The sequence below is a fragment of the Canis lupus genome, chromosome X (genome assembly GCF_011100685.1).
Source record: "Canis lupus familiaris isolate Mischka breed German Shepherd chromosome X, alternate assembly UU_Cfam_GSD_1.0, whole genome shotgun sequence".
Lineage (NCBI taxonomy): Eukaryota > Metazoa > Chordata > Mammalia > Carnivora > Canidae > Canis > Canis lupus.
The window spans coordinates 41,369,529-41,511,818 of record NC_049260.1 but is presented as its reverse complement, the minus strand read 5'-3'; the positions used below and the strand labels follow the sequence as shown (position 1 = coordinate 41,511,818).

Below are 142,290 nucleotides of genomic sequence, written 5' to 3'. Positions count from 1 at the left end.
AAATCTTAAGGATAGCAAGAAAAAAAACAAAGTCACAATAAAGGAAAACTCCATAAGACTATCAGGTGATTTTTTAGCAGAAGAGAGTGGTAGGATGTATTTAAAGTGCTGAAAGGGAAAAATTTACAACTGAGAATACTCTACCTGGCCAAGATTATTACTCAGAATGGAAGGAGAGATAAAGTGTTTCCCAAAAAAGTGAAAACTATAAAAGTTCATCACCTCTAAACCAAGCTTACAAGAAATGTTAAAGAGTCTTCTTTAAGCAGAAAAAAAGCTATAACTAGAAATAGGAAAATATGTGAAAGAAAATCCCACTGGTAAAGGCAAAAAGATAATAAAGGCAGTAAATCAACCAACTAAAAAGTTAGTAAGTAGATTAAAGACAAAAATAGTGAAATGAACTATAACTACAATAAGTAGTTAAGGGATATACAAAATAAAAACATGTAAAAGAAGATATCAAAACATAAAAAATCTGGAGAGGGAAGTAAAATGTAGCGCTTTAAAAATGCATTTGAACTTTTAGCCACTATCAGCTTAAAATAAACGATTATATACATAGGTCAATATATATGAAACTCATGATAACCACAAACCAAAAACTTACAATAAATACACAAAAAAAAATAAAGAAAAAGGAACTCAAACAAAACACTAAAATGAAAAATTATCAAATGCAGGAGTTCAGGAGAAGAAAAAAAGAATAGAGAACTACAAAATGACTAGAAAACAATGAACAAAATGGCAGTAAGTACATACCTATCACTAATTCCTTTAAATGAAAATAGACTAAACGCTCCAATCAAAAGACAGAGTGGCTGAATGGATTAAAAAGAAAAAATCAACAAGACTCATTTATATGCTGCCTACAAGAGATTTACCTGAATTAAAAACATACAGACTGAAAGTGAATGGATAGAGAAGGATATTTCATGGAAATGGAAATGAAAAAGGAAGCTGATATAGCAATACTAATACCAGACAAAATAGACTTTAACACAAAAACTGTAACAAAAGACAAAGAAGGACATAATTACCCCTATAATGATATAGGGGTAAATTCAAGAAAAGTATATAACATTCAGGGGCACCTGGGTGGCTCAGTTGATTGAATGTCTGCCTTTGACTCAGGTCATGATTCCAAGGTCCTGGGATCCTGCTCTACATTAGGTTCCTTGCTCAGTGGGGAGTCTGCTTCTCCTTCTCCTCTCCCTCTATGGGCTCCCTCTCTTTCTCTCTCTCAAATAAATAAATAAATAAATATTTTTTAAAAAAAAAAGAAAAAAGCATGTAACATTCATAAATATTTATGCACCCAACACAAGAGCACCTAAAAATATGAGGCAAAGGGATGCCTGGGTGGCTCAGTGGTTGAGCGTCTGCCTTCAGCTCAGGGCATGATCTCAGCATATGAGATCGAGTCCCACATAGAGCTCCCTGCATGGAGCCTGCTTCTCCTTCTGCCTATGTCTCTGCCTCTCTCTATGTGTGTCTCTCACAAATAAATTTTTTAAATCTTTTAAAAATATATGAAGCAAATATTAACAGACATTAAGAGAGAAATTGACAGTAATTCAATAATAGTGGGGACTTTAATACCCTACATATCATTGTACTATCATTCAGACAGAAAATCAATAAGGTAACAATAACCTTAGATAGCACATCAGACCAGATGGACTTAATAGATAAATACAGAACATTTCATCCAAAAAGTACAGAATACACATTATTCTCAAATGCACACGGAACATTCTCCAGGATAGGTAACATGTTAGGTCACAAAACAAGTCTTAATAAATTCAAGAAGATTGAAATCATATCAAGCATTTTTTCCAACTACAATGATAGGAAACTAGAAATCAATCACAAAAAGAAAACTGGACAAAAACAAGGACTGAATAGATACCATGATGACACTAAACTCATATCTTTCAATAGTAAATCTGAACGTGAACGGGCTTAATGACCCCATCAAAAGGCGCAGGGTGTCTGACTGGATAAAAAAGCAGGACCCATCTATTTGCTGTCTACAAGAGACTCATTTTAGACAGAAGGACACCTACAGCCTGAAAATAAAAGGTTGGAGAACCATTTACCATTCAAATGGTCCTCAAAAGAAAACAGGGGTAGCCATCCTTATATCAGATAAACTAAAATTTACCCCGAAGACTGTAGTGAGAGATGAAGAGGGACACTATATCATACTTAAAGGATCTATCCAACCAGAGGACTTAACAATCCTCAATATATATGCCCCGAATGTGGGAGCTGCCAAATATATCAATCAATTAATAACCAAAGTGAATAAATACTTAGATAATAATACACTTATACTTGTGGACTTCAATCTAGCTCTTTCTATACTCAATAGGTCTTCTAAGCACAACATCTCCAAAGAAACGAGAGCTTTAAATGATACACTGGACCAGATGGATTTCGCAGATATCTACAGAACTTTACATCCAAACTCAACTGAATACACATTCTTCTCAAGTGCACATGGAACTTTCCCCAGAATAGACCACATACTGGGTCACAAATCGGGTCTGAACCGATACCAAAAGATTGGGATCGTCCCCTGCATATTCTCAGACCATAATGCCTTGAAATTAGAACTAAATCACAACAAGAAGTTTGGAAGGACCTCAAACACGTGGAGGTTAAGGACCATCCTGCTAAAAGATGAAAGGGTCAACCAAGAAATTAACGAAGAATTAAAAAGATTCATGGAAACTAACGACAATGAAGATACAACCGTTCAAAATCTTTGGGATGCAGCAAAAGCAGTCCTAAGGGGGAAATACATCGCAATACAAGCATCCATTCAAAAACTGGAAAGAACTCAAATACAAAAGCTAACCTTACACCCAGCAGAAGAAGAGAGTTAATAAAGATTCGAGCAGACTTCAACGAAATCAAGACCAGAAGAACTGTGGAACAGATCAACAGAACCAGGAGTTGGTTCTTTGAAAGAATTAATAAGATAGATAAACCATTAGCCAGCCTTATTAAAAAGAAGAGAGAGAAGACTCAAATTAATAAAATCATGAATGAGAAAGGAGAGATCACTACCAACACCAAGGAAATACAAACGATTTTAAAAACATATTATGAACAGCTATATGCCAATAAATTAGGCAATCTAGAAGAAATGGACGCATTCCTGGAAAGCCACAAACTACCAAAACTGAGACAGGAAGAAATAGAAAACCAGAACAGGCCAATAACCAGGGAGGAAATTGAAGCAGTCATCAAAAACCTCCCAAGACACAAAAGTCCAGGGCCAGATAACTTCCCAGGGGAATTCTATCAAAAGTTTAAAGAAGAAACCATACCTATTCTACTAAAGCTGTTTGGAAAGATAGAAGGGATGGAATACTTCCAAATTCGTTCTACGAGGCCAGCAGCACCTTAATTCCAAAACCAGACAAAGACCCCACCAAAAAGGAGAATTACAGACCAATATCCCTGATGAACATGGATGCAAAAATTCTCAACAAGATACTAGCCAATAGGGATCCCTGGGTGGCGCAGCGGTTTAGCGCCTGTCTTTGGCTCAGGGCGCGATCCTGGAGACCCGGGATCGAATCCCACGTCGGGCTCCCGGTGCATGGAGCCTGCTTCTCCCTCTGCCTATGTCTCTGCCTCTCTCTCTCTCTCTGTGTGACTATCATAAATAAATAAAAAAAAAAGTTTAAAAAAAAAAAAAAAAAAAAAGATACTAGCCAATAGGATCCAACAGTACATTAAGAAAATTATTCACCATGACCAAGTAGGATTTATCCCCGGGACACAAGGCTGGTTCAACACTCGTAAAACAATCAATGTGATTCATCATATCAGCAAGAGAAAAACCAAGAACCATATGATCCTCTCATTAGATGCAGAGAAAGCATTTGACAAAATACAGCATCCATTCCTGATCAAAACTCTTCAGAGTGTAGGGATAGAGGGAACATTCCTTAACATCTTAAAAGCCATCTACGAAAAGCCCACAGCAAATATCATTCTCAATGGGGAAGCACTGGGAGCCTTTCCCCTAAGATCAGGAACAAGACAGGGATGTCCACTCTCACCACTGCTATTCAACATAGTACTGGAAGTCCTAGCCTCAGCAATCAGACAACAAAAAGACATTAAAGGCATTCAAATTGGCAAAGAAGAAGTCAAACTCTCCCTCTTCGTCGATGACATGATACTCTACATAGAAAACCCAAAAGCCTCCACCCCAAGATTGCTAGAACTCATACAGCAATTTGGTAGCGTGGCAGGATACAAAATCAATGCCCAGAAATCAATGGCATTTCTATACACTAACAATGAGACTGAAGAAAGAGAAATTAAGGAGTCAAACCCATTTACAATTGCACCCAAAAGCATAAGATACCTAGGAATAAACCTAACCAAAGAGGTAAAGGATCTATACCCTAAAAACTATAGAACACTTCTGAAGGAAATTGAGGAAGACACAAAGAGATGGAAAAATATTCCATGCTCATGCAGAATTAATATTGTGAAAATGTCAATGTTACCCAGGGCAACTTACACGTTTAATGCAATCCCTATCAAAATACCATGGACTTTCTTCAGAGAGTTAGAACAAATTATTTTAAGACTTGTGTGGAATCAGAAAAGACCCCGAATAGCCAGGGGAATTTTAAAAAAGAAAACCATATCTGGGGGCATCACAATGCCAGATTTCAGATTGTACTACAAAGCTGTGGTCATCAAGACAGTGTGGTACTGGAACAAAAACAGACACATAGATCAATGGAACAGAATAGAGAACCCAGAAGTGGACCCTGAACTTTATGGTCAACTAATATTCGATAAAGGAGGAAAGACTATCCATTGGAAGAAAGACAGTCTCTTCAATAAATGGTGCTGGGAAAATTGGACATCCACATGCAGAAGAATGAAACTAGACCACTCTCTTGCACCATACACAAAGATAAACTCAAAATGGATGAAAGATCTAAATGTGAGACAAGATTCCATCAAAATCCTAGAGGAGAACACAGGCAACACCCTTTTTGAACTCAGCCACAGTAACTTCTTGCAAGATACATCCACGAAGGCAAAAGAAACAAAAGCAAAAATGAACTATTGGGACTTCATCAAGATAAGAAACTTTTGCACAGCAAAGGATACAGTCAACAAAACTAAAAGACAACCTACAGAATGGGAGAAGATATTTGCAAATGACATATCAGATAAAGGGCTAGTTTCCAAGATCTATAAAGAACTTATTAAACTCAAGAGCAAAGAAACAAACAATCCAATCATGAAATGGGCAAAAGACAGGAACAGAAATCTCACAGAGGAAGACATAGACATGGCCAACATGCACATGATAAAATGCTCTGCATCACTTGCCATCAGGGAAATACAAATCAAAACCACAATGAGATACCACCTCACACCAGTGAGAATGGGGAAAATTAACAAGGCAGGAAACCACAAATGTTGGAGAGGATGCGGAGAAAAGGGAACCCTCTTACACTGTTGGTGGGAATGTGAACTGGTGCAGCCACTCTGGAAAACTGTGTGGAGGTTCCTCAAAGAGTTAAAAATAGACCTGCCCTACCACCCAGCAATTGCACTGTTGGGGATTTACTCCAAAGATTCAGATGCAATGAAATGCCAGGACACCTGCACCCTGATGTTTCTAGCAGCAATGTCCACAATAGCCAAACTGTGGAAGGAGCCTCAGTGTCCATCGAAAGAGGAATGGATAAAGAAGATGTGGTTTATGTATACAATGGAATATTACTCAGCCATTAGAAATGACAAATACCCACCATTTGCTTCAACGTGGATGGAACTGGAGGGTATTATGCTGAGTGAAATAAGTCAATGGGAGAAGGGCAATCATTATATGTTCTCATTCATTTGGGGAATATAAATAATAGTGAAAGGGAATATAAGAGAAAGGAGAAGAAATGTGTGGGAAATATCAGAAAGGGAGACAGAACCTAAAGACTCCTAACTCTGGGAAACGAACTAGGGGTGATGGAAGGGGTGGAGGGCAGGGGGTGGAGGTGAATGGGTGACGGGCACTGAGGGGGGCACTTGACGGGATGAGCACTGGGTGTTATTCTGTATGTTGGCAAATTGAACACCAATAAAAAATAAATTTATTATAAAAAAAAGAAAACTGGAAAATAGACGAACGAAAATGTGGAGACCAAAAAACATGCTACTAAAATCAGTAAGTCAATGAAAAAAATCAAAGAATAAATTAAAAAATACCTTGAGACAAATAAAAATAGAAACACAACTTTCCAAAATCTATGTGATACAGCAATAGCAGTTGTATGAGGGAAATTTATAGCAATACAGGCCTACCTCAAGAAATAAAAAAAAAAAATCTCATACAAATAATATAACCTTACATCTAAAGGAACTGGGAAAAACAAAATCCAAAGTTAGTAGAAAGAAGGAAATAATAAAGACCAAAGTAGAAATAAGTGAAATAGAGACCAAAAAAGAAAAGATCAATGAAAACAAGATTAGGTTCTCCGAAAAGATAAAGACTGATAAAACTTTAGTCATACTCACTCAAGAAAAAAAGAGAGACAGCCCAAATCAATAAAACCAGAAATGAAAGAGAAGTTTCAACCAATATTCCAGAAATACAAAGGATCGTAAGAGACTACCAAGAGCAATTACATGCCAACAAGTTGGACAATCTAGAAGAAATGGATAAATTCCTAGAAACATACAATCTTCCAAGACTGAATCAGGAAGAAATAGAAAATCTGAACAGACTGATTGATAGTAATTAAATTGAATAAGTAATCAAAAAAGTCCCAACAAATAAAAGTCCAGGACTAGATGACTTCACAGGTAAATTCTACCAAACATTTAAAGGAGAATTAATACCTATATTTGTCAAACTATTCTAAAAATTTGAAGAGAAACAGATACTTCCAAACCCATTCTACAAAGTTGGATTTACCCTGATACCAAAAGCAGACAAAGACATTTAAAAAATAAAATTGCAGGCCAATATCCCTGATGAACACAAGTGCAAAAATCCTGAATAAAATATTAGCAAACTCTAAAAAAAAAAAATTAGCAAACTGAATTCAACCATACGTTGATAGGATCATACACTATGATCAAGTGGGATTTATTCCAAGGATGCCGTGATGGTTCAATATCTGCAAATCAATCAATGTGATACACATTAACAAAATCAAAGATAAAAATCATATGACTCATCATATTTTGTTTTTGTGATTTTGTTTTTCCTAGTTCCTTTCATTGCATTTCTTGTCCACTGAGGGTGGCTCAGTGGTTGAGAATCTGCCTTCAGATCAGAGCAAGATCCCAGGGTCCTGGGATCAAGTCCTGCATTAGGCTTCCTGCAGGGAGCCTGCTTCTCCCTCTGCCTGTGTCTCTTGTGAATAAATAAATATAATATTTTAAAAAGTTATATGATCATGTTAATAGAAGTAGCAAACAAATTTGACAAAATTCAACATCCATTTATGATAAAACTTTTAACAAAGTGGGTTTAGAAAGAACCTAACTCAACATAATAAAGGCCATATATGACAAACCCACATCTAACATCATACTCAATGGTGAAAAGCTGAAATCTACTCTTGCATTTTTGTTCAACATAGTACTGAAAGTCTCAACCACTGCAAATAGGCAAGAAAAAGAAATAAAAGGCATCCAAATTGGAAAGAAAGAAGTAAAACTGTTACTATTTGCAGATGGCATGATACTATATAGAAAATCCTAAAGCCTCCCCCCAAAAAACTACTACAACTAATAAACACAAATTCAGTAAAGTTACAGGATATAAAATTAATATACAGAAATGTGTTGCATTTCTATACACTGATAATGACAATTAGAAAGAGAAATTAGGAAAACAGTCCCATTTACAATTGCATCAAAAAGAATAAGATACCTAGGAATAAATTTAACCAAGGAGGTGAAAGATTTGTGCTAGGAAAACTGTAAGGAATTGATGAAAGAAATTGAGGATAACATAAATAAATCGAAAAATATACCATGCTTGTGGACTGGAAGAATTAATATTGTTAAAATGTCCATACTACCCAAAGCAATCTACAGATTCAACGCAATCCCAATCAAAATAGCAATTGCATCTTCAACAGGACTAGAACAAATAATCCTGAAATTTGTATGGAACCACAAAAAACCCTGAATAGCCAAAGCAGTCTTGAGAAAGAAGGATGAAGCTCGTGGTATCATACTGCTGGATTTCAAACTACACTACAAAGCTATAGTAATCAAAATAGTATGGTACTGGCACAAAACCATAACATAGACCAATGGAATAGGATAGAGGGCCTAGCAATGAGCCTATGCTTATATGATCAATTGATCTATGACAAAGGAGGCGAGAACATACCATGGGGAAAAACAGTCTTTTCAGTAAATGGTGTTGGGAAAACTGGACAGCTACATGCGAAAGATTAAACTGGACCACTTTCTTATACCATGTACAAAAATAAACTCAAAAGAGAATAAGGGGGATCCCTGGGTGGCTCAGCAGTTTAGCACCTGCCTTCAGCCCAGGGCGTGATCCTGGAGTCTGGGGACCGAATCCCACATTGGGTTCCTGCATGGAGCTGCTTCTCCCTCTGCCTGTGTCTCTGCCTCTCTCTCTCCCTGTGTCTCTCATGAATAAATAAATAAAATTAAAAAAAAAGAGATTAAAGATGTAAATGTAAGGCCTAAACCCTAAAACTCTCAGAAGAAAACATTAGACAGTAAGCTCTTTGACATCAGTGTTTGCAGTATTTTTTTGAATCTGTCTCCTCAAGCAAAACTAAAAAGCAAATTTTTAAAACACACCAGAAAAAGACAAAAGTAGATTTGAACATGTGGAAAAACACCCTTTGTTCTTGTTCTTGGATAGGATGACTCAAAGTTATAAAGATATCAGCTCTTCTCGAGTTCATTTGTAAATTTAGTGTAATCCCTCCAAAATTACCAATAAGTTATTTCATGGATTAGAGTTGTAAACAATGTTAATGTGTGTGGCAAAATACACTATAAACAAAGGCAAAAGACAAATGTCAAACTTGTAGAAAATATTTGCAACATATACCATAATCAAGATCTAATCTCTAATGTAGAAATTGGGGGCCAGCAAGCCTTTTCTGTAAAGTAGTAAATATTTCTGGCTTTGATGAGCTCTGTCACAACCAATCAACTCTGCAATTAGTGTGAAAGAAGCACCAACAAGAGGTAAAAAAATGATTTTGGTTGTGTTCTTATAAAACTTCATTTATAAAAACTGGTGGTGGACCAGATTTGGCCTATGAGATATGCTTTGCTGACCCCTGATATAAAGAACTCTTGGGGGGTCCCTGGGTGGCTCAGCGGTTTGGTGCCTGCCTTCGGCCCAAGGCATGATCCTGGAGACCCAGGATCGAGTCCTGCGTTCGGCTCCCTGCATGGGCCCTGCTTCTCCCTCTGCCTGTGTCTCTGCCTCTCTCTCTCTCTGTGTGAGAGAATGAATGAATGAATGAATGAATAAACCTTTAAAAGAAAGAACTCTCAAAAATTAAGAGACAAGGGCTTGAAAAACCTCATAAAAATGTGAAGACATGAACAGGAAATTCACTTACAAAGATGACCACCAAATATATTTTTAAGTTTATTTTTTTAATATTTTATTTATTTATTCATGAGAGAAACAGAGAGGCAGAGACATAGACAGAGGGAGAAGCAGACTCCTCACAGGGAGCCCCATGCGGGACTTGATCCCCAGACCCTGGGATCAGGACCCAAGCCAAAGGCAGACGTTCAACTGCTAAGTCACCCAGGCATCCCTATTTTTAAGTTTAAATTCACTTATAATTAGAGAAATGCACATCATGTTTTCCACTGAAACACAAAAGGCTCTGGATGTGGGCCATCAGCCACATGGTGCTCACTCTCAGAAGGAGGATGGTGAGCTGTCTCAGGGGCAGCAAGTCCAGAATCTACTGCTTCTGTGACCCACCTGCCCCTGCCCTAAGGCCCTGGTGACCAATACTAAGTATTTCATTCAATTTTCACTGAAACCCTGTCAGCTAGATGACAATGATTATCATTAGGCACATTTGACAGTAGAAGCAGCTGAAGCGCAGCAATGCTAGGCCATTTGCCCCAAGGTCACACTGCTAGCAAATGGAAGGATAGGGAAATATTTAAGACAAGTCCAGTGGATGCCAAAGGGTCCACACTCTGTGATACTGAATCCTACACAGGGTCAGTCCCCAATATACTTTATTTCTATTTTCTCTCATCTTCAAAGCACTCTGGCTGAGGAGTGACAACATCTCCTGTGCATCAGCTGAGCTTCTGCGCATTTTGGTGCACATCCAGGGCCATCCACATGGCCCTGCCTCTTCTGACAAAGATGAAAACTCAAACTCATTGTCCCCACCCCCTTCTTGGACACTGGAAACTAGACATGGATCCCCCAGTGGCTGACCAACTCAGGACTGTTGGTCTTTGTTCACCTCGGGTCCCGAGCCCTGGGACCATGCCTTTGATTCCTCTAGCTGCCAATCATTTACTGACCAGAAGAAGCCACCTGTGGCTGGACTATGGGGACTGCCAGAGGACACTTCAAAGTCCCCAATTACTGGCATGTCCCAGGCTTCTCATATCATTTATCCAGTGATGGCAAATTACTACATCCAAGAGACAGCCTTTATCTGCTTTCCACAGGAACTTCAAATAATGCCCAACACAAGCACACCACTGCCACACCCCTAGCAGATTTCCAGTCATCAGTTTCCCCAGACTGCCAATCACTGACCTATATGGTTTCTAAAACTGACATGGAGAAATCAAACACTGACCATTCCTGAAGGATTTTTATGGCTCCCACTCCAGAAACCAAACCAGTACTATGAATATTCATAGCAACTTTATTCATAATACTCCCAAACTATCCAACAGAAGGTGACTACATAAACAACCTATGGTACATTCATACAATGAAATACTATTCAGCAATTAAAAGGAGCAAAAAAAACTGATACAGGGGATCCTGGGTGGCTCAGTGGTTTGGCGCCTGCCTTTGGCCCAGGGCGTGATCCTGGAGTCACGGGATCGAGTCCCGCGTCGGGCTCCCAGCATGGAGCCTGCTTCTCCCTCCTCCTGTGTCTCTGCCTCTCTCTCTCTCTCTCTCTCTCTCTGTCTATCATGAATAAATAAATAAAATCTTTAAAAAAAAAAGCCTGATACATGCAACTTCATAGAGGAATCTCAAAATCAGTATGCTGAGTGAAAGAAGCCTGTAAGAAGAGTACATACTAGATGATTCTATTTATTTATTTATTTATTTATTTATTTATTTATTTATTTTTGACTGGATGATTCTTTTTTTATAATAAATTTATTTTTTATTGGTGTTCAATTTACCAACATACAGAATAACACCCATTGCTCATCCCGTCAAGTGCCCCCCTCAGTGCCCGTCACCCACTCACCCCCACCCCCCACCCTCCTCCCCTTCCACCACCCCTAGTTCCTTTCCCAGAGTTAGGAGTCTTTATGTTCTGTCTCCCTTTCTGATATTTCCCACACATTTTTGAATGGATAAAGAAGATGTGGTTTATGTATACAATGGAATATTCCTCCTCAGCCATTAGAAACGACAAATACCCACCATTTGCTTCAACGTGGATGGAACTGGAGGGTATTATGCTGAGTGAAGTAAGTCAATCAGAGAAGGACAAACATTATATGTTCTCATTCATTTGGGGAATATAAATAATAGTGAAAGGGAATATAAGGGAAGGGAGAAGAAATGTGTAGATGATTCTATTTAAATGAAGTTCTAGAACAAAGCCAATCCATAGTGATGGAAGTCAGCATAATGGTTACCATTGAATGGGGAGAATTGACTGGGAAAACACCATAATGGAACTTTCTGGAGTGATAGAAATATCTTGGTCAGGGTGAAGGTACATGGATCTATACATTTATAAAAACTCAAAACACTGTATACCTAATAAGGGAGCATTTTAATGTATGTAAATTGTACCCCAAGTTAAAAAATCAGAAATACAGTGGGAATGTACATTTTGGATCAGTTTGTACCAGCTAAAATAGTTACTTGTATGCATGTTTATGTAAAATCTGTAGGATACTGACTCTTGGGAAATATCCTCTGGTAACCCAATGGAGATGGAAGTCATGGGAAGAGATTAACAAACAGTCCTCACTTCTCAACCCTATTACATCCCTCACTTCCTGAACAAAAAAAAGATTTTTCTTGCATACTAACAAATAAGCCATGAGGAACTGTACACTTTAAAGAGTCAATGAAGTGAAATGACCTCTTGGTAACTGTGGGAGACTTTCTAGTATCATTCATTCAGCATATATACATGGCCCTAATCCTGGTCCAGACATTGTTGTAGTCCTGGGGAAAGAGCATCAAACAAAACTGACCTATCCTCTCTACTCTGGTGGCTGTTACTCTGCCCCAGTGCCCTCGGATGAAACTTCAGGCAGAGAGAGGACAACAGGAAGATCCCTGTGAGTGTGAAGTTAGAAAAGCAGAATCTGCAAAAGCATCAATGTGCTCAGGAGAAACAGACCCGTTTCTTTGAAAAGGTGTATGATCTGGTATTGTTCTGAGGTAAATCCTGTGTTCTAAGTTTTGTTTTGTTTGTTAACTTTTCTTTTATTGATGGATAATATACACAGTAAAGTGTACAATATGCTCAAATATTAAGTTATGGTTTGATGGGTTTTTGACAACTCACTCAAATCAAGGTATAGAATATTCCCCAGAGATCTCCCTTATGACACTTCTAGTCTAAACACTGCCTCCCACCCAAGGTAACCACTGACCTTAATCCTGTCACCATAGACTAGATTTACATGTTCTAGAGTTTCAGATAATCACACAGTACAGAGTCTTGCATATGGAGTCAGAGTCATATGGAATCCATATATCTGGAGTCATATAGGATGGAGTCCTTTGTGTCTGATTTCTTTCACTTAGCATAATGCTTTTGAAATTCATCCATGTTGTATCTGTCAGTATTTTTATTACTTTGCTGAGTAATATTCCTTTGTGTGGATAGACCAAAATTTGTCTACACATTCACAAGTTGATGGAAATTTGAACTGTTTCTTGTTTTTTCCCTATTATGAATGAATTCTCAGATTTACTAGATTCACTATAACTCCATCCTTGACATCTTTCTTATGACCACGGGGCAGGGGGGACCTGAAGTCACTGAAAGAGAAAGAAAGTGCAAATTGAGAAGGAATGTGGTTATGAAGCTAGCGTTGGTCTTTGAAACTAATACAGGGCACCTAGCAAAATAAACAAATAAGTAAGGGTTAACAAGTTTTTTAAAGCCCATTTCAGGAAAACAGAGTAGGGGCTTTCCAGAATAAGCTCCCCGAATAGGGTGCCAAAGTGAAGAGATTTCTTCACCCCACAAAGCAGGGCTTCTCTGTGATTTCTTATTGCATGAGTTGGACAGGAAGAGATCTAAGGCCCAGTTTCTTGTTCAGCCAATGATAATAGAAAACATTAAAAAATGGAAAAGAGAAGCGCCTGGGTGGTACAGTCGGTTAAGCAGCAGACTCTAAAGTTTCAGCTCAGGTTGTGATCTCAGTGTACTGGGATCAAGCCCTGCATCAGTCTCTCCACTCAGTGCAGAGTCTGCTTGGGATTCTCTTTCCCTCTCCTTCTGCTTCTCCTGCTTGCTCTCTCTCTCTCTCTCTCTCTCTCTCTCTCTCTCTCATAACTAAATAAATCTTAAAAGGAAGGAAAAAAAGAAAATGGCAAAGAGGTCAAGGATGTAAATGTGAGTACCTCAGGACCCAATTAGGGCATGATCCTGTCCAGTCTTTCCCAGGGCTTATGGGGCATAGCTCATGGGGGGTGGCAATAAGGAGGAGACTTGGAGCACCTGACCCTACATAATTAGCCACAAGTGAGCATCCTGTCCACATTCCACTATGCTAAATATGTCATCCCTATTTCTAGCCTTTTTTAGACCAATCATTTGTTCTTAATTTTCTCTCATTCCATTTTATCTGTTCTGATTTTTAAGTTGTTTATGTCTATTCTTGTAATGGCTTTTTGAGCTTTCAAGCATCTATAGCCACATAAATGTTTGTGAATAGTTTCAATGATTTTCTGTGCATGTATATGGCTCCTGCCTTAAGTTTTTTCTCCAAGTTGAAATGGTAATTCTTCTGCAATAAGGCTCTATCATGCTCATTATTTTTATGCAGAGATTTTATCATTGCCTAAGGCTGAATTATTTTTTAAACATTCTATATCTGAGTCAAATTAATGGAAATACATATGTGAATTTTCAGTGAAAAATGTGTTTGGAGCTATGCTTATAAGATTCATAATATGTTTCCTGGTTTCTCCTGAGTGAGTTCTACTTGCTTAAATGACTTTCCCAGTTCTTAGATGGTGTATTAGTTTCCTGTTGCCTCTTTCACAAATTACCACAAAATTAATGGCTTAAAACAAACACAAATTTATTACCTTACAGGTGTGGGGGTCAGAAGTCTGAACTCAGTTTCACTAGGCTAAAGTCAAGGTTTTGGCAGTGCTAGTGTTTTCTGGAAGCTCTGAGGGGAGAATCTATTTCCTTACCTTTTTCAACTTGTAGTGGCTGCCTGTATTCCTTGGCTTGTGGATTTCATCCTTCATCTTCAGTGCCTGCTTCTGTCATTACATCACCCTCACCTCTTCTATAGTTAAATTTCCCTCAGCTTCCCTCATATAAAGACATTGGTCATTACATTTCAAGCCCACATGAATAATCCAGTATATTCTCTCTATCCCAAGATTCTTAACTTAATCACATCTGCAAAGTTCTTTTTTGCCATATAAGGTAACATTCACAGGTGTTAGGGATTAGCACCTGGGGATCTTTAAGGGGGGGCTACCACATATGAATTCTTCTTCATATGAAGCCTTCATTCTTCAAGGCTTTTCCAGTATTCTCTTAATGTAAAATGCAAAGAATCACCCCCATATGACTCTTAGCATGTTCAGGTCATTGCGTGGCTAGTTCCTAAATATGTCCTGCTGTGAGGTTGACCCTGGGTGCTTGAGTAGAGCCTCAATATAAAACAAACCTGACAAATATTTAAAACATGGAGAAAGAAATGCCAAAATGAATATTTAAAAGTCAGTACAGGGGTCAAAAAGGATAAACTTCCAGTTATAAATAAGTCATGGGAATGTAACATACAGAAAAAAAAGTCAGTATGGCCAATATAGATTTCTTCCAAATACAGACCCTAAATTGGGAAAAAATACCATCATGTGCAAAGGCAGACTCTGAGAACTTTAGCTGTATGGGCATATTGGCAATTACAGGGATAAGGTGTAGACATTTTAGGTAATTTATTAACAATGATTCTATGACAATTGAGATTAATATTAACAAAAAGAAGTTATTGTCAGAAATCTCCAGTAGGGAGAAATCAATTAAGAGCCCATATGAAAATGTTAAATTTAAAGAACATAAATAGGTCTCTCACTGAGATTAGGATGGGCTTGCATGGTTGATGTCCTGCTCATGAGAAAGAGTATATGATGTGGGACAATTGCACAGAGGATAAGAAGAGCTTCCAGGAAACAACCGCCAACATTTTCACTTTCAGGGGTTCTAAATATGAGCAAATCTGCCTTTAAAAGTGGCAAATGAGCAAACCAAAGCTCTCACCAATCCAATATAGTCTTTCAAAAGGATCCCAAACTCAAATACCCATTCTGTGCCCCTAGTTCACTGAGGATCTCTGATATCTGAAACTCATGCCCAACCTTAGATACATATTTAAGGAACCCCAAGCCTTTCAACCATGGAGGAAACAAAAAGTGAATGAAAAGTACTGGTCTTCATTTTCATAGGGAAGTCAGACAACAAGCCCCATGATAGCAAGAATCATTTCTGTCTCATGTCCTGGTGTTTTCCCAGTCCCAGCCCACATCCTGGAATACAATAGATACTTAGGAATATTTGCTCCACAAATGACTACGTAAAGAAATTATGCCATTTGTGCATACTATCACCAGATTGCTGTAGCTCTTCCATGTCACATCTCCGTATGGGGTCCTCTGAGTGAGGTCCAACCAACCCCACTCCTCCCCAGGGGAAGTCCATAGCCGCATACCTGAAGACTGCTGATTCCAATAAAACCACACAGATTCTGAGTCGCCTGGGTGGCTTAGTTGGTTAAGCTCTGACTCTTGATTTCTGCTCAGGTCATGATCTCAAGGTCATGCGATCAAGCCCATCAGGCTCTGCACTAAGCAGGAGTCTGCATGAGATTCTCTCTCTCCTTCTTCTTCTGCCCCTCCCCCTGCTCTCTCTCTCTCTCTCTCTCTCTCTCTCTCTCTCTCAAATAAATAAATAAAAACCACACAGATTCTGTCTCAGTGAGATACCATCTTCTCTAATGTTCATAGGAGGATGATTGAGATGATAGCCCTGTGATATGGAGACCTGATTCAGAGGAATTTTTTTTTAGATTTTATTTATTTATTCACAACAGCCACACACAAAGAGAGAGGCAGAGACACAGGCAGAAGGAGAAGTAGGCTCCATGCAGGGAGCCCATTGTGGGATTTGATCCCAGACCCCAGGATCACACCCTGAGCCCAAGGCAGATGTTCAACTGTGGAGCCAGCCAGGCATCCCTCAGAGGGAATTTAGATGGGTCTTCTACCCTAAGTCTCAGTGTCCACACTCACTCCCAAGGCAATCTACTGTATCCAGTCTCATAACTCTAAAGTACCTCTAACACATGCCTTCACTTATATTTCCAATACTTGGCTCTGAGTTCTTCCAGACTTATTTCTCTCTTTCTCCAATATTAAGCACAGTCTCCAAAACAATCGGACATGAGCAAAACACTCAATAACTGAAAAATTATTTCCCTGGTGATAACACGAATTTCTTTATTTAAAAAAAATTTTATATATTTATTCATGAGAGACACAGACAGAGGCAGAGACAGAGGCAGAGGGAGAAGCAGGCTCCCCAAGGGGAGTCCAATGCAGAACTCGATCCCAGGACCCCAGGATCATGACCTGAACAAAAGGCAGATGCTCAACCACTGAGCTACCCAGGTGCCCAGAACGTGAATTTCTTAAGACAAAGACAGATTTATCTCCTTCTGTAGTGTCCACCACAGCACTCAGCAGAATGATCCACCGGGGAAAGGAGTCAGCCTGGATGAGGAGTTGAATGGGAGCATTTCTGTGTAGTCCCTCCCTACCCACAAGTAGCCCAGAGACCTGGCAAAACATGATCAGGAATCCAGGCAGCAATTGCTACAGTCTGTTTCTGGAAACTCCTAGCCAGGCAAAGGAGAAATGTCTACCTGGTGCCTACCTTTTGGAGAAAGATCAAATTCTTATTCACTTGTGACAAATTTGTCACCAACTCAGACATCATTATTTCCTCCCCTGAGTCTTTTTCAGGAGACAGGCAGGCTACAGAGACAGTAGAACCAAAAGAATCTAGGCTTCCCACATTTCATAGTCATAAGCCTGGATGCTGCCACTAATTCTGAGCTCTTCCTCTCGCCCTACACAGTCGCACACTGTTGTCATAAGAATTCAGGGTAGTCGAGAGGTGCCTGGGTGGCTCAGTCAGCTAAGCATCTGACTCTTGATTTTGGCTCAGGGTGTTGAAATCAAGCCCCACGTTGGGCTCCATGCTGGGTCTGGAGCCTGTTTAAGATTATCTCTCTCTCCCTCTCCCTCTGCCCCTTCCTCTCTCTTAAAAAATTAACTAAAATTTTTTTAATTAAAAAAAAGAATTCAGGGTAGTCACATCTCACTTAGCATCAGAAAAGAAAACTCTTGAGTCTTACTGTCCATGAGGAAGAGATTAACAGTTCCAGCTTGAGAATGTAACTGCTAGTCAACCTCATGCCCCCCCCACCCCTGCCCTGATCCAGTGGTATCCGTTATTTTGTTTATCACCAATCATCAGCCAGTGGTAATGCAACTGCCAGGCCACACATGGAAAAGCCTTTTAAAATGCAAAGTGCTGGGATCCCTGGGTGGCGCAGCGGTTTGGCGCCTGCCTTTGGCCCAGGGCGCGATCCTGGAGACCCGGGATCGAATCCCACGTCGGGCTCCCGGTGCATGGAGCCTGCTTCTCCCTCTGCCTATGTCTCTGCCTCTCTCTCTCTCTCTCTCTCTCTGTGTGACTATCATAAATAAATAAAGAAAAAAATATTTAAAAAAAAATAAATAAATAAAATGCAAAGTGCTCTACTATATTCATATTGAGTATTTTACAGTGCCATTTCCTGAGGACTCACTTTGTGCTAGAGGTCATTCTGAGTACTTTACCTGCATTTGTCCACTTAACTCTTATAATTCTGCCAAGTACATATTATTTCTCCCACTGAATAGCTGAGGAAACTTGGGCATAGAGATGATTATTAACCGAAGACAAATAAGGTTATTAACACGCCTGGGGGAAAGTGGTTGAGACAGAATTTGAATGCAGGTCTATCCGTCTCCAAAGCCTAAATTCTCCTAAGTACTACACTTCTATAAAAACACACTTAAAATTGTGGAATTATTGGGGATCTTGTTATGCCTTAATATACCATGGAGACGGTCATACAATGTTACTAATCCATGTGTGCTGTGTGACCCAGCAGTGTGACCTGGGAACATGTTAGAAATGAAGAATCTTGAGTCCCAACCCAGACCTCCTGAATAAAAATGAGCAATATCCTAAACCAGATCCCAAGGGATTTCCCGTGCATGGTTAAACTGGGGAAGCATTGGCTAGAATTCTGTGCACCATCAAGCACTAGCAAATGAAATGTTCCATTCCCCTCAAATATCCTGGAGCTCCTCCTGCTGGCAAAACACCTGTGTTTCAAGCCCCAGTGCCTGTATTTAGGCCCTTATCTCTGGCTCATTCATTTATTAAATCCATTCAACTAGCTATATAGAGCTTGCTACACAGAGGCACTGAGAATTCATCAGTGAATGATCACAAACCACAGCACATATGGAGAAGTTACATTCTACTGGTGAAGGGCAGAAATTAGACTAATAATAAATTATATATTGGATGGTGCTAAATTCTGTTGGAAAAACAAAACAGGCTGAGTGAATGAGGTACCAAAGACAAGCACACATCCAAGAGTATCTATATGGAGAGGGAGGACTGATTCTGGGTCAGATAAGATAAACAAATATCTTTCTGAGCAGAAAGATAAGAAACCATTTCACAGAGCACTATTAATTGAGGCCTGGTTTGCTATAAAAAAAAATTGTTACTCAATCTGCAAAGCACTAGAATATCGTGGTTTTACAAAATCTCGATAGGAGAGATTTTTGATGTTGGTCTACTTCAACTTACCCTAACCAGGAGGTGCTGGAGCCAACTAGTTCTTGTCCTTTCCCATCTGCACAGGGCAGAACTTGAGTATCCTTCCAAGATGGAGGGATGCAGGATAGTGTCTAAAGAGTCACCATGCCAAAAATGCCTTCTACTGTTATCCCTCTCCTCATATTTATCATCTTGTCTAATCGAGAGAAAAACATCAGACATACCCAGATTGGAGGACATTCTACAGGATATCTGGGCATACTTCTCAAGACTGTCAAGGTCATAAAAATGAGAAGGGAGTGAGAAACTGTCACAGAACACAGGAAACTGAGGAGAATGGCAACTAAATCCAGTATGGTATCTGGGTTGAATTCTAGAACAGAAAAAGGACATTAATGGAAAAACTGGTGAAAACCAAATAAAGTTTAGAGTTTTGTTAATAGCTATGTATCACTGTTGGTTTCTTTGTTTTTGAAAAATATGTCATGGAAATGTAAAATCTTAATAATGGGGGAAATTGTGTAAGGGGATGTATAGAATCACTTCCTACTATCTTTGCACCTTTTTTGTAAATCTAAAATGATTTCAAATTAAAGTATTTTTTTAAAACAGTTCAAAGTATGGCAAAAGGTTACTTGTTGAAGGTGGATGGTAAGTGCAAAGTGGAGTCATTGTACTATATTCTCCAATTTGATGTATGTTTGAGATTATCCATCATAAAAAATATTTTAAAGAAAAATGAGCTTGTTCTGATTCTTTGAAAAATTTAGTAAGATAAACATGTAGCAGAACTAATTAAGAAAAAAAGGAGAGAAAAGGCATCTTGAAATTAGGATGAAAAGAGAGGAATGGGGCACCTGGGTGGCTCAGTGGCTGAGCATTTGCCTTTGGTTCAGGTCGTGATCCCAGGGTTCTGGGATCGAGTCCTGCATCAGGGTCCCCACAGGGGGCCTGCTTATCCCTCTGCCTATGTCTCTGCCTCTCTCTGTGTGTGTATCTCATGAATAAATAAAATCCTTTTTAAAAATAAAATTAAAAGGGAAGAAATTTTTATGACTTGAGACATAACAACTAAATACAAGGTATGAACTTTTTTCTATATACATGCCTTCTTTCCCCTGGACTATTTCAAAGCAAATTCCAGACACCCTATAATTTCTTCTTAGTTAAACGTTAAAGTTACTCCCTAAATAAGAACACCTTTGAAAATAATGACGGTAAGATCATTACCACACCTAAAAATTTTACAATTCCAGATTATCAGCAAGTATCCAGTGTTCAAATGTCCCCAATAGTATCATACATTTTTATTTTATTTTTTTAATTTAAATTTATTTTTTATTGGTGTTGAATTTGCCAACATATAGAATAACACCCAGTGCTCATCCCATCATAAAAGGCATTCAAATTGGCAAAGAAGAAATCAAACTCTCCCTCTTCGCTGAAGACATGATACTCTACATAGAAAACCCAAAAGACTCCACCCCAAGATTGCTAGAACTCATATAGCAATTCGGCAGTGTGGCAGGATACAAAATCAATGCCCAGAAGTCAGTGGCATTTCTATACACTAACAATGAGACTGAAGAAAGAGAAATTAAGGAGTCAATCCCATTGACAAATGCACCCAAAAGCATAAGGTACCTAGGAATAAACCTAACCAAAGAGGTAAAGGATCTATACCCTAAAAACTACAGAACACTTCTGAAAGAAATTGAGGAAGACACAAAGAGATGGAAAAATATTCCATGCTCGTGGATTGGAAGAATTAATATTGTGAAAATGTCAATGTTACCCAGAGCAATTTACACGTTTAATGCAATTCCTATCAAAATACCATGGACTTTCTTCAGAGAATTGGAACAAATTATTTTAAGATTTGTGTGGAATCAGTATCATACATTTTTAAATGAATTGTGTGAATAAAGATACAAATAAGTCTCACATGTTATACTTGGTTGATATCTTTCTTAAATTTCTTAATATAAATAATAGTGAAAGGGAATAGAAGGGAAAGGAGAAGAAGTGGGTGGGAAATATCAGAAAGGGAGACAGAACATAAAGACTCCTAACTCTGGGAAGCGAACTGGGGGTGGTAGAAGGGGAGGAAGGCGAGGGGTGGGGGTGAGTGGGTGGTGGGCACTGAGGGGGGCACTTGATGGGATGAGCACTGGGTATTGTTCTGTATGTTGGCAAATTGAACACCAATAAAAAATAAATTTATTATTAAAAAAATTTCTTAATCTATGTATTCCTTATCCACCTCTTTTATCCCTCCTTGCATGTATTCATTGATGAAAAGAGATAGTCTTGAAGAAATTCCAAATTAATGTATTTGGAATGAATTTGTATTTGGAAATTCATTTGTTAGTTTATAACATAGTGTTAGTTTACACGTTCCTCTGTTTTCTACATTTCTGGTCAATTGGTGGTTAGATCTATTGATAAGTTTCTGATTCAACTTTTTGTCACTTATGTCATTTATGCTACAGAGATTTTGTAACCAATGTGCTTTCACTGGTTTGGGATGTTGGGTTGTCATTTTTTGTGATTTTATTAGTAATTGGTGGTTATTGCCTAGTTACACTAAGTCAAAATAGTCTGCAAAATAATTATATTCTATCACTCTTCTTTGCTTGTTAAGAAAGTACTTTTATAGAGAAAAGCTTTATCTCGTCAACTATTCAGTTATCTTTGGTCAAAAATCATACAAGAAAAGCAGAATAAATGTTTGGTTCCTCCCCTTTATTTAAGCAAATCTTCAGTTAATGAAGTGGTTTATGAGCATCTCCAAATGTGACATAAGGGTTGTTTTTATATCAATATGAACTCTTGGATTTAAATATATTTGGGGTGCTTTGATCCATCGCAGTTATCCCTAATGATGCTCAAATTGTCCTATCTTTCACCAGTGGAAACTTCTTCAGTTGGTTTCTGAGTTCTTTTTGACATGACTATAGTAGTCTTTGAAAGCTTCCTAGCTAGCTGGAATAACATGATGGTCCAATATCATTTTATACACTTCCTACTACAGTCATAAAATCACTCCCTCATTGCTTTTAGTGAGTAATGGTATGTATAGGTTCCCATCCAGACCCAGGGAATGCTCAATGCCACTGCATTGATTTTGCTTCCAAGTCTTTTCCACAAACAGAGCTAGAAAATAAATACTTTTTTAATCATAAAATACATAATGAGTCACATTGATATTTATATTTTTTTATTTTGAGTGTAGTTAACATACAGTGATATACTAGTTTTAGGTGTACAATATAGTGATTCAACAGTTCCACATATTACTCAGTACATATCAAGATACATATCAAGATAAGTGTACTCTTGGGATGCCTGCGTGACTCAGCCAGCTAGGCATCTACCTTTGGCTCAGGTCATGATCCCAGGATACTGGGATCAAGCCCTATGTTGGGCTCCTTGCTCAGTGGGGAGTCTACTTCTCCCTCTTCCTCTGCCTGCTACTCCCCCTGCTTGTGCTCTGTGTGTGTGTGTGTGTCAGGTAAATAAATAAAATCTTAAAAAAAAAGAATAAGTGTGCTCTTAATTCCCTTCAATATTTAACCCATCCCCCCACAACCTCTCCTCTGGTAACCATCAGTTTGTTCTTTATAGTTAAGAGTTCTGGTTTCCTGGTTTGTCTTTTGTTTCTTTCCTTTGTTCATTTGTTTTGTTTCCTAATTCCATATATGAGTGAAATCATTTGGTATTTGTCTTTCTCTGACTGGCTTATTTTGCTTAGCATTATACTCTCTAGCTTCATCCACATCATTGCAAATGGCAAGATTTAATTCTTTTTTATGGCTGAATACTATTCCAGTGTGTGTGTGTGTGTGTCTGTGTGTGTGTATGTGCACACGAGCACTTCTTCTTTATCTATTCCTCTATCCATGGACACTTGGGCCACTTGCATACTTTGGCTATTGTAAATAATGCCACAATAAACATAGGAATGCGTACATCCCTTTGAATTAATGTTTTCATATTCTTTAGATAAATACCCAGTAGGGCAATTACCAGATCATACAGTAGTTCTATTTTTAATTTTTTTGAGGAACCTCCATACTTCTTCCATAATGGCTGCACTAGCTTGCATTCCCACCAACAGTGCATGAGTGCTCCTTTTTCTCCATATCTTCACCAACATTTGTTGTTTCTTGTGTTGTTGATTTTAGCCATTTTGACTGGTGTGAGGAGATATTTTATTATAGTTTTGATTTGCATTTACCTCATAATAAGTGATGTTGAGCATCTTTCTAAGTGTCTATTGGCCATCTGTATGTCTTCTTTGGAGAAATGTCTGTTCATGTCTTCTGTCCATTTTTTAATTGTATTATTTGGTGTGGGGTTTTTGGTGTGGAGTTTCGTAAGTTCTTTACATGTTTTGGATACTAACCTTTTATCCAATATGTCATTTGCAAATATCTGGCCCCATTCACTAGGTTGCCTTTTGGTTTTGTTGGTTGTTTCCTTTGCTATGTGGTTTTTTATTTTGATGTAGTTCCAATGGTTTATTTTTGCTTTTATTTCCTTTGGTTCAGGAGACATATCTAGAAAAATGTTGAGGCTGGTTTTGTGGGCTAATATGATCTATTCTGAAGAATGTTCCATGTACACTTGAAAAGAATGTGTATTTTGCTGTTTTAGTATTGAATGGTCTGAATATATCTGTTAAATCCATCTGGTCCAGTGTGTCATTCAAAGCCCCTGTTTCCTTTTTGACTTTCTGTATGGATTATCTGTCCATTGATGTAAGCGGGGTGTTAAAGTCCCCTACTATTATTGTATCACTGTCCATTAGCTCCTTTATGTTTGTTATTAACTGCTTTATGTATTTAGGTGCTCCCATGTTAGGTGCATAAATATTTATAATTGTTCTATCTTCTTGCTGGATTGTCCCAATTATTATTATAAAGTGTCCTTTGTCTCTTAAGTCTTTTTTTAAAGTCTATTTTTTCCAAAATAAGTATTGCAACTGCAGTTTTTAGAACTTTTTTTAAAGGATTTTATTTGTTTATTTGAGAAGACAGAGAGAGCATGAGCTGGGGGAGGGGTGGTTAGGCAGAGGGAGAAGCAGATTCCCTGTTGAGCAGGGAGCTTAGCATGGATCCTAGGACCCTGGGATCATGACCTGAGCTGAAGGCAGACACATAACTGACTGAGCCATCCAGGCACACCCCCAGCTTTCTTTTGACATCCATTGGCATGATCTCCATCCCCTCACTTTCATTCTGCAGATGTCTTTTGATCTGAAATGAGTCTCTCGTAGGCAGCATATACATGGGTCTTGCATTTTTTTAATCCATTCCTTTTTCTTAGATTTTATTTATTTATGAGAGAGAGAGAGAGAGAGAGAGAGAGAGAGGCAGAGACACAGGCAGAGGGAAAAGTAGGCTCCATGCAAGGAGCCCGAAGTGGGACTCGATCCCGGATCCCCAGATCATGCCCTGAGCCAAAGGCAGACGCTCAATCACTGAATCACCCAAGTGTCCCTTTTTTATCCCTTCCATTATCTGATGTCTTTTGATGGCTTGCAAAGCCTCAAATATTTAGTCTCTCATCCTTTTACAGGAAAAGAACCAAGAAGCTTGTTTAGAATATTTAAATCCACACATTAAATATATGGCTTCGTTACTAACATTCTATATAGTACCTGGCTAAATTATGCCCATTATCTATTAGAATCCAGTTATAAAGATACATTCATAATTTAGTTTGGTTATCGTGAATTCAGCAGACCAATTAATAATAGTTCAGAAAGCATATTTTTCTACTATGTATTATACATGGCTATCATTGCACTATATGTCCATGATTCTAAAAAACCCTTTTGTATTATTCATAATAAACAAATCTGCTTTCAAAGGTTGCTTGGCAGTAATTTGAAGTATTTTACTGTATAAAATCAAATGATCCCTATTTTTAGGAGCACTTAGGTGGCTCATTTGGTTAAGTGTCCTACTCTTGATTTTAGCTCAGGTCTTGATCTCAGGGTTGAGTTCAAGCCTTGGAGCCTCTCTCTGTGTCTCTTATGAATAAATAAATAAATAAATCTTTAAAAAAATAAATTGTTGGGCTTTTATACTGATTTGTAGCAGTATTTATATATTAAGTTTACTAGCCATTGATTGCATCTGTTGCAAATTTTTCTTTGCAATTTGCCATTTGGCCTTAAGATTTTTTTTAAGATTTTATTAATTTATTCGAGAGAGAGAGAGAGGGAAAGAGAGAGAGAGGCAGAGACACAGGCAGAGGGAGAAGCAGGCTCCATGCAGGGACCCTGATGTGGGACTCGATCCCGGGATTCCAGGATCATGCCCTGGGCCGAAGGCAGGCACTAAACCGCTGAGCCACTCAGAGATCCCCCTGGCTTTAAGATTTTAAGGTTAATTGTGCATTCACTAATTTTATGAACACAATGTATCAATATATTATTCTCTCATGACTTCAGAATTTTATGTCATCACTAGAAAGGACTTCAATCTAAGATAATAATAAATATTTTCCCATTTTTTTTCCTTCTCACACACTGATGGTTCTATTTTTATGTTTAAATTTTTAATCCGCCTGGAATTTATTTTAGTGTAGGAAGTAAGAGAGAGTTCTAACTTTACTGTTTCCTGGTGAATGGCATGAAATACTTCCTTCTGCTGATGAACTGGTATGCTTTTTCCTCGCAGACAATACAAATCACATAACTGATTCCATTTCCCCTTTTGCTATTGTGGTAGGAAGATCAGAGACAAATCCACAGTTAAGTACAGAAGTGAATTTCATACCTACATCCCAATTTTCCCTGATATTAATCTTCTATTTGTTTGCATTTTTTGTGATCCTGCCTTTATTTTTCAATTTTATGAGATATATTCTTATCAGGTTCCAAATATCCAGTAGAAAATAAAGTAGGCAGTAAATGAACACCTAAGCTCTAACTCATCTGGGCCTGTCATTTCTTGCTCTTCCTTCCTTGGCTGGGAGGGAGAGAAAATACAAATAGAGATGAGAGACACAGTCTGCCTCATGTCTCCCAGAAGCACCAGCCTGAAAACACCCACTCATAAGCCAGGTAAGAAATCACCAGTGGAAGCTTGGGAGGCTCACATACTTAGGCCCACTAACCCTAACATATGTATTAGTGATTCACAGGGTTGTATAGTGCTGACATGATTGGAGTTGGCAAGCTTTTCCTGTAAAAGGCCAGATAGTAGATACTTTAGGATTTTCAGGCTAAATGGTCTCTTTGGCAACTACTCTGCCAGAATAAGCATGAAAGCATCCACAGACAATAAGTAAATGAGTACAGCTATGTTCCAGTAAAACTTTATTATTGGACACTGAAATTTGAATTTTATGTAATTTTCAAATGACACAAAATATTTTTCTTACTTTTTTCAAGTATTTAAAAAAGTGAAAGCAGTCTTCTTAGATTGCAGGCTGTAGAAAAACATCAAGGGTCAGCAAACTCTTCCTGATGCAGAGCTTGGATGAGGAAGTTTATCAGGAATATGTACAATTGTCAGCTAATACTTGATTGACAATTCAGTGACCTCCTTTAGATCAATAATTCTACATCTAGAAATTTATTACAAGGAAATAATTTTGTAAATTATTTTTGTATAATTTCGTAAACAATTACAAATAATTAACAAATACAAAACAAAAACAAAAACAAACAAAAAATTATTTTGTATAATTTTGTAAACAAAAATCTGAAACCGAAGACTGTTATCCCATCCTGGATTATAACAATGAAAAAAAAACTGGGACACATCCAAACATCCAATAGCATAGGAAATGGTTCAAAATTCTGAGGCGGGGGCAGCCCAGGTGGCTCAGCGGTTTAGCGCCGCCTTCAGTGCAGGGCCTGATCCTGCAGACCCAGCCAGGATCAAGTCCCACATCAGGCTCCCTGCATGGAGCCTGCTTCTCCCTCTGCCTGTGTCTCTGCCTCTCTCTCTCTCTCTCTCTCTCTGTCTCTCATGAATAAATAAATAAAATCTTTAAAAAAAATTCTGAGGCCATCCAAAACATGGAATGCTATGCAGCCATGACAACAATTACCAGGTGGTTCAGAAAGGGAAAAAGCAAATGGGGTCAAATACTAATATTTGGCAAGTCCAAATGCAGGCTCTATGGGTGTTCACTGCCAACTTTTCTGTAGGTTTAAAATGTCAAAATAAAGTTGGTAACATGTTTTTAAAAAGTAAAAAAAGGGGGCACCTGGGTGGCTCAGTCAGTTAAGCGTCTACCTTCTGCTCAGGTCATGATCCTAGGGTCTTAGGATCAAGCCCCAAGTTGGGCTCCTTGATCAGCTGGGAGTCTGCTTCTCCCTCTGACCCTTCCCATGGTGCGTGTATGCTCTCTCTCTCAGATAAATAAATAGAACCTTTTCTTTAAAAAGTAAAAAATGCTTTATGAAATGTAAGTTAGTAGATTTGCACAGACCTATCTTCAGTTCTTCAGAACTCTGTGTTGTTTTGTGTTAAAGATAATAAACATGGGGGGATCCCTGGGTAGCTCAGCGGTTTGGCGCCTGCCTTCAGCCCAGGGCATGATCCCAGAGTCTCAGGATTGAGTCCCACATCGGGCTTCCTGCATGGAGCCTGCTTTTTCCTGTGTCTCTGCCTTTCTGTCTCTCATGAATAAATAAACAAAATCTTTAAAATATATAAATAAAGATAATAAACATAACACCTCTTTTTTTCCCCATAGGAAAATGGTATAGATTAACTCAATAATAGTTGTCTAACTACCTGGTGTCTATTTCAATCACACGAAATGTAACTTTAACTATATGTAATATTTGAAGATTTACAAAAAAACATTTTAAAAAATTACATGTCCTTTCCAATCATCTTGTTCTTAGGGCAAAGAAAAGCTTGACTTGCTTAGGTTTTGAGCATTTGAAAGAAAAACTTGCCTTTACACACAAAACACACAAAGTATCTGAGAAGACATCACTGGCATGAGTGGGGGCTCTCGGCCCTATAGGCAGGCATAGCATTTGAGGGATTTGGTATCTGTGTTCTCCTTCAGGCTCAGCCAAGACTTGCTGGGTATGATGCTATTATTTGAAAATGTAACATGGGAAATAAATTCATTAACTTGAGTGCATACAAATAAATAAAAGTTTATACATTTAAATAAAGACTCAGGAACATTTCTAACTACAGAATAGCCGATCTTGAGCAGAGGACTTCAGCGACCCGCCACCTGATGCCTCTATTAGACGAGGTAATAGACATAGTGTTTTGTCAATATCTGCTTGGATCCTAGTTATGGATGGCAGGTTGCAAACTGGAGTTACCAAAGCTGAGTTTCAGAGAATCTGTCTCCGTTTAAAAAAAAAAATTTAATGCTCACATTCATTCCCATTACTGGGAATCAAACCCAAATCTCCCGTGCGAAAAATCAAAATCCATGGCGACAGTTCCCGGGATGTACTCTCCTTTTTACAAACCAGAACCATAACCAATTCTTGCCCGTCTGCTTCCGAAGCTCTGACTTTTAAATACTACACGCTTCTCTCTCGCCACCTGTGCGCCCCGCCTCCCCCAGGAACCCGCCAAATCCCATTAAGGCCCGCCCCCGCGAGCCACGCTCAGTCCCCACAGGCTCCGCGCTGCCCCGTTCCCACGCTGCGCGGCCGGGAGTACACTCGGTGGATTCCCTAAAGCCCCGCCCTCCTCTCCTCCGCTTCGCCCCTTTCCAGCCCTTCAGAACCGCCTTTCCCACCCGGCTATTCGGTTGGCCCGCGCCCTTGTGGTACGTCATTCACCCGCGCCACCCGGAAGCCACGGTTTATAGCAACCGTTCTTATTGCCGGCGGCTCTAAGGTGAGGGCCGCGTTTGGGTGTCCCTGGGTGGCAGAGTCCCAGAGTTGGGAGGGGCAGAAGGCGGAACCCCGGCCGGAGCCGAACGAGCCCACTCCCGCTGTCGAGGGGGTGCAGATGTACTGTGCCTGAGGCCAAACTGTGTGGTCAACGTGGTGTGCTCCGCTCCCCATTCCTTAGGAGCCCATCATGGCGACGCCCCCTAAACGGCGGGCGGTGGAAGCCACGGGGGAGAAAGTGCTGCGCTATGAGGCCTTCATCTGTGACGTGCTACAGCAGGACCTGCGGTGAGTGGCAGCGTGGAGGGCCGGGCGTGTGGAAGGTTCCACGTGGGGGGGCGGGGCGTCCAAAGTCAGGGTCTAGCCTTCTGATTGGTGGGAAAGGCATTTGGAGTCCAGCCCCGTGCGCCGATCCGGCGAGGAGGGGCGACATCCGGGGTGCTACTGGGCTGGGATGTGGCGGTTCTTGTAGAGGGTGTGTCCGCGCCTGTCTGGCCTCCCATCTCACTTAGCCGTGGAGCTAGATTCTAAAGCGGGAGTTCTTAGGTTCGAATCCTTGGCCTGGCCCCTTCGCCATCTGTGTGAAGACGTTGTACGCTGCCTCGACTTTGTGTGCCTCAGTTTTCTTATCTGTGAAATGGGAAAGTTCATGGAACCTTCCTCATGGGGTGGTTTTGAGTTTTTAATGTGTTCCCCCCTTGTAAAGGATTTAATGTGAATACTAGGGGCTCTATGAGTATGAAAAATTGTTACTATCACTATTAATCTGAGCAGGAAGTAGAGTGTTCAGAAGCAGGATAATGAACATCCTGAAAGGGATGGAAGATTTTTCTAGGGTGAGAATGGGACACTTTTTTTTTTTTTTTTGAGAATGGGACATCCTGATTGGACGGAATGTGGTAATAGTACTAATAAATAAGAGCTAAAACATATATAGAGCTTAGTTTTTGGTTAGGTGCTATTGTAAGTGCTTTGTAGTAAACAGTTCTCTTAATGACTTTGTGAGGTAATACTTGTCGTCCCTTTTTTAAAGATAGGGAAATTGACTCCTAAAGAGAAAATGAGTCCTAAAGAATTTGCTGAAGTCACACAACTAGTAAAAAGGAGAGCCTAGATTCAAACCCAAGCAGTCTGACTCACAATTCAAATCAACTTCTGCACTAAAATGCTTCTTTAAGGCATGGTGACATGAGGGTCTCAGTCATAATATGAGGTATTCTGACAGGTCCAGGGCTTCCTGTTGGTCACCATTTTCCTCTTGTCCCATCAGAAAAGTGCTGGACCATCGCGACAAGGTATATGAGCAGCTGGCCAAATACCTTCAACTGAGAAATGTCATTGAGCGGCTTCAGGTAAAAACAGCCAAGGTTAGGGACCATTTTGATGTGTTTGGGCAAGGGAGGGGGATGGGAGGAGAGACCCCAGACCAAAACCTGTCAGCTGACCTGAAAGGTGACCACTGACCCCTACCTCTTTTTCCCTGGCCCCACAGGAAGCTAACCCCTCGGAGTTATATATGCAGGTGGATTTGGGCTGTAACTTCTTCGTTGACACAGTTGTGTGAGTGTCTACCTGCCCCTCTGAGCCCACAGGGCTCAGCTTCCCCCTTCCTTCATGCAACAAATATTTTTTTTTGAGTATTTGCTATGTACCAGACACTGTGCTAGGTGCCGGGGATGTGACAGTGAATCGAATAGGACAAAACCCCTGCCCTCTCAGAGCTTCTAATTTGGGGAAGGTGGGAGGAGTGGAGTAAAAAAAAATTGCCAATAAACTGTATAGTATGCTAAACAGTAATAAAGACTTCCCCCACTTCCTCTAACCATTGTTTCCTCAGCCCAGACACTTCACGAATCTATGTGGCGCTCGGATATGGTTTTTTCCTGGAGTTGACACTGGCAGAAGCTCTCAAGTTCATTGATCGTAAGAGCAATCTCCTCACAGAGTAAGTCCATTCTATGAAGTGTCTAAAATACCACCATTTGCAACATCCTTTTCCCTTTCCCCATGGCTCTCTGAGATGATAGATACTTAAGGGCCCATTTCTCCTCCTCCCCAGGGCTAGGGCTGAGGAAAGTAGAGATGCAAAGCTCAGCCCCAAGAATAGCACATAGGAAGCACTCCATAAATGGTCTTGATATTGCTCACTCACACACACATTTGTTGGCTGTTCTATGCCAGGTTCTGTACTTGGCAGTGGGGAGGCCACAGTGAACAAGACAGAAGGGTTCCTTGAAGGCCTAATCTTGACCAGATCCAGAAGGTTTTGGCCTATAAATCAGTAAAACAAGTTACCTCCCGATTTCACCTCCTCCTAATTTTCTTGCTCCTTCACTGTGCTCTCACCACACTGATCTTCCTGGGCTTCTTGAAACACCCTCAGAGTGATCCCATCTTAGGGTAACCGCGCTCTCTGCCTATAACATGCTTTCCCTGGGTACATGCATAGCTTCCTTTTTCCTAACTCAGTTTAAGTCTTTTTTTATATAGTTTTTTTAAAGATTTATTTATTTATTCATGATAGACACACAGAGAGAGAGAGAGAGAGAGGCAGAGACACAGGAGGAGAGAGAAGCAGGCTCCATGCAGGAGCCCGACTCGAGACTCGATCCCGGGACTCCAGGATCGCGCCCTGGGCCGAAGGCAAGCGCTAAACCGCTGAGCTACTCAGGGATCCCCAGTTTAAGTCTTTTTTTAAAAAAAAATTTCAATTCGCCAACATATAGTATAGTTTAAGTCTTTCTTAAATGTCACCTCCTCAACGAGGCTGTCTGTAACCTAACTTTAAAATTGCAACCCCTGGGGGCACCTGAGTGGCTCAGTTGGTTGAGCATCTGACTCTTGGTTTTAGCTCAAGTCATGATCTTGGGGTCGTGGGATCCAGCCCCATGTCAGGCTCTGCGCTCAGCAGTGAGTCTGCTGGGGATTCTCTCCCTCTGCCCTTCCCCATGCATGTGCTTGTGCTCTCTTTCTGTCTCTCTCTCTCAAATGGATAAAATCTTTTTTTAAAAAATTGCAGCCCCTGGCACTCCTCATTCCCCTCCCTTGTTCTACTTATGACCTCTTAATGTTTGCTGTGAAATTTACTTCTTTCTAAAATTCCTTGCCTTCACCCATTAGGATGTAAGCTTTACAAAGGGAGATATTGGGATGCCTGGGTGGCTCAGTGGTTGAGCATCTGCCTTTGCCTCCAGAGTTGCTGGATTGAATCCCACATCAGGCTCCTTCATGGAAGCCTGCTTCTCCTCCCTCTGCCTGTATTTCTGCCTCTCTCTCTGTCTCTCATGAATAAATAAATAAAATCCTTAAAAAAAAAAACAAAGGGAGATATTTTGTCTATACTCGCAAGTGACCAGAGTAGTACATAGCATATAGTAGGTACTCTGTTTGTTGAATGAATTTAAAAGGGTATCCTAGGAACAGATTGAGGGGGGATTGAAGCACATCTCTGGTGGTGGAGAGGAAGGTAATGTAGGGAGAAAGTATGGGCTCCAGTTGAGTTTAAGGCTTTGTGCAGGGAAGGGAAATTGGAAGTGTGGATGAGAGGTTTGAAATGTAGCCAGGAAAGGCCTTCCGGGGAAGTGACAATTGAGTCTCTTGGTCGAGTGAACAAGCCATTGGGGCTTTGTGGGGAGAGCATTACAGGCAAGGGGACCAGTGTGAGTGCCGTGTTAGCAGAATTGCCAAGATTGGCAAACATGCCACAAGAGGGGATACCAAGCAAAACACTTAGATTAATACCATCTTACAAGAGTGAATACCACTTATCTAAAATGCCTTCTAGGTCTGTTTATGCCTACATTCATTTATTCCAGAGTTGCTTCTCTTCTGGTTTTAGTAATTCTTCTCTTTTCAAACCATTCCAAGGTTTCCAAGTGTTAGTAGACCCAAAAGAGCCTCAGATCTGCCGAAATTTCTTTTTTAAGATTTATTTATTTATTTGAGAGACACAGAGTGAGAGAGAGAATGAGCGGGGTGAGGGGCAGAAGGAGAAGCAGACTCCACTGAGCGGGGAGCCTGATGCGGGACTGGATCCTGGAACTCCAGGATCATGACCTGAGCTGAAGGCAGACACTCAAGTGACTGAGCCACCCAGGTGCCCTCTGCTGAGATTTCTAAATCTTGGTGATCAGACCAATTAGTGAAGGGGTCAAGGGGCCTGCTTTCATGGGCCAACACAGTTCTGAACTAGTGGTCATTCAGACCACATCCATTTTTTTTTATAACAGAGCTTTCCTTGTTATGTCACGGAATTCCTGAGCCTTTCAGATAGAGATTTTCATTTTTTGAGACTTGATATCTCTCCCCCAAAATGTATTTAAATTGTCAGTGCCTTCCCACTTGTCTGGTCTTTTTGATATATTGACTTGGTTTATTGGAATGAGAAATGTGATTGGATCTCTTATTACTTTATTATCATTAGGAGGGCTTCCTAGAAATTTAATCTTCCTAGGAGATGAAGATTTGAGTCTGAGTAGCTCACTCTCCTTTTTAAAATATTTTGTTATTTGGGACACACCTTGAACTAACTTTCTTTCGGGTTATTTTATGACTGTCAGCCAGTCTTTCTTTTAGCACATTTCTTTGGGGGAGTGGGAGGATCAGATCTGTGTGTATATTCTTTCCTGATTATATAGAAAGGAGAACACATCCACAGACATGTAACTCTAGAAGAGACAGAATAGGGGCACCTGTCTGGCTCAGTAGCTGGAGTGTGTGACTCTTTATCTTAGGGTTGTGGGTTCAAGCCCTACATTTGGTGTAAAGATTGCTTAAAAATAAAATCTTTTTTAAAAAGGAGAGAGAACAGACAGTAACCATTTGAGTATTTATACTGCTTTACCTATTAAATCAGTAGCAAAAAATGAAGCATCTCCTGTGTGTTACAACTAGCATTTGGTGGGCTTTGTATTTTTCTCCTTTTTTAAAAGTGTTGCAACTCATAGCCTTTCCTAAACTAAGCTTGTACCATTAACTAATTTTGTTCTCTTTATTGATGTTCAGATTGTCCTTAGAAGCCAATCAGGTTCATTACTCTGTTCTTTGAATTACTACCCCAGATATTCTTGAAAGCATTCCTGTTCTCGGGCAACAGTGCCATGCTTCATTGATTTCTTGTCTTTAAACATAGACTCAAACCATCTCCTGAGGACTTCAGGTTCCTTTGAATGGAGTAGTCTATTCAGTTATTTATTCAGCATATGTTGGTGCCTACTATGTGCTGCATACTGTTTGGTTCCTGGGGATACAGCAGGGAACAAAGCAGATCAGTCTGTGTTCTCTGCCCTTACATAGCTTACATTCTAGTCAGGGGAGTCAGACAATAAAAAAAGAAGTAAACGATGTAGTAGGTCACAGGTTGGCAGTGCTACAGAGAACAGCCCGGAATGGAGAGGAGAAACATTCCCCAGAAAAAATTTTTTATGACTTTGTATGATGACAAATGGTAATTAGTTTTACTGTGGTGATCGTTTGACAGTGTATCCAAATATCTGATCATTATATTATACCCCTGAAACTAAGGTTACATGTCAATTATACTTTAGTAATTAAAAAAAGGAGGAGTGCCTGGATGGCTCAGTTGGTCAAGCCGCCAACTCTTCTGCTCAGCTCTTGATCTAGGCTCAGGGTCCTGGGATCAAGCCCCATGTTGGGCTGGGGGGGGGGGTCTGTGCTCAGCGGGGAGTCTGCTTGAGGTTTCTCTGTCCCTTTCTGTCACTGCCCTCCCTCTCTCTCTCAAATAAATAAATCTTTTAAAAAAATTTTTAAATAGGAAAAGAAACATTGCCTAGGATGGAGCAGTTGCAATTTTAAACAGAATGCTTGATTGGCTGTAAGGTGTGAAAGTTTTGGGCTGAACAACTGGAAGGATGGAGTTGCCATTATCTGAGAGGGAGAAGATAGAGGAGGAGCAGATTTGCAGAGGAGGATCAGGAGTTCAACCTAGGACCAGTTAAGTATGAGGTGCTTATTAAACAGTGAAGTGGAGTTTTTGAAGAAGGAGTTAAAACTCCCAAGGCTGGAGAAGGGTCTGAACTGAAAATATAAATCTGGAAGATACCAATATCTTGGTATTCAAGATATGGGTTCATAGTGCTGTATTTTTTTCCATTTTAACATTCTATGTTGTTACCTTCTACTCTCCTTACCATATCTAATTTGCCTTAAATTGATTTCTGCTTGAACAGATAGCTGAGCACAACAATGTCTGCCTCCCTTAGGACAGTATCAAGACCCTGTGTAAACTAGCCCCTTCCTACCTCTGGGACCTTTTCTTGGACCACTTTCCTTCCACCAGTCACTTAATTCCTAACACCCTGACTTCCTGACTGGTCCTCCAAAAGCTCCTTCCTGCCTTGTGGCCTTTTTGGGGAAAAGACCCTCCTACTGTTTAACTCTTACTCATTCTCATTCCTCAGAAGGGCCTTCCTTAGCCCTTTGTATCAATTAGGATTCTGTTGGCTGAGTCTGATCCCAATCAGCTTAGAAGATAGAAGGAATTGGGGTGCCTGGGTGGCTCAGTTCAGCGACTGCCTTCAGCTCAGGTCATGATCCCAGGTTCCTGGAATTGAGCCCCGCAATTCCAAGGGCTCTGCTCAACTGGGAGCCTGCTTCTCCCTCTCCTTGCTGCTCCCCCTGCTTGTGTTCTCTCTCTCTCTTTCTGTCAAATAAATAAATAAAATCTTTAAAAAAAAAAAGAAGATATAAGGAATTGACCAGTATATGTAACTCAGCAGTCAAGGGCCAGAGTGGTTTGAGGCAACTCCAGCTTTCCAGTTGCTTAGGCCTTGGCATCTTCCTTAAGTCCTCTCTCTCACACCTGACATTCAACCATTTGGTAAATCCTGTTGACTCTACCTTCAAAATATATTACAAATGCAGTCACTAATCATCACCTCAGCTGCTGACACTGCAGTCTAAGTCTCCATCTCTCACCTGGGCTATTACAGTAGCCTTCCCACTGGACTTCCTGCTTCCACACTAGCTCTCCTTATCCTCAGTCCTCCACACAGCAGCCAGATGAATCCTCTTAAACCCTGGTCAGTGGGGCACCTAGGTGGCTCGGTCAGTTAAGCGGTTAAGCGTCCGATTTCAGCTCAAGTCATGATCTCAGCAACCTGGGATTGAGCCCCACATCAGGGGTTATACCCTTAGTAGGGAGTCTGCTTCTCCCTCTCCCTGTAGCCGGACAGGAGCCCTCCCTCTCCTCATGCACACACATGTGCTCTCTCTCTCTCTCTCAAAATATTTTTTAAAGAACCCTTGTCATTTCACATTCCTTTTCTGATCACAAGCCTCCCTTGGCTCCAATCTCACGTAGAGTAAATGTCAAGAGTCCTCACCATGGCCTTGTGAGTTTTACATGATCTGCCTCCCCACCTTATCTCTCTGACCTCACCTCCTACAGTTTCCCCTTCCCTTATTCTTCAGCCATGCCAGCCACTTTGCTGTGCTTCAAACATGCCAGGTACACTCCTACCTCATCATTTTTCCATGTGTTGGGCCTTGTGTCTGGAACATTCATCTTCCATCTATCCTCATGATCATCTTCTTTAACTCTTTATGCAAATGCTTCTCGCACAGCCATTTGTAAGTGCTCTCATTAGAATTGCAGCCCCCCACTCCTGCACTCATCCTCTCTTATCATTTAACTTTTTCATTTTACTTATAACCCTCTGAAATACTCTATATATTATTCCATAATTTGTCCCTCTTAACGAGAACTTGAGCTCCATAAGGCTGAGATTTTTGTCTGTTGTGTTTGCTGTTATCTCCCAGTACCTAAAATTGCCTGGCATAGAGTAGGGATTCAATCAATTTCTTTGAATCAGTGCAGCCCAGATGGTGGCCAGGCATCTCTGCATAGGAGCAGGTCAAGTAGTAACATGTCCTACCACCTGCCATGTGGAAATCATCCAGGACATAGGCAGTTCTTGAAGTGATGAGGAAAAATCATCTTCATGAGCCTAAGTGTGGCCCACTCGGCCCTTTCTTGTTTCTTTTCTCCAGGCTCAGCGACAGCCTCACCAAGGACTCCATGAATATCAAGGCCCATATCCACATGTTGCTAGAGGTGAGAGTACCTCACCCCATTCCCAGACTCTGTCTCCAAATGTATTCAGGGTGGTGTGACCCGACGAAGGGAGAGAGCCAGGGATGGGAAGGACCATTTTCCTCTCTAAGCAGGAACCAGGCTGGCTCTGAGGGAGGGGAGGTCAGAGCAAGCCTGGGCTGAGGCCTAGACAATCTCTGTTCAATCTCTTCTATCCTTTTTTTCAGGGGCTTAGAGAACTACAAGGCCTGCAGAATTTCCCGGAGACACCTCACTATTGACTTCTTCCCGCCTCCGTAGACATTAAAGAGCCTGAATGCCTTTGAGTCACATGGCCCTTCTTTCCCCACCTCAACCCTTTGCTGTTTGCTAAGGTGCCCTGTTTCTAAAGCACAAAGTTACCAGGAACCCCAGAGAGCCAGTCTCTATGTGGAACCTTTAAAGCACCCCTGAAGTCCCGCCTCCAGCCTGTTGCCTGGCAGCATTTGCCACTTGACTTTCTGCACTGCCCTCTTTTCTGTCGCCTTGGAAACCTGGGCCTCCCACCTGACCCTTTTATCTTCCTGGACGTAACTGTCTTAATCATAGAGAATGGGCTGATTCAGGGTGGAGGTTTGTTCCCAAGACAATCAGCCTTTCATTCCTGGCCCTAAAGTTTGCCCCTCTCCCCCACCCTAATCATTACTGGGGTACCTTAGATTACACCCACGCCCGTCTCATTCCAACCTTGGCCTCACCCGGCTTCTAACTAATTTCAGCTTCCACCAATGGGCGCAGAGCCTGATCCCGCCCTACCCCGGCCGGCCCCTATTTTAGGTTGAGTCTAGCTTCCGCCAATCATTGCAGAGCCAGGTTCCGCCCCCTTATAACTGGCTGAGGCTCAACGCTGACCTCCTCGTAGGCTTTAGTTTCCGCCACTCAACGCTCCTTTGCGTGCCTGGCCGCTGTCCAACCCTATCTCTGCTCTGTCCTAAACTCGTCTTTTCTACCCAATCACGATAGAGTTATCCTCCCACCTACGCACAGTCCTGGCCCGACCCCCTCCCAGCCTGCCGCTACGCCCACTTCCATATAAGTCCCGCTTCCGCTGAGCAGCGTGGAGTGCAGCACCGCCCAGTTGGTGTTTTGGCAGCTGTCTGGAGTCCCTAGTCCGCCAATCAGTAGAAAGCAGAGTCCATCCGCCCCTATCCTCGGAGGCCGTCTTCCATGCAGGCCAATTATTATCAGGCAGGCGCCCCCAGAATCTTGTCAATCGCCCACAGGCTGTCAGCCTTGGGCCAATCAGCGTGAAGCGCCAGCGGGGCCCAGCACGCCCCCTCGGAACCCAGGCGGCTATCTGCGTTCCATCAGTTCTCCTCGGGCCAATCATGGCCTAGCTCTGCGGGGCAGGGCCCGCCTCCCCAACCCTGGAAGCCGCGCGGTCGAGCCAAGGCGCTGTGTCCAATCAACCAGCCGCGGAATGCTCGGCTCCTCCTCCAGGGGCCCACGTGAGCCGTGAGGAAACGCAGGGGCGGCTTCTAGGTGCCGCCGCCGCCGCCGCCGCCACCGCCGCCACCGCCGCCACCGCCACCTCGGAGCCCGGGCCTGGGGGGCGGTGGGGCTGCGCATGGAGCCCCCGCCCCCCGGAGCTGCCAATACTGCCACTGCGCTACACACAGGTGAGCCCGGGGCCTGGAGGGTGGAGGGCCCGTCCGTGACCCCACGTATCCTTCCCGCCCCCGCGCGAGGGATGTGGCTTGGCCCATGGCCTGCTGGTGTTCAACTGCCCACCGCCACCGCCACGGCTGGTGGACCTGCCTGTGGTATTGTCCCCTCCCTTCGCCCCTTGTAGTCGATCTGACCGTGGCCTGACCCCCCTTCCTGTTTTATAATGGATCGGTCTGCGTGCTTATAGTTCTCCCCACCCCACCTTACAGTGGACTCGTCCGTGGTCCTGCCCCGCCCCCACCCCCACTTAGAGGGGAGCAGCCTCGGGCATTGTCCCTCCTTGACAGAAGGTGCATCTGACTGTTTATTTTCTCCTGTCCTCAACTTTCAAGGGCCCCGTCTGTGGCCTTGTAGTTCTGTTCCTTGTAGTGAATCAGTCCATGGCGTGTTGCACCCCCCCCGCACCCCCTTTAACAGTGAGTTAATCTGTGAAGTTGTATTCCTGCCTCCTCCAGTCCCCCAGTGCATCAGTCCCATGGTTTTATCTTTTACAGTGTATCGGTCTGAATGCTAGTATCCACATCCCTTGTCGTTATCAGCCCATTGCCCTAGCCTCTTTTTTTTTTTTTTTTTTCAGACTGTTTCTCCAGCCCTTGGGCTTCTCTCTTCCTTTTAATAGTGGGTCAGTTTCGTGTTTTTGAACTCCCCATTTTCAGTAGCTCATTCCATGGCCTTGTTCCCTTCTCCTTTTAATGAGTCCGTGTGATGGCATTTCACCCCATCTACTCTTGTGCAGAGTAGATGCCTTTCTGCTCCCCTTGCCCCCCATAAAGAAGATGAGCCTTTGCACTCCCCTCCACCCCCGCCTTTGCAGTGGATCTGTTCATTGGCCTTCTTGTTCCCCATGTGCTTGCATCCAGGCACACACCCCCATACCCTCCCCTGAGTCCAGTGCTTTGTAATCTCTTCTCCAGGAGGGTGCTTTTATTTTGTCCCTCCTTTCCTTGTGGTGGATCAGTCCATGGCCTTCCCTGCTTCCTCTCTTCTTAATGGTGGATCATCCTGTGTGCTTGTTGAACCTGGCTCTTTTTTACTCTAGAACACATCCCCCTCGTACACATCATTAATCCCTAAGACATTCTGCCTCACTGCAATAAACGGATGCATTCAAGATAGCGATAATGCCATTAGGAGCTAACGTTTATTGAGCACCTACTAGGTACCTGGCAAAGTGCTTTATATCCATGACCTCATTTCGTCCTCACCACAATCCTGTGAGACAGGTACTCAGGAAAGTTCGGCACAAGGGGCTCAATACGTTATTCAGAGGTAAGTACCCAGTTAGGTTGCCCCTCAGAACACAGAATAATTTTTGAGGATCCCCTTTCTCACTTCATCCCATGCCACATGAGACCCCACTCCTTAAAAAACAAAGCACCTCCCGTCTCCAAGCTTTTGTTTTTGCTAGTTTCCCCCCCGCCTGCAGAGCTGTCTCCATTCCACACTTTTTCTCAGCACCCATCCACCCGCAATCGCAGCAGCCATATGATCTGAGTGATTTAACCACTTTCTCTCCGCACCTGCTTCCTCATTTGTAAAATGGAGGCATCAAAACCAGAATCCCCTCCAGTGTGAACATATCTGAGAGTTAATAAGACAAGTAACCTCTCTGGCTGCACCTCCTGCACCTTGTCCCTCCGACTCTGTTCCAGCCATACAAAGCTCCTCACTCATCCTCAAATCAAACACGCCAGATACAGCCCAGCCTGAGGGCCTGTGCATTGGCTATATTTTCTACCTGGAATAACGTCGTTCCCCTGATCTGTATGTGAGTCCTTTCAGAGCTCTATTCAAATGTCAGCCTGCCCCTGATCATCTGAACCTACATACTTAACAGGACTCAGGTTCCTTCTCTGCAGTAGTGGTCCCCTTTGCCCTTCATCACTATCAGACACACTGTGTAGTTTACCAGTTCACTGTCCCTCCCCATTAGAACAGTCAGTCCAATGAGGGTTTAGTTTTTTTGTCTGCTTATTTACTGCTGGGTAAATATACTTAGTATATACTAGGTGCTCAATAAGAATTTGTTGCATGCATGAAGGTGAAAAATATTATTTCAGACAAATCAGGGTGCAAGGGGAGGGAAGGGTTGGAGATGAAGAGGGTATACGAAAACTAGCTAAAGAAACTAGTTGGGACTGTTCGTTCAGCAAACACTTAGCACCTACTGAGTACCAGGCACTCTTCTAGGTGCTGGGGATATGGGAAGGAACAGAACAGGCAGAAATTCCTGCCCTTGTGGAGCAGACGTTTGCTAAAAGTGGGGGAGACGGACTATATAAATAAAACAGTAAGTAAAATTAGATAGTATGTTAGGCGCTAAGGAGGAAAGTGAAGTCGGGAAGACAGGGAGAGAGTACGGGAGTGATTGAAATCTTGGGCACTGGGCAGGCCTCACTTAGAAGGTGACCCTTGAGTTAAGGCCTGAAGGAGATCAGGGAGGAAGACAAAATATCTAGGGGAAGAGTGTTCTGGAGGTGGAAGGAACAGCCAGTGCAAAGGCCCTGAGGTGGGACTGTGCCTAGTGCATTCAAGAAACGTGAAGGAGGCCAGTGTGGCTGGAGCAGAGCAGAGGGCGGGAGGGAGGCAGGCAGGCAGGCAGGCAAGCAAGCAGGAGGCAAGGTCAGAGCGGTGATGGGACCCAGATGGTATAGGCCATGGTGATACATAAGGTTGGAGGCTGGTGGGAGGGTGAAGGCTGATAGACAAGCTAAGAGCTAACTAACATTTGTCGAGTGCCTACCACATGCCAGAGATACTTTTCTAAGTCCTTTATATATATTGACACTAGATCCTCGCAAAAGCCATTAAGAATAGTATATTTTGAAGATATTTTACAGATGCAGAAACAGACCCAGAGAGGTTGAGTAACTTGCTCAAGGTTGCACAGCTAGAACAAGGCAGAGGAGTGGGAGACCAAAGGCCCAGAGAGAACAGATCTGCAAGAGCAGACAGTTTATTCAGCACACAGATCACACAGAGGAAGGATTCATTCTGTCTAGAAGATAGCAGAATTTGATGATTATAGAATAAAGAGTTTATCGGGCATGAGAAAGGGGAAGGGCACGTACATAGCCTCAGAGGTGGGAAATGGGTGAGCTCACCATGCCCGTGATGTAGAGTGCCAAGCTCATGGCCACCTTAGAGTCGTTGTACGCAATGTCCATAGATGTCCACATGGCTAGCTACCTCCCATCCTCCCCGTCTCTGCTCACGTGTCACTTCTCAGGGAACCCTCCCCACTCAGCCTCTAGGGTCTTCCCTCTCTGTCTCTCTTGATAGAGAGCTGGTATTGTAAAGTGCTAGGATCTCTACCTGCAGCCAGACTGCCCAGCTTTGAACCCCAGTTCTGCCAACTTCCAGCTGCATGACTTTGGGCAAATGACTAAACTCTATGCCTCTATTTCCTCATCTGGAAAATGGGAGGATCATAATCCCACCCCACAGTGTGGCTGTGATGGTTGCATGAGTTAAATGTTCAAAACAATGTGTGACACACAGGAAAATAGTTGTATGACTGTTCTTAAAACCACTGTCATTACTCACAGCATACATACAGGTGTCTAACAGGCCTCTGAGACAATCTCCAAAATTGACCTCCTGACCTTGCCTCAAAATCAGCTCTCCTGTGGTGCTCCCGTTTCCATGGGTCCTGGCTCCATCCTTCCAGGCGACCAGGTCACAAACCTAGACTCACCCTTGCTGTTGTCTCTCACTTCCCTTCCCTGCCTCATACTTTGTCAGCAAACACTGCTCACTCTGTGTTCATATTTTATCCAGAAGTCAGCCATTCCCCCAGCAGTTCCACTGCAAGTCTCACCTGGACTGTCACAGTAGCCTCTTCAGCCCCTACACTCAGTTGTCCTCATAACAGCCAGAAGGATCCTGTTAAAATGCAAGTCACGGCCTGGTCCCCCCGTTCATGACCCCCTTGTGGCTCTTCTCTCAGCCAGCATCAGAGTCCTTGCACAAGGGCTTGAGAAAGCCTCACTCAGTCTGGGCCCCACGGCCCTTCTCTTCTCACCTCCTGCTACTTTTTTGCACCCTTTACTCCCTCCTCTCTGACCTTGCCCTGCTCCACTGTCTTCCTCTGAGCTGCCCAGTGTGCTCTAGCCTCAGGGTCATTCACCCTGCCTGGATCCACCTGCTGCCCGCGTCATCACAGACCTGACTCGCCTCATTTAATTTAGGTGTTTGCTCAGATGTCACCTCTGCAGTGCCTAACCCTCCCCTGACTACCCTTTCAAAAATAACAGCTCCTCCCCTGCTTCACTTTTTTCCATAGCTCTTCTCACCAGCTGACGTACTCTTTCACTCCTTTCTCTTCTTTTCTGACGGTCTTCCCCACTAAAACATGAATTCCCCGAGAGCAGGGATTTCTGTTTTGTTCACTGCTGTATCTCCAGGAGGCGCTCACAGGAGGCACTCAATAGGTGCTGACCCCATAGGAGGCGCTCAAAGATGCTCGCTAAATGAACGAGACAGAGAAATAAACCCATCTGAGTAAGGCAGATTACTAGGACACTTATTAGGGGTCAGGTGGGAAATACAGTAATAACCAAAATACAAAACCCTGTGTGCTGTTGAGGCTTGGCGCAGCTGGTCAGATTTTCCCTTAATGGGTAGGTCCTGTTGCAGCCAAAAGAGGAACTAGTAAAATTGCCTGTCTTCACCACCAGGAGTCACACTGAACTCTTTGTGCCCTCTGAAACAAGCAGGTCTTTGAAGTAAACCCAGTGAAGTCTCTGATGACAGGACTCTCAAATGTGGACACTCCGTGGCTTTGTGACTTGCGTAATAGCCCAAAATTGTGTCTGCTCAGCCAACTTCATTAAGCGCTCCGACACGAGAAAGGATCATATACTGTATATTTCCTTACAGATTAAAGAATGAAGCTACAAATAACAGAGAAAGGTTCTTTGAAACCTGGTTTGGAAGGTCTTATTCTTAATCCAACAGTCCCAGCCAGTGAACAGTTGACTGATGAAAGCTCATTCCTTCAGGAATAGGAAGCTTCGTGTTTATTTCCAATTCACCCTCAGCGAAGAGGGCAGTTATGGGAGGGGGGGGCTGCAGTGAGCAGGGAGGGTCCTGTTCTCTACAGGACATGCTGAGGGAGCAGCATGGAGGGCAGGTTTGCCTAATGGTTACATGCTTAGACGACGACGACTGGAATCTGCATGGGTCCAAAGCCTGGCTGTGCCACTTACACTCTGTGGCCCATAGACGTCATCTGGACATTTTGTACCTCCGCTTCCTCCTCTGTAAATGAGTGATAATAAAGAGCACCTACTTTCCAGAGTTGTGATGAAAGATAAATGAGTCAGTACCTATAAAAATAGCAGTACAGGTCTACATGCCCTCATCCAAAACCCTCGGAGCCAGATGTGTTTCAGAATTTCAGATTTTTCAGATTTTAGAAAGGTGGCAAGGGGCACATACAAGATGTTACATAACCCCCTCAGTGGGCTCAGTTATCAGCCACATTCAGATTTCTGTAGCAGAATGTTTGAACGATCACGCTAAGTGAGAATCAATAAAGACCAGGAAGGGCCTTGTTCATTTTACATCTGGATTTGCTGCCCAAAGGGTTATAAAGAAGGGGGGTTTTTTGTTCAAAGATTTATTTATTTGAGAGCAAGAGCTGGTGTGTGCTCAGAGGGGAGGGGAAGAGAGAGGAGAGAGAGAATCCCAAGCTGATGGGACGCTGAGCACAGAGCCCGATGCAGAGACTCGATCCCACAACCCTAAAATCATGACCTGAGCCAAAATCCAAGAGTCAGACGCTTAACCGACTGTACCACCCAGGTGCCCCAAGTTTTGTTTTTAGCACTTTGGGGATTTTGGAATAGCAGATAAGGAATTATGAACAAATTGGAAACTACATTAAAAGCTTCTCACACTCCAGGCACATTATATTTAATCTGTACAATAACTCTATGAACTCGATATTATTATTATCCCTATTTTACAGGTGAGTGTGTTATTATCCCTATTTTACAGATGGGAAAATTGAGGTAGAAAGAATTTAAAGAATATGCCTAGGGTCACACTGCTAATAAGTAGCAGAATCAGGATTCCAATCCTGGCAATCCAGCCCTAGAGCCTGAGCTATGGTCTGGTAGGCCATATTATCTGATTTGAACAATGGCAGCCAAGTATTATGAGCTCAACAAATGTTAGTCTTTGCTGTTATCAAGAAGGAGAACACAGACAGTAAGAGGCCTGAGGAATGCAAAGCAGAGGGAGCAGGCACTAAGTTTCAGGAAGGCTTCAGAAAGGCAAGACTCCCGTGGCTGGGACTCAGATGATGGGGAAGACTTCTAGGTAAAAGAAGGGAGCCCCACAGAGTAAACAGCTTTTGCAATGTGCTAGCAGAAGGAACCTCCTAGAAAACTTCATGTCTGGTGTAACAGAGGATGCAAATGAAAACGTTCAGGTGAGGAGCACCATACTAGCTTTTTTAAAAAAAGATTTTATTTATTCATGAGAGAGAGAGAGAGGCAGAGACACAGGCAGAGGGAGAAGCAGGCTCCATTTAGGGAGCCTGATGTGGGACTCAATCCTGGTACTCCAGGATCAGGCCCCTGGCCTGAAGGCAGGTGCTAAACCGCTGAGCCACCCAGGGATCCCCACTATACTAGCTTTCAACTCCTGCTGCGACAAATGATCACAAGTCACAAGCTGCTTAAAACAATGCAAACTATTATCTTGGCACTCTGGAGGTCAGAAGTCCAACATAGCCTCACCAGGCTGCAACCTGGGTGTGGGCAGGGCTGTGTTTCTTCCTGGCGGCTCCAGGGAATGACCTGTTTCCTGCTCATTCGAGTTGCTGGCAGAATTCAGTTCCTTGAGGTTGTAGGATTAAGGTCTCTGTTTCCTGACTGACAGTCAGCTGAGGGTCCTTCCCACATTTATGAGGCCAACCATATTCCTGGGCTGGAGCTCTGTTCTTCCAGCTTCAAAGCCAGTAATGGCAAATCAGGTCCCTCTCATGTTTTGAATCTCTCCTGCCTCTTCTGTCCTTGCATCTCTCTGAGCTCTCTTTCTGCCTCTTCCTTTTTTTTTTGTAAGGGTTTCTGCAATTAGATTCAGCTCACTCAAACAATCCAGAACAATCTCCCTGAGGTCTGTACAGTAATACCCCCTTATCCACAGCTTTGCTTTCCATGGTTTCAGTTACCCGTGGTCAAGGAGAAGATGATTCTCCTGACCTATCATCAAGAAGGTCAGTGGTAGCCTAACACTGTGTCATAGTGCCTACATCAGTACCTCACTTCATCTCATTATGTAGGTATTTAATCATCTCCCATCATCATAAGAAGAAGGGTGAGTACAGAACGATAAGATATTGAGAAAGAGAGCACATTCACATAACTTTTATCATGGTATATTGCCATAATTGTTCAGGTATTGTTGTTAATCCCTTGTGCTTGATTTATAAATTAAACCTATACATAAACTGTGTATATTTATAGGAAAAAACATAGTCTGTGTAGGATTTAGTACTGTCCACAGTTTCAGGCATCCACTGAGGGTCTTGAAACAGATCCCCCGCAGATAAGAGGGAACTATTATAACTCTAAGTTCATCTGCAAAGTTCCTTTTGTCATGTACATAACACACTCATAAGTGCCAGAAATTAGGATATGGACATTTCTGAGAGGGCATTATTTTGCCTACCATAGTCTGCCCTCTGGCCCCCAAAGATGCATATTTGTCCCACATACAAAATACATTCACACCGTCCTCTTGTCTCCAAAAGTTTCCTACCATTCTGGTGAGTCTCTAAAGCCAGGCTGAGGAGCTTAGAATTTAGTCGGAAGGTGTTTAGGGAATGATGGTAGGCTTTGGGGACAGAGGTGGAGACAAGAAGGCAAGAAAGGAATCCTCCTCTTGCTGACCTCTGCCTCCTTCTGTGTTCTCAGCCTCTCAGCTCTGAGCTATCTGCCCTCCAGGTACCCCTGGGATGGCGTGAGCACTCCGCCAGTGATGGACCCCTCTGTGACGCTGTGGCAGTTTCTGCTGCAGCTGCTGAGAGAGCAAGGCAATGGCCACATCATCTCCTGGACCTCACGGGATGGCGGTGAGTTCAAGCTGGTGGATGCTGAGGAGGTGGCCCGGCTGTGGGGGCTGCGTAAGAACAAGACCAACATGAATTATGACAAGCTCAGCCGGGCCCTGCGGTACTACTATGACAAGGTAAGGCCTCTGAAACCAGGACTGGGAACCACCAACATTTATGGCAGTTATTTCATTTTCTTGTCTTGTCATAGCTATAACTTTGAAAACAGAGTTTACTATTTTTTACCTTATCCTCTCGTACTATTAGACCAATGTTGGGCACCTCAAACGTTTATCTCAGGTATTTTCTTTGTCTTACTGCTTTGGCTGAAACCTTCATAGTATTATTAATACTGACCCCTACTAACCCCCTTTCTGAGGCCCTCAAAGTCATACTGTTCCACCACACCCCACACATTTCATTTTCTTATCTTATTCCTATAGCTAAAAATTACAAAAGCACCATTAATAATGACTCTTTCTCCTCCTGCCTTCTGGAACTGGACCAATCCTGGACTTCCTCAGTTATTTCATAACCTACTCTTATTCCAGTATATTCTTATTCCCAGCATTAGAATGTCTATTACAATATTGTACTAACCTTTTCTTACCTCATGCTGTGGGATCCCAAACACTTTTATCAATTCTTTTCTTCTCTTATTCTTTTAGCTGAAACCTCCAAAACAATATGTACAGTGCAGGTCTATACCCTATTCTCATGCATTTTTAGAGCAATGCTGGTCCATGCCAGTGTGTATTTTTTTGAAGATTTTTAATTATTTATTCATGAGAGACACAGAGAGACAGAGACCTAGGCAGAGGGAGAAGCAGTCTCCCTGTGGGGAGACCAATGTGGGACTCGATCCCAAGACCCTGGGATCATGCCCTGAGCTGGAGGCAGATGCTCAACCACTGAGCAACCCAGGCATCCCATCAGTGTATATTATTTTATCATCTTACTCCTGTAGCTAAAACTTTGAATTTTTCTCATCCTTTCAGACTCCCAGACCGGTGCTGGATTTCTCCTCCCTGACAACATACCAGCTATTTCATTTTCTTTTTTATCTGAAACTTCCAAAACATTAATGAATATCCCTTTTCATTCCTTTTCTGAAAAACACAAACCCACCCTGTGACATACCTGACCAGCATTAAGATGTCTTTAGGATACCCTAGTGCCCCCCAGATGCCTCTTGTCCCCCACAACAGCCCTAGACCTATGCTACACGCCATAAATTATAGCATTTATTTGATTCTCAGATTTCTCATATTTTATTCCTTTAGCTGAAACCTCCAAAACAATATTGAGGCTGCCTCATTCTGTGCTTTGAGACCACCGCAACATCCCTGGGACCCTCCAGACCTATCCTGTAATATTCCAAACATGTTCTGCGATCCACCCTGCCAGCCTTGAGATTCCCCCCAATATGTATGCCAGTACTTTAATGGCCTTATCTTAGTTGCTATCAGTCACTTCATTTTCTAATTGCCTTAGCCTAAACCCGTACCATAGTACTAAGAATGAGGCTCCTCGGTTACAACTAGAACAAGAAATAAACTATGACAACAACAACAAAAAAAAAGCCCCCAAACCAAAACCAAAACAAAAGAATCAGGCTTCTCAGCCTGTTCTCCCCCTAGTGACCTTGCCCTGTTCTACATCTAGACCAATAGCTTTAAATAATCCTCTATGTTAATAATTCATCCCGGCATTCTTCAATCTTAATTTTGTCTCTTCCAATATTTACATCAGTTACTTCATTTTCTTGTCTTGCTGCATCAGCTACACTCCACGACTGCCCTGGCAACCACCCCCAAGGTCTGGGCCCAATTAGCCCACAGACACCCCTGGTTCCTGGAGCCAGGAGGAAAGCCTGCTCCTGCACTGACTCCTAGGTGGGCCCCACTATGGAGTGCTACCACAGGATGTGGGGGTGGGGGATTGGACAGATGGAGATGAAGAGCTATGAGATGAGAGGGATGGATGGGGAGGAGCCACGGAGTGGAGACCGGGCAAGGGGAAAAGGGCAGTAGGCTAAAAGAAGAGCTGTGGAAGGGAGAAGAGAGAAAGGAGAGAAACTGGGAAGAATACAGAGAGGGGAATCACAATGGGGAAGAGGAGTAGAAACAGAAGGAGAAGGGAGAAGGCCCCAGATTGGGAAAGACGCCAGTAAGAAGTCAGCCGGGGTGGGGGATACCCAATCAAGAGCAGACAGAGGAGGAATAGTGTATATGTAAAAAGACAGGAGAGGGGAAAGAAGGACCCTAGGAGACACACCCCTCTGCCCCCTCATCCATATCTTCCCTCCACTCTGGTCCTTTCTTCTAAGGTCCTTTATCCTGTCTCCTCCCTTCCCAGAATATCATCCGCAAAGTGAGCGGCCAGAAATTTGTCTACAAGTTTGTATCCTACCCGGAAGTCGCGAGGTGCTCCACTGAGGACTGCCCGCCACAGCCCGAGGTGTCTATCACCTCTACTGTGGCAAATGTGGCTCCCGCCACTGTACATGCTGTCCCCGGGGATCCTGCCTCGGGGAAATCGGGCCCACCCAAGGGTACAGGAATGGCAGGCCCTGGTGGCTTGGCGCGCAGCAGCCGCAATGAATACATGCGCTCAGGCCTCTATTCCACCTTCACCATCCAGTCCCTGCAGCCACAGCCACAGCCACCCCCTCATCCTCGGCCTGCCTCAGTGCTCCCCAACACCGCCCCTTCAGGAGCAGCAGTGCCCCCGTCTGGGAGCAGGAGCACCAGTCCAAGCCCCTTGGAGGCCTGCCTGGAGGCGGAGGAGGCTGGCCTGCCTCTGCAGGTAAGGACTGGAGTATGGAAATTCAGTAAGAGAGTGGATGTACAATTCCCAGATGAGGAGGGGGGCTGGTAGAAGGGACATAAACATCCTATTTAGATATGGTGGAAGGAGGGACACAGAGGTTCCTTGGGAGAGGGGGTTACAGAGGAGAGCCATACAAGTACTAAGCTAGGCAAGGTGCCCTGAATTTATTTGCTTAATGCATAGGTTCTCTCACCTTAGTGTCCATCAGAATCACCTGGAGGGCTTTTTATTTAAATGACAGATTTCTGGGGCCTGCCCCTCAAAGTTTCTCATATGGATCTGGGGATGAGCACAAGAATTCGTTTGTTTTTGTTTTTTAAGATTTTATTTATTTATTCATGAGAGACAGAGACATAGGCAGAGAAAAGCAGGCTCCCTCTGTGCGAGACTCAATCCCTGGACTGGGGATCATGCCCTGAACCAAAGGCAGACGCTCAACCACTGAGCCACCCGTGTCCCAAAAATTCGTTGTTTTTTTTTAAATAAGTTTCCAGATGAGGCGCATGCTGCTAGTCCTACTAAAGCAAATTTTTGAGAACCACTGTTTTCATGAATGAGGGCAGTATCTCCAGGAGGCCCATCCTTAGGGGATCTCTGTCCCCAAAGAGAAGCTGCCAGAAGAAGCTTCACATCCTTGACAAAGCCCCACCTCCTGCTCTTGGACCTGCCTTGATGTGTAGTCATGCACCCCCCCCACAATACAAAGTCATACTTTCCAAGACAAGTCCTTGGCTTCACTAACCCAGCAATCCTTACGCACCCCCTCTGCCCGCCCCCCCTCCTCTTTCAGGTCATCCTGACCCCACCCGAGGCCCAGAACCCTAAATCGGAAGAGCTGAATGTGGAGCCTGGGTTGGGCAGGCCACTGCCCCCAGAAGTGAAAGTGGACGGGCCCAAGGAAGAGTTGGAAGCCGCCGTCGGTGGGGAGGCGGGGTTTGTACAGGAAGCCGCTAAGGCCGGGCCGGAAGTCCCTCCTGCGGAGGGCGTGCCGGCCCGGCTGCCCGCGGTCGTCATGGAGACTGCAGCGCAGGTGGGCGGCCTCGCGGCTTCCACTGCTTCCAGCACAGAGATCGCCCAGCCTCAGAAGGGCCGGAAGCCCCGGGACCTGGAGCTCCCACTCAGCCCGAGCCTGCTGGGTGGGCCAGGACCCGAACGGACTCCAGGATCAGGAACTGGCTCCGGGCTGCAGGCGCCGGGGCCAGCGCTGACCCCGTCCCTGCTACCTACGCACACATTGGTGAGTGCCTGTGAAGAGGTGGGGCGGGTGAGAGAGGAGCTAGACTGCAAGGGCCAGTGTGGTTATCCCTGAGTGAGCGGGAGGGTGGAGCCTTCGAGGGGGATTGGCTGGAGGGACGGGGCTTGATTAACGAAGGGCGGGCTAGTCTCCCCTGCTGAAGGATGGGCTGGAATGAAGGACGGGTCTGGGGAGTTTTGTGGGGAGACGAGACCGCGAGGCTGGGGGCGGGAACTTTTCTGGGTTGGGGTGTGGCTTGGGGAACCTGCACGGGGCTTTTTGGTCTGGGGTTTTCTTAGCGGATTTCCTGGGAGGTGTATGGGTTGTGGGGGATCTGAGTTGGAAGTTGATCCTAAGCTGATGGGATAGTGATTGTGAGGTTTAAAAGCGACATGTGGATGGGGTCTTATACGTGGTCTCGCCCAATGAAGCTAGAGGTGGGCTCTCTGGAGTTGGGAGGGGCTGTCTGTGACATGGGAGAGGTGTCATGGGCTTGACCTTAGTAGTTAGGGTGTAAGCCTGTGTACTTTGGGAGGGTGATCTCAGATGTCTGAGCGGGAAATCTGGTGGGACAGGAGCCAAGGTCCTTCCATTTTCCCACACCTGCTCTCTACTCACTTGAGCTCCAACCATCTGTTCCCCCACAGACCCCGGTGCTGCTGACACCCAGCTCGCTGCCCCCCAGCATTCACTTCTGGAGCACCCTGAGTCCCATTGCACCCCGTAGTCCAGCCAAGCTCTCCTTCCAGGTAGGATCCCTTCACCCATATTGTAAAGGGTGAGAGACCCTAGCATGGCCCCCATCCGTGATCTTTCCCTATTTCTGTCCCCAGTTTCCGTCCAGTGGCAGCGCCCAGGTGCACATCCCTTCCATCAGCGTGGATGGCCTCTCAACCCCCGTGGTGCTCTCCCCAGGGCCCCAGAAGCCATGACTACCACCACCACCACCACCCCCTTCTGGGGTCACTCCATCCATGGCCCTGAACTTCTCTCCAGCCAGCCGTCTCAAGGAGAAACATAGTTCAGCTGACAGACTTGTGCTCTAGCTGTGGTGGGGTAGGGATTCTAGGAAGGATCTCTCAATAACCCTTCCACAGGAAACATACAACTTCTCTCTTCTTGGTCAGTTCCTCAGTGGCCGCCCTTACACGTCTCCTACTGCATTGGTGGAGACGGTTTATTTATTTATTTTTTGAAGGCCACTGGGAGGAGCCTGGCCCAACCCTTCTGGGGGGGTTGGTGAGGACATCTCCCCCATCTCCACATTTTCTCCCCAAGATGAGACAATCGGGGTCTGGCTTGAGAAGGACCTTTCTTTATTTATTTCTCAGCCTGCCCTTGGGAAGCTGAGGGAGCCCTGTCTCCATTTTGGGGTGTGGGTAGAAGAGATAGCTTGTTGTAGTTTTATTATTCCTGGCCATACCCAAGGGTCCAGGAAGAAATTGTGCCGTTTAACGGTTTGGGAGCCTTGGCCAAGGAAGACTCACACCCTAGAAATAGGAATTTCCACCTCCCCAGCCTTCTCTCAGATACCACCATTTTGGCCAGGGAGGAATGCTCCTTTTGTTCTTCTCCCCCTGAGAAGCCATTCCTGTATCTGCCAAACTCCTGGAGTCCTGCCTGTTACCTCCCAATGGAGGGTTTTTTTGGGGAGTGGTCCCCGTCTGGGGGGCCCCTCCAGCCAGTACTCCAGGTCTCCTTGTCCCCTACCCCCTGCCATTTTGATAGTATAATCTATTTTTAAACAGGGCTTTTCAATAGGGGAGAGGGGAGCATCTCTTCCTATATCTGAGATGGGGTGGGTGGGAAGGAAGGGATTTGGGGGAGGAATCTTCCTGCCACTCCCAAGTGTTTATTTTTGATACCAAACGTGTATTTTCAGCTCCCTCCCTCCCAGCCCCCCAATTTCCTGCGGGCGGGTACAAAGGACCCTTTAAGTGTCCCTGGAGTTGGGAGGGAGGAATGGGGGACATAAAGCCTGTCCTATCTGAATTCCAGGCTGGAGAGGATGGGTTCAAAGGACTCCTGGGCTCACCTCCTGTCAGCACCGGCCCAGCCCGGGCCTGGGGACCTGGGGGTTGGTGATTTGGGGGACGGTGCTACACCTGTCTCCACTGTTTGTTTTACTTCCCCAAAAATGGATCTTTTTTTTTCTAAGAGTCCCAGAGAATGGGGAATTGTTCCTGTAAATATATATTTTTAAAGGTGATACTGGAGGCTGCTAGCCTTTTTTTCTTTCCTTGAAGCCATTGGGACTGACTGTGACAGGCATGACTTTATGTGGAAGGCAGTGAAGGTGTGAGATTGACTGCAAGAGACAGCGTGACAGTGTGTGCAGGAAATAGCTGGAGAGACTGCAAATTGTAACTAGGTGTGCAAAGAAGAGAAAAATGTGGAAAGCTGTGATCACGTATATATGCGTGTGGAGTCGTGTGTGTGTGTGTGTGTGTGTGTGTGTGTGTGTGTGATAGAGTGTGGCCGCTGAAACCACAGACGATGTGTCCATGTCATCATAAGAAATTATAGCTGTGTGTCAGAAGATCACTGTGAGACTGGCTGCATACTAAGGCACCCTACAAGAGGCTGGAGGTATGTGTGAAGTCCTGTTAATGGCAACGGTAGTGGGGACTGTACCTCAGACACCACTGGACGGGCTGATGATGGTGAGCAGGACAGACCGAGTGACCAAAAGGACGCTTGAGCCTGCGTGAGCATGAGGAACGTGTGGGGGAAGATGGTCAGGGACCGTGTGCAAGCAAGGAACTTCACTGTAAATAAGCAGCCAACTGTGTTCTGAAGATGACCATGAGTGAAGCTCCATGCAAGGCAGCCTCACAGAAGAGTTGACTGTGTGAGAGAAAATGGCTGTGAGGCACAAGATTTGAGAACACGTGATCGTGCATGTGGACACCATTCATGTGAGACCAGCAAGGACTATGTCAGAAACTGAGAAAAAGAAAAATTGGCTCTGACTGGGGGAGTATGAGGCTGTAAGCTTGTGTGTGTGTGTGTGTGTGTGTGTGTGTGTGTGTGCGCGCCTCGTTCACATGCATGCATGTGTGTACCAGAGGCAAGTGGCAGATTGATTACAGTTACCACACCAGTCTAGGCCAGAGGCTCAGGGACTGAGACAGCACGAGAGAAAAGGATGGTGAGGACTGAAATAGTCTGGGAGAACACAGAGGTGTCTGGAGCAAGAGCCGAGAAGGAACGTGGCACCGTGTTGAGTGGAAACCAACGGCTAAGCAGCGCATTAGTGGGTGTGTGGAACAGCTCATGAGGGACTTGAATCAGAGGCTCTCTGTGTGTGAAGAATTGGGAAAATGAGGCCCTGGGAGACTGGTGGGGTGGGTGTGTGGGAGAAGTGGGCGAGGCCATAGCTGTGTCTGAGCATCCCTGCTAAGGAAAGGATGGTGTACAGCACTGACGCAGGCCGGAGGAGCCTGTGTGTGAGAGACTTGGAGAGTCCCTCAGCAGTTGGGAGTTTGTGACCACAGATGGCAGAGGCTAACTGAGGAAAGGTGACCACAATGGCAGCTGAGAAGCTAATGGTGTGGGTATGTGTAAAGGTCTTTGCAAGACACAATTAAAGGCTGTAAATAAGGCCTAGGTAAGTGGCACGCCACTTGAGAACGGAAGTGAGACCAGGTGACTGAGACGGCATCTGTGACAGTGTGTGATGGTGTATGTGTGTGCGCCTTAGCTACCATCAGGGACTGGGTATGCAAGATGGGGGCTTGAGTGAGGAGGTAGGAGAAGTGGCAATTTTGTCCCTGCACCAGAAACTTAGACCAGCAGGAGCTGTAAACCAGTGACTGGCAGAAACATCTAAAGGTGTGACTGTGTTTGTGTGCGTGTCAAAAACTGGTAAGAGGAAATGTTGGTGAGTGTGGCCAAATGAGGGAAGGCTGTAAGATGTAGAGTGTGTGTGTGTGTGTGACCCTCTTGGTAGGAGACCGGGAATCCGTGACAGAAGAAATGACCCCCTGAGTGTGTGTGACTGAGGGAAAGTCTGAGAGGCTATGGGACAGAGTATGTATGTGAGCTGGTTCCTAAGAGACCTTAGTAGAGGCTGCAGACCCAGAATTGTGTGTGTAACTGTATTTTTTTAAAAGGGGGTCAGGCATCCCGGATGGCTCAGTGGTTTAGCACTGCCTTCAGCCCATGGCGTGATCCTGGAGACCGGGGATCGAGTCCCACGTCAGGCTCCCTGCATGGAGCCTGCTTCTCCCTCTGCCTGTGTCTCTGCCTCTCTCTCTCAATCTCTCTCTCTCATAAATAGATAAAATCTTTTTTAAAAAAGTAAGAAAACGACCAAGACCAAATGAGACTGTATGAGAAACCACTGATTGTGCCAGGCCTGGGAGAAAGCCACTTCCTCCACTTGGGACCACCTCCTCCGTCCCCTGTACTGGCTTCTCCCAGTTCTCCAAAACTTGAAATACTGGAGTTTCCAGGGCTTCACCTGGGATTCCCCTTCCCTCTTCTCACAAGCCCTCTCCAAGGTGGCTCGGTCCAGTCCCAGCATGTGAGACACTATTTCCCACACACACACAGCCACTGGCAATGCCCACCTTTTTACCTCTAACCCAGACTCTGCCTCATTGCACTTGTCAGAATCTCTAGAGTTTGGATTATTGATTTGTTCATTCAGCACCTGCTTATTGAGCCCTGCAGACACAGCAGTTACCAAACCAGACACAAATACCTGCCCTTCGGGGAGCGAGTATTTTAGTGAGGGCAACGGACAAGCAACAGATAAATGCATCGTCAGGTGGCAGTGCAATAATTTCATGAGATAAGATGGTCTCACTCTGTTTAAATAAGAATGCTGCAGTCATTTTGTTGTGCAAATGTGGGAAAAGCCGAAAGCATCTATAGTCCTCTTCCCCAGGGAGTATGCAGTTTAGGCCCAAAGGAAACATTGATTATAACATTATCACCAGGGCAACCAGTGATTAGATAAAACAGCCAACCAGAATCACAGGTTTCTGGGGGAGCTTGTTTCCACAGGATAACACAGCGCCAATGTCTGAAGTCTTGGAATCTTAACAAGACCCCTTTGTTCAAAGCGTACTTTCAAAGGCAGGCCTGTATGATCAGGAAACAGAGTACATCTGTAATAGATACAGATGTCAACACACCCTATTGCCCATTACATGAAACCAACATTCTTAACAAAGTTCTCTTTTAACACCTGACCAAATCAAATTCTATTACCTTGTTCTAATTTGCAGAATGGTACGTCTCTTTCCACAAATGCAGAGGAAATGAAACCTTGCCCTCCTAACATTTTTAGGCACCTTTTGTTCATTAAAGAGATTCCTGGTTGAAAGTGAGCTCTGGAGTCTCACTCATCTGGGCTAATAAGAGAAGAGGGGCTCCTGGCCAGCTCAGTTGGAAGAGCATGCAACTCTGGACCTTGGGGTTGTGAGTTCAAGCCCCACGTTCGGTGTAGAGAATACTTAAAAAGAAAAAAGGAGGTAAGGAAAAAAAAGAGCAAGTCCGTGGAGCTTGGTTTTTACCTGCACAGAAAAGGGGCTGAAGAGAACTTAATATTAACAGCAAAAGAAGGAGAACATAGAATCATTTTTATAGATGACACCTACAATGAAAAAGAGGTGTCAGTGGCTAGAGTGGCTCTTACAGTGTGGACCCCAGACCAGCAAGCAGCATCACTGTCACCTGGGAGCCTGTTAGAAATGTTCATTTTTGTGTCCCATCCCAGACCTACAGAATCAGAAACAGAGGTGGGGCCCAGCACTCTGCGATTGAACAAATCTTCCAGATGATTCTGAAGCACACTAAGATTTGAGAGCCCCTGGGCTACAGCACAACAAGGGTACCATACCAAAAGGATAGCTGGGGAAGGCCTCTATGAGAGAGGGGACATTTTTTTGTCTGTCTCCTCTCTTACAGCATAAGCCCCTCCAGGACCAGAATTTTTGGCTGTCTTACTCTGCTCAGTCTAGTGCCAAGAATGGCATCTGACACCCAATAGGCACTCAGTAAATGTTGAATCAATGTATTTAACAAACAGCCCCTACTGTATGCCAGGCACTATTCTGAGGACTTTTGAAAATCTTCAACTCCCAATCTTTGCAACAAACTGTGCTGTAGGCTCAGGGATGGGGCTGTCCCCTACCCCAGTTACTCTGACAGAACATGGCCAAACTGGCTCCCTCCCCAGGCAGGGGTGGGGGTGGGGGTGGGGGTGGTAGGGAGGGTAGTCCCCAGCTGGAACCCTGGGACAGTGATATTTCCAATTCATTCTCAAACCTTTCTCCCCACAATCCTCACTTCCCCTTCTCACTTCCCCCTGCTGCTGACCTCCCCTGCCCACACTGACCACAGGCAACCTCACTTTCAGGAAAGAACGGGATGAAGCAATTGTCTCCATGCCTATTCCACCCAATGAGGAGGGACACACTGAGCTCAATGCACCCTTGTTCCACACCCCCATGAGGTTGACCCCATCACTGTGGTAGAGATTGCATTTTACAGGTGGAGAAATTGAGGCTCAGAGAAGTTTAAGTGACTTGCCCAAGGTCACACAGCTAGGAAGTTTAGGCTCCATTTCTTCCTAGTAAGAATGTGTCCAGGGGGGCAATGACAGTGGTAATGGGTTACTGGGCAGGATGTGGGTGCTGGGGATACAGTGACAAAACTGGATCAAGGGTGAGGCAGGAAATAGGGAAGGGAGAGTGGGGCAGGAGGCTCGGGGCAGGGGTACCAGGAGAGAAGTGCAGAGACCCTGCATGACCCTCCCCTCCCCCATGCTGCTCTTTACCCGCCCAGTTCCTCCTGGCCCAGTTCCTCTTTGCCACTGATCCCAGAGCCAGGTCAGCCCATACAAAGCCGAGCCTCCTCTCTGGCAGGGTGGCAGGACTGCACGGGTGCAGCTCTCAACATGTCCACCCCAGGGCAGGCTCCTCAGTTGCTACTGCTGCTGCTCACCCTGCTGCCAGCCAAAGGTGAGTGCGTGAGGGCCCAACTGGCCTACAGGGGTGCCCAGACCCATCACACCCCTGATTGTGCCTGCCCCCCCGACCCTGTTCCAGGCTCAGTCCCCATATGGTGCTTCACCCAGTATGAGGAATCTTCTGGCAAGTGCCAGGGCTTCCTGGGGAAAGGTATCCGTGTGGAAGACTGCTGTCTCAACCCTGCCTATGCCTTCCAGGAGCCTGGCAGCAAGCTCTGTCAGGCATGCAGGTAAGGAGGATCCTGAGATGCAGGGCCACCCAGAACTGGGCTCTTTCCTTCTCTGGAGTTCCCAAGGGTGATTCCAAGGCCCTGATCATGACCATGGCTCAGGGTTTCTCAGCCCCGGCTCTACTGACATTTGGGACCAGAAAATTCTTTGCTGTGGGAGTCTGACCTATGCATTGCAAAGCTGTGTTCTGTAGCATCCCTGGCCTCCCACTAGATGCCAGTAGCAACTCTCCCAACCAAACTGCAACAACCAAAATGTCTCCAAACATTGCCAAATGCCTCCCCCACCTCTGCTGAGGCAAAATCGCCCCTGGTTGAGAACCACTGCTATACTTACATTCATTGAGCATTTCCTGCATACTGGTAGCATTGGAGGGTGGGGTACAGGTCAGGTGTATTCTGAAGGTAGCTCCAGTCCACTAATTGTGATGACAGCTCATATTGAGTGCTTACTGCATACAGACATGTGGGGGTGGGTGAATTTGGGGAATTCTGAGGGCAGCTCCAGGCACCTAATCATGATGACACTTCACCTTCATTGAGCACTTCCAACCTACTGGATGCATTGCAGAGGTGAGAGGTAGCTGGAGGATCTCTGAGGGTGACTCTAGTCTCCTAATCACAATGCCAGCTTCCATGTAATTAGCCCTTACTGTATGCCAGACATGTTTTCTAACAGCTTACTGTACATCCCAGATACACCATGGAAGCTTGGGGAGCTTGGGGATTTTTGAAGGCAGCTACCCTTCATTACCTCTAGTAATGTCAACAGTTCCCATAAATTTAGTGTTATGGTGTGTGCAGGGGGTTGAGGATAGGTCTAGGGTATTTTTCTTTCTTTAATTTTGTTTTAGAGAGAGAGCACATGAGCTGGGGGCGGGGTAGAGGGAGAGAGACTATCTTAACCTCTGCGCGGACCCCAGTGTGAGGCTCAATCTCAGGACCCTCTGAGATCATGACCAGAGCCAAAATCAAGAGTTGGACACTTAACTGACTGGGCCACCCAGCAGCCCCAGATCTGGGGTATCTCTGATGTGATCTCTAAGCTCACTGGGATGATAGCTACTATTTATTAAGAACTTTCTGTTTGCCCGCTACTGAGCACGGGGATGCCTGGAAGGTTTCTGACAGCAGTCCTCGGTCCTTAGTCCTTACATTTGCTTGCTGCGTGTCTGGCACTATCCTTGGGGGATTCGAAGTGTTCCAGCTCCCCAATCATGAAGGTCAGTGATATTATAGTAGTTACTGTGTGCCCTCCTCTTGCCATTGAATCCCCAACATCCCTAAGGGGTAGGTACTCTGATCCATCCATTCCACGTACGTTTATCCTGCACCCACCCCCCTTTACCTGTGCTCACTCTACAGTCCAGCACACCCCATCCTTGCCAGCTCAAACTAGGACAGGACACATGTGTTCCTCTCTGCAGGTCCCCACGATGGTCACCGTGGTCTGCGTGGGCCCCCTGCTCGGTGACCTGCACTGAGGGATCCCAATTGCGGCACCGGCGCTGCATAGGCCGTGGTGGGCAGTGCCCTGAGAAGGTGGAGCCCGGGACCCTTGAGTGGCAGCTGCAAGCCTGTGAGGACCAGCCGTGCTGTCCTGGTGAGGAAGACCAGCAAGGCAGGAGAGCACTGCCTGTTACCTGGCTTTGGCAACCATCAGGGCAGAGGCCCTGAGGGGAGGACTACACCTGATATCTGTGAGGCACCAAGGAAGAGGCTGGCATGGCTGGAGGAGACTTGTGGGGGGCAAGATCAAAGGCGGCCTGATCCTTGTGGGCCACGGAGAGGATGCTGGCTTTTATTCTGTGGTGGTGGGCAGAGGAGAGTTGTGATCTGACTTGGGTTGTGACAGATCCCTCTCACTGTCCCGAGGAGGGCGGTCTGTATGTGGTAAGGGCTGAAGCAGCAGGACCAGTGTGAAGGCTACTGAAGTAGTCCAGATAAGCAATGCTGGAGGACCACGTGTGGCAGAGGATGTGGGGCACATGAGGAAGCAACGACCTGTGAATGGTGCCCCCGCTTCCATCCTGTCCCCATTTCTTCTCTCCCACAGAGATGGGTGGCTGGTCCAACTGGGGGCCCTGGACCCCTTGCTCTGTCACCTGTTCCAAAGGGACCCGGACCCGTCAGCGAATATGTAACCAACCCACCCCCAAGTGTGGCGGCCAGTGCCCAGGAAAACCACAGGAGTCTGAGACCTGTGACACCCAGCAGGTCTGCCCCGGTGAGTGAAGGCAACCACAGGGCACTGATGCGGGTACCCAGGGTGGATCTGGGGGCTATAGCACATGGTTGTGGGATAGTGGGAGGACCTCAGCACGTGTGACCACACCTGGCATCCCCCCACCCCCATCCCATCACAGTACACGGGGCCTGGGCTGTTTGGGGCCCCTGGAGCGCCTGCTCGGGTTCCTGCCACGGTGGACCCAGCGCACCTGCCGAGAGTCGAAGCCGCAAGTGTTCTGCACCTGAGCCCTCCAAGGTGCCTCCTGGGAAGCCCTGCCCAGGGTCAGAACGTGAGAAGCGGCCCTGCTCTGGTCTGCCACCCTGCCCAGGTACACAGGGATGAGGCCTCGGACATTCTATTCCTGATTCAGGAACAGATGCTCTGCCATCTCAGAGGATAGAGGTCTTAGAGCACGTGACCGCAGAACTCTTCATTCTGGAACAATCTGCCTCAAGAGTCTAGGGGCTGAGGGGGAGATCGAGGTGGCCTATCTTCTCATTCCTCTCTCTACCCCCAACAGTGGCTGGGGGCTGGGGGGCGTGGGGCCCTGTGAGCCCCTGCCCTGTGACCTGTGGCATGGGCCAGACCCTGGAAAAACGGATGTGTAATCACCCTGCGCCCCAGCATGGGGGCCCCCCCTGCGCTGGCGATGCCGTCCGAACCCACATCTGCAATACAGCTGTGCCCTGCCCTGGTCGGTACCACAAGATTCCCTGTCTCCATGCCTAAGCCTCTCACCCATCCCTGCTGCCCAGTTCCTGCTGCTAATGCTTTGCTCCTGCCTCTCATTCCCCTATTCCCAGCCCTGTTGCTTCCGCCCCACCTCTGGTCCCCCAGCCCCACATCTGATCACCTCCACTCCTTCCCCTGGGTTTTCATCCCTTCCTCTGAATCCCCTCACTGGCTCCCTTTGGTGCAAGCCCTGGTTGCCCCTGTCTGTGCAGTGAATGGAGAGTGGGGGTCCTGGGAGGAGTGGAGCACTTGTGCCCGTCGGGGCATAAACATCATGTGTAAGGCGATCCCAGGCCAGCAGACACGCTCCAGGAGCTGCAAGGGCCGCAAGTTTGATGGACAGCGGTGTGTTGGAGAACAACAAGATATCCGTCACTGTTACAACATTCAACACTGTGACTGTGAGTGTTCCCCACAGACTACACTGTGAGGATGGGGCAGCCCCTGCAGCAAGAAGGGGTTTCTGACTCTACCATGGACCCCCATGTCCCTGCCACCTCTCAGTCTCTCTCTCTCTCTCTCTCTCTCTCTCTCTCTCACACACACACACACACACACACACACACACACACCACCCTGCTGAGACCTCTCATTCTGACTCATTGCAGGGAAAGGCTTATGGTCAGAGTGGAGTACCTGGGGTCTGTGCGTACCCCCATGTGGACCCATGCCCATCCGCACCCGCCAGCGCCTCTGCATGGCCCAGCTCCCCAAGTTCTCGTAAGTGAGGGGGCAAAATGTGCTCAGGAGGGGGTCACGACAGCCATATGTGAGCAGTGATGGTGGGAGAGTCAGCTCAGCTCCCCACAACCAGGGCATCCACCCCTTGGGTCTATGGTACCTGCCTTGACGAGTGTTATCTCCCACCTGCAGGAAGAGGAGAGACACTAATGAAGCAGCTGAGAAAGAGGATACTGAGGGGGAGAATCAGTGGCCACTGTGCCCTTGGGTCTCTCATTTGGTCACTCAGCCATCCTGCCGCTCACCCAGGCTTTCCTGTGACCAGGCACTTGGCCCTTTTGGTCACCCAAGCTTGGGTCTGCCCCTAAAGCCACTCAGGCCTTCGTTCTCTTACTCATTCCTTCAGCCACCCACATCTCACTCAATGTCTCACGGCCTCAGGACCTGGGAGGCTTTCCCCCAACAATTGAAAACACACAGAACCCAGGTCCCATGGGTCCCCCCAAGGGATACAGGTCAACAAGGGCCTGACAGAAGGCAGATGAGGAACAGTTGGTACAATGGAGAAGGGACTGATACCTCGCCCCAAGTCCATGTAGCCAATCGGATCTCACCTGGCAGGAAGGGGTCAGCAAAGGCATTCCCAGTGTTAAGACTGTGAGAGCAGAGTCCTGGATACTGGTGACCAGCTGCCCAAAGTTGGTTTTTCCTGGGGGCCTAGGTGTTAACAGAGGGTAAAAACATCATCCCTTCTTTATTTCCACATACCTCGAGCCACTAGATTAAGTGAGCTACACTCCACTTGTGAAACACCTGCCATCTGGAAGTGGTCTCTGGTTCTGGGGTTTCTAGTAGGTCCTGAAGAAGAGTTAAAGGTGTTGAGTAGAGGTAGGAAGCACTTGGCAGAGTTGGGATATGAATGGATTTGATGGAGGGAACAGGGGTGAGAGTGAATGAATGGAATGCATGTCTCATGGGAGGAACAAAGGTCCAGGCAAAGGTCCAGGCAAAGACCACTCTGGACATGGGACTGTGGATAAAGTGGAAAAGAGAGATCTTGGGGCAGGCACCTGGGCCCCAAAACAAGGCCTTGAATACCAGGGCAAAGCATTTGGGGACTTTTCCCCATGGGCACTGGGGAAAGATATAAGGAGTTTAGGAGGTAAGAGAAGGTAGGTCTTGTCAACGAGTAACAATTACCAGCATTTATTGAGTACTTACTGTGTACCAGACGCCACTCTGAGCACTTTACCAAAATTAATTCATTTATCCTCACTCAGCCCAGTAAGGTGGGTATTATTATTATTCCAATTATTCTCATTTTCCAGATGAGCATGGGGAAGATAAATTGCCCAATATCTCATAGGTAAAAAATAGTGTTGGGCACACAGTAGGTATTCATTATGAGTTTATTGAATGCATTCTTACCTTCCCTGAGCTTCTCCCCTCCATTCCCCCTCTAATGCCCCAGGCCAACCATTACTGTGGTCGAAGGTCAGGGTGAGAAGAACGTGACCTTCTGGGGGAAACCTTCAGCACAGTGCGAGACGCTGCAGGGGCAGAAGGTGGTGGTGGAGGAGACTCGGCCATGTCTACACGTGCCTGCCTGCAAAGACCCTCAGGATGAGAAGCCCTAACACCTGTCTCTTCTGCCCTGATCCCCTGACCTCCCAGACCTCAATAAATGAGCCTCTTCCCCAGGAGTGAAGCAGTAGCATCTTCTAGGCCAAAAGGCACAGCACGGGCAGAGTCGCTGTGGCTTGTTGTGGAAAACAGTATTTTCCATTGCGGCCACGGTTTGGCAGGAGCGAAGGCGCGAGTACCCATCCCCTCCCCGCTGCCTTAGCCCCAGCGTCTGCCCCTCTCCCCTCCTTGCGCCAAGTCCCAGGGCGTCCGGCACATCCCTCTGCAGAGCTCTGCGTTACAGGCTTTCTGGTTGGTCACTCGGCCCGGCCGGCACTTTCTGATTGGCCGGCGTGCCCGAGGTTCCCACCCGTCGGAGCCTCTGGGCTGGCGGGTTGCGCATCAATCCGGTGCTGAGCCGCACAGCAGAGGCGGCAGAGGTGTGGCTGGGGTTGGCACTCCGCCGGCGAACACCTGCACCCACCCACTCTCAGCAGCCCAGATCCAGTGCTGCAATTAACGGAGACCCAAAGTGGGGTGGCGGTTGGCCGGGGGTGGACCGAGGAAGTGCCTACGAGGTGCTCTGAGCTGGGGTGGGAGCGAAGAGAAACCAGAGTCAGCATCTGCCAGAAGGAGCCCCTGAGACAAACCCAGACACAGATTCCTTTAGTCTTTATGCACCCATTCAACACTTTTATAGCGTCTACTGTATAGAACGAAGTCTGGGCATCTGGGGTGGAGGAGGACTGGTAGAAGGAGAGGACATCTGAGCGAGGGAACAAACTCAGAATATGTGATCCTTTCGTTGAACATTTTTTTTCAACCCTTATCAACGCCTACTGTATACTAACAATAGCACTGGACATCATGGAGAATAGAGGAGTCAGAACAGCACGTGTCTCCACAGTGAAGGGAACAAACCCAGACACTAATGCTGTTAGCATTTGCTCATTCAATTTTGCACTAATTAGCGTTTGCTGAATGCTGAGCCCCTTGCAATGAGACAAATCATAAGAATCATCATAGTTACGGTATTAGCTAATACTTAGAGAGTACTTGGTGTGTGTTTGGTAGTGTTTTTAGACTGCAAAGCACAGATTCATTTAATCCACAACAAACCTATAAGGGTCAGTATTATCATTATTCCCATTTACAAAGGATTAAACAGGCACAGAAAGGTAGCGGGCTGGACATTTGAAGCATGGTGTGTGCTGTGAGTGGAGGGACCCCTCCGCACAGATGGGAGATGTGTGACACCAAGATTCTGTCAAGGTGTTCACCTCTTGGTGTCGATTTCCCCCCCAAAATAGGTCAGTTGATGGGTTGAAGTAAAGACAAAGTTGAACTTTTGCTCATCTTGGGAAGAATGAGCTGAAGTGAATGATTCTGGTTGCTACTACAGGGTATAAGTGTTATGTGTCTACAAGAAAGTGGAAGTTTGTGCATTACGAGGTACATATCTGTGTGTGTGTGTGTGTGTGTGTGTGTGTGTGAAACACAGACCTATGGGTCATGCAAGAATTAAGGATGTATTGAGTATATGTGGAGAGCACATAAAGTTAGAACCATGTGTGCACTGTAACAATCTGAGTTACAGGTGTGTGTATGTGTGCGCACGCACACATGTACATGTGCATTCAGGTGCCATTGATAGACAATATGTGTGAGTTATGAACATGGGTACAATACTGATTACAAACATATGTCGGGGTGCATGTCTCAGAGGCATTGCTCACCAACGCACAGCAAAGAAAATCATTCCTGGAGCCCCTCCTGTCTGTTCATTTCTGCTGGAGAAGACAGAGACAGTGCAGAGGAGCCTGACCTGTGCCTCAGGGAGTTGAGACAGTCCTGAAGGGAACCCTCATTCTTCTGCAAGACAATCTACAAAACATTAATTTCTGGAAATTGAGCCATCTGGAGAAAGGGAGTGATGCTGGGGGCCATGAGTACTTGAAGCCTGGGAATGGGGTTCGTGGGAAGAGTCATTCTGGAGACAGATTCCTAAGGAGCCCAACTTCTGGCTCCCAGAGGAGCCAGAAAGGTCTGTAGACCTGCAACTGCTCCTATCCCCCAGAGAGGGCACCATGGATCCAGCACAGCTTGTTTACTTCAGTTACTGAGCAAAAAACTGGGAAGCACAGACTTCTTTCTATATGTTGGAAAAGACCTGATTCTTGGGAGTTCCCCATCTGGGGAACATTGGGATATGGAGTGCCAGAGAGAGCATCCAGGAAAGGGAGGGAAGGAATGGCCAAAGCAGAGGCCTGGAGGTGGACGAGGGAGTAGAGGGTAGTTTGGAAGTATTGGACTTAAGGACTGTGGGAGGCTAGAGGAAGGGGGAGTGGATTCTGAGTCCAGGGGAAGGGAACACTTCCTGGGTGAACTTGGCCAAAGACAATCCTTGAGAGAGAGGTAAAGGACATTCCTGGCAGAAGTCACAGCACATGAGAAAATATAGAGGCTCTCTCCCCCGCCACACACACACACACACACACACACACACACACACACACACACACACCCTTATAGACGGGTCAGGTGATCATCTTAACAGATGAGGAAACCAAGTCTCAGAGGGGTTAAGTCACTTTCCCAGGGGTATGGTGGAGGCCTAGTTTGAACCTCAAGCACTCTGACTCTAGATTCCACACCATTACTACCTTGTTTAAACAGGCCAAGGATTTAATGAATAAAAAATAAACAAATGAATAAGTGGATGATTTACCTGAAAATCCTACAAGCAGAAGAGACTCCAAATCTGCCTATTTCTTACCATATCTTCTTCTACCTCACTTGGTTCACCATCCTCACTGGCCCACAAGGACTGGCTCAGTTTGGTCTCTGCTAACCTCTCTGACCCCATCTCCTGCCAGAACTCCCACCCCTGCTCACTTTGTTCTAGCCTCTATGGCACCTCTTTCTAGCACATTCTTAAAAAAAAAAGGCATGGATCACAAAGTGAACATGGCTCTTTGGAAATGAATTGGAGCTCTTGGATTTCTTTATCTGTAAAATAGGAATGTTTCCTACTCCATAGTATTGTTGTGAGGGTTGGATGAAACAATACATGTAAACAGCTTAGCTGGGTGCTGTCAACAAATGATCGTTTTTAAATGGATTCGTACTTTCATTGTAGTCAGGATCTCACAGGAGCTTACAGGATGGCTTCCACAGGTCCCCCTCTGCTGGACTGTAAAGGTCATTTGCTCATGTGGCAACATTATTTGGCACCTACTGTGTGCATACCCTAGGATGGGTCCCTCTCTGTCTGTAGAAACTTCTCTGGTGCAGGGAAGACAGCCAAGGGAACTGATGATATCATATCAGGTGGTTATGTGGGTTTTGGCTTATCCAGGGCAGAGGGATGGGGGCATATAGACTGAGTGTATGTGTCTAGGGCCCTGGGCATTGGGGGTGGGGTACAGAGATGGGCACACATCACGTCTGGAGCTTCAGGGAATGTCTGTGTGGCAAATCTAGGTTTATCACGATTGTCAGTGAGTATGTCATTTGGGTGTGCATGTTCGTATGAGTTTCCCTGGTTCTCTGTGTGTAGATGTGGTGCCTGTGTTTGTGTGTAGGCCTATATGCATGCGTGAATGCATGCATGCCCATGTGTGTTACCCTGGGCTTGTGTATGTCTGCATGGATACCTAGATCGGTGTATTCTCCGTCTGTATGTGCCTCCGTGTGTTTCTTTACTTTTGTGTGTGTCTATATGTATCTCCACGTGTGTGTCATTCCTGTGTGCCTCCAGGCCCCAGCAACCCAGGGCAAGGGTGTGTACCCCCCAAGTGTCCAAGTCGCCTTTCTGATGCTATGCCGCCCCCGCACCCTCTCTCTGCCTGACTGAGCCCGTATGGATATGGGAAATTGATTTCCCCCCACAGGGTACTGCGTGTGACCCCCATCCGTCGCAGTGAGGTTATTTCTCTACTTTTGAGTCTCTGCGTGTGCCTCCATTCCCCCCCATCCCCCCCATGCCTTCTATGGTGAATATCAACACGGGGAACTGAGTAACTACAGAGAATCCTGCCTGTGAGTGAGACTGGGTGTGAAAACCGGAATGAGGCGGGGTGGGGGTCTTGACTGACCACTCACCTCGACCCTCCCGACAAGTATCTACCCCGCCCCCACTCCCTAAATTGCGCATCCCCAATCGGACGAGGGGGAGGGGAATCAGGATGCGGCGTGGCGCGTGCGCACTGCCGCCTTCAGCACCACGGACAGCTCCTTCGCCCCCGCCTGTCGGCGCGCGCCACCGCCTCCCCAGCACTGAAGGCGCGCTGACGTCACTCGCCGTTCCTCCCCAAACTCCCCTTCGCAGTCGCCTTGGTCGCGTCCGCGCCGCCGCCGGCCCAGCTGGACAGCACCACGAGGGGCGCGAGATAGGGGGGTACGGGCGCGACCATCGGCGCTGCGGCGGCGGCGACTCAGCGCTGCCTCAGTCTGCAGCGGGCAACGGAAGAGTCGTGTCGTGCCTGAGAGCGCAGCTGTGCTCCTGGGCCCCGCGCGGTCCGCCCCCGCGGCTCCTGACCAGGCTGCTCCTAGGACCCCCTGCCCCACGCCGCAGCCATGAACTACCTGCGGCGCCGCCTGTCGGACAGCAACTTCATGGCCAATCTGCCAAATGGGTACATGACAGACCTGCAGCGCCCGCAGCCACCCCCGCCGCCGCCTGCTGCCCCCAGCCCCGGAGCCACGCCCGGTCCCGCGACTGCCATTGCCGAGAGGGCCTCCGCGTCCGCCCCTGTGGCCTCTCCCGCTGCCCCTAGTCCCGGGTCTTCGGGGGGTGGTGGCTTCTTCTCGTCGCTGTCCAACGCGGTCAAGCAGACCACGGCGGCCGCGGCGGCCACCTTCAGCGAGCAGGTGGGCGGCGGCTCTGGGGGCGCAGGTCGTGGGGGCGCTGCCGCCAGGGTGCTGCTGGTCATCGACGAGCCCCACACCGACTGGTAAGCCACTGCCGCGGATGTCTTCCGCGGGCCTGGGTCCCCCAGATCGTTCCACGATGAGCACTTATCAAGCACCTTGTGTGCTAGGCACCTGGTCCCCTAACCCAAACCCTTTTCCCTTAAATTATTATGCTGGGCACTTCCTGTGTACCCCGCCTTTGCCCCCACCCAGGCCTTCTCCATCCATACAGGGAGCAGTTATCGGGCGCCTGCTGTGTACCTCCTTTCCCAAAGCTTTGGCTTCAGTATATCCTGTGAGCATTCGAGAGTCTAATGTGCCTTGCCCTCCCCAACCCTCACCCCAAAGACCTTGTCCTTTAATGGATCTTGTGAGCATTTATCATTTACCTGCAGTGTGCCTTATCTCAGAGCCCTTCCCCAAAGCCTTGGGCTTCCATGAATTTTGTGAACATTCACTGAGAGCTTGCTATGTGTCTTGTCCCCCTCAATCCTTGCCCTCAGGCCTTCTCTCTAATAGAGCTTGTGAACATGTATCCAGACTGTGGTATGTGCCCCACCCCAACCCTCCCTCCAAAGACCTTTTAAGCTAGTCAGTGAACACTGATTGCCTGCTGCGTATCCCATCCCATCTTCTCACCAAGTGTTGCCTTTAATGGATCCTGTGGGGCTTTATTGAATCCCTTCTGTGTGTCCCAACTCTAAGTCCCTTCTCCAAGGACTTATTTCTCCAAAGGATCTAGAAAGCATTTATTAAGTGTCTGATATATGTGCCCTATATCCAAATCCCTTTCTCAAACATATTTTGCTCAAATGAGTCCCATGAGCATTTTTGAACCTCCTGTGACTCATCTTCAGACTCTCCCCAAAATCCTTTTCCTCCAATAGATCTAGAAAACATTTATTGAGTGTCTCCTCTATCCTCCATTCTCAAGCTACTTCAAAGACCTTTCCTTTGGTGAACCCACCCAGCATTTATCACCAGCCAGCCATGTGAGCCTTCTCTAAAGCTTCTTTCCTCCAGTCTGTTCAGCAAGCATTTATTGAATGCCTGCTGTGTACCCCATCCCCAAAGCCTTTCCCCAGTGGCTTCATTCTGCATGTGTTGAACGTCTGCATGACCCAAAATTAGACTTTCTCCATAAGGGCTTGCCTCCAGTTAATAGAGTGATCAAATACCTCACACTTGTTGTGTGCACCATTTCAATACTCTTTCCAAAGGCCTTTTTCTTTTCATCACTTCTTGGAGCATTTGTGGAGCACCACTGTGTGCCTGATTCTGTGCCCTCTACACAAAAGCCTTTCCTCTCATGGATGGAGAATCAAGCTTACATAGATCAAGCTTCTGCATCCCCATTCCCCTTCCCCAAAGACTTTTTCTCCAATGGATCCAGTGATTGTATGCCCATCCCTAGCACCCCTCCCACAAAGACCTTTTCTTTTAATGGATCCAGTGAGCGTTTATGTATTGTCTGCCAGGTGCTCGATTCTAATCACCTCCCCCACAGGCCTTTTCCTGCAATGGCCCCTGTGAGCATTTATGGAGTGCCATCTGTGTGCTCTATGTTCACACCTTCTTCCCAAGGTCTTTTTATTTTAGTGGATCCAGTAAGCATCTATGCAGTGCCTGCTGTGTGGAGGGAATAGACACCCCTTCCTTACCCCCTTGAAGAACCTGTGTCTGTCATAAAGCCTCTCCTTTCTTTTAATAAATCTAGAGCCCAATTTATAAGGATTACCCCTCCCCACTCCCTCTCAGTGTCCTTAGGGTTTCCTCTCCCAATCTTAAATCCATACCCCGAAAGTTCTTTCTCCTATTTAAGCCAGTAAACACTTATTAAGTTCCTATTATATAAGGGCCATTCTCAACGTCTGCTTTCCAAGTATGGAAGTTGCTGTCCCATCTCAAGACTTCTCTTTCCAGGGGTCTACTTCAACCTAAATTTATTGAGTACCAGCTTTTTACTTGTTAGATCACCCCTCCTTCACCCAGGAGCCTTTACCCAGCAGACTTTCTCTCTATTCAGAGCCATTTATTCATTCTACAGATATTTATTGCATACTTTCCCAGTGTCAGAGTATGGGAGGCCTCCATTTATTATTACTATATATGAAGAAGAACCCTCCTCCAGTTCCCCTTCCTTCTAACCCCAACCTCCAGCTGGATTCTCTATACCTTTTTCTCCATTCAACCCCACAATCGTTTAATAAGCACTTATTGCACACCAAGAACCCCATATTCAATGCATCTTCCTCTCCCCCTCTTGAAGCCCTAGTTCCCCCTTCAATAATCTCCATCTGACCTTTGACACTACACAATCCATAAAGTTCCATGTGCATCTACTGTATTCTGGCTAGGTCCCCTCCCCCACTTAGTAGCCATCTTGCCAACTGCTCTTTCCACTACCACCCCCCGCAATTAATCCAAAAAGCATTTCTTGATCTCTGACTGTATTCTCTTTTTTTTCTGACTGTATTCTTTTCAAAAAACCGCATCCCTCTTTTCTCCATCAATCCATAAAGCAGTTCTTGAACACGTACTAATAATTCCTTCACCAGCACCCACTCACAAAGGAGCCATCTTCTTGGCTAAATTTGCTCCATTGAAGTCAGCAAACCTTAAATGGGGCCCCTGCTGAATATTAGTAATCACTCTCCTTTAGACTTCCCATCCCCACTCCTACACTACAGGAAGTTTCTTTGCTGCATTTTTCTTTGTCCCATCAAACATTCATTAATTATCTACTGAATACCAGTAAGACCCTCCCTCTTTCAATAATTACAACTCTGGTGTTTTCCATTTTTTTCTAAGTTGTCCAGCAAGCATTTATTGAGCACCTGCTGAATTCAGTGAAAGATTCTTCCCTTCCCCTTCTGCATCTCAGAAACCCCCTTTATCCCAACAGCTGCTCTAAGTCTTTTCTTCCATTCCATCTAGCAACTATTTATTTAGGATCTACTATAGATGGGGTGGGATGGACAAAGGGAAAGGGCCTGTGTACACCAGGCTCAGCGTGGGAAACAGAGACTTCTGCATCACCTGCCTGCAGATATTGCAAGTATCATCTGACTTTGAGGATTTCAGCCTGGAATAAAGGAGGAGTTTTTGCAAACTCTGTAATGGATTGTACACCTAGATGGAGTCTGACACCTTTCCCACCAAACCTCACTACTCTCACCTTTTCCTGGGTCTCAAGTCCTCTGTGGCTTACAGTTGCAAACCCTGAGTTAAGAATCATCTCCCATTTTTATAAATAATTTAGTCCAATGTCCTTCAAACTGTGAGTCACCTAATGGCTTGTGACCAGCATTTCATTTACTTCATGCAGTAGTATAAATGAAAATAGAATATAACAAGAATATGCTACACATAATAAGTGGAATTATTATTTAGTGGAACTGTTACTCCAAGAAATTTAATCAGTAATGTATGCCATATATTATATTTGACATATGCTATATCATACATTTGCTATATAATAACTTTATAGTATAATACATATGTATGTGTATATTTTTCTTCATGAAGTGGATTAAGATAGACTAGGAAATACCAGACTCTGTTGCACGTAGTATAGGTATTCGTTTACTCAAACTTTCATTCCAATTATATATGTATATTTATATACCTTCTAGGTACATATACACATAGTATGTAATATGCAATATATTATATGTTATATAAGCCATACTGTATTATATTTGCTGTATAACATCAGAGGTGTCATATAAAATATATTACATATATAGGATAGGTTATTATGTATCTATGTATATAGTGGGTTATATAAACTCTATCTCTTATTGTGGCTTCTTTTCTTAGACTTCCCTGGAAGCAGGCCCTGAGACTCTGAGGTTTGTGTGCAGATTTATTGGGGAGAGCTCTTGGGAACAACACCTGTTGCGGGGGAGGAGTGAGGGAAGCAGGATTTAGAAGAGGGAAAGGTTGAGCTATGATGCAGCCACAACAGAAACCTCAGCCAATCCTCTGGGAGAGCTCTGGAGCAAGGATGACCCTTCAGAGTTACCTTAATCGAGGTGGGGGTATCCAGGCTTTTGTATTTTTACATCAGTCAATCATTAGTCACAAGCTGCCCCCTGGGAGGAAGCATAATCTTGGGGAAGGCAAATCCCTGCTGCAGAGGCCAGTTCCCAGTGAGGGACAGCGCTGTGAACCTTCAGCAGCAAATCTTCCCAGAAGCTCAGAAATAGATGGGAAGGCCTGAAGGTGGGGGTGGGGAGTGAAGATCTGAGGGGAGCACAGAATCCACTCCTTGTACTGCTCTGATCCACTTGCTTCTTAAAGCAAGATCGTCCCATCTGGAAACAGCATTTCCAGGATTGTAATTGGTCTTGTCTTCTGGGAGAGACTTGAAAGAGCATGGTTAGTGGGATGAATGACATCCTCCACTGATGCAGTTGATAAAAGTGGCATAAATAAATGATACGCATTGTCTCCTTCTTCCACTATGCATTCTAGATTCCCCTGACCCTCAGCTAGCACCTCTCTTGGGCTTAGTGGCTTACCTGTTGAGTGATCCATTCCCTCATCCTTGAGGGATTCCGGAGCCCTTGGTCCTCATGCCCTTCCCAGGCTGTGGCTGCTGTACTTGTTCATTTCCTTGCATGGTTGTGCAAGGAGGACCAACAGATGCTGAAGTGGATCACCTGGGTGCCAAACATATTCCTCCCTGCTCCCACTGTGTAATAGCAATCCCTGAACGTCCTCCTGACATTTCAGGCCATATACCCCTGTGAAGTGATTCATTCCTCTTCATATCCACTGGCATGTAAAACCTGAGATATCCAGGTGGCATCCATAGCTTAGAATGTAATAGGATTCTTGCTGTGTCCCCTGGTAGCAGTGTTCCCCTTTGGAGAACCAGGACCTCTAACCTTGCAGAGCCTTGAGGGAACAGGAAGCACACATTCCAAAAGTGGATCACTGGGATCGATGGTAAGCTGGGCCTCTCCTTTCACCTCTGAGTTCCCAGACCCATGTATTCTACCCATTGGGAACAGAGTATAAACAACGAGCCATTGATTTAGGGTGTTTTGGAGGATGGTACCCCATTCTTTCATGGTATCATTTCTTAGCTGTGGCTACAAAAGTTGTTCCAGGCCAGCAGCTTCTGGGTGGTATTATGGTATATAATGTCATCAGTTGATTCCATGGTCATGGGCCCACTTTGGCACCTCCTTTGCTGTCACATGTGTCCTTCAGTTTGATGCAGTGTTATGAGGGATCTCATACTGGTGGATCAAATATTGTGTAAGCCCTTGGACAGTGGTACTGGCTATGGTCCTGCAATCAGGAAAGGCAAACCCATATATAGAAAATCCCAGTCAAAATGAATAATTTGTCTTTCCAGGGTGGAAGGGGCCCAAAGTAGACAGCTTGCCACAAACTGGCTAGTTGGTCTTCTTAAGGGATGATGCCATGTCACAGGCTCAATGTTGGTCTCTGTTACCAGAAGATTGGACATTCAGCAATAATGCTGTAGGCCCCACTAATAGCCTCTATCTCTGCTACTCTTGCTACTTCATTCATGTACGCATCTGCTAGCGCTGGGGTGGCTGATTTGAGAGGCTGGCTGACATCATCTGGCTGACTCATTCTGTCTACCTGGTTGTTTAGTGCCACTTCCATTGGGGATGCTGTCTGGTGGGTGTTAACACACAATACAAAGATCTTCACTCCTCACTTTTTGCCCACTCCCATGTCTACCCCTATATGTCCACCCACATTTTCATGTCCCAGACCTCCTTGTCCTGATCTTTTTTGTTTAAGTTTTTATTTTAATTCCAATTAGTTAACACGCAGTGCAATATTAGTTTCAGGTCTGCAATATAGTGACTCAACACTTCCATACATCAACTGGTGTACCTCACCTATTTAACCCATCCCCCCACCTACCTCCCCTCTGGTAACTATCAATTTGTTCTCTATAGTTAAGAGTCAGTCTGTTTCTTGGTTTGTCCCCCCTCTCTCTTTTCCACTTTGCTCATTTGTTTTGTTTCCTAAATTCCATAGAGTGAAATCACATGATATTTGTCTTTCTCTGTCTGACTTATTTCACTTAGCATAACACTCCTTGTCCTGATCTTCTAATATTTTTCCTTCAGGGCCTCTAATCAGCCAAGCCATCTACCACTGCCCCTCAGTGAACATATTCTATTCTTGGGCCATTTTTCTTTCCCTATTAAGTAGATTACTGGGTGCATAGTCCAAAGCTCTGCCATTGGGAGCTCTGCCACTTTCAGGACCACTCTGAGTGGGGCTATCATACAGCCACTGTCCATTTTTGGCTTCTCCCCACATACCAAACCAGTCATTTTTGAACCAAGCTTAGGCTTTTTCTTCCTTCCTTCACCCACTGGTTGTAAGGGGTCCCCTTGGTGAGCTGAGGGAGGCACTAGCACAGCAGTGGGGATGACATGGGCATCTAGATTACCTGCTCAGGCAGCTTGCTCAGTCCTGCTTGAGCTTGATCCCAGCTGCTGGGTCCATCTGATGTTATTACTTGGTGGACCTGGCAGGACCCAGCTCACAATGGGCACCTGGATGCACAATCACTTGGTGCCCCGTAGTCAAGCATTCTGTCTACCAGAGCCCAGTACTGCACCAGGAATTGTTTCTCAAAAGTCATGTAATTCTCTGCTGCAGGTGGCATGGCCTTGCTCCAGAACCTGAGGGGCCTCCCATTCAAACTTCCCATAAGCTCCAACTGTATCTTTTCCCACTACTGACTTATCCGGTATCATAAGATCTTTCAGATCATATGGCATCCCATTCAGCCTTATGTTATACCTGAAATATGAATCAGAGCAGTATCTCCAGGTGTGGAATATGCTGCCTCTAGAACCTGAAGACACCTACCAAGTGTTGTGCTTTTTTCTTCATGGTGGGAGGTGTAAGATCCAATGCTTTGCCCTATTATTTGGAGGGGCTGTCCTGGAATGCCTTGGACCACTGTATCCCAAAAACTTTTGATAATGTGGCAGGCCTCTGAGTCTTTGTGTGGTTTATCTCCTACCCTCTGGAGTGCATGCGTCTTATCAAGACGATGTGCTAATCATCTCTTGCCCAATCAATATGATTTAATATAGCAGCCCAGTGTGATATTCTGTGGGATGTCCAGATGGCCCAGTGCCTTTGGACCATATGATGACGCAGAATGAGAAAGATAGCATAGCCCTGTGGCAAGACCATCAAAAAATATTGTCGTCAGTCCCATGTGAATGTGAAATGTTTCTGATCCTTTTTTCTGATCAAAGTAGAAAAGAGTGCATTCAGTAAGTCACCTCAGATACAGCCACCTGAGTATCTGAGGTTTGCTCTAGCAATGGCAGCACGTCCAGTACAGCTGGTTCAATTAGGGATACAGCTTGGTTGAGAATGTCTATACACATTCTCCAGGACCCAAACTGATTAATTCAGTGGAGATATGATGGGACTAACACCCCTGCATCCTTTAATCTCTCAAAGTAGCATGACTTTCCACCATCACTCTTAGGATAGATATGATATTATCTTTGATTTACTGATTTGATCAGGGGAGGGATGTGTAGTTTCAGAGGCATCCATTTGAACTTCCCCACTGCAATAGCTCTTACCCCTACAAACCAAAGAGCCCATGTAGGGGTTCTGACAACTACAGTTATGTCCATTTTATTTTTTTAAAGATTTTATTTATGTATTTGAGAGAGCATGAGCAAATTCCAGTCAAATTCTACTCAGGGATCATGACTTGAGCTAAAGGCAGATGCTTGGGATGCCTGAGTGGCTCAGTGGTTAAGCACCTACCTTCAGCTCAGGGTGTGATCCTGGAGACCCAGGATCGAGTCCTACATCAGGCTCCCTGCATGGAACCTGCTTCTCCCTCTGCCTGTGTCTCTGCCTCTCTCTCTGTGTGTGTCTCTCATGAATAAATAAATAAAATCTTTAAAAAAAAAAAAAAAGAAAGGAAAAGATATCAATGAAATTAATCTCCTTGTCTGCTTCTCATTTCTTTTTTTAAAAAAGGCAGATGCTTAACCAACTGAGCTACCCAGGCACCCCCAGATATGTCCATTTTAATTATACATTTGTGAATGGGGGAAGTGACCACTGGGTGAACCTGTGGACCCAATGGACCCATTTTGAGCAGAACCTGGGACAGGACTTCATTTATCACTTTACCACTACTGTGCTTCTTGTTATGGCTGGTTCCACTCTTATCAGCATATTCCTTATTGATTTTGTAAGTGGGGTATATCCTCTGGACCTTCCCATAGAATATGATCAGCTGATGAGTTTTCTAGACTTACCTAGTATATCTTCTCTAACATGTCTGTTTCTTTGAGTCCTTTGATCCTTTCTTCCACAGTCTGCCATGGAAGATTTGGCATTTCTGTTTCACTTGGTATTGACCATTGTTTGCTCCAGGCTTCCACAAGTCATCTCACAGTATATCGGCAACATCAACTTCATGTTCCACCTCTTTGGCCCATTGTCCTTAGGACTCAGTTTCATGCATACTTTGACAGCTCCTGTCCGTACATATTGGCCAGGTCTTTCAGCTTTTGTGTATTTCTTTCCTTCCTTTGCAAGCTTAGAACCTCTCCAGTTAGGTATTCTAGGAGTTGACCCTGCATATTGATCTGTTTGCTAAGAGGGGAAGGGGGTAGATTCTGAAAGGGGCAAGCATTATTTTGTAAGGCATCTGCTTCCTTCAGGGCCTCTGTATTATCTTCAGGCAGAGGGAAGGTCTATACTCTAACAAGGAGAAGTGGACTACTTCTGCAGGCCCAGTGGGTTCAGGTGAATCAACAAGTTCGAGGTGTTACATACATCTTCCCAGATATCCCCATCCCAAGTCTAAGGGCTTCACTCTTGTCCTATTAGGGCTCTGACCATGGCATAGGAGATGTGCTAGGCCTGAGAATTCAACGTTCTCCAAAGTTTTGTTACACTTATGATTATGCCCTAAGCCCCTAGTTCTCCCCTCTGTCTGCCCTCCAGTTGTAGAAGATTGGTATTTCCTTAAATGTATCCAAGGGGGTCCTCTGGCTTTCTCATTTTGCTTTGAATTAGTGATTACTCACCCTGAACATGTCAGATCTTTCTTCAGCTAACCAATGGTGTTTAACAAATAGTCACCCAGGTCTGCTTACCATTTCCCTCACACCTCCCAAGTGCCAGGGATATTTCACCAACTGGTGCATTCCCTTCTATCAGTATCTCATTAGAATTCACCATCAGTAAAAGTTACTGCTACCCCCAAACGCCAAGGGCCCACACTATAATTCTCACACTCATGAAAATACACTCGACACTGTGCCTCTTCCCACTACTGACACGTCCAGTATCATGGAATCTGCCAGATCATATAGTTCAAGTGGCATCCTGCTGGCACCACAGCCCAGACCTGCTGCCAAGTGCTTTATGTTGCTACAGCATGTTAAGGGCTATCTGTGCTCCACCCCCACAGACGATGGTTCCTCATTGCCTGCTGGCTGCTGAGTGACCCAATTCCAAAATGGCATTAGAGTCTTTTTTTGTAGTTTGACATCTCTGGCACTGTTTTAGGTTGGGTTCTCTGGAAATAGATTTTGAGGCAGGTATTTGTATGCAGGAGGCTTACTGGGGAGTGCCTTTAGGATCAATGCCTGTAAGGAGGGCAGGGTCAGGCAGAGGGAGAAACTGGTCCATGATGCAGCTGCATCAGAGGCCTCAGCTGATCCTAGGGCAGTGGTATGGTCCTTCTGAGTCAGCCTGTACTGAGGCAAAGGGGCCAGCCTTTGTACTCACTCATGGGCCAGATATAAGACGTGGGCTGCTAAAGTAGATATAATCTTGTCCAAGGCAGTTCCCCATGACAAGACAGTTCCCAGTGGGACATAGCCATGAGCTGTCAACAGCTGATATCTGGGTGCATTAGCCCTGAAGAAGACATCTGAGCAGAGTGCCACAGTATTCACTACACTTGTGGTCAAAAAAGTTTGAAATACAGTGACACAGTCTACATTCGTCACTATTTTATACATGAAAAATGTGCAGGTCTCAGAGAAATTCTCTTCCAACACTTGTGTGCAGACAGTATCAGTAATGGAGTGCATGTGTGTGTGTGTGTGTGTGGAGGGGTAGGGAAGGAGGAGGGGGAGGGAGGGAGAGAGAGGAAAAGGAGAAAATGACTGTGCTTGGAGTCTTTGGGGTTCATCAGTGAAGTCACTAGGGCCCCTTTGTGCTGTGCGGATGTGTCAGAGACCCTTACTTTGTGCATGTAGGTAACCCTGGGAGTGGTTCCTCTCCTCACCCCTCTTGTATGAGAAACCTGACTGGAGATGAGCTTCTGTGTGTAGAGAAGCCTGTCAGGTAGAAATCCTGGGCCTGGGGAAGGACACCACTGGAAACCAAGCCCAGCTGGGGTTGGGCCCAGGGATAGTGACATGGCAGTTCATGCTGCATCTACTGCTGTTCCTACCCCTCTTCCCTCCTATGGCTTCCCCTTGCCCTCAGCTGCATCCCCCACCCCTGGTCCCCATCATTGATGGCTCTGGCTTCTATAGAACCACTGCCAGCCTGCACCCCTCAATCTGCTCCTCCTCTTTTATATAGCTGCCCACCCACAGTTGTGTTCTTGGGGCACACAGCTACATGTGGCAAATGTGATGCTCCATGGGAAAAGGCCAGAGAGCAGAGAGATGCTTCAGGCCACATGAGCAGACACAGACACTGAGAAATATTGGGGCACACTTCATATATATGTATTCTCTAAGGTGTTTGGTTTTTGGTTTTTGGGGTTTTTTGCCATTTACGAACCTCCATGCAATTTCAAAGTACGTTACAGCTTATGAAGCATTCCCTCATTTTGCAAAGCTTTTCAAAAACATTTATGGTAGCAGTGGGATGAGCTGACCAGACTCTGGGGAATGCCTGCCTGCCATCTGTGGTTTAAGGACTTCTTTTAGAGTTCACAATGTCCTTTGACATTGACACACCTTCATGAGGATTACAACAGACTTCATTGTACGCAAAGCACAAAGCACTGTGGAGCTTCTCAAAGCGTTTCAACCATCACGAAGCATTTTATGGCTCTGAAGGGGCAAAAGGGTTAAAGGACTGGCCTGGGGTGTGTCTTCATGAGATTGATGGATGTGCTCTGCTTTTCCTCTCCAGGGCAAAATACTTCAAAGGGAAAAAGATCCATGGAGAAATTGACATTAAAGTAGAACAGGTTAGTTGGGGTAGATGGACCTGGGGGTCAGCTGTCCAGACTGAAAACTAGTTGGTCATCTTTGTGGGATGTGGATAAATCACTGATTTTTTCACCTTCCTAGGCTGAATTCTCGGATCTCAACCTCGTGGCTCATGCCAATGGTGGATTCTCTGTGGACATGGAAGTTCTTCGGAATGGGGTAAAGGTCATGCGGTAAGTATAAAAAGGTTAACTTGGTGTTATGGAAGAGGCATAAGGACTCCCTTAGAGCTGAGAGTGAGTCCCCCCACCACCACCCCATACCCATCCCTCTGTGAGCCAGAAATTAGGTGTATTACAGTAGCCAAGTTATGGAAACAACTTAAGAACCCATTAGTGAATGAATGGATAAAGAAGATGCGGTATGCATATACTATGAAATATTATCCAGCCACGAGAGAGAAGGAAACCTGCCATTTGCACCAATGTGAATGGACCTTGAGGACACTATGCTAAGTAAGATGAATCAGCCAGAGAAAGACAAGTACTGTATCCTGTCTATGCAATCGAAAAAAGGCCAAATTCGTAAAACCAGAGACTAAAGCAGTGGTTACCAGAGGCTGAGGAGTGGTAGACTAGGAGAGATGTTTAAGGGCATAAACTTGTAACTGGTAGAGAAATAAGTCCTGGAGCATTAATGCACAGTATAATGAATATAGATAACAATATTGTATCATAATTATCAAACTTACTAAGAGACCAGACCTTCATTATTCCCACCACCAAAAGGAAATGATTATTATGTGATGTGATAGAAGTGCTAAATAACGCTATATTGGCAATCCTATTACAATATATTAAGTGTGTCAAATTGACCTGTTTAATGCCTTAAACTTACACAATGTTATATGTCAATTAAAAAAAACATTAGATACAGAATGTGGGACGATAGCTTCCTTCTGCAGAGCCAAGGATCCTAGCAGACCACGAGCCAAACTTCTTAGTTATTAAGTCAGCAAATGTTTCTTGAACATCTACTGTATGCCAGGTGCTGCTCTCAGCATTTTACATTCAATAGGTATTTATGGAGTACCTATTGCGTCTGTGAGAGACACTTGAGAAAAGAACTGAAGGAGGTGAAAGAGAGCTATGTGTGGATATCCAGGTTGGGGGGAGGGGGGGAATGTTCCAGGCACAGGAAACAGCCCTGAGGCTGTTTGCTCACCCATCTCTCCTGGCCACAGTGTAGAGGCCCTGAGGCTGGAATTTATTCTGGGCCGCAGCCTTTGAGGACAGCTAATAGTCTGAGAGATTATGATCAGGGAGCTGTCAGAGCTGAGGGGTCAAGCTGCTAGCTGACCTGGGCAAGGCGAGAAACAGGTAGGAAAGGCTTCCAGGGGGTCACCAGATGGGGGAGGTGTAGAAAGGGTGCTGGCACTGGAGGACATAGCCGGTGCATATGTGTTGAGGTAAGCAGCCACTTTGCAATTTCTAGGAGCCGTGAAGACTTAGAAAGTTGGTTTTTGTTCTCAGGGTGGTGGGGAGCTTTGGGGAGAGTAGTATCCTGGACACTTCTCCCCCTGCCATGCCAGGTCTCTGAAGCCGGACTTTGTGCTGATCCGCCAGCACGCTTTCAGCATGGCACGGAACGGAGACTACCGCAGTTTGGTCATTGGGCTGCAGTATGCTGGCATCCCCAGTGTCAACTCTTTGCATTCTGTCTACAACTTCTGTGACAAGCCCTGGGTGGTAAGTGACAGGAAGAGTGCTACTGGTGGAGGGACTGTCTCATGCATGTGTGCACGTGGGAGATCAGAATCGCTGTGATTTGGGGAAACTGAGAAAGTTTGAAGCTTGGAATCCCAGCTTGGAGACTCCATCCAGGTGAAGGATTTGCTCACCCATCTCTCCTGGCTCTCATAGTTCGCCCAGATGGTTCGACTGCACAAGAAACTGGGGACAGAGGAATTCCCTCTTATCGATCAGACTTTCTACCCCAATCACAAAGAGATGGTGAGTCTGGGGGAAGGAGGATGGGCAAGGGGGGACAGCATCATGCAGACTGTGACATTATTGCCATTGGCATGCTGTCAGAGAGTGCAGCCAGTGTGTGCATGTGAAGGGTGAAATTGCTTCGTTACAGGGCTTATTAATACCATGAATTTACTTATGTGCTTGCAAGTGTGATTTAAATCAGTGATCCTGTTTCTTATCATATCTTTTCTCACCATTATTAACAATCAACTTCTTGTGTAGATGAACAGATCTAATGTAATGAACCAGATCATGTTACATATAGAAATCAAGTCATTGTTACTGATATTAGCAAACAGCCTTCTTACCAATGTTGCAAGTGAGGATTGGCAATAAAGATGATCAGTAGTGATGTTATAAATTAAATTGTTTGCCAATAGCCATTGAATTGTTACTTACTATTATTATAAAATAAAATCACTAATATTACAACTTATCACTAATACTACAAATTACTCTTATTGATGTAAATTATGAGTACTACTGTTATGAATCAAATTGCAGTTCCCAACAGAAATTGAATAAGCATGACTAGTGTCTTTGAAGATTATAACTATTACAAATTATTATCAGTATTACAAATTATGCTCTAATATAAATTATAAGTCTGTTTTGAATTATATTATACTTAATAAAGGTTACATTATCATTACTAATATCATCAAATATTATAACTAATAATTACAATTCATTAACAGTGTTACAAATTAAGATTTTCTTTATTTTTTTAAATGATTTTATTTATTTATTCATGACAGAGAGAGAGGCAGAGACACAGGCAGAGAGAGAAGCAGGCTCCATGCAGGGAGCCCAATGCGGGACTCAGTCCCACAACTCCAGGATCACACCCTGGGCCGAAGGGAGGCGCTCAACCACTGAGCCACCCAGGCGTCCCACAAATTAAGATTTTCATATAAGAAATTAAACCATTAGTACATTGTAAAATATTATTGTAAATTATTGCCAATGTTACAAATTAAGTTTACTAATATAAATTATAAGTACCTATATTTTGAAATATCTTATAGTTTCTAATAGAAATCATCATTAATATGGTTAACATTCCAGTTTACATTATGAATGATTGCTAATATTAAAGTTATAATTATTAATATAAATTAATGAGTTCCATAGTTATGAATCAAATTTTAGTTGCAAATAGAAATTGAATCACCATTATTGAAGCCATCAAATTTTACAACTAATTTTATAAATGTTTAACAATGTTATAAATTCTATTTGCTTATATAAATAATCATCACCACTTTTGTGAATTAAATTACAGTTAAATGTCAATGTCGACCCAAAGTTACCATCTTGGTCAAATAAACATTGGTATTAATATTAAAAATTATTACCAGCATTACAAATTATGGTCACTGATTTAAGTTAACAGTATTATGAATTAAGTTTACTTACAGATGAACATCAAATCATTAGTTCTTAGGAAACCCAATTTGTTTACCATCATTATTATTATTCCACATTCTTTGAGAGACAGTATAGCTGGTTGTGGTTGAGAGCATGGACTCTAGCTAGCGTTTCTATATTGGAATCTTAGATCTACAACTTATTAGCTTCCTAACATAGGAAATGATACTTAGTGGGCAGCCCTGGTGGCGCAGCGGTTTAGCACCGCCTTTGGCCCGGGCTGTGATCCTGGAGACCCAGGATCGAGTCCCACGTCGGGCTCTCTGCATGGAGCCTGCTTCTCCCTCTCCCTGTGTCTCTGCCTCTCTCTCTCTGTCTCAATAAATAAATAAAAAATCTTTAAAAAAAAAAAGGAAATGTTACTTAGTGATCTGTGCCCCAGTTTATCCATCTACAAAATGTGGGTAATAATAGTTCCTGCCTCAGAGTTGGTGTGAGAATTAAATTATTTAATGAATGTGAAGTGGTTAGAACAGTGCATCTGGCATATATTAACTGCTCCCTAAGTGTTAACAGAGTTCCCCTCTATTCTAAATTTGTTGAGTGTTTTTATCATGAAAGGATGTTGAACTTTGTCAAGTGTTTTTTCCTTATTTATTGATATGATCATGTGGGGTTTTTTTTCCTTTATACTATGAATATGGTATATTACATTACTTAAGTTCCATGAGAATTGAGCCACATTTGCATAACTGGACCAACTCTCACTTGGTCTGGTGTATAATCTTTTTAGGATTCTGTTTTTTTAGATTTTGTTGAGAATTATGGAATCTATAATCATGAAGGATATTGATCTATTGTTTTCTTATAATGTCATTGTCTGGTTTTGGTATCAGGGTGATAGTAGCTTCACAGAATGAGATGGATAGTGGTCCCTTCTCTTCTATTTTGGGGAGGAGCTGTGAAAGATTAGCGTTAATTCTTTTTAAATATTTGTAGAATGCACTGGTAAAGACATGATGTCTAGTCCTGGGCATTTCTTGTAGGATTTTTATTTTTTAATTTTTTTAAAGATTTAGTTTATTTATTCATGAGACAGAGAGAGGCAGAGAGAGGCAGAGGGACACAGGCAGAGGGAGGAGAGAGAGAGAGAGAGAGAGGCAGAGACACAGGCAGAGGGAGAAGCAGGCTCCATGCAGGGTCTTCAGGATCACGCCATGGGCTGAAGGTGGCACTAAACTGCCGAGCCACCCGGGCTGCCCTCTTGTAGGATTTTTTAAAATTATTATTACTAATCTTTTTAAAAAATATTTTATTTATTTATTTATTTATTCATGAGAGATACAGAGAGAGAGGCAGAGACACAGGCAGAGGAGAAGCAGGATCCCTGCTGGGAACCCAATTCAGGACTTGATTCCAGGACCCCAGGATCATGCCCTGAGCCGAAGGCAGATGAAGGCCATGAGCCACCCATGCATCCCTATTATTATTACTAATCTGATCTCTTCATTTATTATAAGATTATTCAGGTCTTCTGGTTCTTCTTGAGTCAATTTTGGTAGTTTGTGTCATTCTAGGAATTTGTCCCCTTCACCTAGGTTTTCTTATTTGTTAGCATACAATTGTTCATAGTACTCTTTTAAATTTCTTTTCATTTCTGTAAGGTTAGTAGCTATGTCCCTCTTTTATTCTTTATTTTAATAATTAGTTTTCTCTCGTTTTTCCTTAATCTAAAGGTTTGTCAATTTCGTTGATCTTTTCAAAGAACCAACTTTTGGTATCATTGATTTTTCTCTATTGTTTTTCTATTCTCATTTCATTTATTTTCACTCTAATCTTTATTACTTATTTTTTTATTGAAGTATAACTAACATACAGTGTTATATGTTAGTTTCAGATGTACAAAATAATGATTCAACAATTCTATACCTCTCTCAGTGCTTATCAAAGATAAGTGTACTCTTAATTCCTTTTATCTATTTTGTCCATCCCCCCAACCACCTCCTCTCTGGCAACCACTAGTTTGTTCTCTGTATTTTAAGAGTCTAGGGTTTTGGGGATCCCTGGGTGGCTCAGCGGTTTAGCGCCTGCCTTTGGCCCAGGGCACGATCCTGGAGTCGCAGGATCGAGTCCCACGTTGGGCTCCCTGCACAGAGCCTGCTTCTCCCTCCTCCTGTGTCTCTGCCTCTCTCTCTCTATGTCTATCATAAATAAATAAATAAATCTTTAAAAATTAAAAAAAAAGAGTCTAGGGTTTTGAGATGCCTGGGTGGCTCAGTGGTTGAGCAACAGCCTTTCAGCTCAGAGTGTGATCCTTGAGTCCCAGGATCAAGTCCTACATTGGGCTCCCTGTACGGAGCCTACTTCTCCCTCTGCATATGTCTCTACCTCTCTCTCTCTATGTCTCTCATGAATAAATAAATGAAATCTTTAAAAAGAGAGTCTAGGGTTTTTTTCGTTTGTTTCTTTTATTCTTTGTTTCTTGCTTTAATTTAAAATCCATTAATGAACATATAGTGTATTATTAGTTTCAGAGGTAGAGTTTAGTGATTCAACACTTGCATATAACACCCGGTGCTCATTATATCAATTGCCCTCTTTATGCTCATCACCCAGTTACCCCATGCCCCTACGCACCCCTCCAGCACCCCTCAGTTTGTTTCCTAGAGTTAAGAGTCTCTTATGGTTTGTCTCTCTCTCTGATTTCATCTTATTTTATTTTTCCCTCCCTTCCCCTATATTCATCTATTTTGTTTCTTAAATCCCACATATGAAAGAAATCATATGATGTCTTTCTCTGACTTATTTCATTTAGTATTATCCCCTCTAGCTCTGTCCATGTTGTTGCAAATGGCAAGATTTCATTCTTTTCTATAGCTGAGTAATATTCTATTGTGAATACATACCACGTCTTCTTTATCCATTCACCTATCTATAGACACTTAGGTTGCTTTCATATTTTGGCTATTGTAAACAATGCTGCAGTAAACATAGGGGTACATATATCTTTTTTAATTAGCGTTTTCATTTTCTTTGGGAAAATACCCTGTAGTGGAATTACTGGACCACATGATAATTCTATTTTTTTTGAAGAACCTCCATACTATTTTCCATAGTGACTGCACCAATTTGCATGCCCACCAACAGTGCATGAGGGTTCCTTTTTTCTCCACATCCTTGCCAACACTTATTATTTCTTGTTTTTTTATTTTAGCCATTCTGACAGGTGTAAAGTGATATCTCATTCTGGTTTTAATTTGCATTTCCCTGATGGTTAGTGATGTTAAGCATCTTTTCATGTGCCTGTTGGCCATCTCTATGTTTTCTTTGGGGAAATGTCTATTCAAGTCCTCTGCCCGTTTTTAATTGGATTATTTGTGGGCTTTTTAGTGTTGAGTTGTATAAGTTCTTTATATATTTTGGATATAAACCCCTTATGAGATTTACCCCTATTCACTTGAAATTATCTTCTCCCATTCAGTAGGTTTCCTTTTTGTTTACTTGATGATTTCTTTTGATGTACAAAAGCTTTTTATTTTGGTATGGTCCCAATAGTTTAATTTTGCTTTTGTTTCCATTGCCTGAGGAGATGTGTTTCTATGGCTGATGTCAAAGAAATTATTGCCAGTGTTTGCTTCTCGAAATTTTATGGTTTCAGATCTCACATTTAGGTCTTTAATACATTTTCAGTTTATTTTTGTGCATGATGTAAGAAAGTGATCCAGTTTCATTCTTTTGCATGTAGCTGTCCAGTTTTGTCAGCACCATTTGTTGAAGAGATTGTCTTTTCCCATTGTATATTTTCGCCTCATTTCTCACAGGTTAATTGACCATATATGTGTAGATTTGTTTCTGGACTCTATTATTTTCCATTAATCTGTGTGTCTGTTTTTGTTCTGGTACCATACTATTTTGATTACTACAGGTTTGCAGTATGTCTTCAAATCTGGGATATCAGTTTTGTTCTTCTTTTTCAAAACTGATTTGGCAATTTAGGGTCTTTTGTGGTTCTATACAAATTTGAGATTATCTGTTCTAGTTCTGTGAAAAATGCTGTTGGTATTTTGATACGGATTACATTAAATCTGTAGATTGCTTTGTGTTGCATGGACATTCCAACAATATTGCTTCTCCCAATCCATGAGCTGGAATATCTTTCCATTGGTTTGCGTCATTTTCAGTTTTTTTCATCAATGTTTTAGTTTTCAGAGTACAGATCTTCCACTTCCTTGGTTAAGTTTATTCCTAAGTATTTTATTATTTTTGGTGCAATTATAGTATGATTGTTAATTTCGCTTAGTTTCTTAATTTCTCTTTCTGCTACTTCATTGCTAGCATATAGAAATGCAGCAGATTTCTGTATGTTAATTTTGTATCCTCTGACTTTACTGAATTTAGCTATCAGTTCTAGTAGTTTTTTGGTGGAGTCTTTGGGGCTTTTTATATATAGTATCATTTCATCTGCAAATAGTGAAAGTTTTACTTCTTCCTTACTAATTTGGATGCCTTTTATTTCTTTTTCTTGTCTGATTACTGTGGCTAGAACTTCCCATACTATGTTGAATAAAAATGGTGAGAATAGACATCCCTGTCTTGTTCCTGATCTTAGAGGAAAAGCTCTCAGTTTTTCCCCATTGAGTAGGTTAGCTAGGGTTTTTTCACATATGGCCTTTATTATGTTGAGGTATGTTCCCTCTAAACCTACTTTTCCAGGAATTTTTATCATGAATGGGTATTGTACTCTGTCAGATACTTTTCCTGCATTTATTGAGATGATTATATGATTTTTATCACACTGATTGATTTGTGAATGCTGAACGACCTTGCATCCCTGGAATAAATCCCACTTGATTGTGGTAAATGATTTTTTAAATGTATAGTTAGATGCAGTTTGCTAATATTTTGTTAAGAATGTATGTATCTATGTTCATCAGAGATACTGACCTGTAGTTTTCTTTTTTGTAGTGTCTTTATCTGGTTTTGGTATCAGGGTAATGCTGGCCTCATAGAATGAATTTGAAAGCTTTCCTTCCTCTTCTATTTTTTGGAATAGCTTGACAAGAGTAGATATTAATCTTTATTACTTCTTTCCTTCTGCATGCTCTGGGATTAATTTGCTCTTCTTTTTCTAATTTCTGAAAAATGGAAGAATAGGTTATTGATTTTATATCTCTCTTCTTTTTAAATATACACATTTAGGGGCACCTGGGTGGTTCAGTGGTTGAACATCTGCCTTCAGCTCAGATCATGATCCTGGGATCCTGGGGTCGAATCCCACATTGGGCTCCCCATGAGGAGTCTGCTTCTCTCTCTGCCTGTGTCTCTGCCTCTCTCTCTCTCTCTGTGTGTCTCTCAAGAATAAATAAATAAAATCTTTAGAAATAAATAAATATACACTTTTACAACTATGAAATTTCCTATAAGCATCACTTTAATTTTTTTAAAGATATGTTGGGTTTTTTTTCTCATTCATCTCAAAGTATCTTCTAATTTACCTAGCAATCTCTTCTTTGACCCATTGGTTGTTTAGAAACACGTTGTTTGCTTTCCACATATTTGCAAAATTACCTAATTTTTTTCTGTTGATAGTTTCTCTTTTTTTAAGATTTTATGTATTTATTCATGAGAGGCACAGAGAGAGAGAGAGAGGCAGAGACACAGGCAGAAGGAGAAGCAGGCTCCATGCTGGGAGCCTGACATGGGACTTGATCCCGGGTCTCCAGGATCACACCCTGGGCTGAAGGCAGTGTTAAACCACTGAGGAACCCAGGCTGCCCCTGTTAATAGTTTCTAATTTCATTCAGGTGTGGTCAGAGAACCAAAATACAAATATTTTGTATGATTTAAGTACTTTTACATTTTTTGGGACTTGTTTTCTGGCTTTGTGCCCTTGAGGAGAATGTATATTCTGCTGTCATAGAGTAGACTGTTCTATAGATGTCTGTTAAGTTTAGTTGGTTTATAGTGATATTCAAGTCTTCTCTTTCTTTGTTGATCCTCTGTCTAGTTTTTTTCTCTATCCTTGAAAGTGAGGTATTGAAGTCTCCAGCTATTATCATAGAATTCTTTATTTCTCCCTTCAGTTCTATCTTTTTGTTTCATTTATTTTGGGGCTCTGTTCTTCAGGTACATATGTGTTTATCATTATTATATCTTCTTGATAAATTAACCTTTTTATCCATTTAAAATGCCCCATGTCAATTGGGCTCCCTGCTCAGTAGGGAGTCTGCTTCTCCCTCTCCCTCTGCCCTTCCTTCCACTTGTGCTCTCTCTCTCTCTCAAATAAATAAATAAAATCTTTAAATAAATAAATCTTTAGAAAATGTTGAATTACTAAATTAAATATTAAGCATAAAAGGCAGATATAGGGACCCCTGGGTGGCTCAGCGGTTGAGCGCCTGCCTTCAGCCCAGGGCGTGATCCTAGAGTCCCAGGATCGAGTCCCACATCAGGCTCCCGGCATGGAGCCTGCTTCTGTCTCTGCATATGTCTCTGTCTGTCTGTCTCTCTCTTTGTGTCTCTCATGAATAAATAAATAAAATCTTAAAAATAAATAAATAAAAGGCAGATATAGACAGAATTGATTAATTATATGCTGTCTATAAGAGACACACTTTAGATTCAAAGGCAAATAAGTTGAAAGTAATGGATGGAAAAAGATTAGCCATGCATACAGTATCCGAAAGAGAGTTGGCTATAATAACATCAGATAAAACAGACTTTAAAACAGAAATTGTTACTAGAGATAAAGAAGGACATTTTTTAAAAATTAAGATGTTATTTATTTATTTGAGAGAGACACAGCAAGCACCTGAGTGAGGTGAGAAGCAGAAGGAGAAGCAGACTCCCTGCTGAGCAGGGAGCCTGATGTGGTGCTCAATCCCAGGACTCCAGGATCATGACCTCAGCCAAAGGCAGGCACTTAACCACCTGAGCCATCCAAATGCCCCTATTTATTTATTTTAGAGAGACACAGAGACAGAGAGAGTGTATGAGCACAGTGGAGAGGGGCACAGGGGGAGGGAGAGAGAGATAATCTCAAGCAGACTCCTTGCTAAGTGTAGAGCCTGACACATGGCTTGATCTCACAACCCTGAGATCATGATCTGAGCCAAAACTAAGAGTTGGATGTTTAACTGACTGCAGCACTCAGGTACCCTGGATATAGAATTATTACATGATGGTCTTTTTCTTTCAGTGCTTTGAATATGTTGTCCCACTGCCTTCTAGCCTCCAAGGTTTCTGATGAAAAATCAGCATTAATCTTACTGAGGATCCTTTGTATGTGATGAGTCCCTTTACTTTTACTTTTCTCAAGTTTCTCTCTTTGTCTTTGGCTTTCATATGTTTGTTTATGATGTGTCTAGATGTAGATCTCTATGGGTTTATCCTATTTTAAGTTCAGTGAGTTTCCTAGATGTATAGATTAATATTTTCCATCAAATTTAGGAGATTTTAAGCCATTATTCCTTTCAGTATTTTTTATTGCATCTTTCTCTCTACTCTCTCCCTTTGAGATTCCCATTATGTGTGTGTTGATATGTTTGACAGTGTTTCACAGGCCTCTGAAACTCTATTTATTTTATTTTTTTTTCTTTCGGTTCCTCACAATGGATTATCTTGGTTGACCTACCTTTAAATTCATTGATTCTTTCCTCTGGCAGTTCAAATCTAAGGTTGAGCCCCTCTAGTGAATTTTTTATTTCAGTTGTGTTTTTCAGTTCTGGACTACTATTTTATCATTTCTGTCTCTTTATTGATAGTCTCTATTTGTTAGAATATCATTCTCATACTTTCAATTAGTTCTTTAGACATGATTTCTTTTAGTTCTTTGAAAATATTTTCAGGACGTCTGGGTGGCTTAATGGTTGAGCGTCTGCCTTCAGCTCAGGGCATGATCCTGGGATCCGGAATCAAGTCCCTCATCGGGCTCCTTGTGGGGAGCCTGCTTCTCCCTCTGCCTGTGTCTCTGCCTCTCTGTCTCTGTGTTTCTCATGAATAAATAAAATCTTTAAAAAATATTTTTTCAATAGCTTATTTATAGTCTACTAAGTCCAATATCTGGGCTTCCTCAGGAACAATGTCTATTGGCTACTTCATTTTTCTCTGTTTGGGTCATACCTTATTGTTTCTTTGCATGTCTCATACATTTCTGTTGGAAACTTAATATTGCAAATAATATTATATGGCAGAATCTGGAAATCAGATTCTGTTCCCCATTCCAGGATTTATTTTTCTTGCTCTTTTTCAAGTGACATTCCTAAACTAATTCCATAAAGGTTGTATTCTTTGTCCTATATGGCCACTGAAGCCTCTGCTTCATTAGCTTAGTGGTCAGGTAATGAATGGCAGATATTTCTTTAAATACCTAGAACCATTAAGTCTCCAAGCTTTTGCTGATGGGCCCTGTGCACACGTTGGGGCATGCCTTCAATACCCTAGCAGGCTACCTAAAACTTTACTTCCTGGTTTTGCAGAGCCTCAAGGTCAGCAAAAGATCCTGAGCATACACACAGCCTTATGCATATTTGTGGTTTTCTAGATTCCTGGTAATATGTCAGTGCTTTTCAAAGCCTCCTATGGAGATCTCCTTACCCAACTTTTCCTGTTAGGTTTTTCGGTTAGCTTGTAATGTTTGTCCTAACTATAATCACTGCCTCAAGTGCTTCCTATGTTAAACAATTGCTACTGATTGTTTTTGAAAAGAACCCCCAGGGAAAGCTGTTCACACTAGGTGAACTCTGAGTCAAATCAAATAGACAAGCCTTGTGAATGGAGTTTTCTAGGAAAGTGCCAAGCAGGTCAAATAAAGATAGTTCTCTAGGAATGTTGATTTTCAAGGCTGTTGTGGAGGTAGGGAGAAGGGGATGGAAACAGGGAAAATTCAAATGCCACAAAGCATACTGTTCTTATTGAGATTCAGCCATTTTTCTTGAATACATGCTTCCTGAATTGTTATAAACCTTTGGTCAATTTCTAGAGTACTGAAAAAATAAATTTTGAGGGTTTGCCAGTATTCTCATTGCTTTTATGGAAGAGAAGTTTTTATAGGCCATTTCTCTGGCATTTCCACTGGCATCACTTCCAGACATATTTTTTTCTTCACCAGCACCAGCCCTAAGATAATAGTGTTTCAGAGCCAGGGTGTGGGAACTAGATGTACTCACTGATACTGGAATATCTTTGCTTCTAGGCCCTCTCATTATATAGAGCTAAGAAATTTATATATATATGGAGTTTCATGTATTCATATTGAAACCTCTAATTCTAATCCAACACATCATAAGGCTTCTTCTAGCTTTCCCCCTTTCTATACTTATATTTTTCTTCTATAACAGTGAGAACCCTAGCCTCCAATATCATCAGTGTGTTTACTCATTTGCTCAATCCCCCAATACACAGAATGTATTTTTAGAATTTCAACATCCACACCACTATGAAAAACAAACTTAATAAGGTAGACCTTGATATCTGTTGGCCCTTTTTAGGTCTTTAGATGAGGATATACAGTCAAAGTACTGTATTCAAAAGTTTCTTTGTTTAGTTCATTTTATTTTTCATTCAGCATGATTACATTATTCATTTTACTTCAAATATTTGTTTCCCTTTGTATTAAACTTTAGTCTTTTCCCTTTCTATGACTTAATTATATATTTTTTCATACAAGATATTAGCATGATTCCAAAAGTCAAAATATAGAGAGGCATACATGGATAAAATTTAAAACCTAGATGAAATACATAATTTCCTAGAGCAACACTGTTTCCCAAAATTGACCTCATTAGAGCTTAACAGACCAGTTTCCATAGAACAAAAGATAAAGTGAGTAAGGAAGTACTCATAAAAAAAGCATCAGGCCCAGATGGTTTCAGAGGAGAATTTTCCAAATTTACAGAGCAGTTATTCCCATTGCCAAATAAATTTTCCAGAGAACAGAAAATGAAAAGAAACTTCCACATTGTTTTTTCTAAAGCAATTATAACATTGCTTGCACTCAAAAAAGCATGGATTATTTTCACTCATGAATAGCAATGCAATAATCCTAAATGAAATTTTGGAAATATCAGAGAGGGTGACGGAACATGAGAGACTCCTAACTCTGGGAAACTAACAAGGGGTAGTGGAAGGGGAGGTGGGTGGGGGGGAATGGGGTGACTGGGTGATGGGCACCAAGGGGGCACTTGATGGGATGAGCACTGGGTGTTATACTATATGTTGGCAAATCGAACTCCAATAAAAAATATACAAAAAAAATCAAATGAATTCAAAACTATATTAAGAAAATTATGTAGCATGACCAAGTAAGTGAGTTTCCTTCTGGGAATGCAAGGATGGTTCTTTATAGGTAATATGTTAATATAATACAACATATTAATAAATCTAAGGAGAAAATCATATGATCATTTCCATAGATATTTTTATTTTTTTTATTTTTTTATTTATTTTTATTTTTTTTTATTTATGATAGTCACAGAGAGAGAGAGAGAGAGGCAGAGACACAGGCAGAGGGAGAAGCAGGCTCCATGCACCGGGAGCCCGACGTGGGATTCAATCCCGGGTCTCCAGGGTCGCGCCCTGGGCCAAAGGCAGGCGCCAAACCGCTGCGCCACCCAGGGATCCCCTCCATAGATATTTTTAAAGACTTTGGCAGAGGGCAGCCCCGGTGGCGCAGTGGTTTAGCGCCGCCTTCAGCCCAGGGCCTGATCCTGGAGACCCGGGATCGAGTCCCACATCGGGCTCCCTGCATGGAGCCTGCTTCTCCCTCCGCCTGTGTCTCTGCCCCCCCGCCGAATAAATAAAAAAAAAGACTTTGGCAGAATTCTGATACAACTATTCAAAAATAGAAATCAACTAATAACTTCTTAACATGATGAAATTTGTATACCTTGATCCTAAAGTTATCATCTATTTAATGGAACAACATAGAAGGCATTTTCAATAAGATCAGAAACAAGGCAATGCCCTTGTTTCTCCACTGCTTTTCTCCACTCCTTTTCAACTCTGTACTTGGAGGTATTAGACCAATGCAGTTAGACTAGGGAAAATAATTATAGATGTAAGAATGAGGAAAAAAGACACAAAAATATCTCTATTTAAGATAATATCAATAGTATACCTGGAAATTCCCAATAGAACCAATAATAAAGCTAATTCAAATAATAAAGAATTCAGTAATATAGCAGAATAGATAATCAACATATAGAAATTAGTTTTCATATATACAAAGAACCAGATATAATGTGTAATAAAAGAGAAAACCCCATTTGTGATAACGAAAAAGGATATGTCATGATAAAGTCAACAAGATGTCAATTTCTCTTCTCAAGTCTTAATTTATAAATGCAATGTGATCCCCAAAAATATACCTATAAGCTTTTATCTGCAACTGATAGAGGTTAATAGTAAGCTTCACATGGAAATGCAAACATGCAAGAATATCCATTACAAAAAACACCAGCTCTGATAGAGGGGTGGGCAGTTAGCCCTAACAACCTATAGGGAGTCTAATGCTTCTGCAAGCAAACATTTTATGAAGGTTTTCTAATTTTATGTATGATGTATGTATGTAGGTATGTATTTATTTTAAAAGATTTTATTTATTTACTTGAGAGAGAGAACAAGTGAAAGAGAGAGAACACCAGCTGGGGAGAGGAGCAGAGGCAGAGGGAGAAGCAGACTCCCCACTGAGCAGGGAGCCTGCCATGGGGCTCTATTCCAGGACCCTGAGACCGTGACCTGAGACAAATGAAGACACTTAACCGACTGAGCCACCCAGGAGCCCTGGTTTCCTAATTTTTTTTTTTTTATTTATGATAGTCACAGAGAGAGAGAGAGAGAGAGAGAGAGAGGCAGAGACACAGGCAGAGGGAGAAGCTGGCTCCATGCAGGAAGCCTGACACGGGACTCGATCCCGGGTCTCCAGGATCGCGCCCTGGGCCAAAGGCAGGCACCAAACCACTGCGCCACCCAGGGATCCCTGGTTTCCTCATTTAAACAGTATGATGCTGACACATGAATAAACAGTCTGACAGACTAAAGAAAAATTAAAAGTCCAGATATAGATTCATGTGCATATGGAAATTTAGTGCATGATAAAAGTGCCAAGCTTTGTTTTTGACATTTAAATTCTTTATCTGAAGTGGATTTTTTCTCTTGTTTTAGCACTCTAACAAACATCTTTATTACATGAGTGCTTTAACACTTCTCTACGTGCCCTATAGAACAGCTGTCACATCCATCCACTTAAGTTAACACTAAACGTGGCAAAACAAGTGGTGCTCCTACAAATGTCTTTATTACATGTGTTCTTTGGAATTGTTTTTCTTTCTTTTTAAAGATTCTATCTATCTATATATCTATCTATCTATCTATCTATCTATCTATCTATCTATCTATCTATGAGAGACACAGAGAGAGAGGCAGAGACAGAGGCAAAGGCAGAGGGAGAAGCAGGCTTCATGCAGGGAGCTTGATGTGGGACAGGACTCCAGGATCACGCCCTGAGCTGAAGACAGACACTCAACCACTGAACCACCCAGGCACCCCTGGAATTGATTTTCATATACAATATGGAGTAGGTTGAGATCCAGTTTCATGTGTTTCCTTTTTTTCCCACTGATCTGTTATGCCACCTCTGTCATATACTAAAATCTCATGTATTTATGGGGGCAAGTTCTGGACTCTGTGCCAGTCCATTTATCACTTTCTTTATACCTGTACTGATGCAGTACTATGTTAATAACTATATTTTCTCATTAGTTACTGATCTCTAGTAGGGCAAATATCACAACTCCTGGCTGTACTGTAGCTGTATAGAGGCTATTTTTGTCAGGGACAGAAAGAACAGGACTTAAGAGGCCAGGAAGAAGACAGAGCTAATGATGGGTGATGATGGCAGCTGGATGGCAGAGACATTAGACTTTCCTCAGGCCAGCTTGCCACTCACATGTCCTCTTTTATTCCCTACCCCACTGTGCAGCCTGGAGGGGCATAAGCTAGGCCTGGATTTGTGGAAGCAGTCTTCCCCCACCCTGTTCTTTGAAGCTCTGGTGGGAAGGTGCCCAACCTCCATCATATGGTGGGTGGCACGTATGGAGACTGGCTCTACTACATCTCTCCCCATCCAGGGTGCAGGCCACCAGGAATCCTCAGGGCTGCTCAGTTCAGTATGTCTGAATAGTCATCAGTCAGGGATGGGGCACACAGGAGGATCTGACTTCTTTTCACCCCAACTTCCCTATAGCGTGGGGATCTACTTACATCAACCTGATCATGCAGACCTAGAGGTAGGGACTTCCCCTCCCTTGCTACCTACACTCTAGGTGATTTATGGCTCAGCAAATATTTATAGAGAGTTCACGATGGAACAGGTGGAGTCTGACCCCAAGGCCTCTCAGGATCCGGTCCCTTCTCTGGGCCTAGGATTCACAGTCCCTGTGCAGTGGGGAAAGAGAAGGTACTTGGGAGTGTGAATCAACAGAGTCAGGGATGGGGAGATTGTGGGAAAAAGAGAGGGCAGGAATAAGTGAGGAAGTGAAGGAAGGATCACGGGAGATGTGTCAATAGGATGGGGAGTTTTCGTTTGAAGGGGCCAATGTCATTGGGATGTAAGTGCAGGAAAGAGGACATAGCACAAGTGTACAGCTCCTTAAATTTTCACCAAGTGAACACATTCCTCTTGCTTGCATCCAGATCAAGAAGCACAACACGACCAGGTAGATCCTCAGCACAGTTAGAAGTTGATGGTCTTTGGGAGGCTTCAGGGGACAGTTGTGGGAAGTTGGTGGGCTTCATGAAACTTGAGTTTGAGAAAGGACTCAAAGGGAGTCAAAGGGATTCTCTGACTCCGTGTGGCTGAGTAGAAGTCCAGGTCTAAGGCAGGAGGCTCTAGTGCACAAGGATTCAATAGAAGATATTGGGTCACCAGGGAAGGCAGCCCAGTTCACGGCTCCATGTTCTTTTTGAGAAAGAGAGAGAGAGAGAGCATGAGCAGGAGGGAGGGGCAGAGGGAGAGAGAGAAGCAGACTCCCTGCTGAGCAGGGAGCCCGACACAGGGCTCAATCCCAGGAACCTGGGACCACGAACCCGAAGGCAGACGCTTACCTGACTGAGCCACCCAGGCGCCCCTCATGGCTTTGTGTTCTTGCCCATGCTCAGATAAGCAGGTGTCCCTCCACGGACACTGTGCAAGGTTGGGACTTAGGTGTGTGGCTTTGCAGGGCTGGCAGGAAGGCATATATAGAATTGGTGGGGCAGAGTACCACTCCTCACACTTCTCGTAGCTTATGCTCCTGGGAGAGAAGGGTGGCAGGCACTGATGTTGGGCAGAGGGGCCAGGGGCCAGGGAAAGGGAATAGCTCAGGGTGAGGAAACAGGGAGGAGCAGGGAGCAGGGTGGAAAGAAGAGAGCAGGGAGAGGGATAGGCAACATAGAGAAGGAGCAGGGCGCAGAGAATGGGGAGCAGGGCAAAAAGGAGCAGGGCAAAGGAGCAGGGGATGAGGGAGGGAGCAGGGAGCAGAAAGAACAAGGGAGAAGGGCACCTGGGTGGCTCAGTGGTCGAGCATCTGCCTTTGGCTCAGGTCATGATCCCAGGGTCCTGGGATCGAGTCCCGCATCGGGCTCCCTGCAGGGAGCCTGCTTCTCCCTCTGCCTGTCTCTGTATCTCTTATGAATAAATAAATAAAATCTTAAAAAAAAAAGAACAAGGAAGAGTGGTGCTGTGGCCACAGGCATACCTTAGAGGCACACTCCAGGCTCAGTGGCACCCTTTCCTGTAGATATTCAGGAAACCTCCCTGAGAAGCTCCTCTCCCAGCCCCTTTCAAGGATACACCACTCATTTCCCTGAAGTGCAAGTTCCCATCCCTCAAAGAGCCTAGAGGGACAGATGCCATGTCTGACTCCTGGAGGTCAGTATAGTGTGACCAGATGTCCCTTGGCTGGGACTGTGATCCGCAAGCGGATCAGGCCACTCTGGTTGGTTTGGGGACAGAATTTGCTGTGACTTGGAGCACAGTGTCCTGAGAGGGCAGCCCTGGTGGAAAATACCCTGGGGAGGGGATGTTTTGTTTCAGGGCTGAGATGGGGAGAAGACTGAGGATGTCCATGCAGGGTAGAGACTCCTCATGGATGTCCCTACAGCTGTTCTTGGGGGGCATGGAGATAGCTATAACCACATTGCTCTTTATATTTGGGTACTGCTATGACCCAGAGGCTTACAATACCTTTTAGGAACCTTGACTGTCTGTGAAGCAAGGAAAGGGAGAGAGGTACACATAGGCTGAGGAGCATTTATGGGGTGAGGGGCTGAGGTCCTAGTATCACATCAGTAGCTTTTGTGTCTCAGAGACCCACCCCATTTTCTCAGCCAGAGCAGGGTCAGGGGCTTGTATGTTGGTGGGGAGACAGGTGTGAGGAAGATGTGGGCTAAGTACCTGGATGATTTGAACTCATGATGCCTCACAGTCTCATTGAGAAGGATGAGCCCCAGGAATGAAGCCACGAGCACTAGGGATGGGAGAAATGTGTCAGGGAACCCTATTGGGTTGAGGCAAGATTTCCCCTATCCCCAAGACTCCTGAAACAAGTTTGCAGAGCACCTCCCTTCCAGGTTCTACTACCCCAGGGGGTTTTATCTACCCTTCTGGAACCTCACTGCAAGCCCCTGTGTTGGAGGCCTCTCCAAGGTCTACCCAGACTTATCTGAGTTACAGTAAATAGCATGGGTGTGTGGATGGTAGCATCTGAAGGCTTGCCCAAGGGTGACCACGGACAGAGCCAGGAGCTAAGGAGGGACCAGCAGGAAGGTGGGATTCATGGCAGGAGCCTGAGAGAAATGGGTTGGAGGAAGAATTGAAAATGGCCTTTCTCTGGTCCAGCTCACCCCTAATCAGGAGAGGATTCAGGGAGCATCCTTCTAAAACCACTGCTTTCCAAGGCCCTGGGGCCGGGGGGGGGGGGGGGCATTGTGGGAGGGAAAGGACACTGAATCTGCACCTCTGGCCAATGGCCCCACCTCCATCCATGAGAGCTGGGTGGATCTCCACAAAGGTCTAGCAAGAGGCCCAAGCTCAGTGGTGGATAAATAGTCAACAGGAGGGAGGTGCAGCCCGGGCATTCCTCCCCACGTGAACCCTCTTATTTTATTCTTTTGAGAGAACATACCTCCAGCCTTCTCCTGGAGTGCAGATTAGGAGTTGGGGAGTTTATCTGAGGTTCTTATGGCTTCTTACACAGACTTTCAATCCAGCTTGTTTTTTTTAAAAAAAAGCTCCACCTTCACTCCCACACTGAAAAACAACTTGTGCCCTACTTGTTTCCTTCAGTGGGAGCTCGACAGTGTGATAGGAGTTGGTCCTCAGATTTCACTACTACTGTATGGAAGGTGTCCAGGGCTGGATAGTGAGACATAGGTGTCAGTCACTCCTGAGAAAAAGAAAGGCTGATCTTATTCTAGAAATCTACCTCTTCATCTGGGGTACCTGTCTGGCTCAGTGAGCGGAGTGTGCAGCTGTTAATCACAGGGTTGTGAGTTCAAGCCCCAGATTAGGTGTAGAGATTACTTTTAAAAAATCCAAAGAAAAAAGAAATCTACCTCTTCATCCATTATTAGGGGGGTGGGGAGAGATGTTTCAACATATATTGTAATGGTAATATGGTAATATGGTAGTACATTGGGAGCTGTTCCAGCAAGGAAATTTTCCAACTGGAGATATCTAAGGATGGGGACATGTCAATGGGAATGGATCAATAGGGGCTATATGGAGGGGTGGGGTTCAACAAATGGAAGGATTTTCAAACAGGCTTATCAATGACATAGATATCAATGGTGGGTATTTCTGAATGGGAAGATTTGACAAGTGGATTTATCGATGGGAGCATTTTGATGGGCATGTCTGAATGAAGAGATATGTCAGTACAGGAATGGGGTGATTTGTCAATAAAGATTGTCAATGGGGGATGGTGCCTGGCTGGCTCAGTAAGTTAAACATGTGACTTTTGATCTCAGGGTTTTAAGTTCAAACCCCAGGTTGAGTGTAGAGATTACTTAAAATATTTAAAAAAAAAAAGATTGTCAATGGGAATTATGTCATAAATAGACATTTATAAATAGATTTGCCAACTGGGTGGTCAGTAGGGGATATGCAAATGGCGAGAGTAATTATGAAGAGAGGTATTTGTCACTGGGATTCATCACTGGGTGATAGATTGCTGCTAGATATTTGTGAATGGGGAGATTTGTCAATGGGGGTCACCAATGAGGATATGTCAATGGGATATTTATGAGTAAGGCAGTAGCTCAACACAGGTATTTGCTATGGGATATTTGTGAAAGACGGGATTTGTACAGTGAGAGGGAACTTCTCCCAGGAGATTTACCAAGGGCTTAGAAATGTGTCACCTGCAGTCTTGGCAACAGAAGAGATTTGTAAGTGTAATGATTCATTGTCCACAATGAAGACTTCACAGTGAGGAACATTATTACAGGTGTGTGTGTGGGGGGGATTCCTTAGAAGTCTTTGAAAATGTTGGTATTTTTCTTTCTTTTTTTTAAGATTTTATTTATTTATTCATGAGAGACACAGAGAGAGAGAGAGGCAGAGACACAGGCAGAGAGAGAGAAGCAGGCTCCATGCAGGGAACCCAATATGGGACTCAACTCTGGGACCCCAGGATCACACCCTGGGCTGAAGGCAGGAGCCCAACTGCTAGGCCACCCAGGCATCCCTATTGGTATTTTTCAATTGGCGAGACTTGCACACTGGGAAAAAGTATACAAGATTTGAGTAATAAGAAAAACATCACAAATGAGCATATTAAATAGTTGTAACATCTCTGGGGCAGATTATCAGGATCACCAGTTAAACTAAGGTTTTCAGAGTGCATTAAATGATTACTACTAATATTATGCATTTATTTCCAATATATAAATAATCACTTCTGATAAGAAGTATCACTACTAAAGTTATAGGTCAAATTATATTTATCACACTACTACTACTAACTAGCTAATCCTTGTAAGGGCTATGTTCCGGGCACAGTTCCAGGAATTTTACACGTACAGCCTCATTTAATGCTCACATTGTCCCTGTGAGTTAGGCATTCCTTTTGTCCCTATTTTACAGATGTGGAAACTGAGGCGCAGAGAGGTGATATGATTTCCCCAAGGACACAGAGCTAGTACCTGGAAGAGGCAGGACTTGAATGCAAATGACCTGGCTGCAGCATTCATGTTCTTAACCACTACATGTTGAATGTCCAGAAATTAAGTCACTGTTAGTAACATTACACATGAAGTTATTATTTATGAGAGTTTCATGTTTTGACCTGAAAAAAAACCTCGATGAACACACACACTCCATTAAGTATCCTCCAACCCTAGCATGGACCTCAGAAGGAATCTGGGTAGGGACTGTGAGGCCCATTTTTTAGGAAGAACTATTGAGGTTCAAGTGAGGGAAGGGCTGGCCTCCAGGCTACCCATTGAGCTGGACCCCCCAACCTGCACACCTCACAAGGCTATCACCCCCACGTTTTTCCTCTCTCAGCCAGCCATCTCTCCCAAGCAGAGATTCACACCCAGACACGGAATGCTGGTAGTAGTGGGGGGGGGGGCGTGATAACTCACTTTACTCACTTTAGTAGATTTTCTAGAAGAGCAATAGGGAGCATGTCATGACCCCAGGACTACAGAAATCCTGCCAGGGGCTCCTGCCAGGGGCTCCTGCCAGGGTCTGTGGGAGGTGGCCTTGTATGCTATTCTGGCCTCCGTAGGGCCTGGTGGTCCACCCCATCCTTGAAGCACGGATGTCTCCATTCCTGACACCACCTGCTGGTGGGTGGATCAGCAGAATGGCCTCCACGCTGGGCTCCATCTTTTTCTGCTGCCTTAGTCTACTTAGCCTTCCTCCCAGGGATTTAAATAGCTGAGGGCTCAGAGAATGGGCCCTGGGGTCAGGAAACAACAGCCTAAAAATGCAGGGAGCTGAGACCAGGATTTGGTGAATTGATAGGAGCAGCGGAGCCAACAGCAACAAGGCCACCAGAACCCTTACAGTTATACCCATTAGCGAAGGCTACCATTTGCCCCTTTCAGTGTGGACAGGGTTTCGATCCTCCCAAGGTGTAGATGTTGACACAGAAATTGTTGCTGCAGCAGGCATCCCCGGGACAGGCAGAGAGATAGGCCCTGAATGCTCAAAATCTACCCATCCTGATTCAGAACGTATCTTGGGCCCTGGGGGAATCTCCTAAGAGTGCAAGAGGCTCCAGGGGTCCAGCTTGTTGACCCAGAATTCCCTGGAGGAGACCTAGCTTCTTCTTAGGAACAGTGGGTAGTCTGATGGGAGGGACTTGGGCAGGGGGGCTTTCCTTCACCGAAGGAAATGCTATTGGAGCCTTTGTGCAAGCAGATTCTGGTCAACCGGAAACTCGGGTGTTCCGTCGAATGTGTGCACCAAACAGAGGTTCTGGCTCCCCAGGGCTCACTTGAGTCAGGACCTTTGGGGTGTCAGGGGCAGAAGCCAAGGACTGGGAAGGGCCCGGCTGTGAAACAAGAAGGCTTAAGGAAGGGAGTGTCTGGAGGATCTGTTACTCAGCTTTTCTGAGGGAAGATGAACCAGAAAGGTAAGGTTTGGGTTTAGAGGCCCCAGTTTTGGTAAGGGAACAGCTGTGTAGGAGGAGGTATGCAGGGGGCTGTGGGCTGGCATACCTGGTTGGTCCTGATTTTGAACCCACTTGCACTTCACTGCTGTATTTCCTTCAGTGTTAGTCAAAGGAGTGAGGGGACGGGTGCCTGGGTGGCTGAGTGGGTTAAGCGGTTAAGGTCTGCCTTCAGCTCAGGTCGTGATCCCGGGGTCCTGGGATCGAGCCCTGCATCAGGCTCCATGCTCAGCAGGGAGTCTGCTTCTCCCTCTCCCTCTGCTCCTCTGCCCTGCTCATGGTCTCTCTCTCTATCAAATAAATAAATAAATCTTAAAAAATAAAGTGAGGGGAGGAGAGGCAGGGGAAGGGGGAGAAGGGCAGAGCTTGGGGATTTCCATATCACACCTTCCCCTCATCCTTCCTATTCCCCAAATAGCCACTTCCAAGGAATCTCCTGCAGGCCATGAGTGGGGAGCCAGGACAACCTCTTCTTCCAGAGTCCCTGGCTGGGTTATGTGGGGTGGAGCGGGGTGCTCTGAGCCCCCTGAAGCTTTCCCCTTTCACTCAAGTCAGACTCAACAGTACAAAACAGTAAGGACAGTAACACCCACAGAGGTGGATGGGGCAGGACAGCCTCCTGGATGGCATCAGGACAGTGCTCAAGGGAAGAGAGCTGTTTGCCAATTGATAAGACATTTGTCGATGAGCTTGTCAACTGGAGGGATTTGTGAATAGAGGGATTTGACAGCGAAGTAGTGATCTGTCAGTAGTGGGATAATTTTCTAGAGAGCCCCGTGCAAACGAGCATCATAAATTAACCTGGTAAAAATATTTTGAAGTATCAAGCAGAGAGATCATCCGATAAATCGTGGTGGATAATGCAGGTTATCCTGGTCATTGCCGATGTTGCCGATCACCAGCACTAATGCCAACGTACAGAATTATTGCCAGTACCTGAAATTTTATGTGAAATACAAAAAGCCAACATTTTGCACCCCTCACCCCCTCGGCATTGGTCCCAGGTTGTTCCCACCAGGTCATCAGTGGCCTGGCTTTGTTCCCAGACATGACACATGGACACTGCCTGCTGGATGGTAGTTCTTTATTTCATTGTTTTGGATAAAGAAAGACAGGAGTGGGAAGTGGGGTGAACACTGTGCAGGCTTTGGCTTCCACGGGGAGTAGGATTTAGGCCATCCGGGGCCGCAGGGACTGCCAGGTGCATATCCCTGGCTCTCTTGGCAGGCAGGCCAGGTGGCGGCTCTGGAAACCCTTGTCAGAGCCTGTGAGGAACTGGTCCGTCCACAAGCAGTGAGTGTCACTCTGCAGTTTGCAGGGGATGGATGAACAGGTAAACACCTAGAGGCGGGGAGGGAGGCACATCTCTGAGGGCTTCTCCCCCTGCCCCTGCCTCCTGTACCCCACAGAACTTTCCCCTCCTCGGTTTCCAATATTGAACTGCTAGGGAGACCTGGTGCTGCCCAACCTGGGGAAATACTCAAGAACAGCCCCTCCCATGGGAGGAACAGTCATTGGGCTTGGCAAGGTGACTGTAATCCAGCGAACTGATCAGTTTCCTGGAATAGTAGTTGGGGAACAGTCATGGGGGTGGGGGTGGGGGGAGTTAGGTCTCCAGGGGAATTCTCCCATAGGATAGGGACCAAGTGGCAGTAATAGAGAACAGCTGGCCAGTGGAGGGCCTTAGGCGTAGCAACAGAGCCGTGGGGCTCGGACAGTGTCACTGGGATCAGAGGACATTCAGGGCCACGGGGAGACAGCCTTGGAATAGTCAGAAGAGCAACGTAACACACCCTTGTGTGTGAGGCGGTCAGAGCCCTGGAGCAAGAATCAGATATGCTGGGGAAGAGTCAGTGGGTTGGGGGATCAACACTTTGGGTTCTTGGAGAACATTCTAGGGAACCAAGAAACAATCCCTGCGCAGGGGGGGCGGGGGTCAGGAATAGGCAGGGGGACTAGAAAATAGTCACAAGGAGGGATTTAGAGGGAAAGGAAGCAGCCCGAATTTCCAGGGAACAGTCTCAGGTTTGGGGGGTGGGGGTGGGGAACAGCAAGAGAGATCAGGGACAGCCCTAGGGCGTGGGGAGCAGCCAGACGGACAAGGCAAGGCCAGAGGGAGCGAGCAACAAGCCACGGCTTGGGGAAGAGCCGGAGGATGGCTGTGCAGGCGGCGGGCAGGGCCCCGGCACTCACTGTGCACCCCTCACAGCCAGCAGCATAGGTCTTGGTGAAGCCCCGGCGCTGAGCGGTACTCAGGCTGCTCCACGGGGCCACGAAACTGCAGGTGTTGATCTGCAAGTGTCCGTCCCGCAGGTTTCCTGGGCGGGGGGCGAGGGGAACAGACGGCAGCTGATTGGCTGGGCCGGGGGTCGGGGAGGGGCGGGGCGGGGACAGGGAGGCAGGGCGGCTCCTGATTGGCGCCCCTGGGGCACAGACCCCCCCCCCGGCTGGGCAAAGCCCCCGGCTTTCTGATAGGCTGAAATCGGGGGCGGTCCGCATTTCAACGCGACCAGCCCCTCGGGGCCTCGGCGCGTCGGGGGGCCGGGCCGGCGTGGCACCGGCCGAGGGGGCGGGGCCTCACCGGCGACCAGAAACTCCTCGCTGCGGTTCTGGGACCTGTGCAAGTATCCGCAGACGCTCTCCAGGGCGGGGGTGTCGACGAAGCGGATGTCCGAGGCATTCCCCAAGGCGCTGAAACCCTTGAACATCTGTCGCCGGGCGGGGGGAAGAGTCCCTTTTACTGACACGGTCTCCCACCCCGCGCTCTTCCCTGAAGCCCTCTAGCGTCCCCACGTCGCAGCTGACTCCGTCGGCTTTCAGGCTTATTGGGCCGGGAAGGAAGAGTTAGGGAGCGCTGGGGAAAGGGCAGGAGGGATACCTTGGTCATCTTGATCTCATAACGCCGGTTTAAGTCGGTCTGGTTGACTTCTGCGGTCCCCACGAACTTGGCCCTGATGACTGCGGGCGGGGGTGGGGGAGAGGGGGGGAGACGAGTCAAATGGACTGCAGGAGCCAGTAAAATAGAAGGATCACTCGCGAAGCACACACTTCGGTGGGGGGATGGCTGGAATGGCCCACGGCACGCTAAGCGATGTGCACGCAGGTTAACTGATGAATCCGTATTTTGAGTGACTACTCTCTGCCAGGCGCCCGCTGCCTTAAGCCTCTCCCATGTATTCATCGTGTGTTTGTTCGCTCAACAAATATTTCGGAGCCCGCCGCGTGCCAGGCACTGTTCTGGGGGTTAGGAACAAAACGGTGAACAAAACACAGAAGCCCTGCCTCGTAGAGCTCATATTCTAGCCAGGAGGAGACTCCACACAAGCGAAATAAATCAGTATATGGAATGTTACAAGGTCTTCAGTGTGATGAGGAATTTTAGAGCTGGGGGGTCAGGAATACTAGGGCACAGGGGTGAAAATTTTGAACAGGGTGGTGGGGGAAGGCCATCCTGACATTTGAGCCCGCCACCGATGTGGATACCTGGGGTGTACCAGGTAGAGGCTGCAGCCAATGCAAAGGCCCTGAGGTGCGATTGGGCCTGGAGTGATCAAGGAGCACGAGGGTGCAAGTGTGCTAAAGCAGAGTCAGCACAGGGCCAGGTGGAACTTTTTTAGACGGAGTCACCTTTGTGAACCCGCTGGACTAAGGGGAAACCAAAGCACAGAGTGTGTGGGCAGAGTGGGGTACACTCACCGATTTGGGAGTTGCAGAAGGCTGTCTGCGGGTGGGGTGGGGCACAGGTACAGGCCCTGCTGGGGGCGGTCAGCCACAGCAACAGCAGGATGCAGGAGGCCAGGGGCGCAAAGGGTGCCATGGTGGGTTCTGCGGGATGGGGAGGAGCGGTCAGTGGTCCTTAGGGGCAGAAGTGGGCAGCGCCCTGCCCCCCACCCAGCTTGGAAGGGGGTTAAGCCACTGGACTCAGGGCTTGAGGGGTTGGAGACTGTGGAGATCTTAAGGGAGGGCATTGGGGATTTGGGAGCCCAGCAGAGCTGAGGGGGCTGGGGGTTGGGAGAGCCTAGGAGTTGTGGAGCTTGAGCAATTTCAGGGCCTGGGTGAGTGGGGGGCTATGAGAATGTGGTGTTTGAAGAATAAGGCAGCAGAGGAGTTGCAGGATTTAGGGATGCTGAGAAGTTGGAAGGTGGGTCGAGAAGCTGGGGTGAAGACTTTGGGGTTCCGGGAGCTGGAGGAATTTGGGGGTTCGGGGTTGTGCATATTGAGGTTGGAGGAGTGGAGAGAAGCTGAAGAACTGGGAGGAGGTGGGGGCTCAGAGAGTTTGGGGACTTAGGGGCGGGTGCCCGAGAGGGATCTGGGAGCAGAGAAAGTTGTGGTGTTGGGGATTTAGGAGTCTGGAGGGTTGGGGAGTTGGCCTCCTGGAAGGCAGCTGCGATATTAGGGGCTCATGGGTTCAGAGGAGCCGGGGGTAGATGTCGGGGTTCCAAGGAGTGTGGAGTGTGGGAATTGGGGGAGCAGTTCCAGCACCCTCCCACCCCCCTCTCCTTGCCCGGCCCGGGGTTCTGGTACCCGCCGACCAGACTGAGCAGCCAGGGGGCTGGCAGGAAAGCTCAGGCCCTGCGGGCTGCCGGGGGGCCCCAGCCTACCTCTGGTGAGTCTCTCTGGGCGCTGGGTCTGCGGCGATGGCGGCGGGGCCTGAGCAGTGGAGGATAAATGTCCACGCGAGGGGCGGGGGTGGCAGCGGTGCGGAAACCACAGGCCTCCAGGCTTCCTGGATGCATTACTCATCCGCCCACCCTCAGTGGAGGCCAAGGGGCGGGCCAAGGGCTGCCGAAAAGGGATGCATCCTTCTCCACTCCCTCCCTCTGGGCCTCGCCCTGGCCACCCACCCCCATCTCCACATCAGGCAACCAGTCCTTCCAGGCAGCCCCCGTGGAGGGCTTCGAGGCAGGATAACCCCCCACCCAGGGCAATTCCCTAAAGTCTCCAAATTCTCTCCAGAGTCCACCCGAGCGCCCCCCCCCAACTCCCCATGGCTGAAGCCCGAATCAGTTAATCCCTTTAATAAACATTGCTTTGTGCACCTACTGTGTGCCAAGCACACCCTCCAAAATCCCTCTCCTGGTTGATCTGAGAGCTGGGTGAAGGGTGAGCAAGGCAGAAAGGGAACAGGTTCAGTACAATCAGTGAAGAGAGAGAAAGCAGGTGAGTGGACGAGGAATACAAGGTGGGAGAACTGAGGCACGCACGGAGGGGTTAAGTGACTTATTCAGGATCGCAGTTAGCAAAGTGGCAGAACTGGGATTCGAACTCAGATGGCCTGGAGCCAGAGCCTGCTCTGAACCCCTCTCAAAAAACATAGGCAGGGGCACCTGGCTGGCTTAGTCTGTGGAGCTATGACTCTTAATCTTGGGGTGGTGAGTTCCAGCCCCACGTTGGGTGCAGAGATTACTTAAAATAAAATCTTGAAGGGGGGGGGACCAAACACTTCGGCAAACGGCCAGCATTTATCTAGCACCAACTGTGTACCAGGCACTCAGCATAAATTTTTTCACTTAAAGCTCACAGTAAAAAAATAAATAAATTTCACAGTAAAACCTCTGAGATGGGTACTGGTATCATTCCCATTCTACAGATGAGGAAATAGGAGCATAGGGGGATTGAAGAACTTTCCCAGGATCACAGGGCCTGCCTGGGATCTGAACCCGGGCTAACTGGTGCCAGGATCTTACCCCAGGCGTGGCACAGCCCTGGCAAGTGGAGAGCATGCCAGTGAATTAGTGAGCATCGGGTTGGGGGGGCAGTTCACTGGTGGGGAAAGAGGGCAGTGAGTCAGTAGAAAACAGATCCCCTCCCATCCTGCCCTGCCCCTTCCCCACCAACCCTCCCACATCCCGGTGGGGTGGTGTGGAGGGGGGGTTGGTGAGGCAATCTCTGCCCACCGGCTTCCAGATGCTGCCTGAATCTTCCCACTGGGGTCCTGGGAAAGGGCTCTAAGGGCTCATTAACATCCTTTGTTAGTCAGGGAAGGCAGACCAATAATAATAGTGATGGTAGGGATGCTAGCAGCCACTTACTGAGCACTTACGGTGCGCTGTGCCCTATATTCTTTGTGTCAATTCTCGCATTTGGTTTTCATGACCCCCTGGCTAACGAAGCCTGCTTAACTCAGGGAGGTTAGCTCAGTCCACACCACCACCGCCGCCAACAACAACAACTACCACTGGCTCTTATGGGCGTCGAACCCTGTTCTTTTTTTTTAAGATTTTATTTATTTATTCATGAGAGACACAGAGAGGCAGAGACACAGGCAGAGGGAGAAGCAGGCTCCCTGCGGGGAACCCAGGATCCCGGGATCACGACCTTAGCTGAAGGCAGACGCTCAACCGCTGAGCCATCCAGGTGCCCCCGTCAAGCCCTGTTCTAAAATCTTTGTAAGGACTTCATCCCTCAGCGAATCCCAGCTGCCTCCTGTTAATAATGCCAGCCAGCCAAGGGATGCTGCCCCAGTTCTGATAACGGTACCCAACGCTTTTGGAGGATGGAGGCTTCCTGTGGGCCAGATACTGTGCTAAGCACTTCCCCTGAAATAACTAATCTGTTCCTCCCAACTTCCCTGGTAGAGAGAGCCTTGCCTATCTCCTTATGCAGATGAGGACCGTGAGGCCAGCGGAGCGTTCCCAGGAGCCTCCCCAGGAATGAGAATGAAGACATGACCCAGTTTGGGGTGGGGGGCGCGGAGAAGGGAAGTAAACCAGGAATTTGGAGAAGCCGGTTGTGAAAGTGGGGAGGGAGAGTGAATGAGGCCGGGGCTGAGTAAGTCAGCTCTTGGCCGCAGGGAGACGTGCGGGGAAGGGAAAGCCCTGCCGCGGTGCCTCTGCTCTGATGCCAGCTCTGACTCCCAGGCTTGAGTCAGCACCGAGCTGGGCGGACTCTACACGTGAGGGGGTCTGTGCCTCCGGGTTGTGGTGCAGGTTTTGGAACCAGTGGGGTCTCCGGGCGGGGTATTGGGGTGTGTGGCCACCTGGGGAGCTGGATGGCTTGTGGGGTCCGTGGAGGTGGGGCACCGGCTGGGTGTGCCACCTGCCCGGGGTCCCCCGTGGCCTCAGGATGAGGGGAAGCCAAGATTCAAACCTAGGGCTCTCCGGGGCATCCTAGGGTGCAGAGCTCCTTGCCTACACACGTGTGCGGGTGTGACCACACGCATGTGCACGCAGTTGTGTTCCAGCCCGGGGCCAGAGAAAACAAGAAGGGTTTGTGCAATGGCGCGGGGCGGGGGGGGGGGGGGCTAGAAACCTCGGGACGGGGAAGGGCAGTGCGTGTGCACTAGCTCTCCGTGTCTCTGCCCCTGAGGTGTGTGTGTGTGTGTGTGTGTGCGCGCCTTTTGGTGGTGTGTGCTCCTCTGCATGGTGTATGTGTGGACCCGGGGCATCTCGGTAGCCCTTGTGTTTTGTGTGGTCTCTGAGAACCGTCTGTCTGCCTCTGCAGAGCGGGTGTAGGTGGCACATGTAATTGTGGCTGTGGTGCTCACCTCTGAGCCGCGTGTGTGTGTGTGTGTGTGTGTGTGTCCCCGCGTGCCTGAGCCTTGTGTCAAGCGCCGCCTCTGCGCTGTCACCCTGGAGTGCTATCTAGAGGATCCCCGTAGCCCCGTCCCAACACCGTGCCTCTCAGGGGCCCCGTAATGACGCCAGCCATTTGGGAAATGAGGAAGGTGGGGGTGCGGAGAGAGGGTGAGGCCTGAAGGTCAATCGGTCACCCTGAGCCTGCGGGCTTCCTGTGCCTGTCGGGAACTGGGAACCGCCGCCGCCCCGGCAGCCCCTCCGGGAAGGCCACCTCTGCCCTGTGGGGCAGCGCCTGGGCTGCCGAGGGGGCGGCCTGGCCCGGCGGTGCGGGGGCCAAGGTCGCCCAACCCGTCCCCCTCTCCCATCCAGGGGCGCGGGACACTGGAGGCGTCCTCACACCTGAATGTGTGTGTGTGCGCGCGCGCGCGTGGGCGCCTCTCCGTTTGAATAGCCGGCAAGGCATGGTGTGTGTGTGTGTGTGTGTGTGTGTGTCCCTAGATATCCTTGTCATGTGCCCAGGGCCGCAGTGTGGGTCTCGGTGGTTCTGTGAATACCTAGAAGCATGTGTATCTCCGTAGGCGGTGTGGGTCCAGCTCCCTGTACGCGGGTCTGTGGGTGCTGAGTCGCCCCAGGTGTGTCGTGTGTGCCCGTCATTGTTGCACGTGCCTCTGAATTGTGTGGCCATGCCTCCAAGGGTTGTCTCTGTATTGCATGGGTAATCCCCCATGTTGTGTGTGTCCCTCTGTTACGTGGGTTTGGGTGAGAGGAAAGGGTGTGTGTGTGTGTGTGTGTGTGTGTGCGCGCGCGTGCCGTGCTGCTGGGCAATGAGGCTGGCCAGCAGCGCCGGCCCCTGCCCCACACCACGAGCAGCCGGCTGGCTGGATGACTGTGTGGGTCTCTGCAGCCAGAGAGCAAGGTGTGCTGTGAGCCTGTGTTGGTTGTGGGTCTTTCCACTTCGTGGGTCTCAACGTGTGTGGGAGTCTCTGTGCTTGGGTGTGATGGTCTGAATTCTGAGGGAGGGCTTGTGTACGGGTCTCCAGGGTGTGTCTGTGCATGCTCACATACGGGGCCTGGTTGAGGGGTCCGGTTACTACGTGCTCACCACCACACCCCCGTGCATGCACACACACACTCACTTCTCTATCATCCGTCCACTGTAAAAACAAACTTTCCCTTTTCCGGAAAAGTCCCCCACCCCTATCCCATGGCTCTGCCCGGGAAAGCAGAGGCGGGATGTCTGGAACTTGGGGGGGAGGGGAGGGAGGGACAGGCAGGCAGGGCTCCGAGTTCGATTCTGAGCTCCGGAGGCTGTGTGCCCCCCGCTGCTGTGTGTCTCTGACTCGCCTCTTCTGGGAAGTGGCTCCTCACATGGCTCCCATGAATGGGCTTCCCTTGGCGCCACACCCACCCCCACCCCTGGCCATCGCCCTCCTGGCCCTCCCGCCCTGACCCTGCTCTGCCTTCCCCCTCCCCCAACCAGCTCAGCAGCACGACGTACCCTGTGGTGGTGAAGATGGGGCATGCGCACTCCGGGATGGGCAAGGTGAGTCCCCAGATGGGGTGTGTTTGTGTGTGTGTGTTTGTAAATGGTGCATGCTCCTGGCATCGTGCATATGTATGTCCACATATATTGCGTATTCGATGCTCACTAGTCATTCTGTATGACTGTGTGACCTGGGGCGTCTTTATCGATTTGTTATTTTTCCCCTCACATTCTTAGATTGTTGGCCCGATTGTCTGTCATGCATTCAACCAATTTTGTGTGTCCTGTTATTTTGTTCATGTATCCAGCACTGTGTCTGTGTATTATCATGCCTCTGTGTTGAACACACACTGTGTAAGCTTTTATGTTCAAGGGTCCTGGGGTCCTGTGTGCTTCCCACCCACCTGATTTTGGCTCTGTGTATGTAGGAAGCCGACTCGGAATTTGTACGTTTGTGTCTATTCTCCTGTATGCTCTCATATTGTGTATACAACTGACTTTGTGTCTGGGTGCTCGTATGCATAGACTATACATACACACACACAATTTTTCCACAGCTTTACTGAGATATAAATCACCCACCATACTGCTTACCCATTTAAAGCGGAGAAGTCTGCCATTTCTTAGTATGTTCAAGGTTGCATATACCCCTCTGTGTGTCTGTGGTGCATGTGTGAAGACCCGGAGACCCGGGATTATGCAGGCTTGGGTCCTAGGCGTATCCACACAACTGTTGTGTACTCAGCCCAGCCGTGTCATCTGTGTGCATGCCCCCGCCAAAGGCACTCCCACTGCCCTCACAGCTGCCCTGTCCTCATCTGGCCCTGACGACCCCTGCCCCACTCCTACAGGTCAAAGTAGACAACCAGCATGACTTCCAGGACATAGCGAGTGTCGTGGCACTGACCAAGACATATGCCACTGCCGAACCCTTCATTGATGCCAAATACGACGTGCGCGTCCAGAAGATTGGGCAGAACTACAAAGCCTACATGTGAGTGCAGAGACCAAGGCCTGGGTTGGGGTCCCCCGCCTCATGTGGCCTGGGCTCCCCTGAGCTTCTGTCATCTCTCCTCTTCGCCCCCAGGAGGACGTCAGTGTCAGGAAACTGGAAGACCAACACCGGCTCTGCAATGCTCGAGCAGATTGCCATGTCGGACAGGTGGCGGTGGCCCAGGCCCTGAGGGAGGGGAAGAAGGGGGGTGGGGATGTGTGGCCACCCCAGCAAGGCGCTGACAGGCTGCCTTGCCCCATGTCTCGGCAGGTACAAGCTGTGGGTGGATACGTGCTCAGAGATTTTCGGGGGACTGGACATCTGCGCAGTGGAAGCACTGCACGGCAAGGATGGAAGGGATCACATCATTGAGGTGAGAGCACCCAGAAAGCGGCGGGGGTACAGAGGGAGGAGCAGGCGCGTGGCAGCAACACTCCACAAACTGTGAGGCTCTCCATGGCCCAGAAGGTTGCTTTACTAATGCCCTCAGTAAACTGTAAAGTACCTTATAAAATAGGAAGTGCTGGGTGAACAGCAAAGTATAAACAGCTTTATAAAGCTATTAAAAAAAAAGTTCTGTAAACCAGGAGGCCGCTGTTATCAAAGCAAACCGCTTTCAAAGTTCTAAAGTTCTTTGTAGACAGTGGTGCCCCTGGGAAATAGTAAAGCAATTTATAAACTGTAAAGTACCTTGAAAATACAGAGTGCTTGGTGAATGGTCATGCTTTATACATGGTAAGGCATTTTGTAAACATTGGTGCCCGGGCAAAGCATTTTCTAAAGTCTAAACATGCCATATATCCCCTGGTCCCTTGAAAAGGACGGGAGCTTTGTAAACTATAAGCCACGAAGTTCTTTGTAAATGGCAGCGTACCTAGCAAACTATAAAGCAGGGATTGGCAGATGTTTCCTGTCAAGGGCCAGACAGTGCACGTTTTAGGCTTTGTGGGCCATATAGTCTCTGTTGCAGCTGCTCTGCAAAAGCAGCCAAAGACATTATTTAAAAAAAAAAAAAGGCATGGCTGTGTTACCCTAAAACTGTACAGACAACAGAAATTTAAATTTCATATATTTTCACGTGGCGTGAAATCTTCTTTTGGTTTTTTTCCTAACAATTAAAAAAAAATGTAAAGCCCATCCCTTAGCTCAGGGGCCATCCAAAAACAGGTGTTGGGCCAGATTTGGCCCTCGGGCCCTAATTCCTCAAACTGTTCTCAGCTGTAGACCCCCCACCCCACCACGAGCCGTAGGGGCCTCAGAAACGACAAGCCTTCCTCACACTGCCAAAACTGGTGCTTCTCATTTCCTTGGCAGCAGCCATGCAATTCTCCAACTTAAGGCACTTTGTCACTGTCACCCCTGCAGGCACTTCCCTCCTCTGTCCTCACTGGGTCCCTTTCTTCCCACCCCCTTCAGGTGGTGGGCTCCTCCATGCCACTCATCGGGGACCACCAAGACGAAGACAAGCAGCTCATCGTGGAGCTTGTGGTTAACAAGATGGCCCAGGCCCTGCCCAGGCAGCAGCAGCGGGATGCCTCCCCCGGCAGGGGCTCCCACAGCCAGGTCAGGCCCCTGGTGCTGGGTGAGGGCCGAGCCACCCCAGGAGGCTGGTGGCGGCAGGCAGGCCCCTGGTCCCGCTGCCGGAGCTGATCAGCAGCAGGCTAAGGGCACCGCCTTACGCACATGTGGCCGCAGTCACCAATTGTTTTAAAAACTGCTAAGAGAGCCCCTACGCTGACTTCCCTGAGTGCCCCCCAGCCCTCCCCTGGGAGCCAGTCCCCCACCCCACAGCCTGACATCGCCTCAGTTCTCAGCCACAGAGGTGGCAACACCCAGCACATGGGGAGCCCATGTCATTTGGATTGGCTGGTGCTCCAGCCGCCAGCCGCTAACTATTTTTAACCTCTCCTGCTCCGCTCCTCTGCCGCAGACTCCGTCCCCAGGGGCCCTGCCCTTGGGCCGCCAGACCTCCCAGCAGCCCTCAGGGCCTCCTGCTCAGCAACGACCCCCACCACAGGGTAAGTGAGGGGCCAGCTTCCCAGGCCTCTAACTGTACTGGCATCTAGCACCCCCCGCCAGCCACCTCTCACGTGTATGCTCTTTCTGTCCCTCAGGTGGCCCTCCACAGCCAGGCCCAGGCCCCCAACGCCAGGGACCCCCGTTGCAGCAGCGCCCGCCCCCACAGGGCCAGCAGCACCTTTCAGGCCTTGGACCCCCAGCTGGCAGTCCCCTACCCCAGCGCCTACCAAGTCCCACATCAGCGCCTCAGCAGCCTGTGTCCCAGGCCCAGCCACTGAGCCAGGCTCAAGGCCGCCAATCCCGGCCGGTGGCAGGAGGACCCGGGGCACCTCCAGCAGCCCGCCCACCTGCCTCCCCATCTCCCCAGCGCCAAGCGGGCCCCCCGCAGGCTACTCGTCAGACATCCGTCTCTGGTCAGGCTCCGCCGAAGGCCTCCGGAGCCCCACCGAGTGGTCAGCAGCGCCAGGGCCCACCCCAGAAACCCCCAGGCCCTGCCGGCCCCACACGCCAGGCCAGCCAGGCGGGTCCCATGCCCCGTACTGGGCCACCCACCACGCAGCAGCCACGGCCCAGTGGCCCAGGCCCTGCCGGACGACCCGCCAAGCCACAGCTGGCCCAGAAACCCAGCCAGGATGTGCCGTCACCTGCCACTGCCGGGGGACCCCCGCACCCCCAGCTCAAGTAAGAGGACCCCACGGCAGCCCTGGCCTTGCTGCTCACAAAACAGGCTCCTACACCAGGAGAGTGGCCCCAGCTCCCAGTCTCCTCGGACCCAGGTCCCACGCAGGAGTCCCAAGAGCTTGATCTCCAGTCTGGGCAGACCCCTCCTCCAAGCTGTCTACCCCACCCCCCACTGCCCCAATTCACAGAGGCTCCTGCCCTCCATCTAAGATTTGTGCCAGAATCCCAGAGAAACCTTTATAGTTCAGAATCCTCCTAGTAGGCCCCTGGGAAAGCACCCTCCCACACCCCTCTTGGCCGCACCTTGCTGACCCTCCGTGAGCACCTCCCTGCCGCTCTGGAACCTTCCTAGCAAAACGCACCCTTCTCCTGCCCAAATGGACTCCTCCCGGCCCAATTCACAGTCCTCCTGTCACTTCACACTCTTCCCAGCTGTCCTCATGCTTTCCCTTACAGCCTAGGCTCCATTCTGGGCCACCCCAGTCTCCTCCCAAACCATTACACCGTCCCCTCTACCTCTTCTGGTCCACTCCAGGCCTCCCCCTACCTTAGCTCAAAAGTCCTCCCTGCCATATCCAACTGCTTCCTCTTGGACTTGCCCCCCACCGCACGCCATCTTGTCTTGGGCCCTGTCCTAGGTACAGACCCTACCATGCTCCCTCTGGGACTCCTCACCCACACTGGAAAGCTCCCTGCCCATCTTCACCTGCACATCCGACTCCTCCTAATCTAGCCTAGAATGTGAAGAGAGAGGTTCTGCCTAGGACTCTTCCCACTAAGGCCAGGCTTCATCCAAGTCCTCCCAGCCTGGCCCAGGGCTCCCCCACTCCACCTGAGAATCCATTAGGGTCCACGCCTGTGATGGTGGGTGGGAGGGTCACAGGCACAGCCCCAGGACTAGTGGGGCAGGGCTGGGCCGGGCCTGGGGTAACATTGTGTTTCTCTCCCCTTCCTCCCTTCCTCCCCTCCCCTTCCTCCCATGCCTCCACCTTGTCTCTCTCTAGCAAATCCCAGTCTCTGACCAATGCCTTCAACCTTCCAGAGCCAGCCCCGCCCAGGCCCAGCCTTAGCCAGGACGAGGTGAAAGCTGAGACCATCCGCAGCCTGAGGAAGTCTTTCGCCAGCCTCTTCTCCGACTGACACCCCACCCTGAGAACCCTTAATTCCTCCTGGGCAACCCCTCTCTGGGCCCTGAATCCATTTCTCACTTTTTGAGTCTCCAAATCCCTTGAGAAGCCCTCTCCTGGTCCACCAAGATCCCTCTTCTCATTCCGCAGAATGCCCAAGTCCCTGGGGAGACCTCACTCCTGGTCCTAAATCCAATTCTCACTTTTGGAATTCCTGAGTCCTTTTAAAAGCCCACTCCTGGCGACCTCAAAACTTTTCAGTTTTAGAACCTCCAAATCCCTAAAGACCTCTCTCTATTCCTGGCTCCCCTCCACTTCGAGAATGCACTTTCCTCCCCAGAAGCTCCCAAACACCAGGGAACGTGTTCTGGCCCTAACACTGCTGAGTTCCCCTCCTAGAGCCCTGAAATTCTTGGAAAACCATACTCCTGGTCCCAGATCTCTCAAGTTCGTCTTGTTCCCCATCAGAATTTCCGAAATCCTTAAGAAACCCCGGCCTTGGCACCCCTTTCCATGGATCTCTCATCTCTAGAGATCCACCTCTTCAGATGCCACTATCCAGCCCAAGGATTTCTCCTAACCGGCCCCAATCCCATTCAACACATTGGGAGGCCCTCCTAGGGCTAGGACTCTTCTGTTCCCCAGGGACCCACACTCCCACTTTCCTGCCTCTGACAGCTATCTTTAAATATGCAAACTCCACCCATCCTCCCAGACTCCTTTGCACATGGAGGGCCAGGGGTCCTCCACTTCCCCACCTTTGCCGTGATGTCTGTGTCTGTGACTGACGTGGCCTCCTCTCGTGCCGTGCTTGGCATATGTGGTCTTCGTTCATCGTGCCGCCTGTGGTGATGCGTGCAGTGGCGCTGTTTGTGTGGTCCGCATTCCCCCCCACCCACCACTCCTTGCCTGGACTCACTCCCACCCTTCAGCGGCTCTGAACCCCATGAGAAGAGTCGGGAAGCAAAATAAACAAGCAAAGGCCCAGCAGAATTCTGTACTTCTTGGTGAAGAGGGGAGTCCTTGAATGGTAGGGAAGACACAGAGGGGACCCCCCAAATCCACACGGGGTGCTGGGGACCCCAAAATCCAGTGGAAGGCACATCAGGCACAAATTCCAGAGAGGTTCTGAGTGGAATCCCTGCCACAAAGCCCAGCTTGGAGATAGAGGAGCTCCCAGATTTAGAAGTTATCCCCAAAGCCAAGAGGAAACCAAATTATGGAGGAAGCAGGGGTCTCGGTCTTTGGGGGCCCCCTGCTTCCAGAGGAACTGGAAAAGCACATGGGGATACCTCCATCTCCCAGGATGGGTATGGGGGATCCTGAGGCAGTATCAGGGCAGAGACAGAACACTGATTGGTGGGCAGGGCTCCTTGGCATGGCAGGCTGAGACTGGTTCCCTGGTGACTGGGGGCAGGGCCTAAGGCACAAGGCGGGCTGCGCTGAGTAGGCAGGCGGGCAACTCATCAGCCTGGGTGCGGTGCAAGGAGGGTTCGGAGGCACTCCGCTCAATCTTGGGGAGTGACCGCTGCAGCAGCTCAATCGTGGCCAGGATCTAGGGGCAGGGGTAGGTTAGGAGGGGTGTCCAGAGCCACACGGGCACCCCAACACCCACATACCCCAGCCTAACGGGGAAGTGTGCCTGCACATACACATCGTAGACTGCTGAGCCTTGAACATATAGAATTCCCACTGACACCTGGGAGTCTTCCTCCTCCTCAGACTCACCCTCCCCGGTGTGCCCAGCCCGCCAACCTGGCTCACCTGGGGGAAGAGGGGACGTTCCTCCCGCTGGAACTTGAGGCAGTCAGACAGCAGGCGCCGCATGGCCTTGGGGCAGTTGCTGGAGATTTTGCTGAGGTCCGGGGACAGATAACCACGGCCCACCATAAAGATAATCTGGAGGGGCAGGAATGGGGTGATCTGGGGGCCTGGGCTGGGAGGCTGAGGGAATTCTGGGTCTCAAGGGGCTTTGGAGGCTCCTTCTTGGGGAAACTAGGGTACTCTGGGTATTGGGGTTTGGAAGATCATGGGGAACTTGTGGATCCAAGGACTCTGGGTTTCTGAGGACAAGGATGCTCTACTTGCAGAACAGAGGGATTTAAGTTTGGGAGCAGTAAAGAATTATAGGTATCCCTACCCTCACAGGTTTCAAGGGGACTTATCAGCCTAGAAAGTACCAAAGTCAGGGGAAATATGAAATTCTGGGTCCAGAAAGAGCTCAAGGAGTCTAAACCTCCAGAGCCTGTATTTCTGTAGTGGTTGGGGGCCTAGAGAACTATGGGTTCCATGTGGTCTGTAGGACTGTGAGTGCTCGGTGCTTGGAGCCTAGTGTCCCAGGTTTCTGAGGGCCTGCGAGAGTCCATGCCTTAAACCTGGAGAACTCTGAGAGTCTGGGACCTAGAGTATCATGGGTTCCTGGGCCCCCAAAGCCTGCCAGATGCCCAAGGCCTGAATAACTGTTGGTATCTGTGAGTATTCCAGAAGCACAAATGACTTGTGTTACTGGGAGAAATGGGATTCTGGCCTTTGGGACTTGGGGGATTTTGAGTACCCAGGCCAGAGGACTGTAGGTACCTACAGGTTCCAGGGTACTTCTGGGTGTTTGGGGGCCACGGTGGATTCCAGGTATAGAGGATTCAGGAGATTCTGGACTTCAAGGACCCAGAAGATTGGAGATGTGTAGGGAAGGAGGGGATTCTAGGTAGGGAAGACCAGAGGATTCTGGGAGTCCTCAGCCCTGAAGACTTTGGGTTTCTGGGGGAAGTGTGGCATTCTTGGTCTTTACAAAGGAGGAAATCTGGGGTTTGGAGGCTGAAGGGATTCCTTTGCCTAGGAGATTGCGGGTAAGGTGGGGGGCTCACCTGGTCACGGCTGCCAATGTGGCTGTAAGGCAGTGAGCCGGTCATGAGCTCATAGAGCACAACCCCATAGGCGTAGACATCCGATTGGAAGCTGTAGGGGTTCGGGTCCTGCATACGGATCACCTCAGCTGCCTTCAATAGGGCACACCAGACCAGGCAAGAGGACCATGGAGGTCAGCCAATGGCTGGCCCTAGTCCCAGATCCCACCAGCCACACTGGGTACAACTCAGAGCATCCACATGAGATAAAACATGAGCAGTCTAGACACCCACATCTGGCATGAGCTACCCCATCCCCGCTTGGCTCCCCACATCCCAGCCCAGCAACTCACACTATCTATATGGCCCCAGGCCAGCCCAACTCACCATCCACAGTACAGAGCCTGAGGGCTGCTCCAAGGGCTGGGCCCCACTCCACCGCGTCTTCACTGTGGCCAGGCCAAAATCACCAATCTTCACTGTGAGCCCCTCATGTAGGAAGATGTCCACCAGGGTCAAGGGCCACTACAGGAGCTCCAATAACCCCATCTCCCATCCTGACTGAGAGGTTCCCATTGATGCCCCCATACCAGTCGTGCCTCGGACCCTGACCAGAAGCCCCCCAGTATCACACAAACTAGCTACAATCTTGACTTGGGTAGGGACTCACTTGACACATGCCCCTCTCCATGCATCCCCAGAAGGCCCTCACCCCCCCCCAGACCCTTAGACAGTGACAGGCAGATACTGTTAGACTTGAGATCTCGGTGGATGATGTTCTTGGCATGGAGGTAGCTGTGGGGGTGAAAGCAGAGGGTAAATTGGCTGGGGGTTACCTCCTTTCCCCACCCCCTCCCTTTGTTCCTAGGCTGGGAGGCTCACTCCATGCCCTGGGCAGTCTGTCGGGCCACATCAATGAGCTGGACCATGTCGAAGCGTGTGTCGGCCACATGCAGGTGGTGGTAGAGGCTGGAGCCCTCACACCACTGTGTGATGATGGCAAATCCTGGCCGGGTCATGAAACCCATGAACAGCAAGATGTTGACATGACGGGTCTTCCTGTAGGCATGGAGGGTGGTACCAGGGCAGGAAAGAAAAGGAACAACCGTCACTTTCTGAGCATTAGGAATGGTACTGTTCACTGCTACCTTCTGTCATCATTTCCACCTTGTCTTTTAGGAGGCTCAGGGCCAGACTATGGCCCTGAGACATAGTTCAATGCATCTGTGAAATATGTTTGATGGGCTGTGATTCCGTCCCGGGGCTCCTGTCCCGAGCTTCTTCATCCAAGTCTCCCAACAAAAGCAGGAGGGAAAGACTACTGCCCCCCACCCCTCTACCGACCAGTGGCTCTCTCCATCATCGACCCCTGCCAACCTCTGACCTTGACCATGACCTGGGCCTGTGACCATTTTACAGACAAGAAAGTGGAATGCCAACCTTCCTCACTGATACAGAATACCAACAGACGCCAGTAAAAACACCAGTGACATGTGACTGTATCCTGTTAATCACCACAAGAGCCTTGTGGAGTTAGGACTCAGATCTGATCCTGTGTTCCAATCCAGGCTTCCCCAGGTACTCACTGTGCAACCTCAGAGAGGTCACTTAACCTCTCTGGGCCTCATGTTCCTCAACTTCAAAACCGTGATAATGATATTAGCTACCTTATGGGGATGTTGGGAAGAACAGTTAGTAAGTAATCTGTAAGGTGCTTAGAACAGTACCTAACACAGGTAAGCACCCTGAAAATGTCACTGTCCTTGTTATTGCTGCTGGATACCTGAGTCTAGGTGAACAGAAATGCTGTCACGGATGAACAGATGACCTCTGGTTTAGAAGAGAACCCTCCCTCCTTGGAGAAGTAGTAACTGCAGTTATAATGATAACGCAAATGCAAACAACACTAACAATGCTCTGCAATTTTGCTCATGTCAGAGTGGATAACAGAGGACATGCGCGTTCTTCATGGTGGTCAGATTACAACTAAAATATTAATACATAATACAATACAAACTAAGAGCGTGCTCAAATAATTTCACAGAGAGGAACAGAATAAAAGTGTTCTTACTGCGGCATCCATAATGAGGATAGATATTAAAATAGCACAAGAAATTACGGTAACATCAACTCTGTAATGTAACTGTGACCATTTGTCAGAGGGAAAGTCCATGTCAGCAACTCCAGGAGTGGCAGTAACTAGAGTGGCAGAAAAGGCACACCAGGGTTTCTCAGTGCAAATTAACTAATATATACTAATGATATATTAAATAGAGCAACTACAATCATTAATCACACAATGACTACATTAAGTTAAGTAACACTGCTCTTTAAATTATGGCACTGCTGTAACTAATAACAGGAATCCAACACGATAAACCTAATACTAACGATGCAATATGAGCAGAGGAAAAGGCAGGACACGAGCCTTCCTGGCAATGAGGTTTACATCATGCAATTAATATTAAATGCACACAGTAAGGCTGTTGTCCTTGGGCCATACCCGTTTCGCAGCAGGCAAATGAGAAAACCCACGTTTTGGAGGCGGAGACATTAACTGATACTAATATCAACCCAAACACAAACAATATCATCAGAGGGCCTCACCACATACCTATTTCCCAGAGAGGAAAGGAATATCCCTGATTGAGAAACGGCTTACAGTGATGGTTCTAACACAACATAGGCGCGGGTGACGTGCGGGAAGTGCCCAGAGCATCGCCTTGCCTGGCCCCCATCCCCCACTCACCCCCACCCACGCATGCGCACCCAAGCCATCTCACCTGAGCACCTGCATCTCATTCTTGAAGGCCTGGGCCTGCTCAGCTGTGGGCTGGGCCACCTTGAGCACCTTCACAGCCACATCGCCATGCCACCGCCCGCGAAACACAGTGCCAAACGAGCCCGTCCCAATCCTCTTCAGCAGCTGCACCTCACTGGGTGGCACCTCCCAGTAATAGCCGGAGTCCCGGTACCCCAGATTCTTCTGTGGACCACATGGGCAGCATCTCAGGAGCCTGCCCACTTCCCTCATCACTCAGCCTGGGGCACCCCCCACCCAATGCTCCCCCGGAGCTTACCACTTTCTTCTTGTCATCAGCCACGGACTTCCGCTCCCGCTGCTCTGACGGGGACTTGGAATGTGGGGACTTCCTCCCCGAGGACACGCTGGCCGGGCTGGGGCTCCCCCGAGGGGCTCCGTCACCACCACCTCTACTACCAGCAGCTGCAATGGTGGAGGGGATGTGAGTGGAGGCAAGCGGGGCGGGGTGAGGGGGCATGGGGCATGGCCGGGGGGCGGTGGGCTCACCATCGGTGCTAAAACTCTGGGCAGTGAGCTGGAAGAAGAGGGACAGGAGTCAGAGAGAGGACACGGGAGCCAAGAGGCATGGTCTCCCCTCTGCCCGGTGCCTTCTCTGACCGACCCCCTCCACACCAACCTGGATGAGGCTGGAGTCCATGGGGGCTGTGGTGCTGACCATATGGACGTTGGGAGTGGATGTGGAGCGGATGCGCTGGAGTGGGGTGTTGGCAGGGGCAGGGAAGGGAAAGTGCTCAGGGTCGCGGTGCTGGGTGCAGGAGCTGGCAGAGGAAAGGCTGTGAGATCACTGTCAAACGAACAAGAGAACAAGTAAAGCCGCCCCCCACCCCAGTAAATGTACATGTAGCTCACAGTAACTATCTACTGTCATTGCTGTTATTCATCTCCTCAAGAAACACTTACTGAGTGCCTGCCCTGTGGCAGAGACCACCCAAGGTCGTGGAAATAAAACTGTGGGCAAAATGAATAAAAGTTCCTGCCCTTGTGGGGCTGATGTTCCAGTTAAGAAGAGAGCGCCATAAAAAAACAAACATTTAACATGTCTCTTGGTGACAGGTGTGATAAAGAAACAGAGCAACATGGAGACAAAAAGTGTCCTGGGCAAGGTGTAGAAAGGCTTCTCTGAGGGGACATTGGGGTGAAGACCCAAAGGAGGTCTTCACTGAGCCTGGGTGGCTCAGTTGGTTAAGTGTCTGCCTTCAGCTCAGATCATGGCCCCAGGATCCTGGGATTGAGTCCCACTTGGGCTCACTGCTCTGCAGGGGGTCTGCTTCTCCCTCTGCCCCTCCCTCCCTCGTGCTCAACTCTCTCACATGCGTGCTCTAATAAATAAAATCTTTAATAATCAATTAATTTTTAAAAAGACCTAAAGGAAGAACAGCAAGCTATATAGCGGCGGGGGGAGGGGGAATATATACCTACATATGCTATTCAAATATATTGTTATATAACATACAACACGTTATCTGTATTAAAACACCAATGGCGGGATCCCTGGGTGGCGCAGCGGTTTAGCGCCTGCCTTTGGCCCAGGGCGCGATCCTGGAGACCCAGGATCAAATCCCACGTCAGGCTCCCGGTGCATGGAGCCTGCTTCTCCCTCTGCCTGTGTCTCCACCTCTCTCTCTCTCTCACTGTGTGCCTATCATAAATAATAAATAAAAATTAAAAAAAATAAAAATAAAAATAAAAAAAAATAAAACACCAATGGCTCCAAATATGCATATTATAACATTATACACTTAATCCTTGAACGATGCAGGGATTAGGGGCACCACCAATCCCCTGCCCAGCTGAACAGCCGCATGTAACTTCTGACTCCCCAAAAACTTAGCTACTAAGAGCCTACTGTTGATCAGAAGCCTTACTGATAACATAAACAGTCAATGAACTCATATTTTATATGTTCTATGTATTATATACTGTATCCTTACAATAAAGTTAGAGAAAATAAATATTTTTAATAAAATCATAAGAGAAAATACATTTTGGGCGGCTCAGTCAGTCAAGTGTCTGCCTTCAGCTCAGGTCATGATCCTGCGGTCCTGAGATGAGCCTTGCATCTGACTCCCTGCTTAGCAGAGAGTCTGCTTCTCCTGCCCCTCCCCCTCCTTGTGCACGCTCGTGCGCGCGCGCTCTCTCTAATAAATAAAAATCTTTTAAAAAGAAGAAAATATAGTACTGCATGTAAAAAATCCATATGAGAGTGGACCCACGCAGTTCAAGCCCATGTTGTTCAAGGGTCAACTATATATGTTATACATAGATGCACATGTTAATATATAAATATACATGCTACATATATTTATTGTAATGTCACAAATGTATTTTTAAATGCCCCTTTCACTATCTTGAAATTAAATTCATAAATAATTAATCCACATATACCCATAATTAAAAGTGACAATGCCCTAACTTTACTATTTTATATTACATAAAAATGTGTTTTACATTATATAAAAGTAGTGTAAATAGAACACAATGTATTAACATTGTGTATTTTTTTTAAACTGTCACAGGGGCAGGAGTTTTTTAAGATTTTATTTATTCATGAGACACAGAGAGAGAGAGAGAGAGGCAGAGAGAGAAGCAGGCCCATGCGGGGAGCCCGATGTGGGACTTAACCTCGGGGCTCCAGGATCACGCCCTGGGCCAAAGGCAGGCGCTCAACCACTGAGCCACCTGGGCGTCTCTTAACATTGTATATTATGTAAATACAGACATTCTATGATAGACAAATAAAATGCATATTTTATAATGCATTTATACTATTTTAGGACAATAATATACTTTAACATAGAAATACTACAGTATTATAATACTTAAAGGAAACAAAAGGGAATTTATGATAATATGTATTTCAAAATGGAAAGGCTTAAGCATGGTTGTGCTGTAAGAATTAATGAAATAGTTAGATACACACATATATATACATGTGTTTGTAATTAATAAAGACTTCTTATTTTTTTCATAAATCAGTTATTTAGTTTTTATTTTATTTTTTTTAAAGATTTTATTTACTTACTCATGAGAGACACACAGAGAGAGAAAGAGATTGAGAGAGAGATTGAGAGAGGCAGAGACACAGGCAGAGGGAGCAGGCTCCATGCAGGGAGCCCAACGTGGGACTCATCCCAGGACTCCAGGATCACACCCTGAGCTGAAGGCGGTGCTAAACCGCTGAGCCACCCAGGCTTCCCAAGACTTCTTATTCTGTACCAGATCTTGTTCTCAGCACTGGATATGCCTTAACACATTTAAATTCTCATCAAAATCCTTTATGGTAAAAAGTATTATTATTCCCTCTTTGTAGATGAAAACACTAAGGCCCAGAGAGATTAGGTGACTTGCTGAAGGTCCCACAGCTCCACACCTGTAGGTGCTCAATAAACGTTTGTCAAATAAACAAATGAATGAAGTATGGCTTGTGGTCTACAAGGGCCTCCAGATTTTTTTCTCCTGACAACAGGCCTTCAGCTAAGGCATCCCTACCTGGGACCCTGAGGGGTTAGCGGCTCATTCAAGGGGCGGTTTGAGGGAGCTTCGTGCTGTCTGGAGCCTCCGGACAAATCCTGGACACTGTGGTAAAACCTTGAGGGCATTAAGGGTACACAGTAAGAGGACAAGGGTCAGCCTTGTAAGGGTCAGTAAGAACCTTGTAGCTTCTGTCCTCCCCATTCCCCCGCCCACCCCAGGCCAGGCTCACTGTCGGCAGTTGGTACTCATGTCAACACAGACTGTGGGGACCTTGGAGGAACAATGCTGGTGGAACTTGTAGCCACAGGTTTGGCAGCGGAAGCCATGGAACAGAAACTTAAGGCAGAAGTCGCAGAATGCCAGGCTGAAGAACGTCTTCCGTACCTGCTGCCACAGAGCAGGGAAGATTGAGGCCTGGTCAAGGACAAACCCGCCCCAGGCTCACAGTCTGCCCCGACTATCCACCCCACACTCACAAAATTGTGCATGGTCAGTGGGACGTCTTCGAGGACCTCTACAATGAGCTCCTCTCCATCCAGGGGGGCAATGGCTGTGTCCCAGGCAGTGACTGTCTTTCGCCTGTAGGGGGCATGGAAAGGAGTTGGTGAGAGGGTGGACAGGGATGATGGGAGGCACGGAACCCCCAAAAGTCCCTCCACACCTATCATCCATGGAGTAATATCTGACATGTTTAATTTTCAGCATGGCAACTCTAGGAACTCATTACTATCCTTGCTCCCATTTTACGGATGAGGAATCTGGGACTCAGAGGGATACACTGACTTGCCCAAGGCCACACAGGATTGGGAGTACCTGGCCAGCCTGAAGAGTCCACGCTCATAACCATGAGGTGAGGAGCAAATGAGACAGTGAATATATAATGAAATCTCAGAAGTGCTAAGCAAGCCCCTAAAAAAGTGGCTGATGTGGCACAGAGATGATGAATAAAGAAGCAACGTGTGAGGTGATCAGAACAATTAAGGAAGCCCAGGACAGAGGAATAAATGGAAGGCCAGCGTAGCGCAGCTCGGCAGACCGAGAATGAGGAAACAGGGCGCAGAGAGTTGGCAAATGGATGACATCATGAAAGAACACAGACAAACTCTGGTACGAGATGTGGGAACAGGGTAAGGACCTGAGGGCCAAGGAGAGATAAGCTGCTGACCTCGAAGGCCAATGAGCTACTGAAGTTATGGAACAAAAGCTACATGCACCCATGGAGTCACTGAACTCAAGGGAAAACTAATGGAAACCGCACCACAGAGGGAAGGAGTCAGATGCCTCTGCGGAGAGGACGGGAGGCTGAGCACCCAGGGGAGGGCAGTGAAGTGGGGGAGGGAGCACACTTACCCCTCAATGAGCCGGTAGACCACACAGCAATCCTGATTGAGACCCCGTACCTTGAGGGCCTTGTCAAGAGAGTCGTAGACACTCATGCCATCCCGGACAGTCACCTGTGTGTGCACGCACGTGTGAGGATGGCTGGGTCAGTGCCCAACACGGGCCCCAGCCGACTTTCCCAAGCCTCTGTAAAAAGCCTCCTCCCACCCCTAGTCCCCATTCAGATCCAAGACTTACAACTGGGTTCATGCCCATCCCCTGCCCGTTTTGCCCCAGTCAGACTCACCACGGTGCGTTGCTTGTTGGGCAGGTATACTTTGACAGTGCCCACTGCCCGGGACGGCTCGGCCCCGTTGGCAGGGGGGCCCCGTGGTGGCTCCATGGAGCCTAGGACTTTGTCAAGACGGGCCGAGGCGGGGCTGAGCAGGTGCCATGGGGCTCCTAGAACACAGGAGGAATTCAGAGAGCCAGTAAAAATGGTCTGGAAGCAAAGTGGCAGGGACAAAAACAACCCCCTCAATCTCCAGGCTCCACATCACCCCGTTGCCTCATCTACACACAACAGCCAAGGGATCTTGCAGACACCTTGAACTCATCCAGCTCCCCTCTGCTCAGCCTCTCCTGTTGTTTGTCTCACTCTCAAGGGCCAAGGTCTATGATTCACTGCAGAGGGTAGGGGTGGAGGAGGGGGTAGTAAGGACACAAGGAGAGGCAGCACACGCTGTCCTGGAAGGTCCAGGAGTACCGAGTCTCTGCTGGGGGCTAACAAGGAAGTCAAACCACACTGCAATGGGGTGTGTCCGGTACATAAAGGGCATGAACAGGCTGTCCTGGCTTTTGAATGGAGTAAAGTGGTTACCAGATACCGTGGTGAGGGAGGAGTCACAGATGGGAGGATGGGAAAGAAATGGAAGATCAGCAGATAATGCCCTTGGCTGGTGGGGGGGAATGGGAATTAGGACCAAGCAGTGCTCTTAAGGACCCTGCAGGAATCCCTAAGCCCTGGCCTGGCCTGTAACGATAGTAGGCTCTCAAACACTGTTAGGTGGCTAAGGACAGTCACCAGACTGTGATGGGGACTCCATAGGGCTTAGCAGGAACTGTGCTGAAGGCACTGTAAGGGGGAGAAAAGTGGGTAGCAGGAGATCACTAGACATTGTCTTGGGGGGACGGAGGGTAATGCTGCATTACCAAACACTGTCGAAGTGAGATCAACAGGTTTTAAAGCGGGGGTGGAGGGGTCCAAGATCCCCCTAATTAATGAAAAGGGTCACAGACATGTTACTGGTGATAATTGAAGGAGGCTGGGGAGGAATAAAGAGCAGTCATGGGGGAATCCTCAAACATTCTCCTAGCGGATCAGACACTGATCCAGAAGGAGAGCGATTGATTGAACCACGTCTCCACGCACTCCCCATTGCCCACAAGGAAGGGTCATCAAGAGACCTCAAGGAGGTGTAGGTTGAGTCCGGGCCCCGCACCACAGCCCAGGTCCCATTCAGCCCGGCCCCGCCTACCGAAGGCCTGCCAACTCTGCGCAGCCGCACTGCCACACGCGACGGGCGAAACCATGCCCCGCAGCCTTGCACCCCTATTCCTGTCTACCCCCCCACCCCCGCTGTCGACGATGGGTCGCCCCGGGTCAAACCATTTCTGCGGTTCCGGGCGGGGGGCGCCGGGGCCCAAGCGAAGCCATCCTGGAGCTAAGCTTTCGGTCCCGGCTCCCAGCCCGCGCCCGACGGTCGCTCCAGAAACCTAACCCCGCGGGGCCCGCCCTCACCTGTCACGCCGCTACGGCCACCGCCGCCTCCATCTTGGGCCTGTCTTCTTGTTTCCTCGCAGAGTCCGCCTCCGCCGCCCCTCGGACTTTCACCATTGGCTCCGCCGGATTCAGCCCTCCATCCTTATTGGTTAGGGTCACGCCTGTCAAAGGAGGACCGGTGGAATGTGGGTCGTGTTCCGGATCAGGAGGGGCTGCGCGAAACGTCAGGCTCTGAGGCAGATTCGCATGTCCGGACTCGCGCAGGCGCAGTCGGGTGGAAACCTGCGCGCTGTGGACTTTAACCCCCGTCGTGCCGTGGTGGAAGAAAGCGCATTTTTTTTTTCAGTCACTGGGAGCTGACTCTCGGGGTTCCTGAATCTGGACGGGGAATCCTTAAGTGCCCTTTTCTGGCCAGTGACCCGAAGGCCTAGGTACCCATTAGGGATTTTCCCGTGTCTCGGTTTTACCGTATTTGAAATGAGTTGGAATCAGACCACACAACTGCAACGTTTTCCAGTTCTAAGAAACCTGTAGTCCTAGCTTTTGATACCAGCTGGTCTCTGGTGGGGCTGGGGCTGGAGTGTCCGTCTGGCTCCAGGAGTGTCCGGCCTGCTGTTCTGGGCAGCTTACTGTAGGAATGGGGCTGGTAAGGATTTTGAGCGATTAGTCCTAGATGACCAGGTGAACAGGCGAGGGAAGGGTGGCCCTGGAAGGGGGCACAGAGCAGGGAAACGTGTGAAGGTCCTGTAGCGTAAAAACAAATTTTTCAGAAGTTGAATTTCCCCCATGTCAAAAGTGAACGAGGCTTTCCACCCTCCCTTTTCTTAGGGCATTTTCCTTTAGAAAACTTGTAAAATGTATTCTCTGTCCCTTCCAGATGGACGTAAATCTTGTAAAAAGCTAAATAGGCTTCCTGCCAGTTTTACTACCCTGGAATGTTGTTCTTAAGGGCCTTGGAGTCATCTCTTTGAAATGTAAACATAAACGAGTCTAGCTCCCTTATCTCCTTGTCTCCGCAGGAATTTGACCTAGGCTCCGGGCTCCAATTTGTTAACCTGCTTGTCAAAGAGATCAGTGTTTTATTTTTCCTTTGGGTAAAGGCAGGTGGCTACCCCCAATCTCCAGGTTAATTTGAGATGAACTACATTTGGCAAATGGTGCTGCCAGGTTCTCTCACTTGAAGACGAGTTATTGTTCTTGAGAACATGTATGTAACAGGTCATATCTGCCTGGCTATATAAAAAGGTGAGGTTTCCTTCTGTCTTTGAAAGTTTTTCACCGCATTGCTTGAGTTGCACATTGCAGGTTTTTTTTTTAAGATTTATTTATTCATGAGAGACAGAGAGAGAGAGACAGAGACATAGGCAGAGGGAGAAGCAGGCTCCCCGCAGGGAGCTTGATGTGGGACTCGATCCCAGGATCCCGGGATCACTACCTGAGCCAAAGGCAGATGCTCAACCGCTGAGCCACCCAGGCATCCCATGCAGCTTGGTTTAATGTTTATTCAATAATAAAACCATTTCATTCTTTTCTACTTTTGTGAAGAGGATTCACGGGTTGGCACATGGTGAAATGGGAAAGACAGAGAAAATTTCCTAGGTGCGGGGATGCCAACATGCTTCAACATTTATTTATTGTTTCTTTGCCTATAAAGAGAGAGACTAAAGTTTGGCTTACTGGGATGTCCTATAACCTCCATTTCCCATCACCCCTTTTCCATTCAGATTTTCACCATTGAGTGGTAAAAATTTAAAAGCCTGACAACAAATACTACATATATATATATATTAATACCACATATTTTGGAGCCTGACGCTCCAAATACCAGTGGAGCAACTGGAACATTCATGCATTGCTATTGGGCATGTAAAATGGTGAACCACTTTGGAAACAGATTGGAAGCTTCCTATAAAGGCAAACATAGATATACCATGTAATCCAACAATCTAACTCCTAGGTATTTACTCCAAAGAAATAAGAACATATGTCCAGTAATGTGCTGGTAAATGTTTTAACAACTGGCTATCCAGGAAAACAAAACAAAACAAAAACACTTCTTATCTGTAGCATTTGCCAACTATGGTATAAACACTCCCACCATGACTTATTTCAAACTATTAATATAACATCACGGAACCACAGTTGAGAAGAGATTTGCCAAGTCAGCTCTACTGAGCTGTCCACAGCATGCTATTGCAATATGTCCACACAAAAACTTGCACTCAGATGTTCATATTAGCTTTATCCATAATACCAAAAAAAAAAAAAAACAGAAACAGCCCAGGTGTCCAATAACAGAAGATTTGACAAGAAACACAACAACGGGATCATGGAATACTACTCAGCAATGAAAGGGAACAATCTCACAGGGTTGGTGAATGAGTCCAGAATCAAAGGAGAACTACTGTATTATTCCATTTGTAAGAAATTCTAAGTCAGGCAAAACTAATCCATAATGAGGGATTTCAGACTAGTTGTTGTCTTGGGGGAGAATAACCAGGAAGGGCATAAAGAAACTTTTGGAGGTGACTGGACTGTTCAGTAATGCATCTGTCAAACCTCATTGAACTTTGTACTGAAACTGGGGACATTTTATTGTATGTAAAACATCCCTCATAAAAACTGCTTGGAAAAAAAAAAAAGCTTCAAACATAATTCCAAACATCTTGATTTCTTACAAATTCTTATTGGTTAGAGAAAATTTTTTTTTTAATCCTGTTTTCTGAAATTGAATTCCTGGACCCCAAATCTCAGTGCAAGAGCCCTGGCAGCCACCTAAGTGCCACATGGGGTCAGAAATAACTGTTGGAGCTCAGTGAACCGCCCCCAAATACTCCAACTAAGAATAATTTCCAGGGTTGGGGGGGATACATTTTAAATTTCAATTCATTTAAATATTATTCAGTTATATATTATTTAATTAAAATGTTCATTTCTAGGCAGTATTTGAAGACAGACTTCTGGCCGTGTTGCACAACGTTTGCAAAAAGATGAATGAAATCCCTCCATAAAACTGCGCACTGGCTGGGTGGGGAGGGGGTTCAGGGGGAAAGAAATGGGATGGTGGAAGAAGGCAATTCTTTCTCTACCAAGGACTCATAGACTCACTTCATCGTTTTTTAAGATTTTATTTGTTTATTCATGAGAGACAGAGACATAGGGAGAGGGAGAAGCAGGCTCCATGCAGGGAGCTGGATATGGGACTCCATCCTGGGACTCCAGGATCACACCCTGGGTTGAAGGCAGGCGCCAAACCACTGAGCAACCGGGGCTGCCCCATAGACTCACTTCAAACTCATCCCAACTGGCATGACTTCAGCCAAGTATCCCACAGGTACCTACCAAACAAGCCATGAAGGCCTTTAAAGTGATTTAGGTTTTTGACATCACTCATCATACATTTAAAACCGTCAGAAGCACCACGTACTAAAACAAAAATTAAAATCCGACCTGGCTGATGATTTTTTTTTTAATTATCCACCTAGAAATTTTAAACGAGTTTAAATTGGTTGTTGGTTTTTTATTATTGTTGATTTAAAATTCTTAGAAACGTGTCTCAAGGTATATAAAATGTGAAGCGTTCACCGAATGCTGTGATAATGCGACCCACTTTCCACTGAGCAAATGGAGGTTCGGGCTGCCTTAACTGGAAGGAGAGAGGAGAGAACTCAGCCCAGGAATTCAAGTTTGATTAAAAACTGCTCAACAAGGGTGCGGGCCAGGGACACCTCCTTAAGGAATCTTGGATCTACCCCAGCAGTCGTGCGTGCCTGAGACCCGCCTCTAGAACCTGCCACTCCCATTTCCCAACGCCAACGCCCTTGACACCCCCCACCCCCACCCCCGCGCTGCCGCTGCCTGGAGAATGCCACCTCTGAGACCCAGTCGCGATGCTTGCCTCTCAGCCACCCATTTGGGAAGAGACGACCGGCACATACACACATTTCACTAAGGGGCGAGACTTAGCTGGGTGCCCCACCGGTCTAACTCAGGACCCTCCCCTATGGCTCCGCTAGGCCACTGACCATCTGCGGGGAGCCACTCCGCGCTCCGGGCTCTCGACAGGCGTCGAGATTAGCCAATGGCAATGCAGTGAAGGACGGGCTTTGGGATGCCGCGGGCGTTGATAGGTTTTACCTCGGCTAAGGAACCGCTGACAAGCCAATAGCTACGCACAGGAGGTGGGCTTTAGGTCCATCCTAGCCAATGGGAGGTGATGCAAGCCTAAGACTTGCTACAAAGCAGGAACGTAACGTTACTTTAAAGTAAGAGGCAATGCGATTGTAAGCAGTCCGTCTAAAGCAGTGTGTGGAAGTTTCCGCTTCTGAATAATCCTTGAAGAGATTTTTTTCATATATAACACAGGGGTAAGAAGTGTGGGGAATTTACATGAGAACCAAAACATTATTTTTAACATTAATTTTCCTTATTTAAAAGTCTTTCCTAACAAAATGCATTGAGCAGTAATTTGATTTTGCTAGCCCTATGACCCAAAGTGATAAACACACACACACACACACACACACACACACACACAAGATTTTTTGGTTTAAAAATTTTTTTGAAAGCTCACTGTATGCAAAAAAAATATTTTTTAAGTTCACTGTATACTACATATGGCATTTCCATGTTTTCTTAAAATTAAACAAATGTGCAGGTTGCACGTTTTCAATCTCCAAATCCAAGGCTCAGATGAATTTTTTTAAAAAGTCAATTATTTCTCAACAAAGAGGAGGAGAATAATTAAACCAAATAACAGTCCTGTAACTTATTAAAAATGTATTCAGATGAGGAAATGCTTTGGTGAGTGTGCTTATTTCTTAGAAATGAAACAAAACTCAAGTATGAAAATATTTAATGATCAAGCAAAAAAGAACGATGTAAACCTACAAACTGAGCAGTGGTGCCACCTTTGAGATGCCACGGACAGTGATATACACCTCTGGCCCTCCTTCCTAGCTTCCTAAGTAGGGATCACAATTTAATGTGGCAGAAACTATTTTTAAATTTTTAATTAATTAACTGAACAAATGAACAAAAAGTAATTTCCCCCAAGGAAGTGATTAGGAAGTGGATCTACTGTGGATTTCATCAGAAATGCGTCTGGTAAAAATTTTCTCGAGGTTAACACACTTCAAGCACATATACACTGACCTACAGGCCCATCATAGGTGAAAAAAAGGTTTAATATTTGTTGGTTTACATCACACATATTTAATAAATTTCTAGTCAATTTATAAAACCATTATAAATGAGATTTCACACAAATGTACTCCACGTAAGTTTTCATTATTTCACTCATTAAATGACCTACATGTGGTCTTTACCATATCATTCTTCATACAATCCACATATTATAATACTCCTTTGTATATATAAAAGAATTCCTCATAGCTTTTATGCCACCTATGTAAATGTTATGTACAGTTATGTGGTCTGAGAAAATAAATTTTAGAATTACCTAAAATGCTTTAGGATTTGACCACTTGTCTAATTAGACTGTGCAAATATACCCACGTCCTGCTATGTAATTGTGTGACCTTGGACAAGTTGTTTCCTCTCTCCACATATCTCAGCCTTATCTTTAATATTGTTTTAAGTACTTCTGTCACAGATTATAAGACTCTGTGAACTAATCTATATCAAATTTTACACAGTGCCCAATGTACAGTGACTAAGCAGTAATTATTAGCTATTTCTGTTATCACTATCATCACCATCAGTATTATTCAAGTATTAAAGCAAAGATCTATGTTCCTTGGAAGAACTCGTATGACCCAAGTTCGAGGACGCCATCAGGACTGCAGAAGATTAAACATCCTAAAGAATCCAATATGAAGGCTAGTTTCATTTCAGAAGGCTCAGTCCCAGCCCTGACAGATGTTTTAGCCATGCTGGGGGCCTGCAGGTAACCAGCTCAGCCTGTGCTACAGCTGTGAGAAGATCTGTTTCATTTCTTCTTTCCTTTCCTTTTCCAAGATCCCTTTAGGAGGTTGATAAAGTTCCTTTATATCCTAAATTTTCTGGGAGGTTTTATCAAAATGAGTGGTAGAGTTTGTGAAATGCTTTTCTGCCATATGGTTTTCTCTTTTGGTTTGTTATTGTGGTGCTTTCCATTCATTGATTTTCAAACGCTAAGCCAATTCTGCATTTCTGGGATAAACCCCCACTTGGTCATAATATATTATCATTTTAATATATTATAGAATTGCATTTACCAAAATGTTTAGAATTTTTGCACCTATATAACTGAGGGATATTGGTCTGTAGTTTTGTTTTTTTTTTCTTTTCTGGTAATGTTTTTGTCTGATTTTGGTATGAGGGTAACGCTGGCCTAATAGCATGAGTTGGAAGGTATTGCCACCTCTCCAATTTTGGGAACAGTTTGTGTAGAATTATTATTTCCTCTTTAATATTTGGTAGATTCACCAATGAAGCCACTTGGGCCTGGAACTTTCCTTGTAGGAACATTTTAAAGATTTTTTTTTAAAGATTTATTTTTTTTAAAGTTTTATTTATTCACGAGAGACACAGAGAGAGGAGCAGAGACATAGGCAGAGGGAGAAGCAGGCTCCATGCAGGGAGCCTGATGTAGGACTCCATCCCGGGACTCCAGGATCAGGCCCTGAGCCGAAGGCAGATGCTCAACCGCTAAGCCACCCAGACGTCCCTTAAAAGATAGATGTATTTATTTATTTATTTATTTATTTATTTATTTATTTATTTATTTATTTTAGGTAGAGAGAGTGAGAGATAGCAAGTGAGGGGAAGCCCAGGGACAGATAACCATGGCCCACCATAAAGATAATCTGGAGGGGCAGGAATGGGGTGATCTGGGGGTCTGGGCTGGGAGGCTGAAGGAATTCTGGATCTCAAGGGGCTTTGGAGGCTCCTTCTTGGGGAAACTAGGGTACTCTGGGTATTGGGGTATGGAGAACCATGGGGATCTTGTGGATCCAAGGACTCTGGGTTTCTGAGTACAAGGATTCTCTGCAGAACAGAGGGATTTAGGCTTGGGAACAGTCAAGAATTATAGGTATCCCTGGCCTCACAGGTTTCTAGGGGGCTTACCAGCCTAGAAAGTACTGAGTCAGGGGAAGCATGAAGTTCTGGGTTTGGAGTTCAACTGGGAGGCTTGATCCCAAGAGGTGAAATGATGACCTGAGCTAGTCGCTTAACCAATTGAGCCACTCAGGTGCTCTATCCTTGTAGAAACATTTTCAACTATGATTTCAATTTCTTTAGTAGATATAGGGCTACTTATGTTATCTTCTGGAGTGAGCCTTGATAGTTCATGTCTTTCAAAGAATTTGCCTATTTCCTCCGAGTTGTCAAATTTATTGCCACAAAGTCGTCATAATATTCCCTTATTATCCTTTTTAATATCTGTAGAATCTCTAGTCATGTCACCTCTGTTATTCCTGATTTTTTTAACTGGTCCCTGTTTTTCCTCATCAGTCTGGCTAGAGGCTTATCCATTTTAATCAATCTCAAAAACAAGCTTTTTTGTTTTATTGATTCCATTGTTTTCCACTTTTCTGTGTCATTGGGCTCTGCTTTGAGCTTTATTAATTCCTTCTCCTTACGTCACACTTAATTTGCTCTTCTTTTCCTAGTTGCTGAATGTGGAGGCTGAGCCCACTGATTTGAGATCTTTTTTTTCCTGATAGATATTTCCCCCAAATACTGCTTTAACAACATCCAACAAATTCTGATATATTTTCATTTTCACTTAGCTTAAGATAAAAAAAATTTGGGGGCAGCCCGGGTGGCTCAGCGGTTTAGTGCCGCCTTTGGCCCAGGGCATGATCCTGAAGACCTGGGATCAAGTCCCATGTAGGGCTCCCTGCATGGAGCCTGCTTCTCCCTCTGCCTGTGTCTCTGCCTCCCTCTGTGTGTGTCTCTCATGAATAAATAAATAAAATCTTAAAAAAAATTTTTTTCCTCCTGAATCTTTTCTTGGATCCATGGGTTATTTAGAAGGGTGTTTCTAAATATTTGGGGATTTTCCAAGAATCTTTCTGTTATCAGTTTCTACCTGCTGGTTCTGTTCATTTCTGAGAAAGGGGTTGTTGCAGTCTCTGGTTTCTAATTCAATTTCATTTTAGTCAGGGAGTATACTTTATATGACTTTCATTATTTTTTAAATATTTTATTTATTTATTTATTTATTTATTTATTTATTTATTTATTTATTCCTGAGAGACACAGAGAGAGGCAGAGACATAGGCAGAGGGAGAAGCTCCCTGCAGGGAGCCTGATGCTGGACCCAATCCCAGAACCCTGGGATCACGCCCTGAGCTGAAGGCAGATGCTCAATCACTGAGCAGGTGCCCCTTTAATTATTTTTTTAAAGATTTTATTTATTTATTTATTTATTTATTTATTTAGCATGCAAGAGCCAGGGGAGGGTCAGAGGGAGAGGGAAAGAATCTCAAACAGAGTCGGTGCTGAGCATTGAGCCTGACCCAGGGATTGATCTCACAGCCCCAAGATCTTGAACTAAGCCAAAATCAAGAGTCAGTTGCTCAACAGACTCTGCCACCCAGGCGTCCTTGTATGACTTTATTTTTCTCTTTAGAACTTTTTTAAAGAAATATTTTATTTATTTGTTTGACAGAGAAAGAGAAGGAGAATACAAGCAGGGGGAGCAGCAGAGGGAGAGAGAGAAGACCCTGGGATCATGACCTGAGCCCAAGGTAGATGTTTAACTGACTGAGCCACTCAAGGCACCCCTGTATGACTTTAATTCTTATACATTTATTGAGATTTGTTTTATGGCCCAAAATATGCTCTATGTTGGTAAATGTTCCAAAGGTAAATCAGGTCAAATTGGTTAGTAGTGTTGTTATAAACTGAATTGTGTTCTTCCAAATCCTATGTAGAAGCCCTAACTTCCAATAGGACTGTATTTGTAGACAGGGCCTTTAGGGAGGTAATTAATGTTCAATGAGGCATAAGAATGGGGCCCTAGTCCAAAAGGACCAATGTCCTTATAAAAAGAGGAAGAGATACCAGGATGCACACACAAAGAAAAAAGGCCAGGTGAGGATACAGTGACAAGGCAGCCATCGGCAAGCCAAAGAGAGAAACCTCAGGAGAAATCAACCTTGCCGACACCTTGATCTTGGACTTCCAGTCTCCAGAAACTGTGAGAAAATAAATTTCTGTTGTGTAAGTCACTCAGTTTGTGGTATTTTGTTTGGCAGCCTGAGCTGACTCTACAATGTCGTTCACATCTGCTATATCCTCGTTGATTTTCTGCCTATTCATTCTATCCGTTTTTGAAAGAGGGATATTGACACTTCTGGGTTTTTTCTTGCAGTTATATCAGTTTTTGCTTTGTGTATTTTTATTTTTTAAGATTTTATTTATTTATGACAAAGAGAGAAAGAGCACACAGAGGGAGAGTGAGAGGGAGAAGCAGACTCCCCACTGAGCAGGAAGCCCAAAGGGGCTCAATCCCAAGACCCTGGGATCATGACCTGAACCAAAGGCAGATGCCCAACCATATGAGCCACCCAGGTGCCGCTGCTTCATGTATTTCTTTAAGAGTTTATTTTATTTATTCATGAGAGACACACAGAGACAGACAGAGACATAGAACGTGATGCGGGACTCGATCTCAGGACCCCAGGATCACACTCTGAGCCAAAGGCAGATGCTCAACCACTGAGCCACCCAGGTGCCCGGCTTCATGTATTTTTATCCACTATTATTAGGTGAATGAATATTTAGAAGTGCTGTTCCCTTGATTATTTGACTGCTTTCATTATGAAACAACCTTTTCTGTGATATGTTCTTTGTTCTGAAATCTACATTGTGTAGATTTAGATAGTCACTCTAGCTTTCCTTCCACTAGTGTTAGCATAGTGTACCTGTTCCCATTCTTTTAAACTTTTAAAGGGGCATTTCTATTTCTGTTTTTAGATTTAAAGTGTATTTCTTATAGGAAGCATATAATATGGTCTGGCCTTTTTCTCTCATCTAACAATCTGTGCCCTTTAATTTTGGTGTTTAGACCATTGAAATTCAGTGTGATTATTGATCTGGTTAGGTTCAAATCTATCACCATGCTATTTATTTTCTGTTTGTTCCATCTATTCTTTATGTGCTTTTCTCTCTTTTTCTAGCATATTTTGGATTATTTTCTTAAAAGATGTATTTATTTATTTTAGAGGAAGACAGAGAGCAGGAGCAGGGGGAGAGGCAGAGGGAGAGAGGGAGAATCTACAAGCAGACTTTCTGCTGAGCACAGAACCCAATGAGGGGCTTGATCCCAGGACCCTGAGGTCATGACCTGAGCAGAAAACCAAAAGTTGGCTGCTTAACCAACTGAACCACCCAGGTGCCCCATGGATTGAGTATTTTTTATGATTCCATGTTATCTCCTTTGTGGACTTACGAGCTATAACTCTATTATTTTAGCAGTTGCTTTAGGCTTTATAATAAACATATTTAACTTATCATAGTCTACCTCTGAGTGACAATATACCACTTCATATGTAGTACAAGAACTTTACAATAGTATACTTCTAGTTCTCCCCTCTTCAGATTTACGCTTTTATTGTCATGAATTCTATTTTTACACATTAAAACCCTCATGACACGTTATTATGATTGTTTTTAAACAATTATCTTTTAAAGAGATTTAAAAAAAAAATAAGAGATTTAAGTAACATTTTTAAGACTTTTAACTATACAAAATCTTGTTTATTTACATATATAGTTACCACTTCCAGTGCTGATCATTCTTTTATGTAGATCCTGATTTCTTTTTTTTTTAAAGATTTTATCTATTTATTCATGAGAGACACAAAGAACAAGACAAAGACATAGAGGGAAAAGCAGGCTCTCAGAGGGGAGCTAGATGCCAGACTTGATCCCAGGACCCTAGGATCATGACCTGAGCTGAAGGCAGATGCTCAGCCACTGAGCCACCCAGGTGCCCCATAGGTCCTGATTTCTATCTAGTATCATTCGCCTTCTGCCTGAACAACATCCTTTAACATTTTTTGTACTGAAGATCTGCTGGTGATGCATTCTTTCAGCTTTTGTATTTCGAAAAGCAACTTTAGTTCTCCTACTTAAAAAAAAAAAATTTATTTATTTATTTGAGAGAGAGAGCACGTGCGCACACACAGGCAGGGGGAGCACCAAAGGAAGAGAGAGAAGCATGCTCCCCATTGGTGAGGCTCTATCCCAGGACCCTGGGATCATTACCTGAGCCCAAGACAGATGTTCAACCGACTGAGCCACCCAGGCGCCCCTCTACTACTTTTAAAGTTAAGTTTTTAAAAGATTTTCATTTTGCGATAATAATGGTAGATTCACATGCAGTTGTAAGAAATGATATGGAGAGATCTGCATACGCTTTTCCAAATTTTCCCCAACAGTAACATCTTGCAAAACTATAGTATACTGTCACAACCAGGAGGTCTCCTCAGCTCAGGGAGTCCACTGGGCTCCATCTTGTTCCCTGGCCCTTCGCTGGGTCTGGAAACTCTCAAGACAGCAAGCTGGGGCTATCCCAGGGCTGACTTTATTTCCCGTTTCTCAGGGATCACTGTCCTTCATTGCATGTGATGTCCAATATCTTAAAAACCATTGTTTTATTTATATTGTCTGGGATTTTTTGGTTCTTTCAGATAGGAGGTTATATTTATTCCCTGTTACTTCATCTTGGTTGGAAACAGAAGTGTTTACTCCTTTTCCTAATGACTCCACACAATCCCCAAAACCAAGATCTTGGGTGCTTTTTCCAAAATAGTGATTTTAACTCTGGCCAAGATCTCTTTAAAAGCTGCTGTTTCCCCCAAACTGGGTTTTTCCCCACACACACTGGCAGAAGTTTCTCTACACAGAACATCTTTCCTCTTGAGAAGACTTGTCTGTCATCCCTGGGTTTAATTCTGAGTTCACAGTTAAAGGCTTGATATAGAAATAGTCTAGGGGCACCTGGCTGGCTCAGTCAGTAGAGGGTGTAACTCTTGATCTCGGGGTTGTAAATTTCAGCCCCACATTGGGTGTAGAGTTTACTTAAACATAAAATCTTAAAAAAAGAAAGAAAGAAAGAAAGAAAGAAAGAAAGAAAGAAAGAAAGAAAGAAAGAAAGAAAGAAAGAAAGAAAAGGTCTAGGTATACAGTATGCTTTCACACAGCATTTCTGTCCATCAGCTATTTCGAAATACAAATAGCTCTAGGAAGGGCACCTGGGTAGCTCAGTGGTTGAGCATCTTGCCTTTGGTGCAGCATGATCCTGGGGTCCTGGGATCAAGGCCTGCATCAGACTCCCTGCAGGGAGCCTGCAACTCCCTCTTCCTATGTCTCTACCTCTTTCTCTGTATCTCTCATGGATAAATAAGTGACTCTTTCGGGAAGAGTCACTAAAAAAGTAACAAGTTCTTGGTACTCACAAATGCACACTCATTTGAAAATCTTTACAGTTTTATTGATGATGCCGATTTTTCTAGTCTAAATATCTATCTCATGGGCCCCTTTTCCAATATGGTAGGAAAAGAGATATCTTGTGTGGCACTAATGTAGTGGGGTATCCAAGCCTGGGATCATTCCAGGCAGAGGCTGGCAAAGATAAGTGAGAAAAGCAGACCCCTCTTCTTCCCTCCCTAGTCCCAAGGATGAGGAAGCCAAACTTGCCAGGAACAGGATGAGGGGACCTAGGCCTGCCTTTCCCAGTAGGGCCCAGCTTAGGTCTTGAAACATGTGTCCACCCTTTTATTCCCAGTATTGCTCCTAACATAATATAATTTGTATTGTAATATTAGAATTTTAATTGATGCTAAAGACAAATGGTGCCGAAGCTATTGAGAATGCCTCAGAAGGATGAGTTTCTCTCAAAATTTTTTCTCTCTTTTTAAAAATATTTTATTTATTTATTCATGGGAGACATAAAGAGAGAGAGAGTCAGAGACATAGGCAGAGGGAGAAGCAGTCTCCTCACAGGGAGTCCGAGGTGGAAGGGGATCCCAGGACCCCAGGATCATGACCTGAGCCTAAGGCAGACGCTCAACCACTGAGTCACTCAGGTGTCCCTCAAAACTTTCTCTTTAAAAGTTTGAGCTTCAAAATAAAAAGTTTGAGCTTCCCACTCGTGCACGGTTGGTGGGAATGCAAATTGGTGTGGCCACTGTGAAAAACATTAAGGAGGTTCCTCAAAAAGTTAAAAAAAGAACTACCCTACAACCCAGCAATCACACTACTGGATATTGCCCCATAGAATTCAAAAACACTAATTCAAAGGGATCCATGCACCTTGATGTTTGTAGCAGCATTTTTTACACTAGCCAAGTTCTGGAAGCATCCCAGTGTCTATCAATTGATGAATGAATAAAGATGTGGTATATATATAAAATGGAATCTTATTCAACCATAAAAGAGAATGAAATCTTGCCATTTACAACGACATGGAGGGAGCTAGAGAGTGTAATACTAAGTGAAATAAGCCACTCAGAGAAAGACAAACACCATATGATTT

General features: G+C 45.9%; 6 protein-coding genes across 9 annotated transcripts; 4 read left to right on the top strand and 2 right to left on the bottom strand.

The window, feature by feature from the left end:
• The first annotated feature begins 29,046 nt into the window (after positions 1-29,046).
• On the top strand, positions 29,047-37,581 carry UXT (ubiquitously expressed prefoldin like chaperone). 2 transcript variants are annotated; one of them, XM_038587318.1, is made up of 7 exons: positions 29,047-29,206; positions 29,384-29,490; positions 30,473-30,569; positions 30,695-30,762; positions 31,040-31,147; positions 37,213-37,276; positions 37,483-37,581. In XM_038587318.1, the coding sequence occupies exons 2-7, from the start codon at positions 29,393-29,395 to the stop codon at positions 37,534-37,536; spliced, it is 489 nt and encodes a 162-aa protein (XP_038443246.1). In that variant the 5' UTR covers positions 29,047-29,206; positions 29,384-29,392; the 3' UTR covers positions 37,537-37,581. The 2 variants fall into 2 exon arrangements, with proteins under 2 accessions (XP_038443246.1, XP_038443247.1); XM_038587319.1 differs by having other exon boundaries at positions 29,048-29,206; positions 30,473-30,554.
• A 1,182-nt stretch (positions 37,582-38,763) lies between these two features.
• On the top strand, positions 38,764-53,304 carry ELK1 (ETS transcription factor ELK1). Of its 2 annotated transcripts, none has more exons than XM_038587316.1 (6): positions 38,764-38,913; positions 46,921-47,164; positions 49,386-49,835; positions 50,650-51,096; positions 51,741-51,842; positions 51,927-53,304. In XM_038587316.1, the coding sequence occupies exons 2-6, from the start codon at positions 46,955-46,957 to the stop codon at positions 52,023-52,025; spliced, it is 1,308 nt and encodes a 435-aa protein (XP_038443244.1). In that variant the 5' UTR covers positions 38,764-38,913; positions 46,921-46,954; the 3' UTR covers positions 52,026-53,304. The 2 variants fall into 2 exon arrangements, with proteins under 2 accessions (XP_038443244.1, XP_038443245.1); XM_038587317.1 differs by having other exon boundaries at positions 38,767-38,913; positions 46,891-47,164.
• Positions 53,305-57,905: 4,601 nt separating this feature from the next.
• CFP (complement factor properdin) lies at positions 57,906-63,651 on the top strand. The gene is made up of 9 exons (XM_038587315.1): positions 57,906-58,067; positions 58,155-58,305; positions 59,733-59,908; positions 60,362-60,532; positions 60,672-60,863; positions 61,056-61,229; positions 61,480-61,668; positions 61,876-61,987; positions 63,420-63,651. The coding sequence occupies exons 1-9, from the start codon at positions 58,004-58,006 to the stop codon at positions 63,583-63,585; spliced, it is 1,395 nt and encodes a 464-aa protein (XP_038443243.1). The 5' UTR covers positions 57,906-58,003; the 3' UTR covers positions 63,586-63,651.
• A 4,309-nt stretch (positions 63,652-67,960) lies between these two features.
• On the top strand, positions 67,961-117,541 carry SYN1 (synapsin I). 2 transcript variants are annotated; one of them, XM_038587312.1, is made up of 13 exons: positions 67,961-68,526; positions 79,646-79,703; positions 79,807-79,898; positions 81,257-81,413; positions 81,588-81,677; positions 111,728-111,790; positions 112,582-112,724; positions 112,818-112,892; positions 112,995-113,097; positions 114,141-114,287; positions 114,655-114,742; positions 114,839-115,424; positions 116,429-117,541. In XM_038587312.1, exons 1-13 carry the CDS (start codon positions 68,150-68,152, stop codon positions 116,562-116,564), a joined length of 2,115 nt encoding a protein of 704 aa, XP_038443240.1. In that variant the 5' UTR covers positions 67,961-68,149; the 3' UTR covers positions 116,565-117,541. The 2 variants fall into 2 exon arrangements, with proteins under 2 accessions (XP_038443240.1, XP_038443241.1); XM_038587313.1 differs by having other exon boundaries at positions 67,962-68,526; positions 116,467-117,541.
• TIMP1 (TIMP metallopeptidase inhibitor 1) lies at positions 103,801-107,370 on the bottom strand. Its single transcript, NM_001003182.1, is given in 6 exon segments — positions 103,801-104,071; positions 104,924-105,048; positions 105,312-105,438; positions 105,609-105,688; positions 106,427-106,555; positions 107,332-107,370. Coding segments are annotated over 5 exon segments (624 nt in total). The 5' UTR covers positions 106,548-106,555; positions 107,332-107,370; the 3' UTR covers positions 103,801-103,900.
• Positions 117,533-129,021, bottom strand: ARAF (A-Raf proto-oncogene, serine/threonine kinase). The gene is made up of 16 exons (XM_038587314.1): positions 128,814-129,021; positions 127,320-127,474; positions 127,043-127,146; positions 126,169-126,271; positions 125,922-126,076; positions 125,708-125,806; positions 122,835-122,976; positions 122,705-122,732; positions 122,475-122,620; positions 122,178-122,380; positions 120,277-120,453; positions 120,143-120,189; positions 119,782-119,900; positions 119,416-119,547; positions 118,316-118,450; positions 117,533-118,106 (listed from the first exon to the last, which is right to left on the bottom strand). Exons 2-16 carry the CDS (start codon positions 127,413-127,415, stop codon positions 117,972-117,974), a joined length of 1,821 nt encoding a protein of 606 aa, XP_038443242.1. The 5' UTR covers positions 127,416-127,474; positions 128,814-129,021; the 3' UTR covers positions 117,533-117,971.
• Between the last annotated feature and the right edge of the window lie 13,269 nt (positions 129,022-142,290).

Excerpts from the sequence above, each read along its gene's own strand:
- UXT (XM_038587318.1), top strand. The coding sequence starts at position 29,393 with ATGGCGACGCCCCCTAAACGGCGGGCGGTGGAAGCCACGGGGGAGAAA. Across the intron at positions 29,491-30,472 it reads GTGCTACAGCAGGACCTGCG|AAAAGTGCTGGACCATCGCG; the intron begins GTGAGTGGCAGC and ends TTGTCCCATCAG. Across the intron at positions 37,277-37,482 it reads ATATCCACATGTTGCTAGAG|GGGCTTAGAGAACTACAAGG; the intron begins GTGAGAGTACCT and ends CCTTTTTTTCAG.
- ELK1 (XM_038587316.1), top strand. The coding sequence starts at position 46,955 with ATGGACCCCTCTGTGACGCTGTGGCAGTTTCTGCTGCAGCTGCTGAGA. Across the intron at positions 49,836-50,649 it reads AGGCTGGCCTGCCTCTGCAG|GTCATCCTGACCCCACCCGA; the intron begins GTAAGGACTGGA and ends CTCCTCTTTCAG. Across the intron at positions 51,097-51,740 it reads TGCTACCTACGCACACATTG|ACCCCGGTGCTGCTGACACC; the intron begins GTGAGTGCCTGT and ends GTTCCCCCACAG.
- CFP (XM_038587315.1), top strand. The coding sequence starts at position 58,004 with ATGTCCACCCCAGGGCAGGCTCCTCAGTTGCTACTGCTGCTGCTCACC. Across the intron at positions 60,864-61,055 it reads TGGTCTGCCACCCTGCCCAG|TGGCTGGGGGCTGGGGGGCG; the intron begins GTACACAGGGAT and ends TACCCCCAACAG. Across the intron at positions 61,230-61,479 it reads TACAGCTGTGCCCTGCCCTG|TGAATGGAGAGTGGGGGTCC; the intron begins GTCGGTACCACA and ends CTGTCTGTGCAG.
- SYN1 (XM_038587312.1), top strand. The coding sequence starts at position 68,150 with ATGAACTACCTGCGGCGCCGCCTGTCGGACAGCAACTTCATGGCCAAT. Across the intron at positions 68,527-79,645 it reads GACGAGCCCCACACCGACTG|GGCAAAATACTTCAAAGGGA; the intron begins GTAAGCCACTGC and ends TTTCCTCTCCAG. Across the intron at positions 79,704-79,806 it reads TTGACATTAAAGTAGAACAG|GCTGAATTCTCGGATCTCAA; the intron begins GTTAGTTGGGGT and ends TCACCTTCCTAG.
- ARAF (XM_038587314.1), bottom strand. The coding sequence starts at position 127,415 with ATGGAGCCACCACGGGGCCCCCCTGCCAACGGGGCCGAGCCGTCCCGG. Across the intron at positions 127,147-127,319 it reads CCAACAAGCAACGCACCGTG|GTGACTGTCCGGGATGGCAT; the intron begins GTGAGTCTGACT and ends GTGCACACACAG. Across the intron at positions 122,733-122,834 it reads TGGACTCCAGCCTCATCCAG|CTCACTGCCCAGAGTTTTAG; the intron begins GTTGGTGTGGAG and ends CTCTTCTTCCAG.